This window comes from Elephas maximus, chromosome 6 (assembly GCF_024166365.1).
Source record: "Elephas maximus indicus isolate mEleMax1 chromosome 6, mEleMax1 primary haplotype, whole genome shotgun sequence".
Taxonomy (NCBI): domain Eukaryota; kingdom Metazoa; phylum Chordata; class Mammalia; order Proboscidea; family Elephantidae; genus Elephas; species Elephas maximus.
This window is the reverse complement of record NC_064824.1, coordinates 47211069-47355247: the sequence shown is the minus strand read 5'-3', so window position 1 is coordinate 47355247 and position 144179 is coordinate 47211069.

Below are 144179 nucleotides of genomic sequence, written 5' to 3'. Positions count from 1 at the left end.
ATAATGCTCCCAAGGAGCAACTGGTGGATTCAAACTGCCGACCTTTTGGTTAGCAGCTGTATACCCTAAGCACTGCGCCACCAGGGCTCCAAGTAATATAAAAGGTGAAAGCAAATGGGGAAAGAAATCTACTTGCACTCGCACAACTCTGTAGGCAAACCAAGTCCATTCAGAGCTATCTTTTTGTCATTGTTCAGAAAGATGTGCACAATCACAAGTACTGAGAGATCAGATAGGTGTGCTGAGGCCATGTTCTAATGCAATTTCTAAACAGGCAGGTACAAGAAGTAAGGAAGTAACATCCTGTGTGAGATGTCTTTTCTCTCCCCTCTGGGTAGCTAACTACTCATATGAGAAGTTCTTACCCAAGTCCTCTCCCCTCCATTAAACAAAATCTCTTGAGCTTTCTCTGGCTTGCTAGAATTTCTCCTTCACCCTCAAAATTACTACCTTTTATTTTAAAGGACTACACTGATCTTCATAATTTGCCTTTTGGGGCTTCAACAAGGCTGTTGGCTCCTTGAGTTTAGAGTCGAAAATACATTCCTTTTGGAACATAGGAAACCCTGGTGGCTAGTGATTAAGTACTATAACTGCTAACCAAAAGGTCAGCAATTGGAATCCACCAGGCAGTCCTTGGAAACTCTATGGGCCAGTTCTACTCTGTCCTATAGGGTCACTACGAGTGTGGATAGACTTGACGGCAACGGGTTTGGTTTGGGGGTTTTCTTTTTGGAATACAAGGTAAATGTTGTTGCCATTGTTGGGTGTCATTGAGCCTATTTTTGACTCATAGCAACCCCATGTGAAGAGTAGAACCGCTCCAATAAGGTTTTCTAAGCTGTATAATCTTTATGGGAACAGATCACTAGGTCTTTCTCCTTTGGAGCTGTGGGGCTGGTTCGAACTGCCAACCTCTGGGTTAGCAGCTGAGAGATTAACTGTTGTTCCACCAAATGGATACTGTTGTATCCATCAAGATAAATGCTTGATGAATATTTATTAGTTGATGGTGTAGACGGCATCTGTGTAAAAAATTATTACAACTTTCATTATTAAAAATAAACCATTTTTAATTTTTAATTATAATATAAAAATTGATACTCAATTCAGTTATTAGAAAACTTTCAAATGTGTTTGGGACAATTTGGCTATGTGAATCTGTATTTTGGACTGCAAATTTTATGAACTCTAGATACACATCAAGTATTTTCAATAAAAATTTAGTGTCCAAGTAGAAATGCTCTGTAAGTCTAAAATGCACACTGGATTTTGAAAACACAGTACAAAAAAAAGTAAAATATTTTTTATATTGATTACATGTTAAAATGATATTTTGGATATACTGGGTTAAATAAAATACATTATTAAAATTAAAAAAAAACAACTTGACAATCAGCACAGATCAGCTTGAACGAATTTTAAATATGGATAAGGCAGATACAACAATAATGAAAATCTTCTGGTGAAAAAAGTCCCCCAACTCATTTCTCTTATTCTAGGTAGATTCTAGAAAGGCATGTTGGGAAATACAGTGGGTTAAGAGTCAGATAACAATGTTTTGACCAGTTCCGTAGCTTACTCAGGAGATGAAAAATTGAGATCTCTTTGAATCATGAAATTCTCATTGGTAAAAAGCGAATAACATGCACTCCACCGGTTCATTTAGTCATTTTCGGGAGAAAAGGAGATAATAAACTCCCGTCGTGCTTACTTCTTTCTTGTATTCAATTTTAGCAAACATGTTATTATTTTGAAGTGATGTGCTAGAGTTGGCTTGTATTGTCTCAGAAGAGCTGATTCTTAAATTTCAGGGATTTTGTGAGCCTGTTGTGAAGCATAGCTATTATTAAAAATTGAATTATATCTCTTGGCTTTTGGCTGGGAGGAGGCCTTGTGCAAATTTCTTCCATCGTCCCACATCCAGGTTCACCTGGCACCAGCTGCCTCTGCCATGCTGTCCAAGTTCTATCCCAGTGAGATCAAAGCTTTCTACCTGAGGTGCACCAGTGGGGAAGTTGAAGTCACAACCATCCTGGCCCTCAAAATCAGCCCCCTATGTCTGTCTCCAAAAAAGGTTGGTTATGACATTGCCCAGGCAACTGGTGACTGGAAGGTTCTAAAGATTACGGTGAAACTGACCATTCAGAACACACAGGCCCAATGAAAACTTTTACCTATGCCTTGATCATCGGAGCCTTCAAGCAACCACCCAGAGACAGAAAGAAGCAGAAAAATATTAAATACAGTGGAAATATCACTTTTGATGAGATTGTTATCATTGCCTAAGAGATGTTGCACAGATCTTTAGCCAGAGAACTCTCTGGAAATATTCAAGAGAGTGTGGGAACTGCCCAGTCTGTGGGCTGCAATGCTGATGGCTGCCACCCTCAGGACATCAACATTGGTGTGGTGGAATGCCCATTTAGCTAAGAACTACAAGGTAAATATTTTAATAAGGTATCGTTGATTAAAAATTTAAATTATATAAACTTAAAATTAAAAATTTATATTAAAATAACAGTAATAAATAATCAAAAGTCATAATCTCTGAATTGTTTTACTGAATTTTATTATTACCTATGCTATTGAAGTTATTTAAGTCTAGAATATTTGTGCAGAAACTCTGGTGGCATAGTGGTTAAGTGCTATGGCTGCTAGTCAAGGGGTCGACAGTTCAAATCCACCAGGTGCTCCTTGGAAACTCTATGGGGCAGTTCTACTCTGTCCTGTAGGGTCGCTATAAGTTGGAAATCAGCTCGATGGCACTGTTTTGTTTTTTGTTTTGGTTTATATTTGTGCTGAAGAAATACCTTTTAATATAATAGGCAGTCCATTCTTAAATACAAGTTGTCTGCATAAGGCGGACATTCATAACCCAAAGACTGCTTGTATGTAATACAATGTTCACACGATGTCCAAATTAAATAACATCCTATTTCACAGAATGTTTCATGGACCTGAAGTGATGCATGACTGTGTATGTTAAAAATAACATTGCAAAACACTTTGGCCAGTGATATTTTAGATTATCATTATCTTCAAATGCCTGGATGTGCCCATATATCTAAATTTAAAACTACTAATACTCTTTTATTGCTATTAAGCAGACTTAGACAATCTATGTCAAAGTAGTTCTTGAATTCCCTTTATCAGACTAGTTTTTTTTTTTTCCAAACCTAGGAATCTTTTAAATAATCACCTGTGGCTTATCATATGTAGTTGATGATTTTCTGTAGTCAACAAGTCCATTTGAAAAACACGTGGGAGATAGTAAGAGTTAATCCTTTCAAAGGAGAAAAGGATGTAAATTAGCCTGTGTGATGGTTAAGATTGTGTATCAATTGGCTGGGCCATGATTCTCAGTGTTTGTATGTGATCACTCCCATGATGGGATCTGCTGTGAGGAGACAATCAGTTGAAAGGGGGTTTCCTTAGGGGCACAGCCTGCACCCAAATGTAAGCAATAGTTCTGACTTTTTGCTCGCTCTGGATCCTGTGACTGCCTCCTGTTCGTCTTACTTCCGATTCTGGGGACTTGAGCTATCGGTTTATCTGGGGATCTTGGGTTTTGCTCATCTTCACAGCCTGTGAGCAGAGCCTTGCTCCCGACCTGCAGATCTGGATTTGCCAGCCCCTGCAGCTATGTAATCAGAAGAAGCCTTGCAGCCTTGCCTGCCAGTCTTGGGTTCCATTGATATTCACAGCCTGTGAGCAAATTCATTTCTTCATCTGAGAAGTGGGCATAATAATAATACCAACCTCATATGGTTATTATGAGGGTTACTAAATTCAGTAAATGTAGAATACTTAGAACAATGCCTTGCATAAAGCAAGTGTTCAATAAGTATTTCCTAACACATTTTCTGGAAGGTAAATGTGAGCCCCAGAGAGACTATGTGAATAGACTGAGGTTACACAGGTTGTTAATAACAGAACCAGGTATACTGAGCACATTATTCTCTGATAATCACATAATTAAGAACTCTTTAACCAATTCAATTAGCACTATCCTAGGAAAAGACTAAATCTTAATTTTTCTTAATAACTTTTACTTAAATCATTTTTTTCATTAAAAAATTTAGAATTCTTAGATGACCTGTATGTTTTATTTTACTACTGTTATGATTAACAAATTATATCACGATTCAATTATAGTATAAGTTTTTCAAAGTCAATTTGAAAATATAATAGCACTCTATTTTTCTTTTTCCCTTGGAAATTCAGTAATTGATTTTAATTTTAATAATGACTCCAGAATTAACTCATTAATAAATTGAAAAGTTCTGTAATAAATGCAATTTAATGTTTAGTAAACTGAAATCTAATGAAAAGAATTGCCATTTTTTTTTTTTTACCACTACCAGTTTGATCTGGTGAAAGACAAAATTAAATAACATCAGTGAATTATAATATTTTTCTATGTCTGTAACTGACTATACCTTTTTTTTTGGAAAAGAAGTCCATTAAAAGTGCTACATGTTGAGAGTTCCACCTCTGTAATAATAAGCTTGGAAAAATTATCTAAAATGAAAACTTGTACCAAAAAAATAAAAATAATCAGAGTTTGCAAAGACCCAGGAAATAAAGGAAACCCCAAGAGAAGTGGGGCTGACATTTGGAGGTTTTTTTTTTTTTTTTTTTTTTTTTTTAATGCTAGAGTCATCATCTGTTAAGAAATAATCAAAATGCAAAGAAGTTGAAAGGTATGGTCTAGACCATTCTGATTCCGGGAAAAAAACAAAACAAAACAAATGGCTTGATGTAAGCTAGTTACAATGAAGCTTATAAAGAGAAGAGGAGGGAGAAGAATAGAAAATCGACCATTGGCTAAATTTAATGTGATTGATTGGACCCCTCCTTACTGAGATCAGCGGATACCAGGTTATTATGTAGTCTTTTTTTTTTTTATGATGTATAGGGTCTCTATGATGTATAGAGTTGCTATGTATAGGTTGGCTTTATGATGTATAGGGTCCACTATGAGTCAGAACCGATTTGACAGCATCTAACAACAGGTGGCCTCTAGCCTGGCATGCTCTCCCGCATTCATCTGCAAATCTTTAAATGTAGTCCAAACCAAAAACGCATTGCCTTTAAGTCTATCCCGACTCATAGAAGTTAGTTATCTCATCTCTCAGGAAGCAAGGGGTAAGTACCTAAAGTAATTTTATTTATTTTTTTTGGCATTAGATAAACCCTGAGCTAGTTTATGGTTAACAAATCTCTTTGTCACAACGGGGTTTGCAAAGATTTAATCACTGTTAAACTGGCCCTCAGTTTCCTTACTATTAATACTCTGGTGTCCCAATGGTTAAAGTGCTTGGCAGCTAACTGAAAGATTGTCAGTTCAAACCCATCAGATGCATTGTGGGAAAACAGGCATGATGATCTGCTCCCTTAAAGATCACAGCCAAGGAAACCCTATGGGGTAATTCTACTCTGCCCTAAAGAGTTGCTGTGAGTCAGAATCGACTTGACGGCACACGGCAACAACAAAGCCAGAAGAAAAAAAAAAAGCAAAATATGTTAATAGTTTTACAGTTTTTAGGATTAGGCTTTCACTGCTAATTTTTGGTTCCATAGGTAAGAAAAAAATTTCTTAAAACCAAAGTAAGATGTCTGTTATTAATTTTTTTCATTCACATATCTCCCCTCTTGATCATGATTTAATTAGAACCTTTGATCAATTAAGTGTTGGCTGGACACCATCTAGGTTTCTTTGGGTTTCAGTAATCGTGTTGTTGTTGTTGTTGTTGTTAGGTGCTGTCGAGTCAGTTCCAACTCATAGCAACCCTATGCACAACAGAACGAAACACTGCCCGGTCCTGTGCCATCCTTAAAATCGTTATGCATGAGCTCATTGTTGCAGCCACTGTGTCAATCCACCTCATTGAGAGCCTTTCTCTTTTCCGCTGACCCTGTACTCTGCCAAACATGATGTCCTTCTCCAGAGACTGATCCCTCCTGACAACATGTCCAAAGTGTGTAACATGAATTCTCACCATCCTTGCTTCTAAGGTGTGTTCTGGCTGTACTTCTTCCAAGACAGATTTGTTCATTCTTTTCGCAGTCCATGGTAGGTATATTCAATATTCTTTGCCACCACCACAATTCAAAAGTGTCAGTTCTTCTTTGCTCTTCCTTATTCCTTGTCCAGCTTTCACACACATATGATACAACTGAAAATACCATGGCTTGGGTCAGGCGCACTGTAGTCTTCAAGGTGACATCTTTGCTTTTCAACACTTTAAAGAGGTCCTTTGTAGCAGATTTGCCCAATGCAATGTGTCTTTTGCTTTCTTGACTGTTGCTTCCATGGCTGTTGATTGCAGATGAAAGTAAAATGAAATCCTTGGTAACTTCAATCTTTTCTCCGTTTATCATGATGTTGCTCATTGGTCAGTAATCATAGGTACTCCTTTATGGAGTATTTTTTTTTTTTGTGAAACATATTTTATTTTGGTTTCTTGGCTTTTTCTCTTCATTGTTACTCTAGTTCAGATGGAAACCATTTTTTATATCTTAGATGACTGCTCTCAAGTTTTTAAGACACCAGACACGAAATATCTTAGTAGTTTAAAGATAGTATAAAGGATCAAAATTAGGAGAATGTATAAGCATGCCAATGGTCTGACAGGATTGTCTGGTCTGTGAACCCAAATTTCCTAACCATGGAAACAAATCACAAGAAGATACAAGAGGACAACTGGCAGCATGCATTACATCTCTAGCATGAGCTTTTGCTGAAACTGTATCTCAATATATGTCACTTAGGTGTCACTAATATATACAAAACAATTTGCTTTTACTAAAGCACAAACTCCACCTTGGGAAGAAAGTTAGTCTATTTTGTAGTGTAATTATCTTTATCTTTGTTACTTCAGTAGAGGGAAATATCGTTGCCTTCTTACTAATGATAATTCTTAAAAGACTTGATGAAAATTCATTACAAAGGTAATACAAAGCAAAGCAATCACTCCGAAAAGAAACTTTAGACAAAATATCTCTAAACATAATGACTAACCTTCTTTTCAAAGAAGACTGAATATTACATCCAATTTATGAAAATGGATGACCATAATCCTTAGAGAGAAAAGACCTTTTGATGTAACATAAGATAATAAGATATTACATAATATGAATGTAAAGCATATAATTAAGATACTCCAAGAATATACCAAGATTATTAAGTTTCTAAATATATGAATATTAATAAAACTCTATAGGTAAGTGGAAGGAGCCTTGGTTGCACAGTGGTTAAGTACTCAGCTCTTAACTGAAAGGTTGACATTTCAACCTCACCAGCTGCTGCGTAGGAGAAAGATGTGGCAGTTTGCTTCTGTAAATATTTACAATCTTTCAAACCATATGTGGAGGTCCTACACTTTGTCATTTAGGGTTGTTATGAGTCAGAATTGACTCAGTGGCAATGGGTTTGGTTTTTTGGGGTTTTATAGGTAAGTGGAGTAAATCCTCAGTTGAAACCCAGTACTCTAGATTTAAGTGAAAGAAAGCTGCAACGAAGCTAGCAATTTAAAAAATCTCCTTGTCTAGTATCAAATATGTGAAAGCTGGACAATGAATAACGAAGACCAAAGAATTGATGTATCTGAATTATGGTGTTGGTGAAAAATATTGAATATCCCATGGACTGCTGGAAGAACGAAAAAATCTGTCTTGGAAATACAGACAGAATGCTCCTTAGACATGAGGATGGTGAGACTTGGTCTCAGGCACTTTGGATATGTTATCAGGAGGGACCAGTCCCTGGAGAAGGACATCATGCTTGGTAAAGTAGAGGGTCATTGAAAAAGAGGGAGACCCGCAATGTGATGAATCGACTCAGTGGGTACAACAATGGGTTTAAACATAGCAACAATTGTGAGGCTGGCACAGAACCAGGCAGTGTTTCCTTCTATTGCACATAGGGTTGCTATGAGTTGGAACTAACTCAATGGCACCTAACAAAAACAATATCAAGCAAAACATTATGACACTCCATACAAATTTTTAACCCAAAGAAAATGAAGCACTTCTCTTGATTTGACGTGTAACTCACAACATAAGCCTTAATATTTCTAGCACTCTTCTGCTAAAAAAAAAAAAAAAAAATTAAAAATTTTTTTTTTCTGCTTACAAAACAGGAACAAATATTTTATGGCTTTCCCCAAAATTTCAAAGTTGTGAAGACTTTATCATAGATCACTAATAAGCAATACTACTTAGATAGCTATTTAACCAAAGTGAGAGTTAAGAGATTTTAAAAAGTAAAACCTTAGCTTTTCAAAAACCACAAGGCTTGGTTTTCAACATGAACTCAGGAGTTTATTCTAATGGAACGCAGAAACTTTGCCTTCCAGATTACACAGAAGTTAAAATGAACACTTCAATCTAGTAATTAAAAAGAATATTTTTGTCATTTTAACAGAGAGAAATCCAATTTTTAGCTTTTATACTGTTTGATACTAAAGCACTTAAAGATCTGATAAATTAATCCACCAAACTTTAGCCATAACAGATACAAAAATTTGATCATATCAAATAGAATTCTCCTGTTTCATAAATCTTTTAAACTTCGTACCGTATCCCTTATGGTAAAACCTTTAAAGTGGCAAAATGAATACATTCATTAGCAGACCCAAATGTATATATGCTTTCTCTGTAGCACAAAAATCCAAAAGTATATAAACTTATACTACAATGAACGTCCATTAACTCAGTTTAATATCAGTAAATTACCTAAAGATCTTGAAATTATCTATATATCACAAAACATCGTTACTGTTGAAATAAAGTTTGTTTAAGTATTCTAAATCTTCATTGAAATTTTACCTTGTCCCATTTTTTCCAATGTAACTTTAGCCATTTTAAGACTTTATCAACTGGTTTTGAACTCAAAGTCTGTGCTCAAGATGACCAATTCATTGATATGAATATAACCTTAAGTCTCTGACTAGCCATAGAAACATTTCCTCAGGCAATTGCAGGCGTGTTTCATTGTGATTTTTATCTTTTGCTCTCTGTTAAAAATGAAGCAGAGTTTTTGTAAAACAAAAGAAGAGTTTTATTCAGATTCAAAGATTTGCAAATTGGAAAGCTCCAAAGTGAAATTTCAAAGTGTCACTCCAAAGAGGGAGCATAAATGCACAACTCTTATCAGAACTTTGTACAGGGTGGGAAAAAGTATGAAGGTACATTTGATTGGTCAACATTCAACATGCTCAGTAAGACTCATTTATCAAGAATTTCTGTTGGCCATGGTACTCAACCTTAGCCACAATTTCCTGCATTCCAGAGCTGGTTTCTTCCATTTCCTGCAACATTCTGGTTGTGCTGCTTAAGACTGTTGCAGAACAAGTTGTCTTGATTAAAAGTGTGGTCACAGGTCACACACTCTAAAAAGCAAATGCAGGGACCTAGGACAAAATGGAGTCCAAATCAGACCTGTGCCAGCAATTTTAGTTATGTCAGTTTTAGAGTGCTCTTTCACACTTTCCCCTTCTAATCATGAATCTCCATAGAGATTCCTCGATCACCATTTTAAGAGTGTTTTCTTCTGCATGGACTTCTTATTGGATAGATCTTTTTATAAGTTGGACCTTTCACCAACTTTTGCACTGTTCCATAGCTCATACACTCTGCTTCTGTGATTCTCCACTTGGAGCATGTGTGGATCAAAGTCACATTTGGAGGGACAATTTAACACACAAAAATACTAACTCGAGGTGTGAGGTCAGTCTCCTCTAAGAACTTACTATCTTCAAGATACATAATCCTCTGCATAGCAAAGAGGACTACAGTTTGGTTACAAGCTTTAGGCAGGCATTTCATACAACATCTAATTAGGCCTACAATAATTATTATAGCAATCAAAATGATTAACCTGGTTTGTAGTATAGAGCCCAGTGAGGAACCAATATCTTTGGGTAACCAACTAAAGCTACCTAAAAAGGAAGTGTCACACATAAGTGGTATTGAATGTAGCCAAGTAGCCTTCTTGTAGAGTTTGCTAACATCTTGTTCTACTCCTCCTATGGTATTTATCCAGGTGCAGCAGGAGGTATTAGCAATGCTACAAACTCTTCCTTGTTGGGCTAGAAGAAAATAAAGAGCTATCCTATTATCTAATACAACCTGAACAAGAGATTCTAAAGATTTCTTTTGGAATGACATTCCATCTGCAATATAATCAGCAATTTGAGCCATTGTCGTACATAAATTGGGAATAGATTTTTCAAGGTGAGGAATGCCATAGTTGGGTAGAAAATGCTTGGGGAAATACCCATCCCACAGGTTTTTCAGCTGTTGGATTATGTTGTGGCACAAAGTCTCTCTTATTTTAAACGAGGATTTTGAAATCATTAACCCAGTGTATTTTCATTATATGAGTGGACATACAAAGAAACCCCCAAAAGACCAAATGTGCATTGACCCATCATTTTCCAGCTATTTAAGCAGGGTAATGCCCAGGCATGAGGTTCATCACTTGGATTCAGTTCCTTTATTGTGGGCTAATTTGAGTCTCCGCATAAAAATACATATCCACGAGCAGGGGTGATTAATTAGTAAGAAATTTATGCACAGGCTTCAAGTAAGCAAGGTACACATAGGCTTAATTGTTTTTACTTACTAATCTGTAGTGCACAATTTCAGAGTTGTTACAAAATCACAGTCATCACATTCTTAGTGGGTTACAGAGTCTAATACAGAGGGGGGACAAGTTGCTTTAATGTGTTTTATTTCCCTTTAGGCAATCTGGTAGTTTCATTACCTGTACTGACTGGAAAGTCATTTTGGCAACTATGATAAAGAAAATTTTCTTTTGCCCTAGAACATTTCTGTATCCTTTCTATGATTTCGGTTAGACTAAAGCATAGTACCTGAGCCTGGATCAATAATCCGAGGGGAAGCTACAGCCTAACATGTATGGCTCATTTTAAAGGTAATGTTGAATTTAATGGTTGCATTGGGTATAAGTCTGTAATTTAATACAGGCATACCTAGTTTTATCGTGCTTTGGTTTATTTGCTTTGCAGATATTGTGTTTTTCACAACTGAAAGTTTGTGGCAACCCTGTGTTGAGTGAGTCTATTGGCATGATTTTTCCAATAGCATGTGCTCACTTTGTGCCTCTGTGTCACATTTTGGTGATTCTTGCAATATTTCAAACTTTTTAATTATCACTTTATCTATTATAGAGATCTGTGACTGGTGATCTTTAACGTTACTATTGTAATTGTTTTGGGGTGTCATGAACCATGTCCGTATAAGATGGTGAACTTAATAGAAAAATGTTGTGTGTGTTCTAACTGTTCTACCAACCTGCCATTCCCCTGTCTTCCTTCTTCTTCTTGGGCCTCCCTACTCCCTGAAACATGGCAATATTGAAATTAGGCTAATTAATAACCTTACAATGGCCTCTAAGTGTTCAAGTGAAAGCAAGAGCCATATATCTCTCACTTGACATCAAAAGCTAGAAATGATTAAGTTTAGTGAGGAAGGCATGTTGAAAGTTGAGATAGGCTGAAAGCTAGGCCTCTTGTGCCAGTTAGCTAAGAAAAAGTTCTTGAAGGAAATTAAAAATTAAAAATGCTACTCCAGTGAACACACAAATGATAAGAAAGTGAAACAGCCTTATTGCTGATGTGGAGAAAGTTTTAGTGGTCTGGATAGAAGACCAAACCAATCACAACATTCCCTTAAGCCAAAGCGTAATCTTGAGCAAGGCCCTAACTCTCTTCAATTCTATGAAGGCTGAAAGAATTGAGGAAGTTGCAGAAGAAAAGTTTGAAGCTAGCAGAGGTTGGTTCATGAGGTTTCAGGAAAGAAGCCACCCCTGTAACAAAAGTGCAAGGTGAAGCAGCAAGTATTCATGTAGAAGCTGCAGCAAGTTATCGAGAAGATCCAGCTAAGATAATTGGTGAAAGTGGCTTCACCAAACAACTGACTTTCTGTATAGATGGAATGAACTTGTATCGGAAGAAGATGCCGTCTAGGACTTTCATAGTTAGGGAGGAGAAGTCAATGCCTAATGTCAAAGCTTCAAAGGACAGTCTGACTTACTTGTTAGGGGCTAATACAGCTGGTGACTTTAAGTTAAGCCAGTGCTCATTTACCATGCCAAAAATCCTAGGGCCTTTAAGAATTATACTAAATCTACTCTGCCTGTGCTATATAAAAAGGAACAACAAAGTCTGAATGGCAGCACATCTGTTTACAACATCATTAATGGAATATTTTAAGCTCACTCTTGAGACCTACTGCTCAGAAAAAAGATCTCTTTCAAAATATTGCTACTCATTGACAATGCAGCTGGTCACCCAAGAGCTCTGATGGAGATGTACAAGGAGATGAATGTTGTTTTCATGCCTGCTAACACAATATCTGTTCTACAGCCCATGGATCAAAGAGTAATTTTGAAATTTCCCCACTAAAGTTTTCCCCTCATTTTGACTTTTTATCAGCTGTATAGTGGCTTAGAGAATGAATTGTGTGCAGCATAGGCACTTTTAAGCTTTCTGGTAGTATAGGTATTTGGTTTGGCCCCAATCATAAATTTAGATTTTTGTCATATTTGTATTCTTGTGATTTCCATTCATTTAACTCCTCACTAGGTGCTTGTGACTGTTTAGTGGCCGATTCATAGGGTGGAACTCTCATTTTAGGAGCAGTGACTTCATTCAACTCCTATATAAGTACAAGCTGAACAGTAACATTTGTAGCAGCTCTGGCAGTATGGGCTTGGTTTGGGCTCTGGCAGCATGATCTGTGAAAGCATTTTCTTTAACCTTGGGAGAGCATTTTGATATATCAGTATAAGTACTTACAGCATATCCAGCATGGTACGAACCATTTGAAGTCCTTAAATAAAAACCATCAATAAAGAAAACAAGATCTGGATTGTGTAAAGGAACTTTAAGATCAACCATAGGAACTAACAATTGTTCAGTCAAATCTAGGCAACCAGGGTCAGGAGTCCTGCCACGGGGCAAAGGTAAGAAAGTGGCAGGATTAAGTAGTCTGCTGCAATGCAAATGAATATATGGAGGGAATAAAAGAAGAACTTCCTAAGAAGTGAGTCAGCTAACAGAGAGAAGCTGAGTAAGAGCAGAATTTAATAAGGGTTGTACCAAATGTGGGATGAGCGCATCTAAATCATTTCCCCTAACAATGTCATTAGTGGCTTCAACCAGTTTGGGAGTAGTTGCAACTGCTCTCAAGCAAGGTAGATAGTCTTTGGCTACAGTGTCTAACTGGAGACTATAATATCCAATAGGCCTTTGCTGATTTCCATGTGATTGAGTGAGAACTACTAAGGCATTTTGGTTTCTTTCATGTCCAAATAATGAAAAAGTTTTGTCATAGCTAGGTATGCTTAAAGCTGGTGAATTGGTTAGAGTCTTCTTAAGTTCACGAACACATTCTATTTGTTTGAGAATCCATTGCAGAAGCTCTGGAATCTCTGTTTTAAGTAAAATGTAGAGCAGTTGAGCCATCAAAGAAACGTTTGTATATCAGTTGTGGCAGTAGCCACAAAGGCCCAAAGACCTCTAAGCTTTTTTTTTTTTTTTTTTGTATTTGGCAAGTGATGGTTACAAATAGTTTGAAGTCTTTGTGGATCTAATTGAATACCATGTGAAATTATAATATAGAGTAAATATTTAACTTGGGTTTTAATAAATTGAAGTGTATCTTTAGAGGTTTTGTGTTGTCTAGAAGTCAAGCAATTAAGCAAATACATAGAATCTTCTTCACAGTCTGAAGGATTCCTAGACCAATGTAGCAAATCTTCAGCATCCTGAATGAGGAAAAAATTATCTGGAAACATTAGGTCCTCTCAATCAGCTTTTAAGAGTTGGGAGAAACAGCTAGGAGATTCAGTAAAGCTATGAGGCATGATGGTCCAGGTATATTGACTTCAGTCCCAAGTGAAGGCTAATAAATATTGACTATCAAGGTAGACTGGGATACTAAAGAAAACACTACATAGGTCCACTACAATAAAGACCTTAGTCTCAGGAGGTATTTGACACAAAAAAAAAAGATGAGAAATTGAAACTACTGGAAATCAGGGAATCACCAGATGATTGATGACCCTAAGGTCTTAAAAAATCTCAAACTCTGCATTAGGTCTCTAAACTGGAGGAATTAGGATATTACATGGGTATCTTTGTCATCCTGTGCTGCTATATTGGAAATACCACTAGCAGATGGCTTTAACAAACAAAAATGTATTCTCTCATAATCTAGTAGGCTAGAAGTCCAAATTCAGGGTGCCAGCTCCAGAAGAAGGCTTTCTCTCTCTGTTGGCTCTGGAGGAAGATCTTTGTCCTCAGAAGCTTCTCAGCACAGGGACCCAGGGTTCAAAAGACATCCATTACTCTTGGCTCTTGTTTCTTTCTTTTCTTTTTAATTGTGCTTTAGGTGAAAGTTTACAGCCCAAGTTGGCTCCTGTTTCTTGGTCGTATGAGGTACTTCATGTCTCTCTGCTCATTTTTCTCTTTTGTATCTCAAAAGAGATTGGCTTATGACACAGCCTAATAGTCTAAATTGAGTCCTACCTCATTAACATAACTGCCACTAATCCCACCTCATTAACATCATAGAGGTAAGATTTACAACACACAGGAAAATCACATCAGATGATAAATGCTGGACAATCACACAGTACTAGGGATTGTGAACCTAGATCACACAAATTTTGGCGGGGGACACAATTTATTCCATAGTAATGTGCTAGTGCAAGGTGTCATTAGCCCTTTATCAATTAGCTCCTCAGCTATAAGTGTTGACCCTTTAATTGTCTTTTGTCTTAGAGGGTATTGGGAAATCCTGGGAAGTGGTTTCATTATGTCAATTTGAACTTTAATTTGTTGTGCACTAAGATGTATTCTTCCCACATCTGTGGAGGAAGAAACCCATAAGATTGGGGACAGAGAGGATAACAATGGGTGCTCTTTTTCTAAAGTAAAATATCCTTCTCTATTATCAAAGCCTCTAAATGACATGAGATGTCTATTGGGGTTTCTCTCTAAATTGTATGTCTATTTCCCTCTAGACTGGAGTACTCAGGGAAAGCCTTGGTAAATCTTTTTTTTTTAAGTTATGCACAGAGTTATCAGGTTCTTGTTTGTATTCCTGAATCCTTCACCAATCAATTTTACAGGGGAAAGCCTCCGGAATTACGTTTAGTGGGTTTTATTTAGCAACAGCCTTTAATTTATCATAACAGGTGCTGGATTGATAAGAGTTTGGGGATCAGTTGGTTTATCAGCTTCTTTCCAATTGGTGAAACGAATATAGTTTTGTGTCTGTCCTGATCCAACTAGCATATGGATTAACTGATACAGATCAACCAGACCAGGTTGGTAAGCCTGAATTAAAATACAGAATTCCTTTTTAAATTTTTGAGGGTCCTCAATGAGTTTTGGAAACTCCTTACCTATTGCTCTTAATTAGGCTTTAGACCAGGGAGAGAAAATTAATTATGGGGGATTTGTTCTCTCATCCTTCAACTGGTTTGACCTTAAAGAGAATCTGAGTCACCGGAGGGGGTTTAGGATCAAGAGGCAGATCATCATTTGCAAACGGCATTTTAGACAGACCAGGATCCTTTCCAGGATATGGAGGGAGAGCAGTGTACAAAGACAGAGAAAGATCAGAGGGGTCAGACAGGGTGGACTCATTGACTATCTTATGTGTTTCCTTCTCAAGAGATTTATTCCAAAAAACCAAAATCAAACCCATTGCCTTCAAGTTGATTCCAACTCATAGTGACCTGATTAATCTTGGTTAATTTAGATACTGTGTCTTGTAAAGAAGCCAATTTAGAAACATTGACATGTTTTTAGAAGCTACTAATACCAATCAAAATAAGCATCCTAAATTTTTTGTTTAGTTAGTTCTCTAATTTAGATCTCAGGTATACCAGTTCTCCCAATTTAAACAAGCCCAATAATGGCCACTGGTCAGAAAAACTGTCTTTGGTCACAGCACACCAGAGTTCTAAATACATACATGACCTAGGCCCGTAAGTCTTGGACATGTAGCAGGAGATCCACTGTGGAAATCTGGAGGCTTAGATTTGTCAGAACCCATAACCATGCAAGAAGACAAATACAAACTTCTGCAGACACAAACCAAACTCTGAATAAAATGAAGCTGTGCTTCAACTTAACAAGATGAACCTCCAGATCAGAGGGGACTCACCAAATGGCCTCCAAGACTCCTCACAGAGACGGGAAGCCTAAAGGGCTCTTTGGGATCCTTTGCCCATGTCCAATGAGGGCTTTGAGGCTGTAGACTGTCCCTTTGGACCTGCTTCTGACACCAAGTAATTGTTAAAAATGAAACAGAGTTTCACTAAAATAAGAGTTTCATTCAGATTCAAAGATTTGAAAATTGGGAAGCTCCAAAATTAAAGTTGAAAAGGACGCTCCAAAGAGGGAGCATAAGCATGTATCTTTAATCAGAACTTTGTACAGGTGAGGTAAGAGTACAAGGGTACATTTGATTGGTTGACAGTCAACATGCACTATAAGACTCACATATCAAAAATTTCTTTCAGTTGATGTACTCAAACTTAGCCATAGTTTTCTGTGTTCCAGAGCTGGCTGCTTCTGTTTTCTGCAGTGCTCTGGGTGGTCAACCTCAGAAAACTGCAGAAAATTATCTTGGTCAAAATCGTGGTCATAGATCATGTACTCTAAAAAGCAGAGGAGGGGGTTAAGGACAAAATAGGGTACAATTTAGACCTGTGTCAGCCATTTTAGTTATGTCAAATGCCTCAGTTTTAGAGTGCTCTTTCACACTTTTTTAAAATTCCTCTAAAATAGAGGGGACTTGTTTATGGTTTTTTAATGTTGGGATCCACCCAATTTCTGATAACTGTATTAAGATAGTGTTTGTTCTTATTTTAACCCTCATCAATGGCCACCTTATTTATTCTATTTTTAAAATATCTTTAAAAGCTCTCCACCCTGTTGAGAGGAGTCCCTTGGTTCTTCTCTTACTTTTTGTCTTCATTATTCTCTTGATAATCAGTTTTAGCCTTCCTTCTTTAGTATAACCTTTTCTTTAATACCTTGTAGATATTGAATATAATAAAATATTAGATAACTTTTCTAATCACTTTTTAAAACCTTTATTTCCATCTAAATTTTGCCTTATGCTTCCTTTTTTCTCATTCTGAAACAGCCAATATCTTCACTTTAGGATGCAATTACCCCTTTTTTCTTTAATAAAACTCATACCATATACTCAATCTTGTCTGTTACTTACAAAAATCTTAAAAACTGCACTTAAGCTGACAGTACAAAACATAAAAAATTTTGCCAGAACAAATTCACTTTCTTTAGTTCTTGGTAATATTAAGACTAATTAAAATTCTTTAAACACTTATTTATCACCGAACCAATCGGATTAGAGCTATTCAATAGAATATTATAATCTAATTTGATAATACCATCCGAGGTAGGAAATTATTACACTTTCATCTGTATCTTCTTCTGAATGCATTTAAAGACTCATTTAGAGAAGTAATTTAAATTAACTTTTGACTATCTTTTTTTTTTTGAGGTCTCGTTATACCAATCAAAATAAATGATCAGTCCACTTTTCAAATGAATCAATTCACATAAAAAATTTCTTAAAGTTTCTGAAAAGCCTGGATCATCCTTCAGGAATCATGTCATTTAGAAAGACAGGCACGCACAGGAAGATGGTTTTCTGGAAGAGGAAAAAATAAGCGTTGAAACTACTCCATGAAAGTTGTCAAAGTTAGCCACAGTCTTCAACATAGTGGCAGACAAGAAAAAACAGACACAATGCTGTAGATCAGAGCCAAGCTCTTGGGACAAAATGAGACCAAAAGGAGAACCACAAACTCACTAGTCTGTAAAGACAGCTCAAACAACAGGCTTACCAGGTCCATGATTATGATTTTTGTACCTTATGATTTTCCTTTTAATGATAATCAGCAACAGCATAACACTCTTAGCACAACACCAAACAAGGCAACACATACACACAAAAAAAGTAGCTACTGCAATTCCAAGCTGTTTTCAGTAAGGTTAACTCATTTCTACAGAAAGGAAGACAGGTTCTAGGTCAGCTCTGTAATTTTATGAACTTGCCAGAGTGTCAGATGGAGGGATCTCAGACGTTGTTGCCTTGGCTGAGCCCATTTTTAAAAACTATCTGAGGCCTCTGTCCAACCCAATCCTACTTCTTTTATCAGACCTATTTCCTATTATCAGTCCTATTTCCCTTGGACCTAATCCAAGGAGAATACTCAAATAATGCAAACGAGAACTCACAATAAAATCCAAATGCTAAACAGAAATTCTCCAATATGGAAAGAAAAAGACAGAGTGGATGGGAACCTAGTTTCAAAAATAGGCTCACCAGAGAAAGGACATCTAAACAACTCAGATATAAGCCCAGAGTTCAACACAAAAGGAGTGGAACATGATCCCAGGGGAGAGTCACCAAGGCCCCCAACCATGGTGAGATAGCAATTGGGCACAAAGGGCCCTTGTGGGTGTCTTCATATGATCTCTTACAAAAACAGTGGAAGATCCTCGAGTCAGTGATAATCTTTGGGTTCCACTTTTCACACCAAAAACTGTTAAAAAATAATCAAAACTCAAAGAAATTAAAACAGGTTTATTTCTAGCAAGTTATTCTATATGCATATAGAGAGACCATTCCAATTCTGAAAAAAAAATGTGACGCTACGTAGGCTAGTTACAATGAAGCTCATAAAGAGAAAAGGTGGTAGAAGAATAGAAAACCAACCACTGGCTAATCTTAACATGATTGACTGGACACTGCCCCCCTTACTGAGATTAGCTGATATCCAGTTACAAGGTGGTCTCTGGTCTGGCTGTCCTTTCCCTCATTCATTTGCACAAATCTTTAAATGTAGTACGGTGGTTTTAAAACGAAAAAAGTACCCCATCCCTCAGGAAGCAAAAGAAATTACCTAAAGTTACTTTTTTTTTTTTGATATTAGATAAACTGAGCTAGCTTATGGTTAACAAATCTCTTTGTCACAAAGGGATTTGCAAAAATTTAATCACTGTGTTGAACCAAGTCTCAGTTTCCTTATTACTAACATTTCTTAAAGCCAGGTTTGGGTGGGGAGGTACTTAATAGTTTTACAGTTTTGAGAGTCAGGTTTTAACTATTAATTTTTGGCTTTATGGGTCAGAGAAAATCCTTAAAATCAAAGAGAGATGTCTTTTATTAATTTTTTTCCCCCCACACATTCCATCCTGAAAGAGGAGGGTGAAGGGGAACAAAATACAAGATGGAGGTCTGACAAGGAAGAGTAGCTTTAAGTACTCTGAAACTGTATATGCTAGGGCAGGAGTTTTCAACGTAAAGCAAATTTGCCCCCCTAGGGACATTTATTTATTTATTTTTTATGAGTCAGAATTGATTCCATGGCAACAGATTAGGGACATTTAGCAACCCCTGGAGAAATTTTGAGCTGTTACAACTTGAAAGTGGGGGGAGAGTTCCACTGATATCTATGGGGTAGAGGGCAAGGATGCTCCTAAATATTCTACAGTTCAGAGGACAACCCTCCACAACAAAGAATTATCTGACCCAAAACGTCAATAGTGACAAGGTTGGGAAACCTTGTTGTAGGCTCTAAAGTTTTATGTAAGGAAAAATACAAATTGAAAATAAGAGGTTTAAATTATCCCTGATTAAAATAAGGGAGAAGGCTCACCTCTTTCTCAGTGCCTTCGGAATTCATTTTAGATAACTTGTAAATTCTTTCTTTGTCTCTTTGAAGAGAATGCAAATCTAGGAAATCTCCTCAAAGATTTGGCATCTACCTCTTTGAAGTATATCTTCAGGTGATCCCCCTCTATCTTCCTGTTTCCTGGACTAAGATTAGCATTACTTCAGGTGGCCTAGTTTTTCTGGCCATAAAGATACCAAAAAATTAAGAATATTATCTTTAAAATATGAACGTAATGAGTTGTAGCCCCTTAGCTGTGTAACAGGTTGATTCTTCTTTGTCTTTGAAATTTCTTTAGTGGATTGCTGTAATGCACCACATAATGGTTTAATGCCTACTCAATAATAAAACTTTCCTTTTTCTTCTATTTTTGTGTAGAGGTTTTCTGGGTTGGAAGAGGTTTTTTTTTTAAAGAGTTTTTCCGCAACAATTAGACAAACTAAATACAGACCAGCCTTTCCAAGGACTGAAGCCTAGCTTCGAATCATATAGATCCCTGGTTGGATTATTGTAGCATGGGCCTGCTAAGGCTCAGAGTTAAACCATTTGTCAGAAGCAAAAGAAACCCACTCTACAACAGGAGTCAGCTGAGCAAACTACAGCTTCAGGCCAAATCCAGCTCACCGCCTGGTTTTATAAATAAAGATTTAGTGGAACACAGCCATAATTATTCATTCATTTACATATTGGCTAAGGCTGTTTTTGCATAACAATGGCAGACCTGAGAGATTGTGACAGAGACCATATGGCCCGTAAAGTCAATAATATCTACTATCTTGTGTTTATAGGAAAAGTTGTTGGCACCTGCTGTATAGGATGCAGATGTTCAAATTACAGTTTTCCACAGACAGTACTAAGCACTCATACAAAAATAACCAGGTGTATAGGAAACAACAACATATATCTTAAATAAGAAAATCAACTGATAGGTATTAGAATAATCAGATCTCATTTTAAAATTACTGTATCAGACATAGTCCACATTAGGCTGTTTCTGGCACCTTAACTTACGAATTGCATAAAATTTTCAGCATCCTGTTAAAAATTAAACCTTGTATTAATACAGAAGAACAACACACTATTGGATTGCTCTATGATTTAATAAAAAATTTCCAAACTGGGGCACCACCCTTTTTCTACAAGAAGGAAATGTTCCTAGAGAATGGAAATTTCCCAGAGACTTAAATAATTTTTACTTAATGGATACAAGTTTCTATAGTGATGAAGTACTTAATGGTTACTGAATTAGAAAGTAACTTCTGAAAATTTGGCCTTTTACACGTTTGTAGTTACGAGGCCTCTTGAAATTAAAATTATGGAAGCGCAGAGTCTTTTTCATTAAATCATGAAGTAATGGGTTTGTTATTGACTGCTGCCTTTAGCTGTAACAAAAATAAGTGTTTAACTGTGCTATAAAATTGATTAGCAATTTTGGGTGAAAAACAAGCAGTTTGGGACAGGTATTTTTAGACTTGTGATTAAGACAAATCTCTTGAAATCAAAGCAAAATGTCTATTTTTAATTAATTATTTTTTCACAATCCCTTTAGGAGTACTGAAGATCCTTCAATGACACTAGGAATAATGAGGACAAGTAAAGATCTAGTTTTTCTCAAGTAGTGAGGCACTTGTAGACATTGGTGACTCAGTGGTAGAATTCTTGCCTTCCATTAGGGAGGCCTCGGTTTGCTTCCTGGCCAATGTACCCCATACACAGCCTCCGCCCATCTGCCAGTGGGAGCTTGTGTGTTGCTATAATGCTGAACAGGTTTTAGTGGAGCTTTTAGACTAAGATTGGGAAGAAAGGCCTGGCAATCTCCTTTCAAAATTTGTCCAATAAAAACCTTATGAATGGCAATGGTCTGATCCTCAACCAACCCACTGTGGGAATGGAATGATACAAAGATACCTACTGTCATCACTTCAGTTCAACATTATTCTGGGTCCTAGCAAGTTCAACAATGCAAGAAAATAAAACCATAAAGTTTAGAAAGGAAGAAATAAAACTGACTATTGATAAATGATAAGGTTACGTATAAAGAAAAAAATAAGTATATATAAATTAATGGATTCAAGGCCAAAAGTTTTTTTAAAAAAATATTTTTTTGTGTTTCAGTGAAAGCCTACACAGCAAATTAAACCCAACAACCCAGTGCCGCGAGTTCGACTCAAGCGAATTAGGTTCCCATTTAACAATTTCTATCAGCATTTTATCAGCACAGTGGTTAAGAGCTTGGCTGCTAACCAAAACTTCAACAGTTCAAACTCATCAGCCGCTTCTTGGAAATGCTATGGGGCAGTTCTACTCTGACCTACAGGGTTGCTATGAGTTGGAATCGACTCAATGGCAGGTTTTTGTTTTTTTTTTTCCATACATATTTGTCAGTGACATTGGTTACATTTTCCACATCGCGTCAACATTCTCATTATTTTCATTTTGGTTGTTCTGCGTCCATTAATTCAGCTTTCCTGTCCCCCTGACCTTCTTGACTTTGCTTTAGGGTAAATGTTGACCATTTGATCTCATATAGATGATGATGATTTTTTTAAATTGTTTAAAGGAGCACGGTACTCACAGGGGATGTTAGGTATTTTATGAGCCAATCTGTTATTTAGCTGAAAGGACCAGTTTCAGTTCAAAGTTTAAAGGGTATCTCAGGGCTCTATAGTCTCAGGCGTTCCTCTAGTCTCTTCTGGTCCGGTAAGTCTGCCTCCCTCCCCTTTTTTCATTTTTAAGAATTAGAGTTTTTTCTACATTTTTCTCCCATTCTAATGAGGACCACCTATCTTGTCCCCTAGTCAGAAGGGTCAGTAGTAGTAGCCAGGCACCATCTAGTTCTTTTGGTCTCTAGATAGATGAGGCCATGGAAGGTCAAAACTTTAAAAAATTCCTACATATAAAAAGAGTAAATTACATTTTTAAAAAACATACATTAGCAATAGCATAAAAATCAATTTTTGTGGTAATAAAGCTAACAAAAGATGTGCGAAACCTCTACATACAAAAGTACAAAACATTATTAAGGAAAATCAATGGAAACCTAAATAAAGGGAAGGATATACCATGAAAATATGGAGCAATGGAATATCTCATACATTGCTGAGCATAAGTAGTACCATCACTTGGAAAACTGTTGGCATTTTCTCTGAAAGCTGACCCAGCAATTTCATTCCTAGGTAGATAAACCTGCTGACGTCTTGTCGATTCTGACTCATAGTGACCGTATAGGACAGAGTAGAACTGCCCAGTAGAGTTTCCAAGGAGCACGTGGTGGATTCGAACTGCCAACATTCTGGTTAGCCTCCAGAGCTCGTAACCACTATGGCACCAGGGTTTCCTCCTACGTAGATAGCTGACAGAAATGCATGCCTACGTGTGCAGGAAGACAAGCACAAGAACATTCATAATAGCGTTATTTGAAATAGTTTCAAAGAGAAAACAACAGAAATGCCCATCGGTATCAGAACACATAAATATCTGTTTTGTATTCATGCATCAGAATACTACAAAGCAATGAAAGTTATCAAAGTACAGTTTAAAGCAACAACTATGTTGTTTTATGATTGATCAAAAGAAGCCACACTGTATGATTCAATTTATACAAAGTTTCAAAACAGAGAAAACTAATCCATGGTGTTAGCAGTCAGAATAGTGGTTACCCTCGTAAAGGAGGGAGAGAGAATGCTTTGGAAGAGGCCTGAGATTTTCTTCTGGGATGCTGATTGTGCTGTTTTGACATGAGTCATGGTCACAGGGACATGTTTAATTTGTGATAGATCATTAAACAGTGCCTGTGTGATTTCCTCTGCTTTCTTTCATTATTTGTTTTTTTCTATTGTTGTAATATTTTGTATAACACAACCTTTGCAAAGTCAACATTTTTCAGGTGTTCAGTTTAGAGATATCACTTACATTAATCACTTTGCAACCATCACCCATAATTGTTGCCAAACAATTTCTTCTTTTTTCTATATGTATGTTAGACTTCAAGAAAAACTGTTTAAGTAAATAAAAATTTCTATAATAACAAAAAATAATTTAACCATCAACAAATTCTAAAACTACTATAGGGTCACTATGGGTCGGAATTGACTCGACAGCAACAGGTTTGGTTTTTGGATATTCTAGATAACTCTCAGATCAAAAGTGACAGGCATCAAATTACTTAGAGATCGATGAAGTTAAGAATTCATCTCATCAAAATCTATGGAGACAGGTAAAACTTTACTTAAAGGAATGTTCATAGCTCTATATTCTGCGATAATTAAACAAATATGATATAGAAGTAATGTAATGTTCAATTTGGTAAATTTAATAAACTAATAATCGACAAGATAAACCAAAGAAAGTAAATAGAATTGATAAAGACAGCACAGAAATCAATGAATTTGAATTTAAAAAATTCTAAAACTAAAATGAATAAAATAAATTGAATTAATAAAAAAAATAATAAAAGCTTTCAAATACCAACAATTCCAGAAAACACAAAGCACTACCTCCATCTTGGGGATGCGTCTGTGTGACTGAAAGGTTAAGATATTTCTAAATTGGTTACTGGTGAACTTATTGCACAATTTCTATTTTGGAATAATTACTATTTTAGGTTAATCATATGGTGATATGATTGAGTCCTGGAAATCAACCATTCGGGCAGCTAAAAATTTAAAAAACAAAACAAAAAAGCAGCAAACCCAAAATACAAGTGAACACTGTCCTGGTTGATCCAAATAAGGTGTTTAAGCTATGTCATGACTGTCACCAGTATAACCATGGGGTTTGTGAAAGATGTATAGGAATCATTAGCAACAGCGTTACAGTATATAAACCAGCCAATATAAAATAATATAAAAATAAGAGGCCATGTGTGCAGTTGTTTTCCCGGGCCAGAAATTTAATCATTTCCTCCCTTGGAGTGTGAGTTTGTGTGTTTGGTTGTGTTGTATCTGTGTATATTAAATAATGACTCCATTTAGGGGAGTGAGATGATGACTCCTTTCATCTCTGGGAAATCACTGGCAGTCCTTCCACTTGAGACTAAAATTCTGTTTTGGATGAAAAGCCAACCACATGTGTCTTTTTATTCTGCCTCTTTTATGTATATGAGTGTCATGCTGTCAATCTGGCTGCTTTGCCAAATCCCTGATGCTTTTAGCCATGTATTTCAATCAAATGGCCATTTAGCTTGGGCATTTCACCAAAGTACTAAAACTTTTGGGCATTGGGTCAACTGACTGAAAACTTGATTGTAACTCCAGCCACATTGTCTAAACAGATTTCAGTGACTCTGGAAATCAATCAGCTCTTAGGGAAAGAAACTTTGCTTGATAAAAAAAAAAAAATTATCACATGCACACGTGTACACACACACATACAACCAAAGTATTAATAAGAAAAAAACTAAAAGTGAAAGGAAGAAAGGACAGAAAGGCAAACTACTTATGTAATACTTTCATTCCATTAAATTATAAAAGCATTCAAGAGATCAAGAACTATGGGTTGTAAGTTAATATAACTAAGATACTATGTACAAAATGAGGAACCAAATTATAAAAGGCTGTGAATTTTCTTCTTGCAACCAAACACAAGGCATAGTCAACCACGTAGCTTCTCCTGTTATATCTTGCAATATATATTGACATTTTCTGAAGTACATGTTTATGGTTTTGAAGTTATGCATGACCTCAAAAGTAAAATATTTTCAGTATACTGTGTTGTAAAATTCCAATATATTAGCAATGAGTTTCAGCTGAGCATAAATCATCGTCTAGATTATTGGTCAGGAAAATGCTTATAAAGCAATAGAGCTTTTAGAGGTCTTGGAGTTCTCTAGCCCAGCAGACAATTCTAGAACATACATCTTCTTCATACTCTTATTTCTTCCTCCATCCCTATAAATAAATTTAAGTTGAGTTTGCATCTTATAACAAAACCAGGAATCAATGCCTGTGTACTGAAATGTTAAAAGACAAAAAAAAAAAAAAAAAAAGGCCAGTGCCTCAAATACAATGATCACATCATTCATTTTCCTGATTCTGACAATTAAAGTGTAAATACACCTGACTATTGTTTTATGGCTTTAAGGAAACTGTGGTGGTGTAACAGTTAAGAGCTATGGTTGCTGACCAAAAGGTCAGCAGTTCAAGTCCACCAGGCACTCATTGGAAACTGTGTGGGGCAGTTCTACTCTGTCCTATAGGGTCTCTATGAGTCTTAATCCACTCGAAGGCAACAAGCAATGGGTTATGGCTTTATAATTATGGTCAAATCAGACATGGTGGAGAAAATTAGTTGGGCCAGTTTAGTAGTCCTTATAAAATAGCTCCATTGAGGAGGGCATTTCCTAGTTTCTACCACTAGCGGGAAGGTTCCCGTCAAATGGATAAAGTAAATGGAACCTATCGAACATGGAAGCCGTATCAAATTCTGTTGCCATCACTAGTCATACTCTGTTAGAATTTCAGTTTGCAGTGTAAAGTTTCTGATTCATGTACCATGGTCAGTGAAAAGAACATTGCTACAAAGCAATCTGATTCATGTACCATGGTCAGTGAAAAGAACATTGCTACAAAGCAATCACGTTACGGATTAAGTCTTTTTCTAAGTAAATGGAATTTAGCCTTTGGGAAATAAAACGTAGTCCTTGTTAAATATTCCACTGACTGAGCTCAATTCTCCTCTTCACCAAGGGAATGTTATCTCTGAGAAGGCAGAGGGGAGAGAATTCTCTTTCCAGTTCTTGCCCCTACTTATCCCGTGTTAACAGCTCATACTATAATGTAGGAGGGAAGTCCAGAGGAAATGTAGCTAATATTGCTTCCCTTTTCTCTCTGAAGCCCAGAGAAGAGCCTGGCAAGCTGCTTCATCTCTGCTTCTGCAGTGAAATGAAAGCCTGGTACAGAGGTAATAATGTAACACTCGATGTTTTTTGTTTTTGTTTTGGAGTCTTTTTTTTTAAATTGTGTTTTAAGTGGAAGTTTACAAATTAAGTCAGTCTCTCAGACAAAAATTTATATACACCTTGTTATATACTCCTAATTGCTCTCCCTCAATGAGACAGCACACTCTTCCCCTCCACTCTCTCTTTTCGTGTCCATTCGGCCAGCTTCTGACCCCTTCTGCCCTCTCATCTCCCCTCCAGACAGGAGATGCCAACATAGCCTCATGTGTCTACTTGATTCAAGAAGCTCATTCTTCATCAGTATCATTTTCTATCCCATTATCCAGTCCAATCCCTGTCTGAAGAGTTGGCTTTGGGAATGGTTCCTGTCTTGGGCTAATGGAAGGTCTGGGAACCACCGGGGTCCTTCTAGTCTTAGTCAGACCATTAAGTCTGGTCTTTTTAAGTGAATTTAGGGTCTGCATCCCCCTGCTCTCCTGCTCCGTCAGAGGTTCTCTGTTGTGTTCCCTGTCAGGGCAGTCATCAGTTATAGTCAGTTGGGCACCATCTAGTTCTTCTGGTCTCAGGCTGATATAGTCTCTGGTTTATGTGGCCCTTTCTGTCGCTTGGGCTCATAATTACCTTATGTCTTTGGTGTTCTTCATTCTCCTATGCTCCAGGTGGGTTGAGACCAATTGATGCATCAATTTTTTATTTAAGTCATCCTATTTCTTTCTTGCCTGCATGGTTTCTGCCGAGTAGTCCAAGCTTATTCTTATTGGCTCTCCTTTGTAGGTGACTTTTCGTTTATCCCTAGCTGCTCTTAAAATTTTCTTTTTATCTTTGGTTTTGGCAAGTTTGATTATAATACCTTGGTGACTTTCTTTTAACATCTACATTTGATGAGCATCTTGGATAGATATCTTTCATGATATCAGGGAAGTTTTCTGCCAACAAATCTTCAACAGTTCTCTCTGTATTTTCTGTTATCCCTCCCTGTTCTGGTACTCCAATCACTTGTAGGTTATTTCTCTTGATAAAGTCCCACATGATTCTTAAGGTTTCTTCATTTTTTAAAATTCTTTTATCTGATTTTTCTTCAATCGTATTGGTGTCAAGAGCTTTACCTTCAAATTCACCAATTCGGCCTTCCACTTGTTCAATTCTGTTCCCCTGACTTTCTATTGAGTTGTCTAATTCTGTAATTTTATTGTTAGTCTTTCTGAATTGCTGTCTATGGATTCTTCCAGCTTATTAAATTTTTCATTATGTTCCTGAATAACCTTTTTAATTTCTTCAACTGCTTTATCTGTGTGTTCCTTGGCTTGTTCTGCGTATTCCCTGATCTCCCTCCTGATGTTTTGAAGGGTTCTGTATAACAATCTTCTGTATTCTGCATCTGGTAATTCCAGGAGGGCACTTTCATGTAGCAGATCCCTTTATTCTTTGTTTTGAGAGCTTGTTGAAGTGACCATGGTCTGTTTCTTTATGTGATTTGATATTGACTGTTGTCTCTGAGCCATTTATAAGTTATTGTTTTAGTTTATTTTATGTTTGCTTACTGTGTCGTAGTTTCTTGCTTTGTTTTGTTTCGATATGCCCAAACAGGTTGCTTGAGTGAGTTAGCTTGATTATTTTCACCCTTGAAGCTCTGATGTACTGTCACCAGATGGCTGGAGCTGTTATCAGGTATATCAGTCTAGGAAACCATTTACTTTTCTTGGATGGATTCAGCTCAGGTAGCTGCTCATCAAGTGTGTGGTAGGGGCTCTGTCCTATAGTCTTAGAGGGGCAGGGGTGGTTGATGTAGGTACCAGTATCTGGTTGCAGCAGGGGGTCATGCTCTGAACAAGGCAGGGGGCTGAGGGTCCACCCCCAAGTGTCTCTGAGGAAAGTGCATCCCTCCTTCCTAGAGTGTATAGGTGGGTGGGGTCTGCTGGCAGACCACAGACACCCAATGTTTTTGGCTGTAAGGACAGGGAGGTACCAGTTATCCTTGGGCCCCTGTCACGGGTGGCTGGGTGACTTGAGTGGAGCCACCAGTCCTTAGGCCCCTGATGTGGTTAGGTGAGGACCCTGTTTAATAGGCAAAGCAGTGTCAAATATCAAACACCCACCTCTCCACCGCACAGTTGAAACAGTTGTAGTCTGCCAACTAAGGCCTATTCTCCTGAAATAGGCCCATGCAGGCCCGTGCAGAGGGGAAAGATACTCAAAGTCCACAGACCACTTATGCCTGGACAGGAACTGCTGCTGTCCTAAGCTCCCCAGGTTAGTGGAGCTGGCAAATTATCTTTTCCCCCAGTTGCTAATTTATTCCTTCTCCAAGGCTGGGAGAATGGCTCTAGGTGCTCAGCAGAGCCTATCTCAGGCCCTGGGAAATCAACTGCCACTGAAGCCGGCTTGGGGGGTTGGGTGGCAAAATATACGCAAGTACTTAGCTTTTGACGAAAATGCTGGCCTTCTCTGGCTCCGGAGGTGTGAGTAGGCTGTGTAGCTGGCTGCTTCTCCCTGAGGAAACTGCAGTTTAATGCTCGTACCAGCCCGCCACAGCCACTCCTGGGAATGGTACCTGAGGGCTCCTGGCAATTCAGGTCCAGAAACTCCTCTCCACTTCTGAACCATCTCTTCCTCCTGTTGCCACTCAGTCCATTTTCTAACTTTGCATTTGATGTTCCGGGTTCCTAGCTTGTCATAAACATAATTGCTTCACTTGTTTTTTTGAGTCTTTGTTGTAAGAGGGCTCGCTGGAAGCGTCTGTGTATTCCACCATCTTGGCTCTGCCTCCAACACTCAATGTTTTAAGCCACTTTTCTGACATTGCACTCCTCTTGCATAGGGCAGTCATATACCAACCTTCTATCTAAGATGTTGGCACGTGGTCAATGATCGCTATTGTTTTTATATTACTAATTATACTGTCAGCACCTCTGAAAGAAATGTATGTCACCCCCTAAGATATTTTAGGTTAGCATCCATGCCTCACCTGGGATATAAGGGGACATAATACATATCTGGGGAAATCAGCCATCTGTAATAATAATAAGAACAAGAACAGTAATAATTATAAATAAGAAGCATAGTGTAAATGACTCCCAACTGGGTTGATATTTGTAGAACTGATAGGCTATTGACACTATTATATATTTATAACCATTGGTTGGTAGGTACAGAGGATTTCTATTTTTTGGCTGAAGGGTGAATTCTGTGTATGATAGTCCAAGGAAACCTAGGAAACAAAAGAAAGGGGAATAAAGTTGAGGGATTGATTAAGATAGCATTTATGCCCCTACTGGTTTAAGGACAGATCTAGGCACTTAAAGAAAGAAGAGTTAGAGCCAGAGGCTGAAGAAGCTGTGTTCATAAAAACTTCTTCAGACTTTATCTCGGCACAAGCAGTACAGCCAAGGTCTAGTGATAAAATCTGACACAGAGTTTTGGGAGGATATTTGAGGTGGACATCCATTATTTTTTTCTACCCATCCTTCATTCATCCCTTTGGTAACTGTACCTCAAGGAGTTCCCCCTCTTCCACTAGTAATCTGTGCAAATTGGGTGGAGTTGACTGCAAGCCCCATATTCAGAGGAAGACACATGGCCCAAACTCAGCTCTCTTCCTGATTGTGTGAAATAGTCCAAGGACAGACAAGCAAACTAAATCAGGCCAACAGGACCTGCTTATAAGTCTGTTGTTGGAACAAATTGGTAGAAGGCAGCTCTCTCTCTCTCTTTTTGGCATAAGCCTTGGATGATGTAATCCTGAAGATATGGGGATCACCATATGGAAAAAGCCTGTGAGAGTGAAGCCTACAGAGAGGAAAGCAGTGTGCACAAATGGGAAGAGAAAAAGTCCTGTTGGCATTCTTTGAGTCTCTGAATACTGCTGTTTCCAAATGCAAACAACCTAATCACTCACTCTGGTTAAATGAGCTCAGAAATTCTTTTTTTGTACGGGCAAGATTGTATTGGGTCTTTTTTTTTCACGGTTCAGAGTTTTGACTATTACCCTACTTTTCTCCTTCATCACTCCACCGCATATTGCAGCTTTGGCATGCAGAGGACTCAGAGCGACGTCAGTGGAGGCTGGGCCTGATGGAGGAATGCAGTGTTCCTATGGAAGTCACTGGCTGCAGAAGTAGTGCTGAGAGACCTTGATGAGATGGAAGAATATATGGGCACTTGTTTCTTAACTCAGGTTCAACATCATCCTGGGGATTTCCAGTAACAAATGGGGAAAATGTTGGAGGAGAACAGGGACCCAGCAAGTGTAGCTCAAGCATTAATTAATATGAACATGAACTTAGTTATACTCACAGGCTCTGATATAATACCACCATTACTGAGAACCTACAATGCATAAGGTGCTTTACATGCTGTCTCTAATCTTTTTGATAGAAAAGCACATCATAGCTGATAAAGCAGAGAATCAGCCAAAATGAGGGAAACCATGATGACACCATAGCCACAACAATGGACTCAAACATGCCAGTGATCATGTGGATGGCACAAGACCAGGCAACATTTTATTCTCTTATACATAAGATCACCATGAGTCAGAGTTAATTCAGCAGCAACTAACAACAATAACATTCTTATTCCCAGAGAGGTTGTAGGACTTGCCCAACGACACAAAACTAGCAAGGATCAGAGACAGGATTCAACCCAAGTTCTACTTTTTTCCAGCATCCAATTCTTCCCATTCTGCCATGGTTTTCTCCCTACAGCTCTGCAGAGATCTGTTCCTAAACTCCCATCACCCAATAAAAATGGTTTTCCAATCCATCAAGAGGCAGAGTTTGGCATAGCACTTATTAACAGAGCCAATGAAGTACTAATAAATGTTTTCTTTATGATAAAGAAAATCAATAGTATTTACAGTAGTGAAGAAGCAAGAGACAAATTTAATCCCTGGATTTTTTTCAAGAAAGTTCTATAGGAAACAAGCTATAGGTCTCTGAGAATCAACATAGAACTTTTGAAAGTGGGCAATGTTTGCTTGCATTGGGTGAAAATTGCCCTGCTCTTCTTGCTGCTATATGAAAACTCTCTCTCACTCATATATATATATATATATACATATACATGCATACTGTTGGAATTGAAAATAAATAGATGGAGATTATTCATTCCTCATGTGTCTGCTCATTTCTCTCCTACAGAAGAGGAAATAGCTCACCCTAGGATTTAAAGCCATCTCCTCTACACAGAAGCCAGGAGCATATCTTTCTGCTGTTGGATGACTCATGTATTATCCTGTATGTCAGTGGAAGCTAAATTCACTGCAGATGTTATTATGGAGTAAAAAGAACCACTAATGGGCCCTAGTGCTTTATCCAGGTAGCTCTACCTCTCTTGGAAATGGATAGGAGAGACATCAGCTTGATGTATGGGTATGTAAAAATGAGCCTGTTTGGGAATTGTATCCATTTTACACTCAAGAGTCCTAAATAAAATAACCCAAGAAGGTCATAACCTTGAATGGAATGAATATGCATAGCTTCTCTCAAGGAAGTTTTACCCCTAGACTGGTACTTTTGAAAATTATCTAAAAACATCAGAAATAAAAATCCTAATCTAGATTATCCTTAAGAGAATTTCTGAGGGTAATTAAAATACATATCTTGGTCTGATTTAGGAATGACCTCAAAATTGATGTTACTGATATTGGCACTTGTATACTTGTTTAAAGAGACCCTAACCCACGTCTAAGAGTTGTGTTCAAAAGCAATGATATGAAAGCAGAAATGAGTTCACCAAGAAAGTAATAAAGGTTAGGCCTAGAGGTCCCTCATACGCACAGTTCCCTTCCAACACACTTTGAGGATCTTTAGAAATGTATTCATGTAGTCATGTGTTTTCTTATATTTGCAAATCAAGATATTTGTTTCCTATAAGAAGGCCCTCAAACTATAGACACTTCAGACCCCACAAACCCAAATCTGCCCCTGTGAGGAAGGCTGTTCCCCAGAGAAGATGCTCATGAACCAGCTCTGTGACATGCCATGCCTGTTCTCTCAGGGTGGAAGTAGGGCTACTGGCAAGGGGAGTCTGGTACGACCAGCTCTGCCACCTCTTGGCTTCAGTTTCTGCATCTGTAAAATGGGAATGTGTATGTTCTCTTTCAACTTTAATATCCTATGACTTGGTGAGCTATCTTATATCCTTTGCAAGCTAAGATAGTGTGAATAAAGAGAGAGAGAAAGAGAAGTAGATTTAATAAAAGGATTTCTACCTTCACTCAATTCCCAATGTTAACAAAACAATGTTATGTTAGTATTACAACACAAAGTTCACAATATTTTTTATTTTAAAAAATCTGTTGCTAGGATAAGATCATTATTATTTTGACACACAGGTAACTTAATTTTATAAAAACCCCAGGGGACTAATACATGTATATTTTTACAATTTACACGAAAACAGTTTAATGTAACTTTTCCCATGAGAGGAGAGTTAGCTTGAAAATGTCAAACTTTGAAACAATTACATTGACTGTGAGGTAATGTGAGTCAACTCAGAAACAACAGGAAATGGGTCTGCTGGGCTGCATTTCACTTCAAGTATTTCAGTTATCTAAACATCAGATAACCTTATACTCTCTATAGTTATCTGAATAAATATGTCATAGTCAGAAATAAAATAAATAAAAATTCATATTCATAAAATTACTCAATATAAGAAGCCCTGGAAATTGCACAATATTTTCAATAATCTAACAAAATATTTTTACAAAAATCAAAAATAGCCCAATAAGACAGATCTACAGATCATCTTAGTGATGAATATCGAGGCAAAAACATCTAAATACAGTGTCAGCAAATAGAATACACGTTAAAAGAATGATACACTAAGAAAGGATTCATAGCACGAATTCAAGATTAATACAATATTAGTAAACTAAAATATTTATCCATATTAGTATATAAAAAGAGAGAAATATCCTGTACCTAAATTCTAAAAATATATTTAATAAAATATAATTTACAAAAAAAATAAAGCATAATGGTTACTTCCATAAAAGTTTACAAGCCTAAATCCAAATCAGAATGAATGGCAGGACACTAGGCAAAGTTCCACTGAGGTAAGGAACAAGCTAAGGATGTTCACTGTCACCATTTTTATCAAACCTTTTCTGGAAGTATTAGTCAATATCATTTAAAAAGAAGGGAAATAGTAGTACAAAATAAATCAGAAAAGAGGAAAGAAAAGTACCGTTATCTTTAGATGAAATGATAATATACCTGGAAAGCCAAGAGAAGCAACCAAAACCTGTAACAGTAAAAACATTAAGTGCATAGACTAGTTGTAAATTTAATCAAGACTAAGTCATAATAAAATCATCAGTTTGAAATTTTAATATTCTGAAGTTATTTCAATAAAAATAGTATCCAAAAATAATAAATGCATAGGAACAAACTTAACAAGAAACAGCATTATCTTAAAGAAAGACATTATTATAAAAACATCAATTTTCCTCAAAATAATATTTGTCTAATTGAATCCTCATTTTATTCATTAACCAATTTTTTTGTGTGTATTAGAAAAGATAAATCTCAAGTTTATGTGTAGCAAAATAAGCTTGCATGAATACCTAGAAAAATGTAGGAAAAATAATGAATAAGGAAAAAAAAAGAATAGGCCTGTGAAAATTAGCACATTATAAAATTAGAGCAATTAAAATAGTTTGTGTTGATCAATGAATGGATTAACAGATCAATGGAACTAAACCGTTGTTGTATGCCGTTGAGTCAATTCCAGCTCACAGTGACCCTATATGACAGAGCAGACTTGCCCCACATGTCTGGGGCCAGTTCTTTTCTCCAGAGGAACTGCTGAGACCACAAGACATGTAAGAATTTAATATAATCAAGAAAATACTTCATACCTGTGGAAGAAAAAATGGAGTATTCAATAAATAGTTTAACCATCTGCAGGGGGAGTTGAATCTTCCCCTCATTTCTTTATCCAAAATCAATCCAGAGGGATCAAAGAGTTTAGCATAATAAAGTTACCTATAAAAATAATACATGATATGGGAGAAAGTATGTACTAGAGAAAACCTTTCTCAAAACACGTCATGAAACTATAAGCAATAACAGTATAAAACCACCCAGCTGCCATTGAGTCAATTCTGACTCGTGGTGACCCCACGTGTGTTAGATAGAACCATTCCATAGAGTTTTCAAGGCTGTGACTTTTGAAGCAGATTGCCAGGCCTGTCTTATGAGTAGCCTCTGGGCGGCTTTAACTATGAACGTTTCTAATAGTAGTTGAGTGCTTAAATGATTGCCCCAACCAGGGACTCCAGTAACAGATGGACAAAATTTAAACTTTTTCAATAGGAAAAGATATATAATAAAATAAAATCAAAAGGCAAACAGAAAATTTAAACGCATATGATAATGGAGTTTTTAAAAAGTATTTGTTTAAAGCCCTTTAAATTAAAAAAAATAGGCAAAGGACATAGACATTTAGTGTCTAAGAAATGAAAATGGCTTTTAAATAAATGAAAAAAGAATCAATCACACAAATACTTAGGAAAATGCAAAATAAAATGCAAATGAGATTTATTTTTTTATCTATCAAATTGGCAAAGATCAAAGTATTAGGTGATATTTGAGTTGATAAAACATTTGGGAAAAGAAAATATTCCTACACCCTTCCTGGAAGTGGTCCTTTTGAAAGACAATTTGTTAATATTTATCAAAATTAAAAATTCACATGTCCTTTGTCCTAATAACTTTACCTTTAGGAATTTATCCCATAAAAATAATTGCACATATGTTTAAGGATATTTGTTGTAGGATATTATCTAAGAAACAAACAAACAAACAAACAAAAAACCCAATCAACTAACCAACCAAACAAATAAAACTGGGAAACAATTTCAATTAAAAAAAAAAAATTATTGCTTACCCACATAATGGAATAAAATGTGTGTGTTTACATAAATCAGGTGGAACTATATGTACCAACATGGAATGATTACTAAGTAAAAAAGGAAAGGTGCAAAACAATGTGTACAACTTAAATGCATAAAAAAGAAAAAGGATTTTATACATAACCACTCCTCACTTATCAACATGAACTGGTTCCAAAGACCAGGTTGTTGTGTGAAAATCAGCATTATGTGAAAATGGAGGATGACTACATCAGATCACAAAATAGAGCATGACTATATCATTATATAACTGCCCAATTACATCATTATGTAACTGCCCAATTACATCATCACATAACTGCCAAACCACTGAGAATCATTGCTCTGCCAAGTTGACACTTAACCTTAACAGTCAGCATTACACTTGCTTCATACCTTGGCATTCATTACTGCCAGGCTTATATCATTAATGTACAAAAGAGATAGTAGATTTTTTACTATTGTCATAAATGTAAAATGTCAGATAATGAGACAGTCCATAAGTGAGGAATAGGTATATGTATGTATCAGAAAGCTGAATGAAAATAACAAGGAAGACCTGGTATCTTGCACACACTAGGCCTTGTACATAATGAACCAAACTTAACCAGTTGTTAAGGCTATTCTAACTCATGGCAACCTCATGTGTGTTAGAGTAGAACTGTGATCCATAGGGTTTTCCATGGTTGATTTTTCAGAATTAGATTGTCAGGTCTTTCTTTCAAGGTGGCTCTGGGTGAACTTGAACCTTCAATTTTTCAGTAAGCAGCTAAGTGCTTAACTATTTGTGCCATCCAGGGACTCCTGTACATAATGAGTTCGTATTAATTATTAGTTGTCTCAACTATATTTCAAATTCAACTTTGAAAAAGGAGATCTTTTATCTTCCAGAGTACTTCCTATATTAAGATCTTGACTGGCTCCACAGTGGAATGGAAAGCTGGCTGCTTCAAATCCACCAGGCACCATTCATTGAAGATTTTCATTGGTGATTATTTCTAGAAGCAGAAGCTAAATAACATACCAGTGCTTCTAGCACATTCCTGAAATATAGTGGCCTGGACCAGTACATGATGGAATTTGGAAATAATTTTAAATGTAACATATTTTGAAAGGTCAAACAATTGAAGCCATTCCCTAATACCCACTAGAACACAATTCAGTGGGCTTGTTGCCCATGTTTGTAGAATCTAGAAGTTTCCCTTGGCATTTCCCTCCTGCATGAACTCAAGGAAGAGATTTCATTTCATTCCTCCTGCTTCACACACTCGTGTCACAACTCCCACATGCATACGTAGGGAGGAACTGAAGGAAAGACAGGATGTAGTATTTTACTAGACTCCTGTGGATGCACTGTGAGTGGAACATACCTCAAATGTTGGAAACACATGCTGGACAGCTTCTCTGTGCTCACATAGCCAGGGTAGGTGTCAACATGCCTCACATGATCGGGGCATGGAGGCATAGCAGTTGTAAACACGTGGAAATGGCACAGGAACCAAGAAAATTTTCTGCCCTGAGGAATACACACAAGGGCTCAGGGAGTAACCCATGTGCTCACAAAGCAGAATTTGGTGCACAGCAAACTCTTCCAATCTCCTCAAAGTTATGCTACTCTTCTTAGATATCAGCAGCTCCCCATTCCTCTTGCAAGAGCCTAATTTTCTCTAGTTGTGGACTATAGCTTCCATTTCCCTCACCTCATGAGAAAGCAACTTAGCTCATCTTAACATCTGTTTCCAAACCTCCTAGGCTGGTTTTAGGAGCTCTGGTGGTGCAGTGGTTGAACTGCTTGGCTGCTAATCAAAAGGTAGTAATTTTGAACCTATCATCAGCCACTTCATGGGAGGAAGATGGGGTGATCTGCTTCCATATAGATTTACTGTCTTGGAAACCCTATGGGGCAGTTCTATTTTGTCCTACAGTGTTGCTATGAGGTTGAAGGCAGTGGGTTTGGTTCTTTGATTTTGGCTGGTTTAAGAACCCAGATGTGGAGAAGCTGGGCCAGGGGAGGGGGCAGCAAGGGCAGGAAGGAGTACCTATTTCATGCAGAGCAACAGGAAACAGAAATACTGTTTGGGGTGTGGACAGAAATGAAGGAGCACAGTGCACAATTACAAGCATGTTCTCTTTCTTTCTTGCACCTTTTAGGACTGTGCTCCATCTTAGACTAAAACTCCTTGACCTGGCAAGTTGCCCCAGGAACAGGGGCTAATGAGCTCTAATGCAAATGCCAATATCATTGGATGGAAGGGAGAAGATAGGAGAAGAGCACTGAGCTCTTTAAGCATTTTTACTTTTCCACCATGATATATTTGTTACAGCATTTCAAAAGGAATTGATTCTTTTTTTTTTTTTTTTATGTGAACTTGATTCTGTGGATATATGAAAAAAGGATTAGTAAGAAATTGGAGCTCAGCATTAACAGCTTGGCAGCTTCGTCGCAGTCTAATACTACATGCTCAGTCCTATGCCCCACCACTATTTTGTGTTTCCATTTCCCTAATTCAGGTTTGAGAACTGCAGTTTTCTTGGGCCCTTTTCTATCCGATCTGATCATCTGTTTAGTGCCCTAATTCCCAAACCCTCAGAAGCTTCAGGGTCTGCCTTGCTCTTGCCTGGCCCTTCAGGGTCTAGAACCCTTCACCATAGGCCAGTGGCCAAAATCCTGGTTTTGCACTGAGAGAAGGTTAGGCAGGCTGGAAGGCTGTTCACACAACAGGTTTTGAGTCTTTTCTCTCAGGACTCCTGTAGGTGAAATAACTAATGTTTGACCCGACCAAGTATCTCACTTTCTAGTCATATTAGCCTTTCTCCCATCGCATCATCTTGTTCTGTCTCCAAACCCATCCTTTTTTCTGACCAGCCCAGCTTCTGCTGTTAAGATTCACGACACAGTTCCTCACTTCAGCACCTCTTCTGCCCTGGTGGACCCAACATTTTTTCCCTAAAAATCATTCTTGTATGCAAAAAAACAAACAAACAAGAAAAGACCCAGAAAGTGTTTGAATGCCAACCACTGGGATGAAAAAAATTAACCAATTTCCATAAAGATTTATAGACTCTAATGTTTATATCCTTGAGAACAGAATTGTATTTAGCAAATCAATTTTTGGAGTGGCCACATCTGTTTCTGGAACTAAGTGAGAAACAGATGTGGAAGCAGAAGTGAAACTGAGACAGGAAGCTTGTCAAATGTGAAAAGTGAGCAAGTTATCTGAATCCATAAACTAGAGCAACAAAAGAATAATAAATCCAAAAGAGCTGTTAAGCCATCTGGGCATTTGGGGGTGCATTCCGATGCAAAGAAATAACATTACCGATGGACATGATTTTAGCAGATGCCAAGCAGAACTCATTAAAATATTTTAGGTTTATTATCAATAACGAATAAAAGAGGAAATTTCATTTTTGATCCTAAAGATAGATTTTTTTTACATAAGGAAAAGTGTTATATTCGTGCAGCCAAGCACTCATCTTCTTGGTTGTTGTTGCTCAAAGCAAATTGGAAGGTAGAGTCTACTGTACTGAGGTGTTAAGAGCACAGTGTCTCCAAGGAAGAGTTCTGCCTGATTCCAGAACTTTTGGTAAAAGTTTGCATAAAGTCGCAGGAGGAACCCTCTGAAATTGACATGGAAGAGAGCACACGGGAAAGAAGCAATTCTGTGGCTAGATGAGCCACATGTCTCCACTGAGTCACATGAAGTCTCAGGCATCTTTCCAAGTTCTGTATTCCCAAGCACCTACTCTGAGGCTTTTTCCTGTTTTTCTCAGAGATTCATGGAAAACTGTCAGAATCAGTGATTACATAAAAATTTCTCTAGAGTTTTTGGAACCATGAAAGAGGCTTCCTTTCCTTCCAGGCTCCAAGAAAGAGAGAAAAAGGAGCAGAAACCATCCACATCTATTTTAATTCTATTCCCACAAATGGATGTGGACACAATTAAAACCATTTTCTCTCAGATATTTCAGTAGCAAACACTCATCTTTGAATATTGAGAAAAAGCGTGCCACGTTCCCTTTGGCATAGAAACTTGCAACACCTCCTAGAATAAATAAAATATTACAGCCTTGGACGACACAGAGGAGCAGAATGAACCAACAAAGACTCAGCCAGCAGGGTGAACTGCCTTCCTGCTTGAGCAAGAAGGCCTCCTGCCCTTGGGAAGTAGGAAAGGTCTCTCCAGGAAATCCCAGGCACATAAACAGATTTTAGGGTCATTTTTGTGTCCCTGAGCTCCAGGATATTTCTGGTTGTCTGTTCAACTACTCACATTGGCCAGACAATTTTATTGTGAAAGAAAAAGAATTGAATGATCTATTTTGCTTTGGAGAAACCAAAAACAAACAAACAAAAAGCCAAAAAACAAAAAAGAGCAGCACCCTAAAGGGCTTGAAGTTGGAGAGAGATGGATGGGAAGAGGAAAGGAGAAGAAGGAATAAGATGCTGTGTCCTGGACAGTGATGGCACCTGTGAACCTACACAGATAAGTGCCTAAAAGTTCACTAATGAGCAAGAACATGTTTTGGAAGTTGTCAAACTTGATAATGTCTAGTTAGTATAGAAGAGAAACTTTATCACGTATCTTTGATGAGAATGGGCCGTATGATGAGTTTTGGAAATTTCAGACTGTTGAAAAGTGGCTCCGATTTGATAGGCACCCTGTATGTGGAATATGACATCAATTTTAACGGCCTTTTGATATTTCATTGAACTTTGTTAGAGCGTGGACTCTGTCATTAGACTGCCCGCGTTTGAATAGTAGCTTGGAAGTACTAGCCATGTGATGACAGGCAACTTTTTGTAACTCTCTGGGCTGCTGTTGCCTCATCTGAAAATGAGGTAATAATAGTACCTGTTTCATAGGACTATCATGAGCACTAAATGAGATAAAAATAGACAGAGTACATCGGTACTTGGTGCACAGTATTGCTATATAAGTGTATACTATTGGCACAGTAGTTAAGAGCTCAGCTGCTAACCAAAACGTCAGCAGTTCAAATCCACCAGCTGTTCCTTGGAAACCCTATGGGGCAGTTCTACTCTGTCCTGTGGAGTTGCTATGAGTCAAAATCAACTCAATGGCAGCAAGTATACTATTAAATAACAAGTTACCTGTTGCTGCTGAGTCAGTTCCAACTCTTGGTGACCCCATACTGAGCTGTTCTCCATAGGAGGTTTTGGAATGGTCATGAGTATTCTGGGGAACTGGTTAGGAGAAGCTGAGTTAGGGAGGCATCTAATTTGGCTTTCCAGTTGCTGTCATGATGACTTGAGTCATGTCAACCCCACATGTGTGAGAGTAGAACTGTGCTCCACAGGATTTTAGATGGCCAATTTTTGGGAAGTAGATCACCAGGTCTTTCTTCCAGGTACCTCTGGGTGGACTCGAACCTCTAATGTTTTGGTTAGCAGCTGAGCATGTTAACCATTTGTACTACCCAGGGGCTCCTAATTTTGGTTAGTGAACTATTTATACATTTTGCTGTATAATTAGATAAACATTAGCCATCTTGGTAGGAAAATAACTTTTAGTCCACTGTGCTATTTACCTGACAGCATGCTACTAAGGAGTGGGACCCAAGGTCATACTGAGATATGAACATGACCATGTGCAGATCATTTCACTGGGGGAAAATCTGCCTCCACAATACTTGAAGTTGTTGACTAGTCCATTATATTACAACAGTTATATGTTTTCTTTTGGAGTTCTTCTTGCAAATGGAGTATTTTCAGTACACATCTCAATCTTGATTTTTCATCCAGTCTGAATGTAAAAGGAGAGTCTGCCTATTTTAAAGTTGTTTTGGCCTTGCAACATAGTACAATGTCTTAGTGCTGCTATAACAGAAATACTACAAGTGGGTGGCTTTCACAGACAGAAATTTATTTCCTCACAGTTTAGGAGGCTAATTCAGGATGCTGGCTCTAGGGGAAGACTTGCTGTCTCTGTTGGCTCTGGGGAAAATCCTTGTCTCTTTTCAGACTCTGTTTCCAGTTCCTTGAAGATCTCATGTGCCATTGCAACTATCTTCCCCCATCTGTGCTTGCTTGCTTTGTCTCTTGCTCAACCTGCTCTTTTTATATCTCAAAAGAGATTGACTTAAGACATTGTGTCAGGCTGGGTTCTCTAGAGAACTAAAACCAGAGAAGCGTATACATATATAAATATATAAAGAGAGATTTATCTCAAAGAAATGGCTCATGCAGTCGTAGAGGCTAGCAAGTTCCAAATCCATGTGTCAAGCATCAGCCTGGGGGCTTCTCCTGACTCACATGGTTGCAGGGTTGATGAACCCACCATCAGCAGATCACATGATAGGCTGTTGGGTCACAGGGCTGTGGAAGCTGGAAAATCCCCAAATCTGCACTTCAAATAGCAGGCAGAAGGCTCATAGGGCTGCAGAATCTGGCTCATCCCAGAATCAGCAGGTCAGACAACAGGCTCAAGTCCCAAGAACTGTAGGTCAGATAATGATGAGCTGGATGCAGGATCCAGGGCAACAGTGAGCTTTGCTAAAGCATCCATATATATTGGATGTAGGTCAGACCCTCAAGGAAACTCCCTTTACATCCGATACTTGAGTAAGGCAGTGACTTGAATAAGGCTGTGACTTGAGTAATGCCCTTTAATAAGGGTGTGACTCAAGATACACCCCACACTAATCCTGCTTCATTAACATACAGAGGTTTAGGATTTATAAAACACAAAAGAGGATAATTATGCAATACCACAAAATGGAGGACAATTACATCAGATCACAAAATGGAGGACAATTATACAATACTGTGAATCACGGCCTAGTCAAATTGACACATGACATTAACCATCACGGACACACATTACGCTAATGTTTCTGCATTAACATAACAAAGAAAACTTATTCTCAAATGGGATTATAACCTCCAGTATAGGGGTTAGGATTTATAACACATATTTTGGGGGAACATAATTCAACTCATAACATACAACATTTTAAAGAGTTCAAAATCTGTATGTAACTGAGATTCATAAAGTTGATAAAACTCAGTTACACCAACTAGCTGCAAATGGGAAAGATGTTTAAAAGCATCTCAATAAAACAAGTAAGTCTTGATGTACACGTATACCAAGGATATCTTATTTTTTACCTTTTGATTTATCTTTTAAAGAACTGAGAGAAAATACAGATAAAATAAAAAAGTTAGTGGAATATGAAATAAAAGCAATACATAGGAGCAAAACAATAATCAGTGGGAATTATTCTGACTTCAAAAATAAATTTTAACAAAGCATTTTTTTCAGATTATAACAAAAGGACAATTCATTGAGAGGGAATGATAAATTTTGAAAATAAGTATTAAGAGACCCCTTGGATTGCTTGATAATTCCATTAGCAGAGAGGAAGGGACAGTGTAAGCACAGTAATAAAAGTTTAAATTTTTGACGAGATAAAAAACGTATTGACAAAGATAACACCTATAATAAACAACAACCCCCCAAAATGAAGGCATTGATGACAAACTGGTTAAGGAGTGTTACCAATGCAAAGAGTAACTTGAAATGCTCTGAAATCTTACAACTTGCACAGGAGTGAAACTAAATAGAAGTTTGCCCAAATTTACCAATACTCTGAAATACTTACATGGTTGTACCAATATGAATTCATGAAGGTGAAAGAAATTTTTCTGTCAATGAAAAAAAACAAAAAAGCCATTCTAAAGAGAAAAACTATCTTTTTTTTTTTTATAGAAAATAAGATTTAATTTTTCCCTGCTCCTGTCTTTAATCAACCCCAGGAGTCCTGCCCCAGTCTCAAGTCTCCAGAAGAGAAAAAAGTAAACAGTCATGCTCATCTCAGGAGAGGCCAAGACAACTGAATGAATCAATAATGGAATAGCATCTCCGTCGTCTGCAGTGTCCGTGCTGGGCTCCGTTTTCTCAAGAACAATGGCTTTGCATTTACATGGCTACAAAGGGCTGTCTCAAAGGATGCTTCTCAAAGAAAGGAAAAATCTACTCCAGGACAAATCCCATTTCTACCACAAAATGCAAAATATCCCTTCTACTGGTATAATCATTTGAAATTCTCTACTTCGTTCCACCCCCAAGCAATAAAAAAGAAAGTACTGGCCACTTTAAAATAGTAGCTTGTCCCTGCTTCACACTGCAACTAGTTTATGAATGTCAATAAATACCAGTAAACATTGCAGCCTGGGCTCCTTGGGAATGAGTTGGCTGACATTCTCCAGATTTCAATTTTGCTGCACTTCTTGGCTGACTGCGGGTTGGGTCTGCATGACTCCACACTGCAGATTTGTTTCTGTCGTGGCCAGATATTTTGCCCTCACCCAGTAACTGGCAAATATCTGAGTCAGCGAGAGCAAAGCAGGACTTCAGGGGAGAGTACCCAAAAAGCAAATGCCGCTGAGTCCCGTCAGCTGAGTATGAGGCTCAGTTTACAGAGCATTTGCCCTTGAGGGGAAATCCGCTAAGTACAGAGATTTTACATTTCCTTTGGCCTCACTTCACTTTCTGTATTGAAGAAAGTGCGAGATGGCTAAAATCTTCTGGAACATTAGATTGGTTTGAGACATTTGCATAAACTGTGAGATTTTGGCCAGTTTTCATGTTTTCAAAAATAATCACACCAGATTTTGATTTTTCCTTGGTTGAGGGACCTCTATTTGAGCACATTTATTAGGGGATTTTTCTTAATACTGTAACAATATTAATAGCTAGCATTTACGTAATACTTCTGCTGTGCCAGGCAATGTTCTAAGTGCCGTGCATGTATTAAATCATTTGATCATTACAATAACCCTATGACTAAAAAAAACCAAAATGAAACCCATTGCCTTCGAGTCCATTCCGACTCATAGCGGCCCTATAGGACAGAGTAGAACTGCCCCATAGAGTTTCCAAGGAGCACCTGGTGGATTACGAGTAGTGACTTGTTATTTTCACTTTATAGATAAGGCACAGAGAATTTAAGCAACTTAATTCAACATCACATAGCTAGTAGGTGGTGTCAAAAATTAATTTTTTTATTGTAGTAAAAATATATATAACAAAACTTTTGCCATTTCAACATTTTTAGATGTACAGTTCAGCGACATTAATTACATTTGTCATGTTGTGCAGCCATCACCACTCTTAATTTCCAATATTTTCCATTACCCTTAATAAAAACACAGAGTCCCCTAAGGAATGGCTTCCCCTTCCTCCTTCCCTCCCACCCTTGGTTACCGCTAATAAGCTTTGGCCTCTCTTTGCCTATTCTAGATCTTTCATTTAAGTGAGATCATGCAGGATGATCACTTAGCATGATGTTTTCAAGGTTCATCCATGTTGTAGCATGGATCAGGGTTTCATTTCTCTTTATCGCTAAGTAATATTCCATTGAATACATATATATATATATATATATGCTACATTTTGTTTATCCATTCATCTGTTGACAGACATTTAGGTTGTTTCCACCTTTTGGCTATTGTGAGCAGTGCTGCAATGAACACTGGTCTTCAAAACATAATTTTTAAGAAGTAAAAAACACAACTTTTAAACAAATATACGATGAGAATGTGTAGGTGATATATTAATGAAGGAACCAGCTGAAGCTGACTCAAAAGAGCAGCCGAAAAACAGAGATTTTATATAGACACTCAGAAAAAGCATGCTGAAATAAATTTTCTTAATTAGACACAAAACTAGCTTATAGCTCATAGGACAGTAAATCCATGACTTTGGAATTATAGTCTCTACTGGATAGAAATCATTTGCTATTCCATTAGATCTACAAGTTAACATCTAAATCAGCAAATTTCAAACTGTGGTCCACAAACTTCTGGGAAAACTGAGGCCCTTACAGAGATCAGAAAAGTCATAATGCCTCTTATAATAACATTGAGATACTATTTGCCTTTTTCACTGTACTGACATTTGCACAGATAGTGCGAAATTGAGGGTGGGTGGAATTGTTGTTGTTAGTTGTTGTTGAGTCAATTCCGAGTGTGGAGTAGAACTGCTCCATAGGGCTTTCAAGGCTGTAACCTTTCCGAAGCAGATTGCCAGGCCTATCTTTTAGGTGCCTCTGGGTAAGTTTGAACCACCAACCCTTTGGCTAGTAGTCAAGCGCTTTACCATTTGTGCCACCCAGTAAGAGGTAAGCAATATTGGTAACCCCAAAACTTACTACCAGTACCAATTGCCTTCATCAACTCCGACTCATGGTGACCGCATGTGTGTCAGGATAGAATTGTATTCTATAGGGTTTTCAATGGCTAATTTTTTGAAGTAGATTGCCAGGCTTTTCTTCCAAATCACCCCACATGGACTCAACCTTTAACCTTTTAGTTAGCAGCCGAGTGTGCTGTTTTGCACCGCCACAGACTCCCAAACTGTACTCCAAAAAACCAAATTTGTTGCCTTTGAGTCAATTCCAAGTCATAGTGACCCTAACTGTACTAGTAGCTATTGAATTCTCCACCCTAGGCATTCGCAGCTTAAAATAATAACACATGCCTAGTTCATGTAAAAGTATGCTTGATAAAAAAGAAAAAAGGGTAAAAATCATTAATTCTATTAAAATTCAAACTTGGGGCACATGTCTTTTTAATATTCAATTAAAAAACTAATAATAATCATTGACTTTGATAAAAGTAGAGTTTTCAAGCTAAAATTAGAATTTTGGAAAAAGTTTACCTGCAACCCTGAGCTTGACAACTTTCTAATATTTAAAGACTTTTCTGATAAAATCAGTGGTGGTGTTAGTAAATGTGATACTTGATATCACATAAAGAAATGTGTCAACATTTGTAAAATCTGCATAATTCAATGACTCAATATCCAATTCATAATGGTTAATGTTACCAAATTCTGCCTGGCTAGAAGAGCCATGTGAAGAGTGAAACAGACCAGTGCTTCTTTAAAGTAGCAGGATATGAAACATTTGCTGCTGGGGTGTCAAATTCCATACTGCAACTAACTTTTAAGAATCAACCCCTTGTAGAGTTTTGCTATATTATCAAAGAAGACTATTCACAATGGTTGGAAGTTGCTCTTAAAGATTCTACCCTTTTCCAACTACACATCTGTGTGATGCCAAATTTCTTCATAGACTTCAACCAAAACAATATGCAGGAATAGATTAAATGAGGACACGGATAGGAGAATCTCTCTTCGACTAAGCCAGAGAGATTTAGATTTGCAAAAACTGTAAATCAGTGCCATTCTTCCTGCTAATTTCTATTTGTTTTAGGAAATAGTTATTTTTCCTTAAAAAAGTTTCTTTCCTGCTACCATATAATAGTTTTATTATTATTTTGAATAAATTAATATAAATGTTTAATTATGATTTATAATTATAATATAATTACACAGTTATTAATTATAATTAATTTCTAATATAAATGGAAACTCTGGTGGTGTAGTGGATAAGAGCTATGGGTGCTAACTAAAAGTCAGCAGTTCAAATCCACCAGGCGCTCCTTGGAAACTCTATGGGGCAGTTCCACTCTGTCCTATAGGGTCCCTATGAGTCGGAATCGGCTCAACGGCAACAGGTTTGGTTGTTGGTTTAATATGATAAACAGAGCCCTGGTGGCCCAGTGGATAAGAGCTCAGCTGCTAATTAAAAGATTAGTCTTTTGAATCCACCATCTGCTCCTTGGAAACACAGTGGGGCAGTTCTACTCTGTCCTATAGGGTCACTATGAGTTGGAATCACCTTGATGGCACCAGGTTTGGTTTGGGTTTTGTAATATGATAAACATCCATAGATGCACCCACAAAAACACAGGCTATTTGGGATCCTCAGTAACTTTTTAAAGTCCAAAAAGTTTCTAAGGCCCAAAATTTTGAGGACTACTGAGCTAAGTATTAAGCAAAACAAAAGGGAATCCCCTACATAATTAAATTACCTTTGTGTGGCCTTTCAGATAATGCTCTAGTATGATATTGAAAAATTATTCAGTCAACTTTTTGTTTTATTTCCCAGTTTTGTTTAATCTTTTTTTTTTTTTATCAGTATTAAAGCCAGAATTTGAATCCAGGCGATCTGCCCCAGGAGTCCGTGCTTTTAGCCAGTAAGCCATTTCCTATGTAGCCAGACCCAGTGCTGTCGAGTCAATTCCGACTCATAGGTAGAGGACACACAAATACCAACGAGTAGAAGCATCCAACTCAAACACAAAATGCTGGTTTTCTGCAAAACATAAAGCAAACGGAAAGACAAGATAAAAACACAAGCCAATTTCACACTAATTCAAACTTACCATGGATACTGTGGATCATTTAGGACTATTTAGATTTTTAAGTCCCTGGAATTTTTCCAATCATAGTTAGTGAATCCCCTCCCGGAACTCTCTAACTGATGATCAAACTCCAAAGAAAGACAGAAAGCGCTTCTGTTAACATTCTTCAAGTTTTCCCTTTCACGGTAGCAATAGGGTCCTCAGAAATGTTAAAAGATAGCAGAGAGTCCTGATCAAGGCATTTTCCCCACCCAGAGGAGCTTGCCTCAGTAGTAGAACAGATGCTGAAAGGGGGAGTGATGCTAGAGGGAGTGAAGCAGATTTTGACCAATTTCGTGGGGCTGCCCTGTGCTACTGCCATGGGGAAGGGACAGATTTGGGTGGAGACTAACCCTTCGTGACCTGTGTACTGCTAAGTTTACAACTTAAATCAGAGAGTCAATGGCACTTAACATGTGTTAATATCTGAAAATACAGGTCACCGAAGCGCTCTGCTTTTAAAATGGAATTAAAGTATAGACAATCATTGGTCATGACTTGGTCTTCTTTTTCACAAAGGCAAGGCCAGGGGATTTGACACTGAAGCCTCCACTCAGATTATTCAATTCTACTCTCTTCTCCTCCCAGGAGGTGGTTGGAGAAGAAAAGCTGGATTCTGCACATTGTCAAGATTACTGAGCTTTGCTAAGCAACACAAAGATCCAGGAGGTTATCAATTTAGTCACCAGCATAAAAATGACAAAAGTGTCCAGTGTGCTGGAATAGTCATTGAGATCAAAGCGACATATGAGAAGATGAAAAAACAGAAACAAGTGCATACAAATATTTAATGTATGATAAGAGCAGCATTTTAAAACAGTAGGAAGAGGATGTACTATTGAATGAGGAATAGGATAGTTAGCTAATTCCTTCTTAGAAAAAACTCAGTTATGTCTTTATCTCATAACAAAAAACAGCATAAATGGTTTAGAGATGTAAATATATAAAAGAATATTTAAGTGAATATTTATGTTCTTGGGATTTGGGAGGCTATGTAAGAATAAATTCTAAAATACAGCTATAAAGCCAAAGCTTGATACATTTGACTTCAGAAAGGAGAAAGAAAGAGAAAGAGAAGAAAAGAAATTGAAAAAAACCAACAGACCAGGAAAAAAAAAATTGGTAGTGTGTATAATAGCCACTCTTCTTAATATATAAAGAAGGCTTACAATTCAAATGAAAGGCATGAAAAATAATGGAATGCTGGACAAAAAGAACGAAGAGGTTATTCACAAAAGAAATGAAAATGACCAGTGAGCATGTGAATACCTCTTCAACCTCATTAGTAGTCAAAGAAATGCAAATTAAAATAACAATGAGATAACATTTTTCTTTCAGATTGGCAAAGATATGTTTTAAAGCATGTAATCCTAAATGTTGGAGAAAGTATAAAAGAAAGTTCATGCTCTCGTACTGCTGAGGGGGTGTAAAATCGCACAATCATTCTGTAGGAAAACTTGCCGAAGTGTATCCAAAGCCTTTAGGAAGAGCATATCCTTTACCCAAACAATTGCACTTGTAGGATTTTAACCTAAGACAATTAGTTGATATGCCTGCAAGATTTAAGGGAAAAAAGAAACTGTAATACCTAAATATCCTTCAATAGGGGGATTGGTTACATGAATCATATTATATAACTATAATAGAAAACTGTCACCCTTAAACATTATGATAAAGATGTCTATTTTTATAATAAATTGATATTTAAAATATGATTTTGAATAAAACATTTTTATTTAGATTTTTAAATTAAGAAAAAAAAATTCAAATGACACCTACGGTAAAATTCTAAATTGGGAAAAATATATTTATAAGTCTGAAAAGCAACACTGCAAAAAATTAACTTTTTTTTTGTAAGTATTGAAATTTTGGTGATTTATGTATATATATATACATATTTTTTCCTCTATCCTTTTTCTAATTTTGTTCAGTGACTGTGTACTACATGTGCAGTTATTTTAAAATATTTTAAAGGCTGAGAAATTACAACTATGATAGTTATTTTTTTAAACAAATTCTATTTTGGAAAAGTTTTTAATTTACAGAAAAACTGTAAAGGTGGTATACCAAAACCAAACCCATCGCTGTTGAGTCAATTCTGACTCATAGCGACCCTACAGGACAGAGTAGAACTGCACCATAGGGTTTCCAAGGAGCACCTGGTAGATTTGAACTGCCAACCTTTTGGTTAGCAGCCATAGCTTTTAACTACTACTCCACCAGGGTTTCCAAAGGTGGTATAGAGCTCCCATATACCCCACACTCAGTTTCCCCTACATTAATTAACATCTTGCATTACTATAATACATTTTTCACAATTAATGAACCAATACTCATATATTATTATAAATCAAAGCCCATACTTTATTCAGATTTCCCTAGGTTTTACCTAATGCCCTTTTTATATTCCAGGATCCTATTCAGGATACCACACCGCATTTAGTTGTCATACTTCCTTAGTTCCTCTTGGCTGTGACAGTTTCACAGACTTTCCTTGTTTTTGGTGACCATGACAGTTTTGTTGAGTAATGCTCAGGTATTTTGTGGAATTCTCTTCAATTAGTTTTCTTATGATTAGATTGGGGTGATGGGTTTTGAAGAGGAAGACTGTAGAGATAAAATACCATTCTCACCTTATTATGTCCACGGTACATACTACAAACATGGCTTATTACTGCTGATGTTAACCTTGAATACCTGACTGAGGCAATGTTTGTCAGGTTTTTCCACTGCTAAGTTTGTCTCTTTTTCCCTCTTTTCCATACTATACTCTTTGGAAGGAAGTCACTATATGCATTCCAAGCTTAAATGCTTAAAGAATGTGGAGTTATGCTCGACCTCCTTAGGAGTGAAGTATCTACATAAGTTATTTGGAATACTTCAGCACAGGAGATATGTTTTTTCTCCCACACTTACTTATTTACCTATTCATTCATTTATTCAGTCACGTGTTTATCAGTATAAACTTATGGACATTTATTTTATACTTTGGGTTATCCAATATTACTTTATTTTGTTGCAGAAATTGTTCCAACTTTGGCCATTGGTAACTTTGACAGAACTCCATCTTGTGTGTGTGTGTGTGTGTGTGTGAAAGAGAGAGAAAAAGAGACAGAACATGTATTTGAGCACTTCCTTGCTTTTCTGGCACTACAATATGTTTCAGACTCTTCTTGTATATTTCCTGTCCCAGTACTAGACTCAGGTATTTCTCTAAGAATCCCTGGTTCCTTTTTGGGGGGAATGGTATTAGAAACCAAGATGTGAGCACTAGGTGTGCTCGTTGCTACATGGGTATTATTGCTTCTAGGCCATCTCAGCTGACAAAGCAAGGAAATATGTGGGTAGACTATCCATGTACACATACAAATGTATAAATATTTCTATAGATAACCATCTGTATCTATGTTAAGCTAAATTTGAGTTCATGCTGATGACTCCAAATCTAATCATTATCACCACATGGTTCATTCTAGCCCCTTGCTTATCTGAAGCCTCCACTCTGCCAGTAAGAAACCTGACTCCCACCAGGCACCTTCCATTTATTTAATTGTTCCATTCCAGCTTACATGTATAGTAGATTTAGAACTTTTAACCTGTACTCCCGTGAGAAACAACTTTATCAACTACAACTCTTATGTCAGTTCCTTTTGCCTTTGTTATTACAGACTCCGCTCATTTCCAGAGTTACTTAGGTCAACACATGTTCCGCCCAACCACTTCAATGACGCTTTGTAACTCATCTTTCATACCTTTGTAATGCAGTTAAATTATTTTGTAACAATCTGCATTCCATTCTGACATCTTTCAACCTTCTAAATAATTTTTCTAAAAAATTTGTGTGCATTAAGGTTCACTCTCTGTGCTGTGAAGTTCTATGTGTTTTGACAAACACACAGTGTCATATACCCACCAGTGGTGGTGCAGTGGCTAAGCGTTTGGCTGCTAACCAAAAGACAACAGTTCAGATCTTCCAGCTAGTCCTTGGGCAGTTCTACTCTGTCTTGTAGGGTCACTATAAGTCAGAATTGACTCAATAGAGACCTTGTTTTTTTTTTTTTTTAAATAATGTCATACAGAATCATTTCACTGCCCTAAAAAAAATCCACAGTTTCACCTTTTTAGCTCTCTGCCTCTCTTCTTCCCAGAATCCTGGCAACAACTGATCTTGTTACTCTCTATATTTTTTTGACTTCATATAAATAGAATCATATAGTATGTAGCATTTTCAGATTAGCTTCTTTCACTGAACAATAAAGATTTAGAATTCATCCATATCTTTGTGTGACTTGATAGCCCATTCCATCTTATTGCTGAATAACATTCCATTGTATGGACGTACGCAGTTTATCTATTCACCTATGAAGGATATCTTTGTTGACTCCAATTTGGGGTGACTATAACCAGGAGGCCTGGTGGAACGTGGTTAAGTGGTCAACTGTAAACTAAAGAGTAGGCAGTTGCAACCCACCAGACCCTCTGTAGTAGAAAGATGTGGCAGTCTATTTCCATAAAGATTTATAGCCTTTGAAACCCTATGGAATAGTTCTACTCTGTTTGGAATCGACTGGACGGCAGTGGGTTTATGATTTTAGCTTCTGTAAACATTCATGTATAGGTTTTTGTGTGGATATAAGTTTTAAAATCAGTTGGGTAAATACATAGTAAAGCCATTGCTGGATTGTATGGAAAAACTATATTTAGCTTTGTACGAAACTGCCAAATTATCTTCAAAGTAGCTGTATCATTTTGCAGTCCCACCAGTTGTTGTTGTTAGGTGTCGTCGAGTAGGTTCTGACTCATAGGGACACCACACACAACAAAACAAAACACTGCCTGGTCCTGCGCCATCCTTACAATCATTGTTATGCTTGAGCTCATTGTTGCAGCCACTCTGTCAATCCACCTTGTTGAGGGTCTTCCTCTTTTCTGCTGACCCTGTACTCTGCCAAGCATGATGTCCTTCTCCGACTGATCCCTCCTGACAACATGTCCAAAGTATGTAAGACGCAGTCTTGCCATCCTTGCTTCTAAGCAGCATTCTGGTTGTATTTCTTCTAAGACAGATTTGTTCGTTCTTTTGGCAGTCCATGGTATATTCAATATTCTTCCCCAACATCACAATTCAAAGGTGTCAACTCTTCTTCAGTATTCCTTATGCATTGTCCAGCTTTCACACGCATATGATGCAATTGAAAATTCCATGGCTTGGGTCAGGCGCACCTTAGTCTTCAGGGTGACATCTTTGCTCTTCAACACTTTGAAGAGGTCCTTTGCAGCAGATTTGCCCAATGCAATGCGTCTTCTGATTTCTTGACTGCTGCTTCCACGGCTGTTGATTGTGGATCCAAGTAAAATGAAATCCTTGACAACTTCAATCTTTTCTCCGTTTATCATGATGCTGCTCATTGGTCCAGTTGGTAGGATTTTTGTTTTCTTTATGTTGAGGTGTAATCCATACTGAAGGCTGTGGTCTTTGATCTTCATTAGTAAGTGCTTCAAGTCCTCTTCACTTTCAGCAAGCAAGGTTGTATCATCTGCGTAACGCAGGTTGTTAATGAGTTTTCCTCCAATCCTGATGCCCCGTTCTTCATATAGTCGAGCTTCTTGTATTATTTGTTCAGCATACAGATTAAATGGGTATGGTGAAAGAGTACAACCCCGACACACACCTTTCCTGACGTTAAACCAATCAGTATCCCCTTGTTCTGTCTGAACAACTGCCTCTTGATCTATGTAAATGTTCCTCATGAGTACAATTAAGTGTTCTGGAATTCCCATTTTTTGCAGTGTTATCCATAGTTTGTTATGATCCACACAGTCGAATGTGTTTGCATAATCAATAAAACACAGGTAAACATCCTTCTGGTATTCTCTCCTTTCAGCCAGGATCCATCTGACATCAGCAATGATATCCCTGGGTCCACGTCGTCTTCTGAAGCCGGCCTGAATTTCTGGTAGCTCCCTGTTGATATACTGCTACAGACACTTTTGAATGATCTTCAGCAGAATTTTCCTTGCATGTGATATTAATGATATTGTTCTATAATTTCCACATTCAGTTGGATCACCTTTCTTGGGAGTAGGCATAAATATGGATCTCTTCCAGCCAGTTGGCCAGGAAGCTGTCTTCCATATTTCTTGGCATAGACCAGTGAGCACCTCCAGCGCTGCAGCTGTTTGTTGAAACATCTCAGTTGATATTCCATCATTTCCTGGAGCTTTGTTTTTCGCCAGTGTCTTCAGAGCAGCTCGGACTTCTTCCTTCAGTACCATCGGTTCCTGATCATATGCCACCTCTTGAAATGGTTGAATATGGGCTAATTCTTTTTGGTATAATGACTCTACGTATCCCTTCCATCTTCTTTTGATGCTTCCTGCACCATTTAATATTTTCCTATGGCATCCTTTACTAGTGCAACTTGAGGCTTGAGTTTTTTCTTCAGTTCTTTCAGCTTGAGAAACCCCGAGTGTGTTCTTTCCTTTTGGTTTTCCATCTCCAGCTCTTTGCACATATCATTATAATACTTTATTTTGTCTTCTTGAGAGGCCCTTTGAAATCTTGTTTTCAGTTCTTTTACTTCATGAATTCTTCTTTTTGCTTTAGCTGCTCAACGCTCAAGAGCAAGTTTCAGAGTCTCCTCTGACATCCGTCTTGGTCCTTTCTTTCTTTCCTGTTTTTTCAGTGACCTCTTGTTTTCTTCATGGATGATGTCCTTGATGTCATTCCACAACTCGTCTGGTCTTTGGTCACTAGTGTTCAGTGTGTCAAATCTGTTCTTGAGATGGTCCCTAAATTCAGATGGGATATACTCAAGGTCATATTTTGGCTGTCGTGGACTTGCTCTGATTTTCTTCAGTTTCAGCTTGAACTTGCCTATGAGCAGTTGATGGTCTGTTCCACAGTCTGCCCCTGGCCTTGTTCTGACTGATGATATTGAGCTTTTCTATCGTCTCTTTCCACAGATGTAGTCAATTGGATTTCTGCATGTCCCATCTGGCGAGGTCCATGTGTATAGTTGCCATTTATATTGGTGAAAGAAGGTATTTGGAATGAAGAAGTCATTGGTCTTGCAAAATTCTTTCATTCGATCTCCGGGATTGCTTCTATCACCAAGGCCATATTTTCCAACTACTGATCCTTCTTCTTTGTTTCCAACTTTTGCATTCCAATCGCCAGTAATTATCAATGCATCTTGATTGCATGTTTGATCAATTTCAGACTGTAGCAGCTGATAAAAATCTTCTTTTTCTTCATTTTTGACCCTAGTGGTTGGTGCACAATTTGAATAATAGTCGTATTAACTGGTCTTCCTTGTAGGCATATGGATATTATCCTGTCACTGACAGTGTTGTGCTTCAGAATAGATCTCGAAATGTTCTTTTTAACAATGAATGCAACACCATTCCTCTTTGAGTTGTCATTCCCTGCATAGTAGACTATATGATTGTCCAATTCAAAATGGCCAATGCTAGTCCATTTCAGCTCACTAATGCCTAGGATATCGATGTTTATGCATTCTATTTCATTTTTAACAATTTCCAATTTTCCTGGATTCATACTTCGTACATTCTGGGTTCCGATTATTAATGGATGTTTGCAGCTGTTTCTTCTCATTTTGAGTCGTGCCACATCAGCAAATGAAGGTCCCAAAAGCTTTACTCCATCCACTTCATTAAGATCAACTCTACTTTGAGGAGGCAGTTCTTCCCCAGTCATCTTTTGAGTGCCTTCCAACCTGGGGGGTTCATCTTCCAGCACTATGTCAGACAAAGTTCCACTGCTATTCATGAGGTTTTCACTGGCTAATGCTTTTCAGAAGTAGACTGCTGGGTCCTTCTTCCTAGTCTGTCTTAGTCTGGAAGCTCAGCTGAAACCCATCCTCCGTTGGTGACCCTGCTGGTATCTGAATACCGGTGGCATAGCTTTCAGCATCACAGCAACACACAAGCCCCTACAGTACGACAAACTGACAGACATGTGGGGGGTCCCACCAGTAATGAATGAGAATTCCTGTTGTTCCACATCCTTGCCAACAATTGGTATTGTCAATGTTTTTGATTTTAGTTACTTTAATAGGTAGATAGTGGTATCTCATTGTTGCTCTAATTTACATTTTCCTAATAGATAATGTTGAACATCTTTCTCATATGCTCATTTTCCATCTTTATATCTTCTTTCTTGAGGTGTTCAGATCTTTTGCCCATTTTTTATTTGGTTGTTTTCTTATTGTTGAGCTTTAAGAGTTCTTTGTATATTTTGAATACAATCCCTTTATCAAATATGTGTTTTGAAAATATTTTCTCCTAGTCTTTGGCTTGCCTTTCCATTGTTTTAACAGTGTCCTTTGCAGAGCAGAGGTTTTTATTTTAATAAAACTCGATTTAGCAATTTTTTCTTTAATGAACCATGCTTTTGGTGTTGCGTGTAAGCAGTCATCATAAAACTAAAGTAAATGTGGATTTTTCTTCTAGACATTCTATTGTTTTGCATTTTGCATTTAGGTCTATGATTCTATGTGAATGAATTTTTGTGAAAGATATAAGATTAGCGTCTAAGCTCATTTTTTTAAAAAACAGACATCCAGTTTTTCTAGCACCATTTGTTGAAACGAATATCTTTTCTCCATTGTGTTATATTTGCCTCTTTTCAAAAATCACTTGGCTATATTTGTGTGGGTCTATTTTTTATTTATGAGTTCTCTATTCTGTTCTACTGATCTATGTGTTCGTTTTTTTTCCCTACCAATACCGTGATGTCTTGATTACTGTAAATTACAGAAGGTCTTGAAATTGGGGTGTGTGAATCCTCCAACTTTGTTCTTCTTCAGTATCATATGCCCATTCTAGGTCTTTCCATACAAAATTTAAAATCAGTATGCCAATACCAAGGAGCCCTGGTGGTGCAATTGTTAAGTGCTTGGCTGCTAACCAAAAGGTTGGCAGTTCAATTCCACCCAGTGGCTTAGCGGGAGAAAGACCTGGCTATCTGCTCCCATAAAGATTTCAGCCTAGAAAACCCTATGGGGCAGTTCTACTATGGTACATGGGGTTGTTAAGAGTTGAAATCGACTTAACAGCACCCAACAACAATAACATGCCAATACCTACAGAAGAGCTTGCTGGAGTTTTGATTGAGATTGCACTGAATCTTTAGATAAATTTGGGAAAAATTGACATAATTCTTAACAGTATTGAATCTTCCAAGCCATAAACATAGGGTATCTCTCCATTTAATTAGAACTTTGATATTTCCCATCAGTGATTAATTTCCACATTCAAAATCTACACATACTACATTTATAGTCAGGTATTTCATTTTGTGTTTGTGTGGTATTGTAAATAAAATTTTTTAATTTCATTTTGTGTTTGTGTGCTATTGTAAATAAAAGTATTTGATTAAAAAAAAATTAATTCCAATTGCTCATTGCTGGTATAATGGAAAGCAATTCTCTTACATCCTGCAACCCTGTTATAATCAATTATTAGTTATGGGAGTTTTTCCAGAGAATTTTTCAGATTTTCCATAGATGATCATATCACTTGTGAATATAGTTTTATTTCTTCCTTTTCAGTCTGCATTATTTTATGTTTTCATTTTCTTGTGTTATTGCATTGGCTAGGACTTCAAGTGCAATTTTGAGTAGGAGTGGTGAGAGAGGAAAGCCTTACCTTGTTCCCAGCTTTAAGGGGAAAGCATCCAGTCTTTCACAATTAAGTATGATGTTTTTATAGTTCTGGTATTAAGGTAATTCTGACCTTATAGAGTGAGTAGGGAGGTGTTTCCTATGCTTCCATATCCTGGAAGAAATTGTGAAAACTGGGAATATTTCACCTTAAATATTTGATCTATCTTGGCGAATGTTCTATGTGAGTTTTAGAAGATATATTCTGATTTTAGATGAAGTGTTCTATAAATGTTAATTAGCTCTAGTTGATTGATGTTGTGTTTACTTCAACTATATCCTTACTGATTTTCTGCCTAGTGGATCTGTCAATTACTAATAGAAGTGTGTTGAAGTCTCCAACAAAATAGTGATTTTGACTATTTCTCCTAGCAGCTACATTAGTTTTTGCCTCATGTATTCTGATACTGTCTTATTAGGTGAACACACGTTTAAGATTGCTATGTCCTCTTGGAGAATTAATCCCTTTATCATTATGCAATACCTCTTTTTCTCTCTGATAATTTTCTTTAATCTGAAGTCTCCTTTGTCTGAAATTAATATAGCTACTCCAATTAGTGTTAGCATGGTATATATTTCTCCATTCCTTTACTTTTAACCTATCCATTTATGTTAAAGTGAGTTTCTTGCAGACACTCAGACAATCTCTGTCTTTTAGTTGGTTTATTTATATCATTACACTTGAAGTGATTATTAATGGAGAGTTGGATTAATATCTGATGTTTGTAACTTTTTTATTAATTGCCATTTGTACTTTATTTTCCACCATCCTCTTATTCTGCCTTCTCTTGTTTTAATTGAGCATGTTTTATATATTACCATTTTATCTCTTCTCTTAGCATATCAATTATGCCTCTTTAAAAAAAAAATTAGTGTTTTCCCTAGAATTTACAGTACAGATTTTAAATTAATCTAAATCTACCATCAAATAAAACTATACTGCTTCACATATGGCGTCCCTGTGTTGTGCAAATGGTTAGCATACTCGACTATGAACTGAAATGTTAGAGGTTCAAGTCTACCCAGAGTTACATTGGAAGAAAGATCTGAGCGATCTACTTCCAAAGAGAAACTAGCCATTGAAAATCCTATGGAGCATAGTTCTACTCCAACACAGAAGGGATTGCCATGAGCTGAAGTCAACTTGATGGCAACAGGTGTGATTTAGTGTGTGCGTCATGTAGAACAGGTGCTTTATACCAGAGTACTCCCAATGCCCTCCTCCCAATCCTCATGAAATTGCTATCATTCATTTCACTTATCCACATTCTATAATCACCCAGTACATTTTTATTATTACTAGCCTAAGCAATCTAAAAGTATCAGATCAATTAAAAATTTAAAAAATAAATTATTTTACCTTCATTTATTTCTTCTCCGACACTCTTTTTTTTTTTTTTTTTATGTAGACCCAGCTTTTTTTCTTATATCATTTTTATTATTCCTGAAGAACTTTTTAAAAAATATTTATTACAAGCAGACCTGCTGGGGATTAACTCTTTCTGTTTTTGTTTGTCTGGGAAAGTCTTAATTTCTTCTTAATTTTTGAAGGATAATTTCACTGGATATGAAATTCTTGATTTGTTTTCCTTTAATACTTAAAATATTTCACTTCATTCACTTCTTGCTTGCATACTTTCTGACAAGAAATCCACTATAGGTCTTACTCTGTATAGTTTCTGTATAGTTAATGTACCCTTTCCTCTTTGGCTTTTGTGTCGCAGGGTAAGGAATCACCTAGATTCCCAAGGGATAAGAATCAAGATCAGCTCAAAAGTAGGTTCCTGTGGGGTGCAGCTCAGACATAACCTCCACTTTCCAACTTTACCATTTCTGACACCAGCCATCCCTCTCACAACACTCTCTAATTCTCTGCTGGGTTCGATAGTTAGTTGCATTGACCACACAGAACTCATAGACCATACTCACAGTTATGTGGTTTATTAAAGAAGTAACATGCTAGTAAGGAAGTATTAGGGAAGTAACTCAGGATCAGGATCAACTTGGAGGTAACGGGCTATAAATTCGGGAGGAAGATCAGAATCAGGAAGCACATAGGCAAGCTCTGGAAGGCTTTCTCCAAGTAGAGAGCAAGATCACTTTCTTCTGCAGTGTAGGACAGCTCTCTCAGCTCCTCTCTGCCATGCAAGCAGGCAGGCTCTTCTCTCTGCTGTGTATGCCCCATCTTGGCCGTGCACACCCCCTCTCAGCTGTGTAGGTCTCTCTGCCTTTGGCCTCTCTGCCTTGAGCCTCCCTGCCATTGGGCTCTCCACTGCTAACTGACCCACCTCATAGCCAATGTAGTAGCTTGCTCAGCTTTCTTAGCAGCTTTCCTAGCAGCAGCTTTATGCCATCACTGCTGACTCTGCTGTAGGACCACTTTCGGGCCTGTCATTGTGGCTCTGCTACAGGGTCACTTTCAGACTCTTTGCCATGTTTAATGTTACAGCCCTTGACCTGTGTTAACAGCTCTTTTAGGAGGATCCTTGCCTCCTCTCTCTGCTTCTTCTTCCTGCTTGCCTCTAAAACTCTCTGTGGGGTTGGCTGCTTATGTAAGCAAACTCCTTGTCAAGTTCAAGACATGGCCCTCCCAGTAGAACCACAAACTGACCAATCACCTTGGTGGGCCTCGAATCACCAAATTTGCATAGTAAACTGACCAATTCCTGCAAATACACCAATTACAGGGCAGGCTGCAGTCCAGGGCTAGATAAAAGTATCAAACCATCCGGTTGTTCACAGCCTACCTAGGAAATGTCCACCAACCTTGACAAAAGTAACAAACCATCTGGACAAAACTAACAAATCCTCTGGACAAAAGTAACAAACCCTCTGGGTTAGAAAAAAACCCAGGAGCCCCTCCCCCTCCAAGTTGCTTCTCCAAAGAACTACGGCAAAGGTAACTCCTCTGGGATTATGGGGAGAATCTCCCAAGCTGTTTTCCAAATAACCAAGGCAAAATGCCACATAAAGGAACTCATTTCACTAAAGAGCATGCTCTGGCCTTTTGGCTATGGATTCTTACACATATTTAACATTTGGAGGGTTACTTCCTCCTCCCAGTACCTTTTACCAGTTCAAATCAGTCATTAACAATTAGTCCTCCAATAGGGCAAAAACTCCTCTGAGGCTGAGGTCACTCAGGTATCAGCAGCTCAGGTTTGCTGCAGGTGTCCATCTGATTTGCTTAGGTTATCCAAGAGGTTGTCCCAGATTTACCTTTTCTGGTGGCTGATAAAATTTAACAGAGAATTCACCCTTTCTGGTGGCTAATAAAATTTAACTGATTCTTTTGCTCTGAACCTCTCGAGGTCAGCATAGCAAATCCTTTAAGGGATTTTATGTTCAGCCACCATACCATACCATGTTCCAGTTTGTGCCTCCCCCTTAGTCCACTCTTTCACAGTTACAGCTTCTACAATCACAATTGTCCCTTTAGCAATCAATACTCAAAGCTTTAGCATATAATTGTATCGGCATCTTCTTCCACCTTCTCTTCCCAAGGCTCATCAGAAAAAGAAGACTCTATTCAGTGAGTATCCCCCTGCCTTGGATTAAATTGTGTCCCCCCAAAATATGTGTCAACTTGGTTAGACCATGATTTCCAGTATTGTGTGCTTATCCCCCAATTTGTGATTGATGTAATTTTCCTATGTGTTATAAATCCTAATCTCTGTCTGTGGTTAATGAGGCAAGATTAGATTATGTTAAAAAGGATTAGGGTAGGATGTAATGCCCTTACTCCGGTCACATCCCTGATCCAATGTAAAGGGAGTTTCCCCGGAGTGTGGCCTGCACCATCTTTTATCTCTCAAGAGATAAAAGGAAAGGGAAGTGAGCAGATAGAGGGAGAGCTCATACTACCAAGAAAGCAGTGCTGGAAGCTGAGTGCATCCTTTGGACTCAGGGTTCCTGTGTGGAAAAGCTCCTAGTCCAGCAGAAGATTGATGACAAGGACCTTCCTTCAGAGCTGACAAAGAGAAAGTCTCCCCCTGGGGCCAATGCCCTGAATTTGGACTTCTAGCCTACTAGACTGTGAAAAAATAAATTTCTCTTTGTTAAAGTGGCCCACTTGTGGTATTTCTGTTATAGCAGCACTAGGTGACTGAGATACCCCCCTTGTCTCCTCATTTTGAGTGTAAGCACACTTGTGAAAGTGTGTAACCAGTTACTTCATGTCTTTATCTCCCTTGTTTTAGACAGCCAATGTTTAAAGCCCATCCCAAACAAACTAGTATTCTGAGGAGACAATCATGTTTCTTGGTCTGAAGGATCTTCTGTTCTGGCTAGAGCTCTGAGCATCTGCATCCATAACTTAAGTCCAGTCTGGGGGAAGCCACCAAATTGCAGCAAATCTATGCCAACTCATCATGTCAAAAACCTATCTTTTCCTTGTTCAGTTGGGGCCAGATCATCTCCATCCCCATTCAGTCAGGGTCGGCTCATCCTTAGCCACCTGAGGTTAGGTCCATGGATGCCAGCTACAATTCAGACTGAGTCGATATACTCCCTACACTTCAGACTAGCCAGTCTCTTTTGTCTCTCTCATCCCTAGCTACGTAGGGCTAGGTCAACAGGTGCCAGAAGAACATGTCCAGACTTAGCCTGTCTCTTCATTGCTGCACTTCTCCCAATTCTGCTCACTTTGTGCACCCAGGTGGTCTCCTCAAGCAAGCATACCAGGCTGTCTATTCACCAGCTTCCATTAATTTCCAATCTTGGAAGGGCATTCTTTTGATGGACACTGACATGTCATATTCCAATGCGCCTTTCAGATTTTATAGGGCTGTGCCCCACATGAACATCTTTTTACTGTTCATTCACCAAGCAGCTGTTTGGTCAATGGAACCTTCAATAATCATACTCTCAATGAAAGTCCAATATATTTGTCTAATACAAATCTCCTGATCTCACAGGTTTTTTTTGGCACAAGTTCTATTTATTATTTCCCTTTTTTATAGCATATCCAGTCAAGCATTGCCTGAAGGGCAGAGTTACATGCTGTCTGTTTTATTACAGTACTCAATATTCATTCCTATCATACATTCAGGTGTGTTTTACAGCACCAGGTGGGGAAACATTTCTTCATTTTTGTTACATTGTTTTCGATTTCCAGCATTTTTGTTGTTCTTTCCTAAGGCTTCCATCTTTCTGTTTACATTACCCATCTGTTTCTTCATATTGTCTACCTTTTCCATTAGAGCGCTTAACATATTATAATTATTTTAAATTCCCTGTCTAATAATTCCAACTTCTGTGTCATATCTGATTTTGGTTCAGTGATTGCTTTCTCTCTTCAGAATATGCTTTTCTTGTCTTTTGATAGGTCCTATAATTTTTTGTTGAAAACCAGACATGTTGCATCAGGTGTTAGGAAATTATTTAAATAGACCGTTAGTGTGAGGGTTTATGTTTATCTGGCTAGGAGTTAGGCTGTATTTAATGTTTTTGTAGCTATAGGTGCTAGAGATTTCTAGTCCCTCTAGAGTCCTTTGTTTTTGTCTTCCCTCTTAACTTTGTTCTTCCCCAAGTACTCTTCAAAAAGAGTCTGCATTATACAGCTCATTCTGTTGTAATTCACTAATATAATGAAACCTTGTTGGTGTGGTGGGGAGGTGTGAGGGAGAGGGAATATTCTATAAGCTTCCAATTAAATCTCAGTCTCTTAGTGGACTTGTGACCTTCATAAATGTTTATGAGTGCTATAGCTTCTCACCCCCTCCATTCTCTACTTCCTTCCCTGGATACAATAGTCCCAGTCTACTTATTTGAAGCCCTGACCTCTGTTGATTATGCTCTCCCCCTTAAGGTGAGACAGGAAGACTAGAGAAGGGGCTTGAGTGGAAGGAATGCCATCCCCAGCTGGGATAAGGCTCTGACAAAGTCTTTTCCCCTGGAGAGTTGACCTTTGTTACAGAGGAAGCTATGGGCTTATTTCACAATGATTACTTTTTCCTTCTGCTTGCCAGAGCCTTGACGGATCTTACTTGGTTGTCATCATGAAAATTTGGTGGAGTTCCTGGAGGTAAAGCTCTTAAAATGTGTGTGTGTGGAGGGGGAGTGCTAAGACTGCAGCCCCCAGGAGTTTAGCATTCTCAGGGTAGTCCACATCTAGCCTCCAGCAATACGTGAAAATTATCATTTAAATGTCCTATAGTTTACGGACTCCAGGAACTTCTGCTCTTGGTAAGCAAATCTCAGCTGCGATTCTCTGAATGTGTCTGTCTCTCTTCCAATTTTGGGATGTTAGTTGGCCCTGCAACTTTGTTTCTCTGTTGAGTCCAAAAATGTAATTGATTTTCAAATTTTCCAGCTTTTTATTGTTTTAAGAATGGGAGTGACCATTTTTAAGTCCTTTATATGTTGAAGCTAAAACCAGAAGTCTCCAATCATTATTTTAAAAATTACGTTTATTGTTAGCTTTTTATAAAGTAAATTAGCTTGAATTAGTGTGTCTTCTTTTCAAATATTTTGACCTCCTCCTTTCTTCCCCACAATTGGATATATAATTTTAATATACTCAATGGTAGGTCAATGTAAATCAAAATATCTGGATATTGGATATACATAATGAAGAGGTGAAAAAGGTCTCATGCTGCATATTCTAATTCTTGTTTCCTTCTCATTCTACCTATGGGTAAACAATAATAATAATAATAAAATCTAAATCAGATGGCTTGTCAATACCCTTCTGAGTAACAACTCACAGAGCTGATTGGGCAGTCCCATTAGACATGCCCGGAGTTATTAGTCAGCTGTTTGAAGATCCACAGAAGCCCCTATAGACAATAGATACGTACCAGGTAGGCCTGGACGGGTACTCTGTCCCTGAAAGATTTCCTTCTTAAACAATACATGTGGTGTTAAGACTCTTACTTAGCTTGTTTAGGAGACCATTCTCTCTCTTTTGCTGACAAAAAAAAAAAAAAAAAATTAAACCAGTAAGTGATTTCTTATTTAAAAGCCAGAGAAAGGACCTGGAAGGAAGAGGGGGAGAAGGAAGCAGAGAGCATTCTTGGCAGTTACCCACTCCACAAAAAGGTTTCTGTGACTATGTTGCTGGGGCTCCACATTCAGACACTAATGAGTCTCTTTGACTAAATAGTGCTGGCTCCCTCTACACTTTCCTTTGTGCCTGCCCGTAAAGAGAGGTGCAGAGGAACCCCACCACCACCACCACCACACTCCAGAAATGGCATTTCTCTGTCAGAAGAACAAGCAGCATATGCTACAACAGCTATCTTACTGGGCTCCTGTTCCACAATCCCTGAGGAAAACCTGCAGATATAAATGTTATATTTAGGCACATCAGTGTTAATCATAAAGAAAAAAGTCATATTTATTAGCTGCTTTTGTTTCATCTATCAAGATATTTGCTTGATAATAGTGGCATTAATAATAGTGGCATTGCCTAAAGCATAAAAACATATTTAAAATGAGCATATCTAGTTCTCTCCCCCTACTTGGCATTATCATTCCTTCAGGAATATGAAATTCCTAACATTTTCGAGGGATTGCACAGCTTTCAGTTATTGGTTTGGAGTCTCTATTTTATTCATACTCTTATGTTTATCTTCTCCTGTTGAAAATTATTTATTTTCTACATTTTCGCCGCTGCTTTTAACAGAAGGATCTGTAATGAGGAAATGCGGACTTGCTTTTGCAATTTGTGTGTACGTGTGTGTATGACAGAGAAAGAAATTAGAGGTTAGACATCCCTGACTTGAATACTTATTCTAATGAAGTTGTGACTGTATGCTTGGCACACATGGGTAGTGTTCATGCTGAATAAGAGGCTATACAAATTATAGTTTTGCATAAATGAATAATTCCGTATATGTTGATAATTCATGCACTGTCAAGTGATCCATAGAACACTGATGCTTTCCAAGTTTTTTTTCTTTGCTCAAAGGAACATTAGATACTTTCTTTAACATACGAGGAGAATGAAACAAATGCCCCTCCTCACACCCTTCCCACAACTTGACAGACTGCAGAGTTGACCTTCAACGTGTGTCTGCTTTATGTGTCTCAGCAGACCAGAACACCAACTGTTATTTCTCCTTCGCCCTATGGAAAGACTGGTAAATGCACCCAGATGAAAGAAGATAATATTCTATCAAATGTGGTCTTTAGCTAATTCTACCAGGCAGCATTATGGTGTTTTAGCAAGAGGCTGCATTGTTAATGGTTTTCTATAGTCATTTCTTCTCCTGGGACCATTGAATTGTATTTCTCTGGAAGATGCACGCTTAGAAAGCGACTAGCTTCTCAAAAAGAGAAGTAAATATTTTATATCTTATGATTCTTACTCTTTGAAGCCCAGTAAATATCGGGTAACAAACTTACACAAAATGGGACTTTTTTCTTCTTTGGGGCAGGGAGGATGGCTTTATTTGTATGTTAGAGATCCCAGTTTGACTTTAGGTGGATTGGGGACAGGTCTGGACATGTCTGATTAACTGCTAGTGTGAGCCGTTTGCTGAAGGGCTGGGTGGTCTTCCCAAATTTTAGCAATAGTATCTCAAGAGGAAGAAGTTATGCACTAAGCCATTGAATCAGCTGCAAAGTCTTATTTGGGATTCGTAGCATGGCAGGGTAACTCCTATGTAAATCTGCGTTTGACTTAATGCAATGATTGTGTTGTGGGTCCTAGGAATAAAGACCGATATACACAAAAACAAAACACAAAGTTGAAGGAACCATTTCCTAAATACTATAAGACACTAAAATGCAAGTAGGACTGATGTGAAGAGTGTTTGAGTATGACACAAAGTGGAAAAAAGCAGTTAGACATCATCACAAAACACAATTGTTCAGCTTTGGCTTACTTATTTTAGGGCTCTAAAAAAAAAAAACTTTTTTTTTTTTTTTTTTTTAAGAAAAGGAGCCACTTGGGGGCATATTCCCATTTGTTAGCCCTTGTGAAACTCTCCCTGGAGACATTTGAAAATATTTGGGAGGAACTTTGCAAAGGCCTAGAGGTCCCAACTTTAGCAAAAACAGTGATAATTGAATTATTCCCATGAATGTGATTTCAGTAATTTCTATGGGATGGTGAACACCAGGAAAAGGCAAGTTCTATTAATAAATTTGAAATACATATAATCGTATCCTCTAATCTCAATGTGACCTTCGATGCTTCATATAGGCTGAGAGAAATCAACTTGTATGCATGTGTTTAAACAAGATAACTTCTTAGCTCTGACAGCATAAACTAGAAACATGATAATGAGAATTTTAAAGAATGAACAGAAGACAAGAAACACAAAAGATTAGGAGAGATAAGTAGTCTATTTAAAAGTAATGCATTTTTCTTAAATGGGTCTATTTGATTTGGGCTATCCTATGGTATTTCAGAATTACATTCATGATCTTTAAGATAAACTTTACCCAAGACAAGCAAGGTAGAGTTTTTGAAGGAGGATTTAAGCATCATGTTCATATTTCCTGACTCTGTAAAATTAATCAGTTAAAAAATTAATTAGCTAATAGTTATTAGGTACCTATAAAGCACCCAGAAGTACCCTACCATGTTCCATTAAAACATAACAATGGTTTCCCCCTCACTTTTATTTTTGTCATTCAGCTCTGCAGTAACTTGTATAAGGCATCTGGGCACCATTCATAGAACTGGGACTGAATTCCTGGTTTCACATTTGCTTTTTTTCAACTCAGAAATAAAAGGCAAATTCCTGGGGCTGGAAATATTTGGAAAAGGGCTGCAAAAGCGATCAGTTTCCAAAGGGGAAAACTTTAAAATCATATGTTTAATTATGGTCCCAAGTGTGCATAGACTCTTTCTAGTAAATATTATTTTCACAACCTGATTAAATACTTGACTCCCATGAATGGGTCTAATTTTTCCCTGGATTTCAAGGAAGAGGGACCTGAGGAGTCTCTTTATACATGTAAATAAATTATATTTGCCTTGTTGTTACTGGGTGCTGTAGAGTCTGGACTCGTTGTGATCCCTTGTGACAGAGTAGGAGTGGCCCATTGGGTTTTCTTGGTTGCAATCTTTATGGATGTAGTTCATCAGGCCTTTCTTCTGCAAAGCTGTTGGGTGAATTTGAACCACCAACCTTCAGGTTAGCAACTGAGCACTTAACCGTCATACCACTGGGGCTCCTCATATTTGCCCTACTTGGTGTAATGGAGTACTTTGCTACAGTGAGAGAGACTAGCAAAGCTTTCATCATTTCCCTGAAATTTAGGCCAACCCACCAGCCCTCTGCACTCAAGACAGAAATTATCTTAAAAATTCAGTAGGACTCACTTCGACAAATTGCCCCTCTCTGATCTCCCACCCCCATCTGGACAATTGTCAAGTGATAGACAATGCGAAGGGGGGCAGATTGTATTCTCCTAGCTTAACCCAAAGGAAGACAGGCTCCTTTCACAATTGCTTTGCTGTGTAATTCCCAGGTTACAGCCTGGGAAGGGTCTGAGTCTTGACGTGGAATATATTTTTCCATAAACAGCATTTCCTTTTTACCAGGTTTGCTCCTTCTGACCTGTTTGCTGTGAGTTGAACAATTGGGCTTACATAAGTTTCAAGGTTTATCTTGGTGCATTTCTTGTTCACAAAGCCAAAGACCTTACTAAAAGCAAAACAGAGCATTTTGGCCAAGTCTCCACAACAGAAATACATAAAGGTTTATTGTAGCAACTGACTCAGTCATTTGCGCCAAAGACCCAGATTTTAAGTGCTAACTCTAAGTACTATAGACATATTTTTTTTTTCCTCAGTAACACTTAACACTCATTCCAGTATACACTTTCTCAGATTAAACATGTGAATGGGCATGACTATTGCTTTTCAACTGGCAGCTGTAATGCTATTTTAAAAATATAACAAGTTTTTCCAGTATCACTTCCAGTATTACCATTACCAGCTGGATCTTTAACTAGAGCTTGATCTGAATGTTTAATTTAAATAAGCACAGCTACCAGGCCTGAACCTCTGAGGTGTGCTTGTGCTTTCTTACTAAATGCCCTGAGGCCTTTGGCCCCATCTGTGTTTGTGAAATTGCTATTTGAAATGTGTACTGGGTGTGGGATCGCTGACTGGTATTCTGTCCATCACTCTGTTATGGAACAGGACTGTGAGTAACATACTGGTGTGTCTTACATCCAATGGCTTTGCATTTCAAGCCCAATAATATTTAATCAAGTATTGGACTTGTTGAGCAGTTGAAGCTTGGAGACCAGTCCTACTGGGATTAAATAACCAGTAAAAGATTTCCGCGATGGGAAAAGGGAAAATAGTGAAAACTATCTTACAAAAATGTGGAAAATGGCACTAATGAAAGACAGGCTTGCTTTTAAGATGGCACTTTCTTAGCAAGCCAGTTTGTAACCTACCCATTCTGCTAATAGTTTTCAGATTTTATTGCCTATTAGTTTCATATTTGTTAAACCTGTAGATTTTGACTGTAAAACCTGTTGTTATTGAGTTGATTCCAATTCAGAATGACCCTATGGCCCCATAGGGTTTCCAAGGAGTGGCTGGTGGATTCAAACTGCTGACTTTTTGGTTAACAGCCGTAGCTCTAACCACTGTACCACTGGGGCTCCTGATTTTGACTACAACTTGCTATAAATAACTGTTTGGTAGAGTACTATCTGATTTGTGTTGTAACCTCCAAGCACCTAAGGTCTGAAAAGATTAGGATATATTATTTGAGGTTTTTTTTTTTTTTTTAAATAAAGATCTTCTGGCATAGGTAAGGAGAACTTTGGCCCTGATAATTATAGATTCTGATTGTTAATGGAGAAGATGATCTTGGCTCTGGAATCAGACTCCTTGGTCTGAATCCTGGTTCTGCAACACATACTGGCTATAAAATCCTGAGCATGTCCCTACACCTCCATTTACTTCAGTTCCCTTATGTGTAAAATGGAGAGCATAACTGTGCTACCTCAGAAAGCAGTTGTGAGTATCAAGAGTTGGTACGTTAAAACTCTTAGTACAGCATCTGGTATATAGTAAATGTTTAATAAATAACAGATATTGTTGTTATCACTTCAAGTTATGAAACATGCTGACTCTTTCACCTTGAGATTAACCTGTATTGAGCTGGCCATGGCTGTCTGACTTGATATATCTGGAGACAAAGGAAGGCGACAGACAGAAAAATGAGTAGTGGAAAAACAGGAAAGTAGAATTGATACCACATCTTAGGCACCAAAGCAAATGACTCATTTAGATAAATATCCTGGGAATGAAGCTCAATGCATCCCTTCATTTTCAATTGAGAACTCATTGAACCTTAGGCAAAGATATAGCATCTCTGTTTTAAAAACTAGAGTTTCCCAGAGTATAAATGATGTATTTTATTTCCCCGTATAGCAGCATAGCAATAGATAGCCAGGAAGAGCTTACGGATGGAATAAAATCTTTTTGTTTGAAATAATTTAGTGATGGAGTCTTAGTTTCCTAGAGCTGCCATAACCAAATACCACAAAGTGGGTGGCTTTGAAGAACAGAAATTTATTTTCTCAGAGCTCCAACTTCTCTACACTCTTTCTCCATCAGTTGTAGGAGAAGAGCCTTCCTTGTCTCTTTCAGCTTCTGGCAGCCCTGGGCATTTCTTGGCATTCCTTGCGTTGTAGATGGATCTTCATGTGTTCTCTTTCCCCACTGAGTATGTGACTCTGTTTCCATGTCTCTGCTTCTCTTTTATAAGACACCACTCAGAAGGGATTAGGATTATAACCCACCCTACTCCAGTTCGACTTCCTTAATTTAACTGATAACGTCTGCAAAGAAAAACCCTATTTCCCCAAACAAGGTCATATTGGCCAGTACAGGGCTTACTACTTCAGCATATCTTGTTGGGGACACAATCCAGTCCATAACAGAACCATTGGCTGTGCCTGTCCTGTACCAAACTGACTTTGGCCACGTGATTTTAAAGTCATTAGAAACACTGATAAACTAAGGATTGTATTCATCTTTGGTTGGTCTAATTGGAACTAGAAAGGTAAAGGAAAGTTTCCTTCTGTCTCTCTTTCTTCCCCTGACCCCTCCTTTGTAGTATTCTTTGCCATCTCCTTCTCCCCCTATTCCTTTATATATACAATTTCCAAGAAGTTTCTGACCATATTTTGTCTGTACATTCTATTTCAGTGATCCAATCCACACACACAGCTTCATTAACAATAACTTTCTCTGCTAAAATCTAGATATAAATTTACAACTGCCTAATTAATTCAGACCTTTCTTATGAATCAATATTTTATACTCATCAAGTCTAATATCCAAATCCATTAGCTTCCCCTACAAACCAGAGCATTTGTCTGAATTCCCTATTTTTGTAAATGGCAACCAGGCTGGTTGCCTTAAGAACTCAACGTAACCTTTGATTCTTTATTTTTCTTCTCTTTCTTCCAGCCGATCAATTGCCAAAACAGATACAATTTTCCTCCATACTGTCTTCTCTCCCATGCCTTCTTTTCAGTGCTCAAATGTCATCATTCTAACATAGGTATTAGTGGATTCAATTTGCAATACCTTTGCCTCTCCTGCAAGCTGCAAGTGAGAGAGCCGATAAGACGTTTGACTCAATTGTGGTAGCTTCTTAATCTATTTCCTTGTTTCCAAATTTATGATTATCAAATTCGTATTTTTGTGGCAGTTACAAGAAATGCCATATTCATGGTAGTTACGATCATATCCCTCCTACGTCCAAAACCTCTAATAACTTCTTATTGTTTGTCTTAGAACTCCTCAACATTTTACCACCATTGCACACATGATATTATGTGTTCGCTCCAGTGATATATTCCCATGTGCTATTCCAGACATGAAACTCTAACTTTTTCCCTTTCTTCCCCACTCAAAGAAACACAGCAAAACACAAGTCAAGGGGTTAGACTACCAGCATGATAGAGTAAGGAGCTTGGCAAGCAAAACAAATAGTTTAACTGGCGAAAGTTATTTAAAAAAAATCATTAAAAGTCTCTAGAAATTGTCCTAAGGGCATACAGCAAGTGGAAAAAACATTTATTCAAGGAATTCTGCTAAATATGAGTAAGAACAGCAAGAATATGTGGCATTTGAGCCACAATCCACTTGCACTACCACAGCTCTATGTTATGGAGGTGGTATGCCGGGTGCTATACTACAGACAAATGCAGTTAAGAAGACAGGGAGCCCTCCCTTCCCCCAGTTCCTAGTCTGGGGCTACAGTTTCACCCTGAAAGGGGCAGGGTGCTGATGTTTCTTTCTCCTCCAGCCCCCTGTTGCGGAATCTCTGTTCTGTGTAGGCTCAGCCAAAGGGAGCAGCTTTCCCTTTCCACACCCAGTTCAGGGTTTCTTTTAAGGAGAATGAAATGTTCTAAAATTAGATTATGGTGATGGTTGCATGATTCCGTGAGTATACTAAAAAACATTGAGTTGCATACACTAAATGAGTTAATTGTATGATATTTAGACCATATCTCAATAAAGCTTTAAAAATGTAAATTAGGCTACATAAAATTATTAATAGTATAAAAAATAGCTGTAATTAAAAAATATGTATAAACTAAAACTTCCTGAAACAACTGACACTTATTTCTAATTGTTTGTTAATTTATTTTGTTGAATTTTCTAAAACAGTGCTGTGAAAAGATACATAATGCGAGCCAGCACATAATTTTACATTGTCTATTAACCACATTTTAAAAAGTGAAAAGGAACATGTAAGATTAGGTTAAGTAATATATTTTATTTAACCTAATATATCAAAATATTACTACTTCAACATTTAATCAATATAAACATTTTAATGAAATATATTTTTTTCTTTCATACCAAGTCTTTGGTATCTGGTGTGCATTTTACTCTTTAAGGGCCTCTTAATTTTGACTAGTCAGATTTCAGATAATCAATAGCTAAATGTGACTAATGGCTACCATGCTGCACATCAGAGCTCTAGACGGGGTACCATAAAACCTGCCAATATTGATAGTTATATCTTCTCCTGTCCAATCTTAAAACCATTTTTATTTTTCTTATCGTATTGCATTGACTAGGACCTCCAATAAAATGTTGAGTAATAGTGGTAAGAGCAGTTTTTCCCCGTCCTGTTTCTTATGTTAATGATAATACTTATGTTGCATTATGCACTTGAACTAGCAAAATAACAAATTACTTGTGATCTGCTTCATAGCTGATTTTGACATGATGAGCATTTTTGCCTACTATATATATATATATTTTTTTTTTTGGTTAAACTATCTCTTTCCAAAGGTTCTTCCACATGCTGTCCTCTTGTGAGTAGACATGTATTCAAGTCCTTCAGATAATTCAAGAAAAGTTTACGATGGGTTTAGCTTTGTGTAAATCTTTCTACACAAACACATAAAAAGCTGGATATTATACTAACTCAGGAACCTACCTAGTACCTTACACAATTCTCCTTTTACAAAAATAAAATTTAATGCAGAAAACAGAGAAATATTTGAATTGATGCACTTTATGACCTCTATTACTGTCCTTTTGGAGAAACAAAACAACACACACACAAATTAGATCATTGTATTTAGGGAAATTAAATTAATTCTGAGTATTTCCCCTGAAATCTTATTTAGTTTTAGGCAGTTAAGCAATTAACAGAATGTGTTTACTTTTCTGAAAATGTCTTAGTGGAAAAGGAAAAAAGCTAATGAATAACCACTGTCTTTGAAGGCTTGTGCCTAATAAACGTAAGTAGTTTTCTCAGTATTTAATATATACCCAAAAAACCAAACCCCCTGCCTTTGAGTCAATTCCAACTCATAGTGACCCTATAGGACAAAGTAGAACTGCCCCATAGGGTTTCCAAGGAGCGCCTGGTGGATTCCAACTGCTGACCTTTTGGTTAGCAGCTGAATTCTTAATCACTATGCCACCAGGATTTTTATATTATATGGAAGGAAAGAAAAATATATTAAACAAAAATGTTTAATTTGCACAAACCAATATACATCATTATAGGAAATTTTTTTTGATAAATTAATTTCTAGAACTTTTTCAGAGTTGCCTTACTTGGTGATTTTTCTGAAATAATTCATATGGATCATTAGCTTGTAAATTACAAGGAGAAAAATCACCAAGTTTTGTATTCAGAGTTAATAGGTACAGCTTTTATTTTGCAAGATATCTTCATTCTATCAATCAAGCACATTTATTAATTGAGCTACTGCTACATATTAAGTGCTGTTGTAGATTCTATGACTAAAAATGAAAGAAACAGCAAGATCTGCTTCCTGTATTCAGAAGCAATACAATAGATCAGGACAATAGTCTACATTATCCTGCTTGAGGAACTACATCAAAGATTTTCCCCAAATTATCTCTCTAAATCCACTTCTGTTTTTATTTTTCAATGCTTTGGGCTGTATGTTTAACAAATTTTTCTCTTTCTCTATTCTAACTTATTTATATTTCTTTCTCCTTTTTTCTTTTAATTGTGCTTTAGATGAAAGTTTATTTTTATGGGTTATTTGTTTTTGTTTTGTTTTCTAATATTATTATGCTTTAAGTGAAAGTTTACAGCTCAAGTTAGTTTCTCATACAAAAATTTATACACACATTGTTATGTGACCCTGGTTGCTATCCCTGTAGTATGTCAGCACACCCCTCCTTTCTACCCTGGATTTCCCATGTCCATTCAACCAGCTCCTGTCCCTTTCTGCCTTCTCATCTTGCCTCCAGACAGGAGCTGCCCATTTAGTCTCATGTATGTACTTGAACTAACAAGCACACTCTTCATGAGTATCATTTAATGTCTTATAGTCCAGTCTAATCTTTGTCTGAAGAGTTGGCTTCAGGAAAGGTTTTAGTTCTGGGTTAACAGAAAGTCTGGAGGCCGTATCTTCTGGGGCTCCTCCAGTTTCAGTCAAACCATTAAGTCTGGTCTTTTTTAGTAGAATTTGAGTTCTGCGCCCCACTGTTCTCCTGCTGCATCAGGGACTCTCTACTGTGTTCCAAGTCAGGGCCGTCATTGGTGGTAGCCAGGCACCATCCATTCTTGAGATGGTCTCTAAATTCAGGTAGGATATATGCAAAGTCATACTTTGGCTTTTGTGGACTTGTTCTAATTTTCTTCAGTTTCAACTTGAACTTGCATATGAGCAATTGATGGTCTGTTTTACTGTTGGCCTTGGCCTTGTTCTGACTGATATTATTGAGCTTTTCAATCTTCTCTTTCCACAGATGTAGTCAATTTGATTCCTGTGTATTCCACCTGGCCAGGTCCATGTGTATAGTTGCTGTTCATATTGGTGAAAAAAAGGTATTAGCAATGAAGAAGTCGTTGATCTTGCAAAATTCTGTCATGCAGTCCCTGGCATTGTTTCTATCACCAAGGCCATATTTTCCAACTACCAATCCTTCTTCTCTGTTTCCAGCTTTCCCATTCCAATCGCCAGTAATTATCAATGTATCCTGATTGCATGTTCCACCAATTTCAGACTGTAAAAGCTGGTAAAAATATTTGATTTCTTCATATTTGTCCTTAATGATTGGTGTGTAAACTTGAATAATAGTCATATTAATTGGACTTTCTTTTAGGCATCAGATATTATCCTATCACTGACAGGGTTATACTTCAGGATGGATCTTGAAATGTTCTTTTTGATGATAAATGCAACATCACTCCTCCTCAAGTTGTCATTTCTGGCATAGTAGACTATATGATTGTCTGATTCAAAATGGCCAATACCAGTCCACTTCAGCTCACTAATGCCTAGGATATCGATGTTTATGCCTTCCATTTAATTTTTGACCATTTCCAGTTTTCCTAGATTCATATTTAGTACATTCAATGTTCCGATTATTAATGGATGTTTGTAGCTGTTTCTTCTCATTTTGAGTCATGCCACATCAGCAAATGAAGGTCCCAAAAGCTTGACTCCATCCACCTCATTAAGGTTTACTCTACTTTGAGGAGTCAGCCCTTTCCCCGTCATCTTTTGAGTGCCTTCCAGCCTGGGGGGCTCATCTTCTGGCACAGCAAAAAAGTGGATCTACTGGGTTCATAGACCCAACTGATAAACATTTCCATCGTCCCAAACTGTACACTTGGAAACATTATAGTTGGTAATGGGAAGACTCTTATGTTGTCCTGTGAGATCAAGAGCTATCAAATTGGGAAATACTAGGTAGAAGCTCTGATACTGCCCCCATCCCAACCAAGATGTCAAATCCCAAACAAGATTGCATCCAGGGGAAATGATAAAGATCAGTGTTACCCATAAAGGCTTAAAGGATATAGGCTTGATGGTGACTATCATGTCCCTATTTTATCCATCATTATGGCCTCTACAAAAGAAAAAAAAAAAAATTGGATCCTGGAAGATGATTATAGGCTACCATAAACTTAAGTAAGTAATAGTTCCAATTGGAGCTGATGTGCCAGGTTTGGTATCTTTGCTAGAGGGGAATAAAATGACCTCGGGTGCATTGTATGCGGTCATCAGTTAAGTGAATGCTTTCTTTTCCATCCATATGAGTAAGGAGGATGAGAAGCTGTATTTATTCACATGTCTAGACATAACTTTACAACATCATGTTGGTCCACGTGAGTGCAAAGTGGCAAGCACCTGGAGGCCTTCGTAAGAAATGTGCTGCAGAAAGTAGGATGTGATCCTCACAAATATTCAGTAAAAATTTTTGTTCATTGGTCTAGTGATGCCAGGATAGTCTTTCAAATTAAAGGACACATTAACACAGCTCACAAATCTCCACACAAATAAAAAAAGCACAACACAGTGGAACCACACAGAATTCATTTACAGAGTGACATGGAAAGCCACCAGTATTCAGTTGGACCCAGAGATGGAAGGGTTCTGTTTCTATGATGTAAGGAGCCCTGTAACTTGTTCCCTATAACCCCTTAGGTATTGGCATGTGGGAAAAGTTGCTCTGTGGGGGCCTGTGGCAAACATTCCTAGAGTTCTGGATCAAGGCCATGCCATCTGCAGCATTTGAAAATCAGTTCCTGGTGTATGATTAGGGGCTGGTAGCATCTGGTCATGGGACATCAAGTGACCACACTAACCAAACTATATAGCATGACTAGGCTTCTGCCAGATTCATCAGTCAAATGTGGACCCAGCAGCATTTCACTGTAATACAGAAGTAGTACATCCAGGCATGACCAGAACCAGAAGCCACAAGTAAGCTGCATGAGCAGGCGACCCAGAGCCCCAAGTCATCTACCACATTTGCATTGGTACCTCACCTTCAGATCACACTGTGCCCACACAGGGAATCCTATTTGAGCAGCCAATGGAGGAGAAAAATGGTTGAACTTGGTTTAGAGATGGGCCAGTTCAGCGAGTTCAAGCTGAAAATGAACTACATTTGAACCACAGTCTTACTCAGGAATGTGTCTTAAAGGCAGCAGTAAGGGGAAATCCTCTGAACAGACACAGTTTTCCATGGTAGATCTTGTCATGCACTTTGTGTAGGAAGAGAAGTGGTCCAAAGTAAGAATATATATGGCTACTTGTTCTGGATTCTTGAAGGAGAAAGAGTAGAAGAAAAAACAAGGAAATCTAGGATAGAATTATGTAGTGGACTTACGAAGTGTACTTATCTTTGTATCACATATCTACCAAAGAACATCTACCAAAGAAGGGGTATTGAGCAAATAATTAGTCAGAATAACCGCAAGCTGATGTTAGCCAGTCTCTCTCATTCACCTCCTCAGTTGTGACACAATGAGCTCATGAATAGAGTAACCATGTGGCAGGGATGCAGGTTACACATAAGGCCAATAGAATGAAATCCCCCTCACCAGAGCTCATCTAGCCTCTGTCTATGCCTTATGTGCCACCTGGCAGCCACGGAGACCAACACTGAACCCCATTATGGCATCAAGTTGATTACATTGAACTCCTTCCACTCTGCAAGAAGACACCAATTAATCCTCCACAGAGAAGTGTTTTTTTTTTTTTTTTGTCTTGGAAAGAACACATATTTGCCTTTCCTGCCCATAGGAGCTTGGCCATCACCGTTATCTGAAGGCTTAGGGAGCATTTGATTTGCTAACCTAGGTTGCCATACGATACTGTCTCAGAATGAGGAAACCACTTTACAGTAAAAGAGGTCCAGAAGTAGACACAAGACTATAGAATCCTCTGGTTCTATCACATACTGTGTCACCCAGGAGCTGCTGGCTTAATACAGTGTGAAAATACCTTTTGAAGAGGCATCTCAGATGCCAATTTGAACACAATACCTTGAATGGCATAGCATCCTTTGGAACAGGGTATACACCTGAAATCAGTTACATTTTATTATGTTGTGCCCCTAATACGTAGAAAATGTGGGTCTGGAAACCTAGGCATGGGAGTATGAGTGGCCCAGCTTAGTATTATTCCGTTTTACCTGCTTGAGAAATCTTTTCTTCTTGTCCCTAAAACTTTAATTTTTTACGGGTCTTGAGTCTCTGGTTTCTAGAGGGGAAATACCTTCACCAGGTTACACAGTAAGAGTCACACTGAACTGCTCAGCTTTGGCTTTGACCTTGGCCATTACCTTCTAATTTCAGGCCCCTTGAAACAAAAGGCCAATGGGTAAGGAAAGGAGTCACTACAGTGGCAGAGGAAATGGATCCTGACCATCTGGAGAAGGTAAGGCTTCTGTTCTACAATGAGTTAAAGGAAAAGTATATTTGGCACTCAGGTGATCTGCTGGGAGTTTTCTTGGTACCCTACTGCTTGATTTTGATGCTAAATGGATGAATACTACAACCTTAGCCTGAGAAGGTATGGGGGTGAGTTTTGCTTTATGTCAATGGTCTTGAGGTTGATGTAAGAAAACTGGGAAGAGATGACTGCGTAGGTATTTGGGAATTGAGGGTAATGACCTTCATAACGTCAATCAAGAATTTTAGAGAAGGTATCCCTTGCTCCTCTCATTCCAGTTCATAATGAGAAATACATTTGACAGAAACATACCTGAAGGAAAATGAAAAAGTTTGCCTTCATTGAGGTTGACTTCCATACTAATTCAAACTGGTAGAAGGAATCCAATATTCTCTATATATGTAAGATTGCATATTTTTTTCAGGTTCTTTTTCTCTGCCTCTAGGAATCTAGAAGCCTGTGTTGAAACGATAGCAAAACAAGATGTAAGACCACAGTGAAATGCCATTGCACACCCACTAGTATGGCTATAATAAAAAGACATATGATAGCAAATGTTAGCAAGGATGTGAAGAAACTGGAACCCTCATACACTGCCAGTAGAAATGACTGTTCTTTGGAGAACGGTCACGTTGGGAAACAATCTGGAAGTTCCTCAGAAAAGGTTCAACATAAAGTTATCACATGACCCAGCAATTCCACTTCTTGATATATATCCAAGAGAAATGAAAACATGTGTCCACACAAAAATTTGTACATGAATGTTCATAACAGCGTTGTTCATCATAGCAAAAAGTGAAAACAACTCAAAGATTGATCAACTACTGAAAGGATAAATAAAATGTGGTGTAGCTGTACAACGGAATATAGTTTGGCAGTATAAAGGAATAAAGTCCTGATACATGCTACAACATGGCTGAACTGTGAAAATGTTATATTAAGTGAAAAAAAAGCTAGTCACAAAAAACTACATATTGTATGATTCCATTCATATGAAATGTCCTGAACAGGCAAATCTACAGGCTTCTCTGTTCCTACTCACACTAACTGAAAATGAAATTTCAGAAATAAGTAGATTAGTGGTTGCCTCAGGCTGGGGAGGGGCCGGATGGGCGGCGGGATGGGACTACCGGTGACTGCTATTGGGTACTGGGTTTCTTTTCGGGGTGATGAAAATGTTCTGAAATTGATTGTGGTGGTAGTTGCACAACTCTGTGAATATACTAAAAAAGGTTGAATGGTTTCAGATGAATGAATCATGTGGTATGTGAATTATATCTCAATAAAATGGTTACCAAAAGCCCCAAAAACCTGAGTTACCAGATGAAAGAAACCTCACTGTACCACATCGTCGTTACTTGCCATCGAGTCTATTCCAATTCATGGCTACCCCATGTGTACAAAGTAGAACTGCTCCTTAGAGAAGACCTCCAGGCCTGTCTCTAGAGGAGCCTCTGGGTGGGCTCGAACCACCAAGTTTTTGGTTAGCAGCCCAGTGCTTATCCGTTTCACCACCCAGGGGTTCCTCTACCACATTGGGGGCATGAATAAGAAACAGACTTTTGTAGGTCTCAGAGATTATGGGGTTTACTTGTTGCTGAAACATAGCACAGCCTGTTTTGACTATTGAAAATAAAATCTCTTTTCTGCTGAAGAATAAACTTGGAGTTTTTAGAAAAAGCTTTTCATTCCTTAAAGTACTTTGAGTTTATTTCTGGCCATGAGATAATAAAGCTAACAATATATATTAGCTCCAAATTCTTTACTACAAGGGGAAAATCATGATTTGATGGATGTTTCAATAATTTTTATTTGTTTATTTTATTTATTCTCAAGGCTAGTGATTCTAACTATCCATTTTTTTTCCCCTCCAGGACCTAAAATTTGTCATAACTACTAACCAGATTGAAAACTACTGAGAAAAAAATCTGAAAAATGACTCACTTTAGTATCCAGTTTCCACAGAAGATCCTAGCATAGCATAGATTCTCAGTAAGTATTTGATGAATTAGTGAATAAATGAATGAATAATTTGTAATTAATGTGAAACAGCTCAAAAGCACAAGTATAATAAAGTTTTGGGGAACCTTGAACATCTCCTGGAACTAAAAAATATAGGTTGCTGCTGTAGGATGTGGGAAAATGCAATTACTGCAGTAAAGCAAAAATTTAGAAATTACAACTGAAGTTTTGGCTTAAAATTTTCAATCCAAAATTTAAATGTTCTCATGTCATCAACATATAAAGAAATGAGGTCATTTTGTTTTTTTTTAAGGACAAAGACAAGGAATACAAACCTTCACAGTGTAATATGTATATGACCAGATTTTAGTCAGCATAATGCTCAAGATTTAAAAATATACAAGTACTCTTTTTTTTTTTTGAAGCTATAAAGTTAAGTCTTCACTATCACTCTCAGGACTTTTAACTGAAATTTTAAATCTTGCACATTCCTAATAGAAAGTAGAATAAAATTGTAATTAAAAATTTTTTTTTCTTAGTTATACATTACATGTGGAGCCGTCCCAAAATGTTATGTCTATTGCTATTTATTTATTTGTGTTTGCTTATTTAATAAACATTTAAATAGCACTTACTAAATGCCAAGTAACATTCTAAGTACTTTACAAAAATTATCTCATTTAATTATCATAATATTATGTGCATCATTATCCCCACTTTACAGAGAGAAAACTAGGATACAGAGAGATTAAGTGCCCAAGACCACAAAGTGGTAAGTGGGTGATGGGATTTGAACCCAGGCAGTTTCTGAGTCCATGCTCTTAAAAACTACACTGCTATTTCCTCTCTAAGCACCTGATCCCAGGATAAACTTGAATTAAATAGCCGATAACTTCGTGCAGTTCTCTCGCCTAAGCATCGATTATTTTAACTAGCTCTGTCAACGTGCTCAGTAGGAACCACACTGGCCTAGCATATGGATGGGTATGCATTTGCTGGTGGGAAGAAAGAACAAGAAGGTGGGGGTGAGTGATAACAGAGTGATGGAGTCCTCCGACTTGAGCACTCCCTCAGTCCACATCCATTCTGAATTGGAAAGCAACAACAAATACCACCGTTCATTGAGCTTGAAAAACAGTATCAAACACCATTATTCATTGAACCCTACGTAAATACCTGACACTGTGCTCACACTTTACCTTCTTGTTTATTATCTCTTTATTCTCACAACTCTTTAAGGTTGTTGGTAGTCACCATGGAGTCAGCTCCGACTCATGGTGATTCTATGCACAGCAGAACACAACATTGCCTTGGTTCCATGCCATCCTCATGATCACTGGCATGTTTGTGTCCTTTGTTGCCTTCCAACCTAGGAGGCTCATATTCCTGCACTACATTAGACAATATTCTGTTGTGATCCATTAGATTTTCCTTGACTAATTTTCAGAAGTAGATCACCAGGCCTTTCTTTCTAGTCTGGAAGCTCTGCTGAAAACTGTCCACCATTGGTGATCCTGCTGGTATTTGAAATACTGGTGGCATAGCTTCCAGCATCATAGCAATATGCAAGTCACCACAGTTTGACAAGCTGACAGGTGGTGGACTGTTAAGGTAATGGCTACTATCTCCCCCATTTTATCAAGGAGATAATTGAGGCTGTGAGAGCATGGCAACTCTGTAAAGTCATTCAGATGTGTCTGACCCCAAAGCCACTGTGTCCTCCATGGTGGCTACCATGTAAGCCACTGCAGAAATTTATTTGGCTATGGCTTTTGTAACTGTCTCTTCATGGCTCAGCCCAGCTTTTCCTGCAGCCACACTTTGGTTTTTGTTTCCCTTTTGCTCTGTGGCTCTGGCACGTTCTCTAAACATGCCCTATTTATTGCATCCATATGGCAGTTTTCATTTGACTCCACACGGTTTGCAGTCTTCGAGGATGGCTTATGTTGCTCTTTGCTTTATTCTAACAGGCTGGGGCTCTGATATCCACCATCCAGTTCTGCGGGTGGGGAATAATCAAGGAGCCTTGGGGAAAAAAGGGATACTTACTGCTGGCCTCGTGGCTTTGGCCACTTCCCGCATGATGACCCTGGGAAGGCTGGGTTTGATAATGAAGAGAGTCCTTTGTGTTCTCTCATTATTCATGCCGCATCTGCCTCTCAGCGTTTGTGTCAATGAGTCACTATAATTACAGCCATTGGGTAATTTCCTCCATTTTACAACACATACCCGACTGTGTGAGCGCAACATCAGAGAAAAACAACATTTACACCCTTGTGGCACCACCAGGCAGCAAGATCCACTCTTTCTTTAGACATGGTTACTAGCCAAGTCACATGAAATGGTTTTGTTCTTACTCACCCTGAGAGTGAGACTTGAGGAGCCTGGCTGACTGTGAAACCCAAAGCATCAGGGTTTCTATTTTTATATGAAAGTCAGGATTTTGATCCATGATGTTGTTTAAAAGTGATGTACAGAATAATCAGCTAAGCTGTTTCTGGAATATAGGGGTGGGGCAGTGGACTGGGGCAAATCTCAACGTACTCTTTTCTCATCTCTAGTCTCCTACAACCCAAAACCGATAAATAACTCCCTGCCATCTAACAAAACGTTTTATAGAGAATACCTGAGTTAATTAAATACAAAATGAATTCTTGAGAGAGTAAAAATAAAAGAATACCTTAAGGGTGACAAAAGTTCTGTGTATGATTACGATCTCAGGTGTTTTGAGTTCCTTCCCTTTCTCTGTTACTGCTGCATATTACGGTGTCGTCATCAAGACAGACTGAAATAGGTGGGGGCTTGGAAAAGGAGCTCTACTTTGTCACAGGACAGATGCGATCTTATGATTCTACTACAGTTACAGAAGGGAAAAGCCCTTGTGTATTTTGCTTTTCCTTTCTAACTTTTGCAATAGGTGTTCAGTGACTGAAGTTCCATCTATAATTCCATCTGTGACTCACTAGGTGAACTGGGAGGCATTGTAAGTGGGCTATTATTTAACTGTGTTTTACATTTTTTGAGGAAAATATAAATTCCCTTTTGAACACCTGCTTCTGTGTGAAACCAAAGACTGAGAAAAACCAACAAGCACATAAAGAGAGGGGAAAGGAGGAAAATGTTCAACTATTTTCTAAGATATGCAAAAAGAATATTTTTCTTGTTTGTAAGATATAAGCAGCAGTGGCCTCCTCACCACTAAGCTGGGTAGGCTGGTTGGTTGCCCTTGAGATCTGAGATCCACAAAAGCTAACTGACCACAGGTATCCACCCTTCACTTCCACTCTGCCTTGGTTCCACAAAGTTAAGGCATTGCCCCTAGAACATCACGATTAAAACTCAAATATGTTCCCTGTGAAGACCCATAGACTCGCTCCTCCACAGCCATTAATATGGATAGTATCAGTGATTTTAAAACTTTTCTTCAAAGCAGAACACTTTCTCCAAAGAAAGCATATGGTAGAACTGTAATATAACAGAGAGGAATGGAGGAGCTCTGTTTGAAAAGATAAGAAGGGGTTGAAGGGTTTCCAGTTATTCTGAACAAATACTTCCCAGCAGTGACCCAAAATACTTCGAAAAAGCACTCAAATACTGATTGGAATAAGAAAGGAAAATCAGACCTTATGGGAATGAAAATTAACTGGCCATCTTGTGGTGGGGTGAAAATTCAAGTATAGACGGAGGAAGGGTGAGCAGTGGAGGGTGATGCCAATGAGGGCAGTTCTCAGTGGGAGCCACAGCGGGGCAACTGGAGTTGGCAGTCAACCAACACTGCATGTGTCAGCTGTGGGTTTTCCCTAATATCACAGGCATCTGTAAATGTTTCCAACCCTTAATCTCACATCCCAGTTTTGGATAGTGAAGATTTCTGGCCTACATGTGACCGACTTCTCAGGGTGCCATGTGCTGTGCTTGAAGAAATTCAGAAAGCACCTCAGACAGCCTGCACAACAGGCAGGGAAGTGCTAGAGTGGTTTGAATCCCATTATGATATGCCTCAGTCATAGGGAAACAGAAAATCAAGACTGTATCTGTATATAGACAATTTTGTGATTGAGATGAGGATGAAATCTCAGGAAGAACTCTCAAAATCCTGAGCAATGTTTATTTGCCCAGCACAGGGCTGCTACTTTCCCATGTTTTTTCATCTTGCCAACTCATAGCATAGGCCCGGAGTGAGCTCTAAAGACCCAAATCTTTATTTGATGAGTAAAGGACACCAGTAAACTTTTAAATTACTAGATATGTTAAATGAAAACTGAACTTTTTTTTTTTTTTTTAAATTTTATTTCAAAAGTGGATTGACTTTTATTCTTTGGAGATGATAAAAGCATCCTTGTGATCATTCTGTTTTAGGCAAATGTTATTTTTCATGGTTAAAACATAAAAAATTTTTGATTGCCATGGTGTTGAAAAAATTGTTGCAAGCAGTTTTGTATTGTCATGGATTGAGTTGTGTCAACTTGGTTAGGCCATGATTCCCAGTATTGTGTGGCTGGCTTCCATTTTGTGATTGATGTAATTTTTCTATGTGTTATAAATCCTAATCTCTGCCTGTGGTTAATGATGCAAGATTAGATTATGTTGAAGAGGCTTAGGGTGGGATGTAACACCCTTACCCGGGTCACATTCCTGATTCAAGGTAAAGGGAGTTTCCCTGGGGTGTGGCCTGCATTACCTTTTATCTCTCAGGATAAAAGGAGAGGGAAGTGAGCAGAGAGTAGGGGATCTCATACCACCAACAAAGCAGCTGGGAGCAGAGCACGTCCTTTCCACCAGAGGTTCCTGCACTTAGAAGCTCCCAGACCAAGGTAAGAGGGATGAGAAGGACCTTCTTCCAGAGCCGACAGAGAGAGAAAGCCTTCCCCTCAAGCTGACATCCTGAATTTGGACTTTTAGCCTACTAGACTGTGAGAAAATAAGTTTCCCTTTGTTAATGCCACCCACTTGTGGCGTTTCTGTTATAGCAGCACTAGATAGCCAAGACATGTATAATGGAATTTCACAGCTAAAAATTAACTATAAACTACTGATTTGATCCATTTTTTTTTTTCTTATTACAATTTTGTTGCTGGAAAAGAAGGCTTGCCATTCGACAATTCAAAAATGTGACCCAAGAATCAAGCCTTTTCATCTCTCATGGGATATTGTTTATCAGAATATTCTTGGTGGGTAAATATGTAAATTATTATGCAAAGCAGGATGGAGTAATTCAAATTGACAGTTGCCCTATTAAAAAAAAAATCAGGATGTAGAAGCCTTTAAACTGTGTGTGCTGAAAGCAAAGAAAATTCTTGTTATGATCAACATTATTTTGTGTGATTTCATGTTTTTCAGGCAGTTGAATTCTTCTTACTTTCCAATTTGAAATTGAGTTTCCAGTGTATTTGATGGAGAGAGTGTCAACTGGAAATTTATGTCAGAGAAATAAAGATATATATTTAAGGTATATATTATCAGAGAAAATATAGATAATTCTTATACATTATTTATTTTAAACTTGGATTCTACTCATCGTCTCTGCAATCAGAGTCACAGATATCATATCTAGCCTGGATGTCTGTAACAAGTGTCCCTCAGCACAGCCCTTTCACCATGTTATAATTTTTTTTTTTTTTTACCATGATCTACTGGATCCTATATGATCTAGCACTTGCCTACCCCTCACCTATTTTCTTGTAATGTTTGCTCTCCTAGTACATGAATATTACTTCTCCATATTCAGATTTTGGCTTCAATGTCCCCTCCTAAAAGCTTTCCGAGACCAAATTGGGTAAATAGGGACTTCTGAAAACCCCCTCCCCAGCCAGTTTCTCTATTTAACATTATTTTATTTTCTTTGTAGCACTTAACATCAGCATATGGTGTCTATTTCTTTTTTCCATTGTCTATCTCCTCATACATGCATATATGCTTCTTGGAAGCAGAGACTTTGTTTCCTGATGTCTAGTACTCACTCAATGAACATTTGATAATGGATTGCTGACTTAAACATTCGCAGAGGAATTTCACATCTAGTTGTGTCCTTGTACTTGAATGAAGTTCATCAAGGCTCTACTAAAACAAAGATAATAATTAGACTTTTTTTTTTTTTTAATGTCACTCAGACAAAAGTAGGAGAAGCGACTTTAAATTAGAACAATTATAGGCACTAACACTAAAATGACTTCATATATCTAAGTGAGATCTCTGGATGTATGTTTGTCTATATTATAAACGGGAGCTCTGGTGGCGCAGTGGTTAACAGCTAGGCTACTAACCAAAAGGTTAACCAAGTCCCTCTTTGGAAACCCTATGGGGCAGTTGTACCCTGTCCTGTGGGGTCCCTAAGAGTCAGAATTGACTCAAGGGCAATGGGTTTGGTTTTTTGGATATTATAAATGAAGGTGAACTAAATCGTTGAATGAATAAAATGAAACAACTTTACTAGGTTTAAGAAATGCTAGTTCCATTATTAAATGTGTTAAATAAAAACTGTGAACAATTTTTAAAACTTTATTTCAAAAGTGGGTTGACCTTTATTCTTTGGAGTTGATAAAAGCATCCTTGTTATCATTCTTTTTTAGGCAAATGCTACTTTCATGGTTAAAAGAAAAAAACTTTTCTTTTTTTGATTGGGATGGTGTTGAAAAAAAATTGCTACAAGCAATTTTGTATTGTCATGGATTGAATTGTATCCTCAATTCAACTATGTACATTCTTGATGTTTTGATCATGTCAACCATGTCTGTTATGTAGCAGACATTGAGTAAATACAATTTATTGTTTAGTAGATGTCAACATGCTCTCTTTAAGCACGTTCCCTTTACATTTTATACTTTTACTTTTCTCAGAGCATATACAAAAATATACTTGTACAAAAAATACATTTGATTTGCATCCTATTACCTACCAGTAGTGAATCCAATGAGTACAGATGATGTCAGATAACATACCCTATGACTATAGGATACACAGTTATTGCTCAAGATGTATATTACTAGAAAACAGTTAATACTCTGAGAGTATTCAGTGAAAAATACCCACCAAGCAAGGACCATGGAATAATGGTGACAGTAAACAGAGAGAGTCATGCTTTGCTTAAACTTGTTCAGCCTCTTATAAAACACAATAATAAAATTATCTGTACCTGTATTATGGAGATATGGGGTATGTGTATATGTAGATAGATACCTATATACCTATCTAAATATCTAGATATTACATATTTATATATCAGTACAGATTGCCTCATGGCACTATTGAATTGGAGACAAATCTTAAAAAGCATTCATTGTTCCCAGGACAATCAGAGAATCTTAGAAAATGAAGGGTTTTCAGGAATAAAATTGGACCCATCTATCCACATTATGTTGAGATACCTCTCTCACAGGTTTCCCTCTCAGTGTTTATCTTTTTCTTTCTCCTCTGTCAATGCTGCTGACTAATCCTGCAATTTCCTGAGAATCGATTTCTAATTACAAGCAAGAGATGGAAAACAGGAACACTCATAGTCATAACTGTGGGTGAGGAGTCCATCTTATAAGGAATTGCAGAGCATTTAAACTCATGTTTCTCTTCTGCTAGTGTAGCAGCAAAGCCCACACATAGACTGCAGAGCTGAGTTAAGATCCATCACACTTGTTGGTTCCAATGAATCCTCACAAACCTGAAGTGGTTATTTGATTATTCTCTTCCTCTTCATGTGGATAAACTAAGGCAGATCAGATGTGAGGCCAGGCCACTACAAATGCCTGACCTGGTTCCTGGGCTAACACTGCCCAGTTGCTAAGTAAAAATGTCAATCCATTAATCATCTTCCCATTAAGACTTTTGCTTTAAGTGAGCAAATATAGACCAAGCACGTGTTGAGTGGGCCAGAGGTCTTTTGAGTGCTGTGCAGGACGTAAAGGAGGCAGAAGACATAATCCTTGCTCTTTCAAGGCTTTCCATTTGGAGGAGGGAGGAGAAGGGTCATATTTAAATAATAATAAAAATGGATTTTTATGAAGCATGTTAGAATTTTGAAATAATTTCTACATATATGTCTGGATTCTCTAAAGGAGCAAATCCAGTGAAATGTATATTTGAACTGCCAACCTTTTGGTTAGCAGCCAAGCTTTTAACCACTGTACCACCAGGGCTCTATAAAAATGTAGAGAGATTTAATTCAAGGAAATGGCTTATGCAGTTGAAGGGACTGGCAAGCCCCCAAATCATCAGGCTGGATGCCTCTTCTGGCTTATGTGGTTGCAGGGGCTGACGAACTCAAAATCAGCAGATCAGATAGTAGGCTGCTGGGTTGCAGGGCTGCAGAAGCTGGTGAATCCCCAGAGCTGCAGATCAGGTGGCAGACTGCTGGCTCATGTCCCAAGAACCAGAGAAAACAAGTCAGATGCCAGATCCAGAGAAAGAGTGATCCTTGCTGGAACATCCATTTATATACTGGAGGCAGGCCACACCCCCGAGGAAATGCCCTTTTTAACTGATTAGCTACTCATAGCAGATCTCATCATGGAGGTGATTGCATTGTATCAGATCTCATCATGGAAGTGATTACATTATATCACATTATGGAACAGCAATCAGTCCAATATCTGCTGAAACCATTGAGAATCATAGCCTAGCCAAGTTGACACATACATTAACCATCTCAACATGCTACATTATGTTACAAGATACCACCCAATTACGATGTTTGGAAAAGTAGAGGGTCAGGGAAAATGAGGGAGACCCTCTGTGAGATGGAGTGACACGACAGCCACAGTAATAAACTTGAACATACCGATGCTCATGAAGATGTCAGAGAGCCAGGCAATGTTTTGTTCTGTTGTTCACACGATCATCATGAGTTGGAGCCGACTTGCAGGGCAACTAACAACAACAACACCCAATTAGGGAGTAACCTGTATGATACAGGTAGTATATTTTTTAAATGGCCAGAGAAGTAGAGAAGTAAATGAAGTTGAAAATAAAATGAAAACTAAGGAGTTGTAGAGAGATGGGGCTTAAGCAGCCTAAGCAGGAACCTCAAAGCTGAAGACGGGCATGGATTTTCAAGGCAGCTTCAGATGTCACGTGATGCTAAGTAAACCTACCAACGGTGAAAAGTGACTTATAATGGTCTCTAGGCTGTGACAGTGAAGAAAGCTGAGGAGAAATGTCAGTCGTGATAGTGAAGACTAAGGTTGTCTGGAGTTATATGGATGAATCGGTGCTAATTTTGTCACTAAGAATACTCTATACTCTTATTTAGTGTGTGTATTTTCCAGAAAGGCTGCCATCAAATATCTAGGGTGTCTTAAAATCAAAGCCATCCTAAAATTGAGGGAATGGGGAATAATTATTTAATTCAAAAAAAACGAATTCAATTCCACTGCCTCCTTTTTCTGTTCTGGATGCTGACGCATCCACCAGGCACTGCAATGACGTCCATGTATGGTCTTTATGAAAAACCGTCTATTTCTCTTGAAAAGTGGTGCCCATGTATTATAGAGGTGAGTGTGGGCAGTGGTGTGCACACCAGGGTAGAGAAGTCACACCTACCCTCATTACCTGTCAGGACTGTCTAAAAGTTGGAATACCCTGGAAGGATCCAGAAAACCTGGCTCAGCCTCTTTTCTGTCTTGTCTTCCCACTGTGGCCACAGTTTATTTTGGGTGGCATATTTTTCACATTAGTTTCATTGACCAACTCATTGCATAAGCTATTATGTTTGATAAAAGTAGACATTTTGTCATATTGAAATCTTTTCTCAAAAGCAAACATGGAATATCTGAAAACAAACTGCTAGATTTTTTTTTATTATAACTTATAAAAAAAGTAATAGAAAAATTGTCTCGATACAATGTCTAATTTTTTTAAATGCAGCAAATCTTTTGAAAACAGAAAAAAAAATTTTAAAATTTATTTATTTATTTATTTAACTGGGTAATTCATTAAATGGTTTTGGAAATGTTTTTGAGCTAGATTTGTCTGTTTAAATTTAGAATGGAATGTGTCGAATTTAGATGAGAATGGAAAGAATTCCTAGGAAAAGAAGAGAGTAAATTAATGTTAGGTATTCTGTCTGCGGTGCCTAGGAAACCCTATGGGACAGTTCTACTCTGTCATATAGGGTCACTCTGAGTCAAAATAAGTTATCAGTGTGTTTGCTTTTATATACATGTACTGCTTTTGTGTTGTTGAGTCAACTTTGACTCATAGTCACCTTATGTACAACAGAACAAAGCATATATTATCCTCACAATTGCCCACATGTTTGAGTCCATGCTGTTGCTGTTGTTGTTAAGTGCTTTCAGATTGGTTCCAACTCATAATTCCTCTATGTACAATTATATAACAAAACCCTGCCCGGTCCTGCGCCATCCTCACAATTGTTGCTATGCTTGAGCCCATCCTTGCAGACATTGTGTCAATCCATCTCGTCGAAGGTCTTCCTCTTTTTCGCTGACCCTCTACTTTACCAACGTGATGTCCTTTTCCAGGGACTGGTCCTTCCTGATGACATGTCAGAAGTATGTGATAGGTCTAGCCATTCTCGCTTCTAAGAAACATTCTAGCTGTATGTCTTCGAAGACAGATTTGTTTATTCTCCTGGAAGTCCATGATATATTCAATATTCTTTGCCAGCACCATAATTCGAAGGCATCAATTCTTCTTTACTCGTTGTTCAACTTTCGTATACATGTAAGGCTATTGAAAACACCATGGCTTGGGTCAGGCGCAGCTTATTCCTCAAAGTAACATCTTTGCTCTTGGACACTTTAAAGAGGCCTTTTGCAGCAGATTTGCCCAATGCAATACGTCTTTTTGATTTCTCGATTGTTGCTTTCATGGGCTTTGATTGTGGATTCAAGTAAAATGAACTCCTTGACAACTTCAAATTTTTCTCCATTTATCATGACGTTGCTTATTGGTCTAGTTGTAAGGATTTTTGTTTTATGTTGAGGTGTAATCTGAAGGCTGTAGTCTTTGATCTTCACCAGTAAGTGCTTCAAGTCCTTTTCACTTTCAGCAAGCAAGGTTGTGTCATCGCAGGTTGTTAATGAGTCTTCCTCTAATCCTGATGCCACATTCTTCTTCATATAGTCATATAGATTGAATAAGTATGGTGAAAGAATGTGATCCTGAGACACACCTTTCCTGATTTTACACCATACATTGTCTCCTCATTCTGTGCAAATAACTGCCTCTTGATCAAAGTACAGGTTTCACATGAGCATAGTTAACTGTTCTGGAATTCCCATTCTTCACAATATTAGTCGTAATTTGTTATGATCCACACAGTTGAATGACTTTGTATAGTTAATAAAACACAGGTAAATATCTTTCTGGTATTCTCTGCTTTCAGCTAAGATGCATTTGACACCAGCAGTGATATTCCTCATTCCATGTCTTCTTCTGAAACCAGCTTGAATTTCTGGAAGTTCCCTGCTGATGTACTGCTGCAACCGCTTTTGAATTATCTTCATCAAAATTTTACGTGTGTGTGATATTAATGATATTGTTCAATGATTTCCATATTCTATTGGATCACCTTTCTTTGAAATAGTCACAAATATGAATCTCTTCCAGTTGGTTGTCCAGGTAACTGTCTTCCAAACTTCTTGGCATAGATGAGTGGGCACTTCCAGAATTTTATCCCTCTGTTGAAACATCTCAGTTGGTATTCCATCAATTCCTAGAGACTTGTTTTTCATCTATGCCTTCAGTGCAGCTTGGACTTCTTCCTCAGTGCTGTTATGGATTGAATTGTGTTCCACAAAAATGTATGTCAACTCAGCTAGACCACAATTCCCAGTATTGTGTGATTGTCCACCATTTTGTCATCTGACATGATTTTCCTATGTGTTGTGAATCCTACCTTTATGATGTGAAGGAGGCAGGATTAGAGGCAATTATGTTAATCGGGCAGGACTCAATCTACAAGATTAGGTTATATCTTGAGTCAATCTCTTTTGAGATATAAGAGAGAAAATTGAACAGAGAGACAGAGGGACTTCCTACCACCGAGAAAGCAGAGTCAGGAGCACAATGTGTCCTTTGGACCTGGGTCCCTGCGATGAGAAGCTCCTAGACCAGGGGAAGATTGATGACAGCATTCCCCAGAAGTTGGCACCCTGAATTCGGACTTCTAGACTCCTAAACTGTGAAAGAATAAACTCGTTTGTTAATGCCATCCACTTTTAGTATTTCTGTTATAAGAGCACTAGACAACTAAAACAAGTACCATTGGTTCTAGATTATATGTGACCTCCTGAAATGGTTGAATGTAGGGCAATTCTTTTTGGTACAGTGACTCTGTATATTCCTTCCATCGTCTCTTGAGGCTTCCTATGTTGTTCAATATTTTGCCCATAGAACCCTTCAATATTTCAACTTCAGGCTTGAATTTTTATTTCAGTTCTTTGAGCTTAAGAAATGCCAAGTGAGTTCTTCCCTTTTAGTTTTGCCTCCAGTGACATTATAGAAATGAAATCTACTCCCCCTCCCTGCTTAGGGTTCTGCATACAAGGGTAGACAGTTGTGACAGTTATTGTACTTTAAATACAATTGTTCACTTAGCAACCCTCTGGAAACCTACCTCTTACAAAAGTTCCTTTGGGTAATGAGTTCTCAAGACAGTTCTCTAAAAGAGCAAAGCCGAACAAGCATTCAAAACGGAAAATCATGGTGGCCTCATTAAACTAGTCTCCCAACTTCACTTCTGTTTGTCCCTGTTGCTCCTTCTCTTTTCTTCTTTCCACATTCACAATTCTGAGCTTATCTGTGCAGAGGGAATGGAGATGCCCCAAACTCTGAATTACTGAAAAATAAATAATACATGCATACTGAGCCCATGTTTCTTTCTTAAATGCCTGTATTGTATGGAGAAGAACAGACTATTCCTTCCTGTTAAATAAGCTGACCTCATTATATATTTAGCAGAGCCCCTGGGGTGGATGTTACAGAGAGCTATGGAAGATAAGTCATTGTATAAATATCATTCTTTTGTCTTTATGAGACTCCTTGCATATAATTTGCTTAATCCTTTGCCAAAATACAAAACAAGTTTACTTTCCCAAATGTCTCCTGTCCTTTTCAGGTGCCCTATAGATTGCTGAGGAATCTCTGGGGGTGCAGACAATTAAGTTTGGCCGTTAATCAAAAAGGTGGAGGTTCTAGTCTACCCAGAGGCGCCTCAGACGAAAAGTCTGGTGATCTACTTCTGAAAAATCAGCAATTGAGTATCCTATGGAGAACAGTTGTATTCTGACCTCTGACATATGTGGGGTCACCACGAACAGGAGTCAAGTCCATGGCAATTGGTTTTATGGATAGCTGAAAAGAACCAACCCATTGCCATCAAGTCGATTCCGACTCATAGAGACTCTATAGGACAGAGTAGAACTGCCCTACAGAGTTTCCAGGGAGCATCTGGTAGATTTGAACTGCTGGCCTTTTGGTTTGAAGCCATAGCTCTTAACCACTACAGTATGGCTGAAATGTGGAGAAGCCAGTATCTAAATGAAAAACCTGAGAGCTGAGCTGAACCGGGGCCTTTGTGCTCTGCCTGAGAAAGGATGCAAACCTAGAAACAAGCCCTTCAGTCATCCTTAAGAACTTTCTCACAGAAACTGTTTTAGCTTCTATTAAAGCAATTTTTGTAAGATAGTAACTTGTCTTTTTTTTTTTTTAACAGAATTTCAAAAGCTCTATTTAACTTTAATAATCCAAACAGGGTTAAATATAGTCAGAATCTTTTGTCCTAACTGGGCATGATCTGTTTGAGGAGTATTATGTGGGGCCAAGTGAAAGATAAAATTGATTCTCACTTTCCTGTAAGATTGGCTCAGCCTTTAAGGGTGCGATTCTCTTGGAAGGAAGGGACTGCACACCCTACTCAGCACCCCCACCTCGTCTCTGGAGACTAGCTGAAGCTCAGCAACTATTTCACACATTTTTATCTTTGAAAGCTCGAAATCAGAGCCTGGGGTGGCATGCAAATAAAGACCTAAGCAGGTATTAAGGAAAGCAATTTGACACTTTAAGAATTTCATCTCCTCCAAGAAGGCTCACAGACAGATTACATACTGAGAGGAACAGGTTAATACTTACATAACTGATTGAAAATTGGTGCTAATTGCCTTGAGGCTTAACTGAGCAAGCTCTGTCAGACAGAGCCACCGAACGATTCTGAATCATAGCGACCCTATAGGACAGAGTAGAACTGCCCCATAGAGTTTCCGAGGAGCGCCTGGCGGATTAGAACTGCCGATCTTTTGGTTAGCAGCCATAGCACTTAACCACTATGCCACCAGGGCTAGTCCAGGGTTGTGCATATGAAAGTTCTCCGTGGAAATATAATTTGCCTTTATGTAAAGATGGTTATTCTCTGAAAATTAGGTTAAAATTGAAGAAATCATCTCTGTCATCCTCAATTAAAGCAAATAGCTAAGGTTTAGCTCAACTTTTGCATTCCTGGGCTTTGGGGATAAATGTTCTCCATTTTAGGAGTAAGCCAAGGCCCACATTTCCTTGGGATGAATGGCCCAAAGGGTCAGAGTATTTTAGAAAAGGTTAAAAGAAATTGTACGGCATCCAGGAAGGCTAATTTTCATGCATCAAGGTTCTTTGAGCTGAATTTGTATAATGACTGCACTGGAAATTGAAAGACGAGATTAAAGTGCTGTTTGTCAGGGACAGAGATTTCAGAAATGCTTATCAGGCCTTCGCAGCTGAACACAGCCCGGATTAAAAACCGATCTGATACAAACGGAGGCTGACGGCCAATGTGGGCTTTACATCCACGCTAATTACAAAGTGCATATTAAACGTGAGGCCTGTGATGAGAGCATCTGCTAAGGCCTTTATCTGTATTAAGAGACTGTCCACCTACATAATAAGAATAATTACTAATGAGGAAAGTCTCAGAAATAAATTATGTTTAATGACACATCCTACAATTTCTCCTAATTTCATAGGTCTATTTCATCATTTCCCAGTAAGGTGTGACTTTGTCTTCCTGGAGCCAGGTGATGCATCAGATTTTGAAGAAAAGATCCATTCATTCACTTATATTTCTCTTAATGAAAGCCCATTAGCTTGAAAAGTGCCAAAGTGGAAATCCTATGGAGCCCGCAGTCCCTGTCTTGCTAATGAACTGACAGGGAAGCAACTAAAACTCTTCCAACGGGACACCTGAGACTGCTTTATATGGAAGGTTACCAGTGTCACCAGACGTGGCCTCCATCACCTCTCCTTTCCTCTCTATTAATAACCGCCAGCATTAGAGCCATGACCTGGGTGGAATCCAATGGAAGGGACACAAGAAATTCTCCTCTTTTCCCTTTGTAAGAAGAGCCTCCTGTGGCCAGTGAGAAGTTAATGAAATGAATGAAATCATCTAGCATACCCTGGGCACACCCTAAATGGTAGTTTCATTTTTTTCTCCCCCCTTCCTTCCTTCCTTCTTCCCTTATTCCCCTCCCTCCCTTCTTCCTTCCTTCCTTTCTTCCTCAATCCCTTTCTTCTTTTTTCTGTCTTCATAGTTTTGGATTAACATAAAACTAGGTTACCCAATTGCTATTCAGCCTGAATGTTGCTTTTGAATACTTTATTCTTAGAATGAAATAAACCTTTTTTTTCTTTATTTACTCTTGTAGCTGTTCCTGAAAACCTATGTACATAATCTTTGTCTAAAATCAAATAAATGGTATTTGTGAGACATTAAAAAGAAGAACCAAGAAACTCAGCCTTTTGGGAAAAGGCAAAATGAAAAATCAACGGTCATACAAATTGCAGATGTGTGGTATTGAAAGATATGCTATTTTGTCTTTACTGATAGTAACATGATCCAGTCAAATCCTTTATGATTTTTGACAGAAATTTCAAATATCTAACACCCATTTAATCTCTATTACAAGGCTCTAAAAACGTGAAGTATAACATATATGTAAAAATGTACATACAACTATATGTATCATTTTACCAATAGTTATAAGGCAAACACCCATGTAACCCCATCCAGGATAAGAAATAGAATGTGGTAGTCCCTAAACGATCCCCTTTCTCCTTATGCATCTTTCCACGTGCCCCTTCCTCCTCTCAAGAGTTGCCTCATCACTCTTGCGATAATCATTTCCTTGCTTTTATAAAGCTCATCTGTATAGGTGAGGAGCCTGGGGGCGGTATAAGTGGCTTTCAATCAGCTGGTAACCTAAAGGTTATCCTTTCAGGCCCACCCAGCGGCTCTGCAGAAGGAAGGTCTGACAGACTGTTTCTGTACAGACGACAGCCCAGGAACCCTATGGAGCAGTTCTTCTCTGATACACATGGCATCTCCATGAGTCAGAGTTGACTTGATGGCAGTGTTTTTTTTTTTTTTTTCTTTTTCCTTTTTGGTCTGTATTGCTAAATATACTTTCTTCCTGCAATCCAAACATTTGTTTCCTATATTCTCCACAATTACTGGTAAAAATGGCAACTCCTGGACTTTTTTTCCCCAAGCTTCTCAACCTCAGACCCTTCACCTTTTTCTCTTACTCAGTTTGAGTATCTGCTTTATATCTTCTCAGGTTGTGCTTCAAGATTACCCACACAGACTACCGCTGCTTGCAGAGTATTTCTTCCTTGCCATCTGTTTTATTATCCTAAAAGCCAAAAGCCAAGAAGCTAAGGAAACTCAATGGTTGTAGGGGTGTCATGGATTGAATTGTGTCCCCCAAAATATGAGTTGAATTCCTGGCCCTTGTTACCTTTGGATATGATCCTGTTTGGAAAATAGGATTTTTCCTTCTTTATGTTAATGAAGTCATACCAGTATAGGGTGGATCCTAAACCTGATCACTTCTGAATTATAAGAAGAGTGCCGTAGTCACAGAGACACTCGCATGAGGGAAGACAGAGACCGTGTGAGAATCATCTTCAAACCAAGGAATGCCAAGACACCAAGGAATGCCTGGGGCTACCGAAGGAGGGAATTGACAGTGCTGAGATCCTCATTTGGACTTTTGGCTTCTAGAACTGTGAGTAAGTAAATGCCTATTCTTTAAAGCCACCCACTTGTGGTAATGTGTACCAGAGCACTAGGTAACTAAGACAAGAGGTCAACATTTCAAGACTGTGTTGCTCCATACTTGGATGGCTTAAATAATAGACTAAAATAGTTTAAAATAAGAATCCAGCAAAAGAGAAGTAAATACATTTGAGGGTCTTGCCCATCTTCTACTGATGACATTCTTTATCTCCCATTTCATTTCTGTGTCATAATAGAGGTACAAGAAGACACAAATAATTCCACCACAAAGAGAGTGTGTTACAAAAAAAGAGAACCTGGCATGGGAGTGTTGCTGGGAATCCTCGGAAATCTCCAGCCTTTAGATAAATCTTTATTTTAAAGGCAGCTTCGTATCCCTAAAGTAGAGGTATCTGGATAGAAGTTCAAGGTATAGCATTCTCAGCATTACCTGTAAGAGATCCTGTACTTCCCTTCTGAAAAAATAAACAAAATTTTTCTAATGATAAGAAGAGAAATGATAAGAGAGATTATTATTTTTTTTCTTGAGGTTAAGAAAAAGTTGTGAAGTCCTTTTCTGAAGGTGATGGCATAGTACCAGTTTGGCTTGACCAGTGGCCTAAGATCTAATAACTAAATGGCTATGTGACTTTGGGCAGGTCATCCAATGTTATTTTTCTGTCTATAAAACCAGCAATTTTGACCAGATGATCTCTAAGATACCCTCAGGTCTGAAAATTCCATTCCATTTGTGGATAGTATGTGTTCTGGAGCCTCTGTTAGAGATGTTGTTTTCATACAAGTTTGATATTGGATTTTATGGTGAGGGATTAAAAAAATAATAAAAAGAGAATCTAGGTTATTTTTGGAAGAATGAAAACCTTTGAAATAATGGAATCATAGCAATCAAGCAACAAGCAAGTAAGCAAGCAAGCAACCAACCAACAAAACAAAAAGCTTTCGTATTTATCTCCACCTGGATTTTTGTGATACATAGATTACTTGGAAGTTACAGGAATTGTGCTAAGTGTATTCATCTTTACAGTAAGACTGTAAAGGTAAGGACAATCCCTTTTAGAGTTGAAGAAATTGAAACTCAGTTGAAATAAGTTGCCTAGTGATCTATGACAGAAAATGTCTTTGGGTTCTCTAGAGAAACAGAACTAGTAAGAACTAGTTCTTAAAAATCTTTACCGAATACATAAAATTAAACCCTGGGATTGCTTGGTAATATCCTTTTAGCGTTAAATTTTATATCTGTTGATACAAAATCAACCTGTGTGAGATTAAAACTACTGGACAATTTGTAATACCTTCACCAGAGAATTACGTTCATAAACGAATTTCCTTAACCAGTGACCTCAAAGCTTCAGTTCTTGCCAAGGTCAAAATTAGAATTTGCTTTTCCTTTCCATTCTGCACTCAGAATATAAATCTACAAACTTCTTACATATTTCCTTTGTCTTTTTCCCTATACAATGGCTAAGATTGATCATAGATGACAGTGACAGGACTACTTGGAGCAGAAGTTGTGGGGGAGACAGGTGGTAGTGATGGTGTCCTGAGTAATTTGATATATTTTTATTGCTCTTTTTTGTTGTTGTTGGGTGCCGTTGAATCAATTGTGACTCATAGCAACCCCATGTGACAGGGTAGAATTGTCCCATAGGATTTTCTTGGCTGTAATCTTCACAGAAGGAGAGCACCATGTCTTTTCTCCCACGAAGCTGCTGGGTAGGTTCAAACTGCTAACCTTTGGAGTAGCAGACGAGCGCTTAACTGTTCTGCCACTAGGGCTCCATTTCACACTCAGTGGCAAGCAGGGTTTTCTCCTTGTCTTGAGGTGAAGTCCTTCATTGCTTTTACAAGAACTAAAGGGCAGATGGGTGTGCACAACAAGTGTTCATCAATCCAAGCTCACATTTTTGCTCATAATTTATTATTTTTCTTCCAAGAATTTCTTTATAAGGTAAAAAAGGCTTTATCTAGAATCCTGAGCTGCCTGAAACCAATTTTTAATGTATATATTACTTGGCTTGAAAGTGCTGTTTAGCCTAATAAACATATATTCTAATTCAACCTTGTTATTAAGGCCTCGGCTGTTGTTTTTCTTTCTATTATGTTCTAATTATCCAGAATATTAGGGGAAGAGGGGCACTTGGGTAAAGGGAGGAGGTCATATTACATGAGAAATAGCTTTATACAGAATGTGTAAATTACTAAGTTTTGGTTCAGAAGAAGTTTGAAAACATGCAGTGCCACAAAATATTTGTCCCAAGCATATATTTTTGTCTGGGACAGCAAATAATATTCTCATTATTTGAGCTTTGTTTTTTTTGTATTGTGCATATATGAAATTTATTTGGGGGATTCAGTGGGATATTAATTGCACAGAGTCACAAAAGAGTGATGATATAATCAGCCAATGTCTTTAGGGAGTTTAACGAAAACTGCCCCAAACATTTAACATGGTTCGATTGACATACTGAGTAGACAGGCATTGGTTCAAATCCTAGTTCGGCCATTTACCAGCTGTGAGAATGAGTAAATTATTCAAACTTCTAGTCTCATTTTCCACTCCCATGCATATAGACTTTTATGAAAGAACAAAATTAGGCAATTCTCGTAATGCGCTAGCTCAGTGTCTCACCCATGGCTAGAATTCAATAAGCGGCAGCCATTATTCTTATTAGTTTATGTATAGTACGAAATAAGGAAGCATTAGAGTAACAAATTATTCTAATCTAAATATATGACCAGAAGACAGCCCAATAAATTCCCAGCACAGACTAAAAATAATCCCAGGATATTAATGGTATTTGACTCTAGGAAGGAAACCTCTACAGCTGGTCCTGTGGTTCTATGATTCTTTTATATCAAGAGCTTATCCAATTCTTCTGCAACTAAGAGAACCCAGGGAAGGACTGTTGCTGTTTCTTTACAAAGTAACACTTTTAAAAACAACACAGTAACTGAAGGTTTCCAGCTGTGAGGAATTCCCTCCCTGGTTAAAAAGGTCACTGGCTGCTTGCAAAAGGAGTGGCTAGATACTGTTTGCACAGAGCAAATGAAAAGGAGCTGGGAGAAAGTCCACAGGTTAATGAAAACGTTAGGCAGCATATGATGTAAGGTGGAAAATGCACTTTCCTCCCCCATCCTCAATTTTCCACCAACTTTTATGTAAAGAGATAGCTTAAACAGACAAGGAGCCTCAAAGGCAGGCAACTGAGCGCAGAAAATCTTATCTCGGATTTTCCGAGGAGCTTCCGTTACACAATTAAAATTAATACTATTTCTTGGTAAGGCCAATTTAATGCATCATTGCTTCTAATTGTGTGCTTAACACACACTTCTTTGAACATTTAGCCTGGGATGTAAATAAATGTTAGCATTCACACATTCACACATCCAATTAATTTTCCACCAGAAAATTCATTACAATATTATGCCATATGGACTTATCTTCATTAACTGTAATGGAGCCCTTTAAAATGAAATGTTTTCTAGGCTATTGTATGTTGGGCAGTGGTAATATAAACCCATTGCTGTTGAGCTGAATCCAACTCATAGCGACCCTATAGGACAGAGTAGAACTGCCCCATAGGGTTTCTAAGGAGCGGCTGGTGGATTTGAACTGCCAACATTTTGGTTAACAGCAGAGCTCTTAACCACTGTGCTACCACGGCTCCAGTGGTAATATACCAGGCTAAAAAAGAAATACTAAAAGACTGTCTAAAAAGGAAAATTCTAGATACTTCCCATGGATTTGGTAATTCATACCTCACTTTCTTTCATTGGAGGAAAAAATACAGCACATTATAGTTCATGGACAATATTTTAGAAAATCTTCTGATTCATCTAATTCTCACGAACATGTTTTCAGTTTTAGCCTTGCTCTCTTTACCATGTTCCAAAATTTTTTAAGGTGTATGTTGAATTTTTATCTTTTTAAAGGCTTTGTATAATGTTTCTTTAGACCACATCTTAGTTTGGGTAATTCACTAGAAGGCTAAGAGCTCAAATAGAATCTAAGAATGGTTTAGAATCCTAAGGATTCATATAATTGGGGATTTCTTTAAGGCTCAATGTTAAGCTTGGATGTCTCCTGGGTAGATGACTCAATTTGACAAAGGTTCAATTACATTGTGGATGTGAAGTACATATAATACTACGAAAATGGTGGAATTCAATGTCATGGCCTTGCTGGGGGGCTGCAGATGGGAGCCTGTCTTAAATTCAGGCTTCTTTTGAATGTTATAGAAGCTGTTCTTTAAAAAGTTAAATTGCAAGCTAAATTTGGAGGTTGTTTTCACTCAGGGTAATATAGATCATGAGTTTTTAATTATTTTTCTTAATATGTTATGGTCATACTTTTTGTCAAAATTAAAATTTTCTGCCACATACAGTTCAGAAAAATCTCAGGATAATCTGCCAGAATCATCTTTAAGTCCTCCATCCTTCATTTATTTATAAAAAATGCCACTTTGTATTTATTTTGTGCTTTTTATGTTAAAGCATTTTCATATATAGATTATTAAAGCTTCTTAGGTGTAATATAAAGTCAATCACTGAGACGGAAAAATAAATAAATAAAAGAGCTAGTGTGTTTTCCAGTCAGTATTTTTTTTTTTATTTATGTACGTGGAAAGAAAAACATACCTTCTACTAGATAATACCAGGCCATGTATAATCAAGGTAGGCAGTGTGTGCCAATCCTGTTTACTCTGTAAATATTGAAAGCATTCTTCCTTGTTTGCTAGAAGTACATGAGGTTCTACATTCTGCATGTCCTAGTGAAATGTTGAACAAATTATAATCCTCATGTGTGAAAGAGGAGCTACTACTAACTGGCTGAACAGTTGATAACCCAAAACCCATTGCTGTAGAGTTGATTCTAACTCATAACGACCCTATAGGACAGAGCAGAACTGCCCCATAGGGCTTCCAGGGAGTGCCTGGTGGATTCCAACTGCCTACCTTTTAGTTAGCAGCCATATCTCTTAACCACTATGCCACTAGCATTTCTGGACAGTTGACCTAAGGATTGAATGAAAGATTGCATATGTAAATGCGTGGTATAACATGGGCTTTTAAAGGTTTGTGTTCATATATGCATCCCATAAATTGTAATGGTCCAGCAAGTCTTTTCCAAGAAAGTGAGATTTGAGCCAACTTGAAGGGTGAGTAGGGTAATCAAGTAAGGAGTTTGTGGGGAAGCACTGGCGACACAGGGAAGGCCTTGTGCCAAGACCCACAGTAGCAGGGAGCAGAGCTCTGCCCAGACACTGAGGGAAGGCCAGTGTGGCTAGGTCCAGAGGGCCCCAGATGAGGCTTCAGCAGGTGAAGGTAGTCACTTGGGTCCCTAATGCCATTAAGGATTTTGGTCTTCACGAAGTAAACAATCAGAAACTACTGCAGTGCTAAGGAAAGACATTTTTTAAAGATCTTTGCTTTGAGTCACGATCTTTTCTAGGTCACCAAGAAAGAAGCTTAAAAAAAAAAAAAAAAAGCATATAACGAGGTCGCTTATTTGTTGTTGAGTTTTCCTTTTTAATTTTTAAATTTATTAAGTAAAACAACACAAATACAATCCTCAGAACAGTGCCTGGCCCATACCTTTTCTCTGACAGCTCATGTTTACCTGGATTCTTAGAATTGCCACCTTAACCCGTTCAGTTGCCAACTCAATTTGCTTTGGAAAACATAGCAACTTTTTAGTGACAAAGATCACCAAACTCATTGCTTACATTAGACAAACATCTATTATAAAATTGGGCACTAAAAAGATGATATGAATTGTATTATCCAATGTAAAAAAAAATCCTGTATTCAAGTATAAAGAGTCAATACATTATGATCTTTTTATTCCCCAAGCAATTTAGTTTTCAAGTATTTTCAGTAACGCATTTCTTCTTGTCAGTACAGAAGAGCCCAATTTACACAATAATAAATGTATTCAGAATTGCTGAAATATGAGTTGCAAATTTTTGAAAGCTTGGCTGTAAAATGAGTTTACATTTTACATGTATATTAATGACTTAAAATAATTTTGAAGATTCTATTTTTATTAAACTAACAATACCAACAGAAACCCTGGTGGCATAGTGGTTAAGAGCTACAGCTGCTAACTAAAAGGTCAGCGGTTCAAATCCACCAGGTGCTCCTTGGAAACCCTATGGTGCAGTTCTACTCTGTCCTATAAGGTTACTATGAGTCAGAATCGACTTGACCGCAAAGGGTTTCTTTCTTTTTTTTTTTTTTTTAAATAGTACCAATAGCTTTTGAAAGATATTTGAGGCTCTTCTCATGTAATTGGACAAGGCTACATCGAGTAGAGAAAAGAATGTCTTTGAGGCTAACCAGAAATCTGAAGGATACAGTAAATGAAAAACTGACTGCCTCAGGGAGAGAAAATGCTCCCAATTTCTGAAGTACAGGGTGTCCATCTCTCCTGGTCATTTTTTCGGCAAATCAAAGCCAGCCAGATTCCCCTTAGATACATCATCTTAGACAGCAGTTCTCAAAGTGTGTTTCTCGGATCTGCGTCATTGGTATCACATGCAACTTGTAACTTGGAGGCCTGGTGATGCAGTAGTTCAGAGCTCGGCTGCTAACCAAAAGGTCAACAGTTCGAAATCTACTAGCTGCTTCTTGGAAACCGTATGGGGCTGTTCTACTCTGTCCTATAGGGTCGCTATAAGTCAGAATCAACTGGATGGCAATAGGTTTTAGTTTGCAACTTGTTAGAAACCCAAGTTTCAGGCTCCACTCCAGACTACCTACGTCTGTGACTCTGTGATGGAATCCAGTAATCTGTGCATTTAACAAATTCTCCAGTTTCTTGAGTTTGAAAGCCACTGGTCTAGGACAAAACTTACCCTTCAGAAACTGTATCATCAACCATTTAAGTCCTACATTACAAAAGAAAATGAGGAAAATGATATAGTCCAGAACCTGTTCCTTTCCTCCTGCCTGATAGAACCCCTGCACAGATAGCCAATATGCCTTAAGGGAATCCGACTGGTCATCTAAGCAGAGATGGATCCTGATTAACCAGTTGCCGTGGAGTAGATTCTGACTCACGGCAACCCTACGTGCATCCGAGTGGAACGGTGCTCACAGAGTTTTCAATGGCTGCTTTCTCTGAAGCAGATTGCCAGGCCTTTTTCCTAGGAGCTTCTAGGTTGACTCGAACCTCTAACCTTTCTGTTAGCAGCTGAGCATGCTAACCATTTCCTTCACCCAGGGACTCCAGACCCTGATTAGCCTAAGCCAATCATGGCAATACCAACTTCCTTACCAGAGAGTGGTTCAGAGATATTGTAGGTCTTAGCCAATTTGGGCCAATGAGATACCAAAAATAAAAGGTTGTTTAGCCTTTTGAGCAAGGAATTTCATTATTAAGAGTCAAAGGAGGCTATGTTTCTGTTCCAGTGCATGTAAATATAGATGCCGCAGGCAGTCATCCAGGACCTTTAGGAGAAGCAGCCCGAAGATGAAACTGACATCATGGGCTTTGCAGGATGCAAAGTCAGGAAGAACCTGCGTTTTTGGTGACATTGTTGGGCCACTGAATCACTCTCCCAGGAAGCCAGTCTTATCTCTGGGTTTTCTGGTATATAGCTCATGCCCTTCCTGACTCTTTAAGTCCAGTACAGATGTTACTTGTAACCCAAAGCATCCTAACTGATATAGTGCCCCTCCCAGTAAGCTGAGCCATGCTGAAGCAGGGGTCATAGTTAAACCACCTCTACATACCAAGGGCCTAGTTCAATGCCTGGCAAAGAGTGGTTGCTTAATAGAATTTTACGGAATGAATGAGACATTGAATGCATGTACATCTCATAAAGATATTCTACTAACTAGAGCTTCCAAAAGAAGCAGAAATATAATGAGAGTACTTGAAACAGTGTTTTCTTCAAAATGCGGTCACCCTATGTTATCTTTCAAACTGATTAACACAGGAAATGACAGCATGAGGCCTCTCATCTGGTCTAGATAGGAAGTGGCTCTACCTATGTTTTACTTTTGACATTAAAAACTTTACTTGGACATAGTAAACAGCTGCTGCTTTTAATGATTAAGAACATGTTCCTAAATCTACAGCTTTAAAAACACAAACAAGTCCCTGCTCTATCCCATTACTCACTTTCATGTATTTCTTTCTTGTGTTGGCAGATGCTCTCAATTGCTCAACTGTGGCTGGGAAGTAGTTACAAACCTCAGATTTAATAAGAATATCAGAAAAGAAGAGAAACAGATTAAACTGCTCTATTCCTACGGGAGTTTTCTGGTTCATATTTTATTTCCTTTTTCCAGGTTTGTAAAACTTCCAAAGAAAAGTGATCTTTTCTCCCAACATAATGAATGTAATTAGTGTCATTGAATTGTGCATGTAAAAAATGTTAAAATGGCAAATGTTTTATATATATATATATGTTGTTGTTGGTTGCCATCAAGTCAATTCCAACTCATAGAGACCCTATGTGTGCAGAGTAGAACTGTTCCATAGAGTTTTTCAAGGCTGTGACATTTCCAAAGTATGTTGTCAGCCCTGTCTTCCAAGATGCCTCTCGGTAGATTTGAACCTCTCACCTTTCAGCTAGTAGTAGACTGCTTAGCTGTTTGCTTCACCCAGAGACACACACATATATGTGTGTGTGTATGTGTATATGTGTATATGTGTGTACCTAAATATACACATATATATACATATATTCATATACACACACACACTTATCTGCTCTGCTCTGGTGTACAATGGGCTTCTCTCATTGCTCCCAGGGGTAGATGGAAAATAAAAGACTCCAGCCCTCTCTAGAGTGACCACCGTGATACAGTCACACAGTAGTCAGACTAAGCCTACAGTCCAAGTCCGTGGAGCCACCCTAGGCCCTTTCCACATTGAGGTAACATTGATTACTCTCCCAAGTATTTATTAAGCACTTGACATGTCCTAGGCATGATTTTCAGCTGCCTCTGAGATGGCGAGTTTCTTCCATTTTCTCAGATTTAACTCTGATTCTTCCAGAATGGAAATTCCAGCTCTACTTCCAGTTATAAATGGCAAATATTATTATGCTAGTACTTTTGCTCCTCCTGAACTTCAGGTGATTTGAATACCACAAAGCAGTGAAATTATTCCTTACATGCCTTAGGCATAATAAGCAGTTGTTTTTTGTTTGTTTTTAGTTAGACTAATTAGTAAATCCATATTTGTGTCCATTCCAAAGACGGTGATCTAACAGAACGGACAATATCATTCATATTACATACAAGTAAAATTTTGCTGAACGTAATTCAAAACGAGTTGCTGCAGTACCTTGACAGGGAACTGCCAGGAATTCAAGCTGGATTCAGAAGAGGAGGTGGACAAAGAGACTGTCATTTGAACAAAACAATGGGATACAGTGTGGTTTAAAATTAGGAAGGGTGAACCTCAGGGTTGTATCCTTTCACAATACTTATTCAATCTATATGCTCAGCAAATTATCAGAGAAGCTGGGTTATGTGAAGAAGAACATGGCATCAAGACTGGAAGAAGACTTACTAACAACCTACAATATGAAGATGACACAACCTTGCTTGCTGAAAGTGAAGAGGACTTGAAGTACTTACTGATTAAGATCAAAGGCTACAGCCTTCAGTATGGATTACATTTCAATGTAAAGAAAACAAAAATCCTCGAAACTGGACCAATAAGCAATATCATGACAAACGGAGAAAAGGTTGAAGTTGTCAAGGGTTTCATTTTACTTGGATCCACAGTCAATGTCCATGGAAGCAGCAGTCAAGATATCAAACGACACATTCCATTAGGCAAATCTGCTGCAAAAGACCTCTTTAAAATACTAAAAAAGCAAAGATGTCAGGACTAAGATGCGCCTGACCCAGACCATGATATTTTCAATCTCCTCATATGCATGTGAAAGCCGGACAGCAAGAAGAATTGATGTCTATGAATTATGATGTTGGCAAAGAATATTGAATATACACCATGGACTTCCAGGAGAATGAACAAATCTTTCTTGGAAGAAGTACAGCCAGAATGCTTCTTAGAAACGAGAAGGGTGAGACTTGTCTCACGTACTTTTGACATGTTATTAGGAGGGACCAATCCTTGGAGAAGGACATCTTGCTTGGTTAAGTAGAGGGTCAAATGAAAAAGAAGAAAACCCTCAAGGAAATGGAATGACACGGTGGCTGCAACAATGGGCTCAAACATGTCAATGATTATGAGGATGGCACAGGACCAGGCGGTGTTTTATTCTGTTGTACATGGGGTCGCTGGGTTGGAACTGACTCAACAGCACCTAACAACAACAATCAGTAAAGAAAACTGATTGTTGTTGTTAGATGCTGTTTGAGAACAATGTAGCATGTTGGTTTTTAGGGGGTGATCCCCCATTTTGAACTTTTTCCTGTTTGGTCGTCTTGCCCTATATCCCCATCAATTAGGAGGACCCTTAGAGGCTTTTTTTTTTTTTCATGTGCCTTCTTAGCACTTTAAACTAGGCATGTTTAGATGAGAATGTCTGAAAGTTTAAAATGGGCATTTTTGTGTGCAGGTGGACATTTGCATTTCCCTTTCTATGCAACTTACAGCATTATCAATTGGGGTGAGGAAGGTGGTGGCCACATTGTCTTCATGTTACTGAACTGTACTTGGGTGTTTTTCACCCAGCCACCAGGCTGGGTTTTGAGAAGATACATATGATTAAAAGTAAATTAAAAGACTGAGTGAGAATGAAGGTAGGATCAAGATTTATGGGTTCGGGTAATGATACAGTTTTATTTCTGTAGCTGTTTTCAAATTTGGTGTTTTCCCATAAGCATTCTGTCGGTTATTGTCTTGATTTCCTAGAGCCGCCATTACAAAATACTGCAAAGTAAAAAAAATAAATAAATACTTATTTTCTCACAGTTCTGGAGACTAGAAGGCTGAATTCAGGGCATTGACAGGTCTACTCTCTCTGTGGGCTCTGAGGGAAAATCCTCCCTTGTCTCTTTTAGCTTCTGGTAGCCCCAGACGTTATTTGGCATCCTTTGGCTTGTAGAGGGATGCATAGATGGTGCCTTCTCTCTTTGTGTGACCCTGTCTCTGTGTCTGATCTCCCCTTTTATAAAATACCACTCAGGAGGGATTCGGATTAGAACCCACCTTACTCCAGTATGACCTTGTTAATTTAAGAGACAGCATCTTCAAGAAAAACTTTGTTTTCCCAAACAAGGTCATATTTACAGGGACAGAGGCTAGGATGTCAACATCTTTTGGGGGGGCGGGGCACAATTCAGTCTATAACAGTCACTTGAGCTGGATTCTGCTGACTGGAAATAACAGCTGCCCTACGGCAGTGGGTGGGGTATATGCAAGTACAGAATTCTTGCCAGATCATGGACTGGACTGGTGTTAGTCAAGACTGTCTGATATTTTTTCCTGTGCCCTCCTTAAGAAGTTACTTACCGTGAGTGGGTAAGGAATTTTCACTCCAGGCTATTTAGAGGGGGCTTCCGACTTCTCCACACCTTGCTTTTTCACTGCACAAAAGGGGCCGTGTCTACACTCCAACTGTCTTTTCTGTGTGTTCAACACCTGGACCACAGAATGTATTAGAATCTAATTTCCCCCAATAAACCCAATGGATTAGACTACACACCAACAGTACAGTGGGCTTCTTAGCCATAAGCCAATTAAGGCAATTAGTGCTGTTTAATGTGAAATGTTCTCCAATACACACACGGGCAAGAATATTGAAAAACACAAGCATCAAGAATTTTGATTTATTTTCACATCGCCAGAGCCAGCTGCTGGGTGCCAAGCAGTACTGTATGTGATCACGGTGTAACTTTATTAATAATCTTGGCAAACAAAGGATCCTTCAACAAATAGCAGTAGCCTTTTGATTACATTATGCCACAGATAATAATTGCTTCAAATTGAGTGTAGTGGAGTCTATTTGCTCATGCATAGTGAAAAAAAAAAAAAGGATCCTATAACAGCTTGATTATAAAAATTATCGGTGTGCTGGAAAGCTACCAAGGAGTCTCCAAAATTGGACATTTTAATTGTTTTAGCTTCATTGCTGATCCAGACCAAATTCATTTAAAACAAATTTTACATGCCAAAATCCCTATAAAGCACACAGTTCCAATCCTACTGGCAATGATTCATTTGCAGATAATGAATGTGAAAAAAAAATTTTTTTTAAATATGGTATTATTATTGTTATTATTTGGAACAATGTTTAATTCAGCAAAATTCCAGCATGCAGAACATTTTAAATTGGCACTTGCAGGTCTGGCAAAGGGGATACTTTATGTTAGAAACGAGAATTGTGCAGGCTCTTTTTTTTTTTTTTTTTGCCTGTAGGTATTCTACAATTATGTCAATTTAAAAACAGATTGTCCTTTGTGCTTTGTAATGAAGATGCAGAAGTATACTTTTAATTATTCCCACTTACATAATAGCTACCATTATTGAGCAATTGCTATGTTTTAGATACCGGGTGAAACACTCTACAAACATTATTCAGTTTAATCTTTACAACAACCGTATTGGATATAGATAGTTTTTCCAAGCCTTGTACATAGAAAGTACTGGATAGATATTTGGTGCATGAATACAGCTGTGAAACAACTTGCTTAATATCACCAGTATTTAAATCCAGTGGTGATTTTCAGTAGTTTTTTTTCTTGGATCCCTTATTTATCTTTGCAGAGGCGTGCCTTGAAGTTCCTGAATCCTAATGTTCCCCAAGTGGGGCTAAGTGTATACACCCTAGAGCTTTCTTGAGTCACCTATTCTTCTAGAGCCCAGGCAATGCAGAATCTTTTGAATGTGCCATGACACTTACAGGTAATGGTATTGTTTAGTTGTTCTCATGGCTCAGCAGAAGTGACTGTTCTGGTGACATTTCAAACATGTTCAGTAATGGTGAGGTTGCAGACACGGCAAAGGATTTGATGGCAGAGGAAACCAAGTCAGCTGGGACACAGCTTGAATTCAGTCAGAGATTGAACACTCACCCCCAAACACCCACTGCCATTGAGTCCATTCCAATTCATAGAGACCCCATAGGACAGAGTAAAGCTGCCCCATAGGGTTTCCAAAGCTGTAAATCTTTACAGAAACAGGCTGCCACATCTTTAACCTACGGAACAGTTGATGGCTTCAAACCGCACACCTTTCGGTTACTAGCCGAGGGCTTTAACCACTGTGTCACGAACATTCCATTTAGAAAAGTCCGTAGTTTTGACCTTTCTATATTTGCGACAGATTGATCTGCATTGTTAATGCTGATCATAGCCAGTCTGAGTATCTGGGTGGTGCAACTGAAAGGTTGGTGCTTCAAGTCCACCCGGAGGTACCTCGGAAGAAAGCCCTGGAGGTCTACTTCTGAAAAATCAGCCATTAAAAGCCCAAGGGAGCATAGTTCTACTCCAACACCCACATGGGAGCCATGAGTCAAAACCGACTCAACAGCAGTTTGTGAGCTGGTGATGGCCTCCTTTCTGCACCCTTTTAGCACCCTGCTGCCTGTGCGCCTGCTCCAAATGCTGACTCTCCCTAGTCCACTACCTTGCTAGCCCACCCTTCATTAAAAATAAAATTATTATTTCATGATTTTAGCCATGGAACCCTTGGCCAAATGTGATCTTACATGGAAGCACAAATAAAGGAAATAAAGCTGATCTTCTCTCAAAGGTGTAAGACTAAATGCCTAGAATCATAGTAACGGAATCCCAACACAGGATATTTACACTTTGGGAGCGAAGACCCTCGATGAGATGAATTGACACAGTGGCTGCAATAATGGGCTCAAACGTAACAATGATTATGAGGATGACACATAACTGGGTAGTGTTTCATTCCGTTTTATGTGGGGTCACGGAGTCAGAACCGACTCAATGGTACCTAACAACAATGACAAGGAATCTTTCTAGATCCTATGCCAAGATCCACCTCATGTCCAAGATTTCTCAGATGACTCCACGTATAACAAGCCTCAAATTTCCCAGAAAATAGAAATGAGATTGCAAAAATTCATCTTCCCTGTGACAAAACACAAAATGCCTTCACTGCCCTTGTTTTCAAGACAATTATTTGAAATAGTTTGATTTTTATGAGATGAAGTTTGTTGGAATCTGGAGAATTAAACACAAGAAGAAGCAAGGTCGAATTAGAGAGAATCTATGGTAGAAAATATAGGTGGGGCTTGGAATCGATGTTGCAGGGGGAGGAGTGATTAAAAAGAATATGGGAAGCAGAATACGTCAGGGTGGATACACTTCTGGCATTGATTTTTATTTTTACCTTCTTTTTCGCCCCTGTTAATTGCATTATGATTATTGCACATTGCAGCTGTTGAAACACACGGATTCAGAGCCAGTCAGCCTCGGGTCACTTTCAGGCTCCAACACCTACTAACTGTGAAACTTTGGGCAAGTTACTAACCTCAGTTTCCTGTGGTAAACTGGGGCTAATAACCTACCTCATATGGTTGACATCAGGATTACATGAGGTAATATGTGCAAAGTTCTTCAAACGAGCACTTTTATGCTAACTTTTATCTTGTTGTTGTTACTAGCTGCAGTTGAGTTCGCCCCAACACATGATGACCGCGTGTACTATGAAGCAAAACACTGCGCAGTCCTGTGCCATCCCAGTGATTGGTTGGAGATTGGATAATGTTCCAGGGACTATTATCATAATGATAGAGTAGATCTAGGATTCCTTCTGATTCTAGTTTTGGATCAAATTAATTAATAGATTCATCTTCTATAGCAATGAAATTGTTATTACTAACTCCCATTTTCCTTGGATTCATTCTACTGAAAGTTTCTTTATGTCAATGTGTTGCCTCACTGAATTTTCACCATTCATTGTTTACTTTCATACCTGTAAGTAACCGTGGCTTGAAAAATATATGGGCAGTAAAAGTGAAAAATGAGATTAGGATTTAATTTGAAAAAAAAAATAAAGTAACCAGTGGTAAAGTAAGAACATTTTCATAGGTTCTATTGTTTAAAGGGGTGGTATTTTATCACTATCATATGCTCTCTTACAATCACCAATATATTCTGTATTAGGGTGATGCTATAACATACATATTTTGGTGGGCAGGAGAAGAGATGAGATGGGCCATCTGAAATTGGTGGTTTAGAAATAATCACATGCCATGTTTTTTTTTTTTTATGGATAGAATAATGTTCCTGTTTCTGAAAGAGCACAGTACAAAGAAATAATTGTTCTTAAATGTAAGATTCAGACTAGATGTCTGACTGAATTGTATAAAGCAGATTTAGCACCATTGATATAAATTAGAGGTAAAAGACCTGTAGGGTCATACGTGTGTCCTTTCATTCAGGTACCATGGAGACAGGCACCATAGAAACAGGTAAATCTTAGATTTCATTTTTTCTAAGCCGGTAAGCCTATTGTGCAATTGCTTTAGTTTTGTTTACACGTATACAACTGAGGAAAAAATATGAGATAATTATGCAGATGATTCAAAATTTTAAAGCCACTGTCTTAGTCATCTAGCACTGCTGTAACAGAAATACCACAAGTGCATGGCTTTAACAAAGAGAAATTTATTTCTCATAGTCTAGTAGGCTAGAAGTCCAAATTCAGGGCGTCAGCTCCAGGGAAAGGCTTTCTCTCTCTGTCGGCTCTGGAGGAAGGTCCTTGTCATCAGTCTTCCCCTGGATTAGGAGCTTCTCTGCACAGGAACCCTGGGTCTAAAGGACACGCTCTGCTCCTGGCATTGCCTTCTTGGTGATGTGAGGTCCCCATCTCTCTGCTTGCTTCCCTTTCCTTTTATCTCTTGTAAGATAAAAGGTAGTGCATAGGCCACACCCCAGGGAAACTGTTTACGTTGCATCTGGGATGTGACCTGAGCAAGGGTTTATATCCCACCCTAATCCTCTTTAACCCAGGCAGAAGTTATGATTTATAACACATAGGAAAATCACAAAATGAAGGACAACCACACAATAGTGGGAATCATGGCCTAACCAAGTTGACACATATATCTGGGGGACACAATTCAGTCCATGACAGCCACACTTTTTTCTCTCTCTCTCTTTAATGAGAGTATGATTTTTGACTTAATTTGAGAGCATTGCCTCAGTTCCTCAGAGGAGCCGTAGAAAGCATGTTGGCAGATGTTAAAATCAGGTGGTTTGTGCTGATTAGTCTTTGGGGGCTAGAATGATGAAGGAGGCTAAAAATAAATAAATCACAACAGTTAATGTGTCCCATTTCCCTCTTTAAGGCCTTATCTAATGTAGAAAATGTCCCTGAAAGATCCAAAAAAGCTGTACTTTTCTCCAATAGAAATACGTGAGGGTAATTACTGAACATAGAACAAAATCCAGAGGAAACGTAAGGTTGAAAGTGCCTCCTGAATAATCAAAAAGGGATAAAATAAAATTTAATATGTTTCCATAATGTTAAGTATTAAATTTAGTTCCTAGAATAGTGATAATCCAGGTATTATATTTGTGGAACCAACAAATAGTTTAACTAACATATCTGATTCCCCAAACATTCTATACCAATAGTAGTTTTTTGTATTTCCTCAAATTTTCCGTTTGGATAACCTTTATCTTACTCGAGCAATACAATCATGAAGTCAGAGGAGTTCTCAGATTCCTTCTGATTCTAGTTGTTTTTTTTTTTTTTTTTTAAAGAAGCTGTGACCAGCATCTTTTAATGAAGTGCAATGGACAGAAAACATCAGAGTATATACAGGTAATAAAGTATTGTTTCATACAGCTTTAGGGATTTTTTTTTAATTTCCTGATTTCTTAAATTTATTTTTATTTTATTTTTTTTGTAACTTCCTCTTCTCCTCTCTCCTTTGCCCCTGGTAACCACTAATCTACTTTTCTCTGGATGCATTTGCTTATTCTAGATATTTCATATAAGTGGGATCATATAGTATTTGTCCCTTTGTGTATGGCTTATCTCAGTATAATGCTTTCAAGGTTCATCCATGTGGTGGCATGTATTGAGTCTAGTTTTTTTGTTTTTTTTTTTTAATCAAATTAATCAATAGATCCACCTGTGCTATAGCCTCTGGACCTCTGCTGATAGCACCATCATGGAGAGGTTTTCAATCTGAGGAGTCTAACTAAAGGTTACTACCCAATGCGTTCTTCAAGCCATTCTCCCACACCACATCTGCTCTCTCCATCTCAAGAATGGGTTCTGTATGTAATCCGTTTAAGTTTGTCATGGCAGAAGTTTGTTGAGAAGTAATGCAGATAAATCTCTTTTAGGAGCTATGGCCTTACTTTTAACCAAGATTGAATAACCTGAATATTCCTCAGCCTCATAACATTGGGGCTACTAATGAAGTTATATTAATGCCCAAATTATGAGGCTTTCTATTCCCCATCCTAGCTATAATATATAGTACAATAATGAGTGACTTAATGTCCACAATTTGTTCTGTGAAACAGGACATTATATGTTATGAACTTTGTGTGAATACCATATTATGGACGAAGGTCCTTTCAGGCACTCACTTCCTGAATAAGGAGGTTTCACCCATATTAAAAATTTGCTGGGGCAAATAACCTCCCTCTACAATTAGTTTGGAGCCCTGGTGCTGCAGCTGCTAACCAAAAAGTCAGCAGTTCAAACCCATCAGCTGCTCCTTGGCTTCTTTGAAACACTAATGGGGCAGTTCTGTTCTGTCCTACAGAGTAGCTATGAGTCAGAATGGACTCGATGGCAAAGGGGTTTGGTTTTGGGTTTTGGTACAATTAGTTTATCTAAGGTTTCAACAAATTCTTCTGCTGCTTTCATGTTATTACTTGCAGACTCACCACTCACTTTCATATTATACAGTGAAAAATGTTTGAAGTGCTTGAACCAGGCAGAGATAGCACTAAACTCCATATCATGGTCTGGTCCTGCTTTTTCTTTAAGCATCTCAAACAAACTTTGTTTCTTAGCTCTGGTAGTCAACACGCTGAGAGGGATTCACTTTTGTGTTTGGTCCTCAATCTACATCATTAGCAATTTCTCCATATCTGATATAGCTTCCTCTCAAATTTTCATTAGTCTTGTAGCTTTCAGTGGAGCGGATCCCTTAACAACTTGGAGAATTTTTTCTTTGTTTTTGAGGATCGTCATGATTGTTGAGTATGACATACCTAAATCCGCTAACATCTCGTTCTTCAATCAGGATTTCTGAACTCTATTATAACCTTATAGGACCACCAACGTATATGCTGTCAGACATTGCCCAAACAGACGTTATGCGAATCATGACTGTACAGTATTGCTATAGTACCTCAATGCCCTCTCAATGTGTTTTTGTATAGAAGTCAAAAAATTCCTCTGGCTTTAGCCATAGTAGTTTATCCTTATCACAGCAAAGGAGTGCTCTGAGAGTCTAGTCATTGTTCCAAAGTAAGTTGGCCAAGGGTCACTTTATCCTTTCCTTAAAAATACCTGCTTTGTTTGCATTGAGAACTCTTGCTTAGTGTTCCTTGATTGTGTACTCTAATCTGTTCAGGGACTTGTCCCTTTGTTTAAGGTCTAATATGACTTCCCCTGGGTGAAGTTTAATGGGATTAGGCCATGGGAAGATTGTGAGAAGATTTCATCAGAAAAGGTTATGAAAAGGATAAGGATATGTCCTCCTTTTGCTGAGACAGTCACGTGAGTGACCCTACAGAAGACCAGCTATGGGTTGTGGGCAAAATTCCTCTCGGTCCCCTCCCATCACCAAGCAAGCTATTCCAGGTCTAAGACGCAGGGCTGCTTGAACTAACCAAGATTCCCACTTTCTGGAAAGCACTGAAAGGAAGCAATACAGGAAATATTTAACTTTTCTGAGGATTACATTCAATAGAAAGCAAAGAGGTATATGAAATCATTTGAGCAATTTCTATCTCTTCTTTCTGTTATAAAATTTTTAACTTCATGGGATTTAAAGAAATGAAATGATCAATTCCAGATGAAGGAGACAGTCTTAATTTTCCACAAACAAGTCCATAACATGTTCTTTCCTGTAGTGCATTGTTAAAGTTTCTCTCCACTGCTTTTCCACTTGTCTCCTTTGCTTGCTTGTTTGACAGAAGAATGAAATTGTTTGTAACTAAAGCCTACCAAAATGAACAAAAAGGACAAAAAAAGAGAGACAGAGAGAAAGAAACCATTTTCAGTGAAGCTGGCAAATGGCTACAACTATATACTAACAATTGTAAGAATATCTGCCAAATCCTGCAGGACCATACCAAGGGCAGACACACACTCTACAGAGCTCTGACAATAGATGTCTCAGCTATGGCAGGCATTGTTGGTTGTCTACTGGACAGCCATTTCTTCCATTTGCTCCCTCACTGTGCATCACCCTGCCCATGGCTTTGTTCTGTGCAACAGCACTTTGGTTTTGTGGAGATATGGAGTGGTCATGAGCCTCAGAGGTTTATTATGATTAGCCTTGGCCCACCACCATAATTGGATCCCCCTTGTCAGTGGCTGATTTGGGATTGGGCAAGTGACAAAATTCTACAAAATGGGCATAGTAGTGTTCTTTGGGGACACTTTTTTTCACCCTTAAAAGGGACACAGATAAGTGTGAGCCCATTTTCTGCCCCTGAATATACATATCTGTAATATGACAATTGTTCTAGAACCACAAAGGGACCCAGCCTAAGGGGAAAGTGAGCTTGCCGAGGCTGGCAGTTAGGAAAGACACAAAGGATCTGAGTCCTTAGTAAGCTTTCTGCTCCACTGAATAACTGCCCTGAAAATGTCTGTCTGCTGAGTCATCATTCTGTAGGATAATGCATATCCTGGTGGTTTAAGTCCTCTTACTTGCAGCTAAAATCATCCTGACTAATACAGTAAAAAAAAAAAAAAAAAAAAAAAAAAATCTCCAAAAGCACAGCATATCCCAGAAGGACTCCTTTCTTATAATGAAAAGGTCTGGGGGTGGGGACGATCTATGGAGGCATCCCTTCACCTTGTTCCACAAAGCAGAATAGGGGAGAATTTTGGGGGAAGGGCTGGGCGTGAACCGTCAGTCTACTCAAATGTCGCATTAACAATAAATAATTGTAGGGATTTTACAGTTTTAGATCAGAATATAAATGCTTAAATTTTGAGAATATAGAAATAATAATATCATTAGCCTTGGCCCACCACCATAATTGGATTCTCATAAGAAATACCTGAAGGCTAAATTTCTAACTTTTCATATCAAAAATTAACAGATACCACTTGAGTAATTGATGGAAACCCTGCAGTGTGGTGTTTAAGAGTTCGGCTGCTAACTAAAAGGCCAGCAATTTGAATCTACCAGGTGCTCCTTGGAAACCCTATGGAGCAGTTCTATTCTGCCCAATAGGGTCGCTATCAGTCAGAAATGACTCGACAGCAATGGGTTGGGAATAATTGATAACTTAATTAATCAAACAATAGAGATTTAAATGCATTATTTAAAGGTATATAGAGACCCACAAGAAAAATTAAAAACAATGACATAACAACCCAAATCAGAAGATAAAGTAAAGGAAGAAAAGTGGGAGAAAATAAGAGTATGCGTATTCCCTCATCACCCCCAAGGGGAAAGTCAATGTGCCCTTTTAGAAAACCTGAGGAGTGTCAATGTTAACAATTACAAACATTAGCATTAGGGGGTCTCAGAAGTGGAGTACATACCTTCCAAGCCAACAGTTGGAAACCATACCCTAAAACATACCCTAAAGACAGACTAAATCATATATAAAAAATTAGATAATTTAGAAAGCAGTATAACAACAGATCATATAAGAACTCAGAACAAACATATCTGCCATGCAAATAAGTAAATGCAAATAAGATGCACTCAACTATTAAAAGAAAGAGACTCTAAGGTTGGAGGAAAGTCTCAAGACCTCAAGTTGTTAAAAGGGTGCTGTCCAGGTAAGCGTGGGGGCGGAGACCCCATCCTGTTTTGAGCTGAACTTTTTTTATTTGTTCTCCAAAGCAGCACTGCTTGTGCTTAGAATCTCGGAATTGTGCATAGAATCTCACAAAGCTTTTTATGGAGGCATTTTCTTCAGTTTAAGGCTCTGAGTCTTTCTGTTGATAATCAGAACTCTATTTCCAGCTGATTTAGGGAGATGCCATGCCCTTCTTCTCTATTGCTTTGTTTTTCCCTGTCTCTTTCCAAGCGTCAATATAAACATTCCTTTTCCTTTATTCACACCCTCAGAGAAAAGCTATCAACTCCCCACCACACTCATTAGCATAAAGACCTTGTTCTTCAAGTTGAGGGGTTGGGGTACTCTGTCACACTGGTATCATAAGAACTGTTCCACATTAATTCAACACCCATGTGCTAGTCAAGGAACCAGCCACTGGCACTACAAGGCTGGATCAGTCTTGATGACCCTGCAGGCTGCATGCCATAGGCTGAGAAATTCTGAAAACAGGTTCAAAAAGCAACAAGTACATACCACCAGTATAGAAATTACTGTCACTGAATTCTTATGGGCACATCCGCTTTAATGTTTCGACAGATTTGAGTAGGCAAATTTATTAAAAAAGAAGACACACCTCTAAGGGATGAAGTGGGTTGAATTGATTATGAGAAATGTTTAAAAGGTCTGCATGAATATTTTCAAATTGGTAAATCGTGGATAAAAACTAAAAACCCAAACCACTGCTGTCAAGTTGATTCTGACTCATAGCAACCCTACAGGACAGGATAGAACTGCCCCACAGGGTTTCTAAGGAGCACCTGGTGGATTCGAACTGCCGACCTTTTGATTAGCAGCCATAGCTCTTAACCACTATACCTCAAATTCCACTTTGGCTTAAAAAGGCAGTATTCCACCTCAGTAGAGAAGATACCCAGGTGTGCAGTTAGTTGTCGAGTATGTTGCAATTTGTTAGCGGTAATAGTTAAAGAATGCAAGCTTGAGAATGATTCACAAAATGAAAAAAAAAAGAAGAGATTCAAGGCTCTCTATATCACATCACTCTCTCTTGCATTTCGATAAGCCTTATTGAGCTTGAAATAAAGGGATTTAAATATAATTACTCCTCAGAGAATCCCAAATCAATCTGTATGTTCCCATAGACGTATGCCCGGAGTGTCGTCCTCTGTGTCATAAAAAAAAAAAGAGTTGCATAAAACTTTGGCTTAAAATGATTACGGTTGAAAAACAGTCTAAAATAAAGATTTGCAAAGCTATTGAAGCTGAATAGTATAGGGAGATTAGAGGGAAAATTAATTGAGACAGTGGCCCAAGAATGCTTGCTTTCCCTAGAAAGTCTCAAGTATCTGTTATCTTTTTTTTTTTTTTAATAAGAAAATGAACACCTGGGAAAACTACCATGAAAAATATGCAAATCATTTTCCTTTGTTTGTCCACGTAACTGCACTGACCCACCCCAAGAGGCATACAATCTGTGGAATTCTTGTTCCCTATTTTAAGAGAAGCAATATAAAACTCTGAAACTCTGAATAGGCTAAGACTAAAGTCTTTCATAACCAACTATAATTTTATTGATTTTTCCTGTGTTACGCAAATCTCGTTAGGAGAAATGAGAGGACTGCCAAAGCAAATAGAAAGACGCAAATACTGCCATCTGAGTTTTATGTTATGTAGGCTACGCCTGCTGATGGAATTTGAAATTGGAGGTTGCCAGGAAGCCAGAAGGTAAGTTCAGAATGATATATGTTCTCAGAGAAAAAATAATACTCATTTTTCTTATTTCTACTCCTCCTTCCCCGCCTCCCCATGGAAGTGTATCCATCTTTTGGTAATAAAATACAATAAATGATATATTTATCAATGTAACTAGTGATTTTAGTATTGTGGATTGTGGCTAGATATGGCCAATCTTTGATTTATGCCTTTTTTTCCTTATAAATTCCAACGAAATAGTTTAGGTTTTATTATACTAAAGTTTTCCTTTTAGGTCTTATAAATAGTCAAGATTTTCTTTTTAAGTTGTAATCATTTAGCATTCCACCAAAAAAAAAACCTGTTTCCACAGACGATAAAGCTGAGTCATTTATTTTTATTATTCTTTAGTGTTTCCTAGACAATTGATTAAAGGTTCATTTTTACAGTAAAATTTATCATCGCTATTTTACTGTTAATATTTACTATAAACCAATCTTTTGGTGACCATTTAGTTTATGTCTTGCTATTTCCACGTACTATACTCTTTTTGGAGCCCTGGCGGCACAGTAGTAAAGAGCTCGCCTGCTAACCAAAAGGTCAGCAGTTCAAATCCACCATCTGCTCCTTGGAAATCCTATGGGACAGTTCTACTCTGACCTGTAGGGTCTCTATGAGTCGAATCAACTTGACTGCAACAGGTTTTGGTTTTTATACTCTTTTATATATATATTTACTACACAACATGAACAATATTTTCATATCAAACATCTCATATATTTAAAAACATTAATCTGATTCCCTTTCACATTTTCTTCACTATTCTAAGTATCTCTAGTATCTACCCCTTCCTCTACTTTTATAAATCCGGACATTGCTCCTATTCCTCAATATTAAAACCAAAAAAAAAAAAAAACCCAAATCCATTGCTGTCGAGTCAATTCTGACTCATAGTGCACCACAGGGTTTTCAAGGAGCGCCTGGTGTATTTGAACTGCTGACCACTTGGTTAGCAGCGGTAGCACTTAACCAGGGTTTCCATTTAGGCACATCTTATTCCTGAATCTTGATAATCAATTTTTTTTCCCTAGAAAAAATGAAACACAATTTCAAGATAGAAGCTTAAACTTAACTTTTAGAGTTAAAAGTGATAAAAGAATTATAAAATCTGCTCAATATTTTGCTAAGGAATAAGACAAAGTGATTCAGCCAAAAATAATTAAAAGCAATATTGTGCTTGTTTCACTTGAGACTGAATTCAGTTGCAACTATCAAGTATCTCCATAAAAAATGGCTTAAACTTAAAGGTATAATTTATCTTAAAAAGCAAAATATGTGGGGAAGGTAACCCAGGGCTGGCATGGCACCTCGAAAACATGATCAAAAACCCAGACATTTTCTTTTTTCCTTTTCTGCCTTCCACACCTTGTAGGCTTTGACCTCATGCAAATGGCTGTTTCGTGTCCAAGGCACTGAATCCGTGCTCCGGGCACCCAGGAGAAGGCAGTACAAAAGGCAAAGGGTAGAAAGGAGCGTGCAGGCCAAGTCTATCCCTTTTGACACGCTTCCCTAGAGGTCCCACCCAAAGACTTCTGCTCACACCTCATTGGCCAGAACTGGGTTACATGGTCACCTCAACTACAAGGGATCTGGGAAATTGCATGTGTTTAACCCACACAAAGGTACTCTAAACAAAATAGTGTTCTGTTGGCAAAGAGGGAGGAGAATGGCAATTAATAGTGTCTGCCCCAAAACCTACAACATTGAGCCCTCAAGCAGCTGGTGACACATACACATAAAAATAAAAAACTCCAGTATTTCTAATTTGAATTGTGTATTGCATTGAAAGATTCTGTTTCGTCTGTCCGTCCGTCCGTCCGTCCAATATTAAAAGTACCAAACCAAGCCAAACCCCTTGCTGTTGAGTCAATTCCCACACATAGTGACCCTACAGGACAGAATAGAACTGTCCCCCAGGTCGTGGGTGGCAAACAAACATGGCAGATGCACATTATTTGTGTAAAAATATGGTGTTTCATGATGTTTGAGGGTTGATATCCAAAATAAAGATTTTTTTTAATGTTAAATGAAATAGTTCAATATAATATCAATCAAAAGGGAAACAATAACGGACGAGCAAATTACTCAGTAATTTTCATGAACTTTTATGAAGTTGTGCCAAAGTGTGAAAAGTGGCAGCAAAAACTAAACCTAAATAATAATCATCACTTATTATGTCCTTAATATGTGCTAGGCACCATTTATACTTTAACTCACCTAGCCTTCACAGCCCTCACAGGAGTCTAGATTATTTTCTGCATTTTCTAGATGAGGAAGCGGAGACAATGAGTGGTTAAGTGATTTGTCCAAAGTTATACAACTAAATGGCTGAGTAAAATTTAAACTAGCTGTTTGGCTCCAGAGCTCATACTTAATCACTATACTGCACTGACTAAAAAACAAAATTTCATAAACTCCTTTACTAACTAGTTGCATGATTTATGAACAATATGCATGTATTGGTTGTGGGATAAAGTAAAAATTATTTTCAAAGTGTGCAAGGGCTCTGCATTTCCATGTGCATGCTTGTTTTCCTGGGTTGTCAAAATTGTGGTGCATACATACAATGGAATGCTACTCAGCCAGCAGGAGAAATGAAGTCCTGATTCCTGCTACGACATGGATAAACCTTGAAAACTTTATGCTGGGTGAAATAAATGAGGCACAGAAGGACAAAAATTTTGTGATCCCACGTATATGCAATATCTAAAATAGGCAAATGCATAGAGACCAAAATGTTTTAGGGTTACCAGGGACACGTGGGGAGAGGAAATGAGAAGTTATTGCTTAATGGTATTTAGTTTCTGTTATATAAATGTGTTGGAAAAATTTGGACATGAATAGCGCTGATGGTTACACAACATGGTGAACATAATTAATGTCACTGAATTGTACATGCAAAAATGGTTGAAATGGCAAATATTTCATGCATATACATATATATGTATGTATGTATGTATAGAAACTCTGAAGGTGTAGTGGTTAAGTGCTAAGGCTGCTGCTAACCAAAAGGTCGGCAGTTGGAATCCACCAGGTGCCCCTTGGAAACCCTATGCGGCAGTTCTACTCTGTCCTACATGGTTGCTATGAGTCGGAATCGACTCGGCGGAAAAGTTTTGTGTGTGTGTGTTTGTGTGTGTGTGTATATATATATATGCCCAAAACCCATTGCCATCGAGTCAATTCCGACTCATACAGACTCCAGGGAACAGAGTTGAACTGCCCTTTAGAATTTCCAAGTACCTCCTGGTGGATTGAACTGCGGACCTTTTTGTTAGCACCGTTAGCACTTAACCACTACTCCAGCAGGGTTTCCATATATATATATATATATAAAAATATATATATGTATACATACATATATATATACACACACATACACATATATACATACATATGCATATATATATACATACATATATACCAAAATAAAATAAAAATAGCACCTAAGATAGAAAATTGCTTAGAGGTTCAAATGAAATTTAAAGAGGATAAATATTATGTTCTGCATTTAGGATAACTATAATGGCAGAAATTTGTGGGAGAAAGCCTGGCACCTTGTAATGTTAAAAGTAATTGTAATGACAACAACAATTTATTGAACACTACCATATATATGAAGGGGGCCCTGGTGGTGTAGTGGTTAAGTGCTAACCAAAAGATCAGCAGTTCAAATCCACTAGCTCTTCCTCGGAAACCCTATGCTGAATGCTTCACAGGCATTATTTCATTTATTTATCACACAAAAGCCACAGGTAGGTGATATCAGCAGCCCCGTTATACAGAGGAGGCATAATCTGCCTCAGAAAAATATCCATCTAAAAGGACTTAGGTGAAAGTGCTTTCTAAATGTCAGTCTCTATATAAGTGTAATATATAAGTGTAATAGATTTTTTTATTAAACAGCAATCACTCTATAAATTTAATAGGCCCATACTTACCATATAAATAGGGCTAGAGAAGAATAAGTTTACTTAGCAATAAAATAGAAGCCCCAAATTTTGTTTAGAACATGCTTTGTTCCAGACACTGTTTCTTGTTGGGAATACAAAGATATTCTGTTCTCAGCATGCTTAGGGATTAACTGGGGAGACAAACCCAACAACTGATAATTGCAATAACCTAACAACAGTGATCAAGACATTCACAGGGTAGTAGGAGGTCAAAGACTGGTCCCTAAACAAAACTGGGGGAATCATAGATACTTCCACAATGACACAACGTTTTGCATCTTGAGTTTTGAACACTGAGGAAGACTTTAGCAGAAGAGGTGGAGGTGGACAGAGGTCTCCAGCAAAGTAGACCACCATGAACACAGGCCCTGAGACCAGAATCAGTGTGGCATGTGGGGAACCCAAAACAGTTCTGAGTTGCTTGACAAAATTGTGGAAGAGAAGTCGGGTGGAGGATGACACTGTGGGTATAGGAGGGACCTTGCCAAGAAGATTATACTGTATTCTCCAGAGGATAACAAACTGTGAAAAGGTTTGAATCCAGGAAGAGTCATTGTTGCACTAGTGCTTTCAGGTTTTATCAGGGAAGTAACGTCTTCTGAGCCTCAGTTTCCGTATTTGTAAAATTTGGTGGGAGAAAGTTGGAGGATATAACTGAGATCCTTTCTGGTTTGAAGATCTGGAAAATCAGTTAAACCAAGAAGAATTGTACCCTTCCATAGTTGGCCTTAGAAATTCCTGGGTGGAGCAAATGGTTAAGGGCTCAGCTGTTGTAGTTAGCTGCCCTCGGTCAGCTCCAATTCATAGCAACCCTATGTACAACAGAGCAAAACACTCCCCAGCCCTGTGCCATCCTTACAATAGTAGGTATGTTTGAGCCCATTGTTGCAGTCACTGTGTCAATCTATCTCATTGGGGATTTTCTTCTTTTTTGCTGACTCTGTGCAAGCATGATATCTGTCTCCAGGAACTGGTCCCTTCTGATAACATGTCCAAAGTAAATTAGACAAAATCTCATCATCCTTGCTTCTAAGGAGCAATGCGGCTGTACTTCCTCAATGACAGATTTGTTTGTTATTCTGGCAGTCCATGATATACTCAATAATCTTTGCTAAAACCGTAGTTCAAATGTGTCGATTCTTTGTCCTTCCTTTCATTGTCCAGCTTTCACATGCTTATGAAGTGATTGAAAATAACATGGTGTGGGTCAGGCATAGCTTAGTCATCAAAGTGACATCTTTTCAACACTTTAAAGAGGTCTTCTGCAGCAGATTTGCCCAGTGCAATGCATCATTTGATTTCTTGACTGCTGCTTCCAAAGGCATTGATTGTGGATTCGAGGAGAATGAAATCCTCGACAACTTCAATGTCTTCACTATTTTTCATGATATTGTTTGTTGGTCCAGTTGTAAGGATTTTTGTTTTCTTTATGTTATGGTGTAGTCCATACTGAAGGCTGTAGTCTTTGATCTTCATCAGTAAGTGCTTCAAGTCCCCTTCATTTTCAACAAGCAAGATTGTGTCATCTGCATAGTGCAATTTGTTGATTAGTCTTCCTCCAATTCTGATGCCCTGTTCTTCTTCATATTGTTCAGCTTCTTGGATTATTTGCTCAGCATGCAGATTGAATAAGTATGATGAAAGGATACAACCTTGTCACACGCCTTTTGCAATTTTAAACCAAGAAGTGTTCCGTTGTTGTTTTTTGAGCAACTGCCTCTTGATCTATGCACATGTTCCGCATGAGGACATGTGTTCTGGAATTCCCATTCTTCTCAATGTTATCCATAATTTGTTATGATCCACTCAGTTGAATGCCTTTGTTGTTGTTTTGTGCCTAGTCGATTCTGACTCATAGTGACCACAGGCGACTACAATAGAAATGCCCTCTAGGGCTTTCTTGACTGTAAACTTTATGGAAGCAGATAGCCTGGTCTTTCTTCCTCAGAGAAGTTGGGTGGGTTCCAACCACTAACCTTTCAGTTAGCAATCAAGAGCTTAGCCATTGCACCACCAGAGCTCCTTTTCGAACACCTTTGCATAATCATTAAAATACGAGTAAACATCTTTCTTGTAGTCTCTGCTTTCAGCTAAGATCCATCTGACATCAGTAATGATATCTCTTCTTCCACGTCCTCTTCTGAACCCAGCTTAAATTTCTGGCAGCTCCCCGTTAATGTACGACTACAGGCATTTTTAAATTATCTTCAGCAAAATTTTGGGTGACCTATGGGTGACCCTGCTGATATCTGAAGTATCGGTGGCATAGCTTCCAGCATCACAGCAACATGCAAGCTACCACAGTATGACAAACTGCCAGACAGGTGGTGCAGTGCTGGGCTACTAAACCCCAAAAAAAAAAAATGGTGATTTCAATAAACCGAGGGGAGTCTCAGAAAAAAAGCCTAGGGATCTATTTGCAAAAGGTCACAGCCATTGAAAAATTTTTGGAGTTCAGTTCTACTCTGATACACATGGGCTTGCCATATGTCAGAATTCTGGGTGGTGCAAATAGTTAAGCTCTCAGCTGCCAACTGAAAAATTGGAAGTTTGTGTCCACCTAAAGGAGCTTCAAAAGAAAGGCCTGGTGACATACTTCTTAAAAATCAGTCGACGAAAACCTTATGGAGCACAGATCTACTCTGACACACATGGGGTTGCCATGAGTTGGAATCAACTCCATGGCAACTGGAGGTTTGTAGTTGACCTTAAGGGTTATAACAAGATAGAGCTTTATATTATTGGGTCCTGATGTCGACCTGAATTTAACAGCATCCATGCTCCTCATCAGAGAAAAAAAAAAAAAAAGCCCTGTCTAAATCCAGGGTGACCTTCCAGAACTCTGAGTATGTTTGAGGTAGTGGGTGGGGGAAGAAGTAGGGAGACCCAAAGAACCGGACTTTACTGTTCAAAGTGAAGCAATATGTAACATTAATGCAAACAGTATTGTAAAGAAAATTACTCTCAGTGACCAACTATTTGATAATCGATGAGTACTGCTATTACTGACTTAGTAAAAATGGCTGTAGATGCTCTTGGAGCATAGTGCTGCGCAGTCCCTTTGCTTCCAGAATATCTTTCCCTGCTCAAACAGCATCAGAAAATAATTGCTCATTTACTCCTCTCTGTGGAATGTATGTGCAGATCAACACTCTTGGATTGTTTCTCTTTTCTTCCGCTCCTGCTTCACAAGCTAGTGAACAGTCATAAGTATTCATCTTCAAATATATACTTGTCCTTTAGGGCAAGATTTCACAAAGCCCTGAAGGTTATTAATGCTTGAACCAAGCCTTTTTCTGTTTTACCTTAACAAATGCGTACTAAAAAATATCAAAGAATAACTTTCATACACACACGTACTCACACTCTCACATCTCCACAGGCACACTATTGACCTGTCCACCCCTTCTTACCATCTAACCTTGCTTTAAAATACAATGCAGTGATGTATAATATTGAAAGCAAATGCCTTGAGGTATGAATTGATGTTCTTCATAAATCAATCAAAGTCATTGTAAACCAGGTGCAAACTTTCTGGACCATTGCTCCAGACCAGCTCATTCCATTCCTTTTGTTCAGTGCCTACTTTTGTGAAATTTCGTAGGGAGTTTATTGGGACTTAGTAGCAGCTGTCACCTTTTATCGCATGTTGGCCTATGTGATTCTAGTGAAATGACTTATGAAAATTATGTAACCTGTACTTTCAAGGCTAATGCCACTTTTGCTGAAATTGGCAATAAAAACATTCATTCTCTCTCCTCTCCCTCTGTATCTAAATATATCACTGTACCTAAAATGTATATGATGGAGTTAATAGAGACATAAGCCATGTATGTTCCCATAATGTTGAAACATTATACATCTGCCTATTATCTATAGCTCGCATTTTTATCTACAGAACCAGATGTGAAAAATCAAAGTGCTTATGACTGAAATACGTGCTCAGATGTACTTTTGTTATAGAGGCACCATGATGTTCAGAAATCATAGTTGAAGAGAGAAGGAAACATTGTTTTAATCCTCGTGTAGGTTGTATTTGTCTATATTTAAGTTTCAGTACGCACACAGCTTATCTGTTTGTATCAGAACAATGGCTGTCTGGTTAGAAACTCAGTGCACAAATTATCAGCCATTCCGGGTCCGCCTTTGATCCACACTCTTCCACTTCAGGCATTCAGCGCAGTAGGTGCCAAGTAATATCAATCATTCCATTTTTGCTGTGTCCTGGTAAGAGATTATATTTGTCTTCCTGATTCAAAAAATAAGCCAGACATGACTGAGAAAAAATGTGCATGTGAATAACCCAGCCTGGTTGAGAATTTTTTTAACTAAAAATGTAACATGCTGAACATCTTTTATTATTATTATTTCATGAAAATGTAAGTAACAAAACATGCACCATGTCAACAATTCCTACATGTACGATTCAGTGGCATTGATTTTATTCTTCAAGTTATGCAACCACCCACAATATCTTTTTCTAAATCATTCCAGCACCATTAACATAAATTCCATGTCCCCTAAGCAAAAACCCCGCTTTCCTTATCCCTCCCACCCCTGGTAACCACTAATAATCTTTGATTTCTACATATTTACCTATTTCACATAAGTGAAATCATACAGTGTTTGTCTTTTGTGACTGACTTATTCACCTCAACATGACGTTTTCGTGGTTCATCCATTTGGTGATACGCATTAGAACTTTATTTCTCTTTATGTCTGGGTAGCGTGCTGTTATGCTGACGTACCACATTTTGCTTATCCATTCATTAGTTGATAAACATTTCAGTTGTTTTAAACATTTTTTACTAAGTGGAATTAAAATAAAATTTTAATTATCTGAAATAAGAGGGAAAAGGATAACTCAGGGACGGGAACCAAAAAAAATCCAAACCCTTTGCCATTGAGTCGATTCTGACTCATAGCAACCCTATAGAACAGAGTACAACTGCCCCATAGAGTTTCCAAGGAGTGCCTGGTGGATCTGAACTGCCAACCTTTTGGTTAGCAGACGTAGTACTTAACCACAACGCTACCAGCATTTCCATCAAGGACAATAGAGAATCAAAAAAGAATTTAATTTTTTACTCTAAAAATAAGTGTGCCCTTTTCATAGGCACCTAATTTAATTGCCAGATTGTTTGCTCAGGTAGAACTGACCACATTTCACTTGCTCGCATTAAGCCTTCTATTGCAGTGGCATAAGGTCTGTCATGCAGCTAGAAATGAGTTTTCGTAAATTAAATACTACTGTTTTTTTGTTGTTGTTGTTGTTTCATTTTCATACATAAATTGAAACCTGCAAATAACTTTTAAGAATTTTTTTTGTTTTAAAAAAACAAATTTTTCAGAAGTTTGCGAGCCCAACAACTTCTCCCATAGTGAGTTCTAAGCTATAAATTATTTAGAAGTAATCTGTGTTAGAACAAATCATTTTTCCAACAAAACAAAACAAAAACAACTCAAATACTTTATGGTATGGTATGTATGCGATTATGTGATGAGGGCCTTTGAACTTGTGACACTTAGAATTCAACCCTGGCATATTGAAACAGTGTGCAGAACATTATTTGCAGAAAACCTAAGCCTTGAGGGGCAATAGAGCTACAATGAAACACTAATCATCAGCGCTTCCCAACCAGAGTGCCTAGAAACAGCTTCCTTCACAAAGAATAACGCCAAAGTAGCACCAGAGAGTCATAAAATACAAAAGCCCTGCATTTCAAAAAGCCCAAAATTCCAATGGAATGAAATGTGACTGGTGGTATTGTTGTTAAAAAAAAAAAAAAAATGTTGTTAGCTGCCATTAAATTGGCACCAACTCACAGTGACCCCATGTAGAATGGAAGAAAACACTGCCCAATCCTGTGCCATCCCCATAGTTAGTTGTGGATTAGACTGTTGTAATTCATAGGATTTTCACAGGCTGATTTTTAGATGCAGATCTCCAGGACTTTCTCCCTAGCCTGTCAGTCTGGAAGCCCTGATGAAACCTGTTCAGCTTCATAACGTCACACAAGCCTCCACTGACAAGAGAGGTGGTGGCTGCTTATGACGCACATTGACAAGGAATTGAACTGGACATTGATGAATGAACAAATTTCAATCAATTAATATAATTGATATCACTAAACTATACACCTGAAATATGTTGAACTGCCAAATATTGTTTTATATATATATATTTTATGGCATAGTGGTTAAGAGCCACAGCTGCTAACTAAAAGATTGGCTGTTCAAATCCACCAGGCATTCCTTGGAAACTCTATGGGGCAGTTCTACTTTGTCCTATAGGGTCGCTATGAGTCAAAATCAGCTCGACAGCAACTGGCTTGGGTATATATATATATTTACTAGAGAAGAAAAAGGCAGACGTTGAGGCTGCTATGCATAACCATACATCTCATAGGATTTGTTTTCTTGGTTTGGAGGTTTAGGGTCATGTTTTTGAGGGACATCCCAATCTATTAGCCTCTTATTATTTCTTAGTACTTCTGTTCTACCTCCTAGTTTGTTGCATGGTAACTAGAGGGTTCAAAGCTAGCAAGCAGCCAACCAAGGTACAACAATTGGTCTCCATTCACCTGAAGCCACAGAGGAAGAAGGAGAGTTAGGAATCGGAGGAAGAAATTGAATACATGTCTGGTTGCCTCCATGAACAACTAACTGCCCCCTCTGCTATGAAACCAGTAGGACCAGATGGTGCCCAGACACCATTACTGAACGTTTTGATTAAATAGTCTATAGAAAAATCCTGAACAAAAGGGGGAAAATGTGGAACATAATTTAAAGTTCTCAATGGAATTCAGACTTTTTGGAGTGATTAAGGCTGCATGAACCCCCAAAACTATTGCCCTTAGATAATCTTTAAACTTTAAACCAAAACTATCCCCTGAAGTCTTCTCTGAACCAAAATATAGCTTATTTTAATTAGTAAAGCATGCCTGCTTTGAGCATTGTGCTCTTTTAAAGGATTATCTGTGTGACATCTAATTGACAATGGCAACTTGAAAGGTTGGATGGGAAGCTTAGTGGGCAATAAGTTTAAGATAATGGTGGTAGAACGATGTGGAAAAGAATAGCAAGAATGGTAACACAACTTGAAGAACGTAATCAGTGTCACAAAATTGTACATTAGAAATTATTGAAATGGTGTATCTTTGGCTATGTACGATTTCAGCAAAACAAAAAAAAATTTAAAAAACTCGGGTGTGGTGTTTAGAATAATAATAATAATTTAAAAACAAAACAAAACAAACCTGTTGCTATCAAGTTGATTCCCATTTATAACGACCTTATGGGACAGAGTAGAACTGCCCCATAGAGTTTCCAAGGGGCAGCAGGTAGATTCAAGCCACTAATCTTTTGGAATAAATGTGAAAAAAAAGTCATCATAAATTATATTGATTCTGTTTTTTAAAGTAGTATATTTAAAACTTCTTGAAAATAATTTATTTAATGTTTGATAAACACTGGCTGGTTGCCAGGTACTATGCTATGTAGGAATATAGGGAACGAGGCAGACTCCTTGGTATCTTCGAGGGGCCATTCATGTTAAGAGGGAAACACACAGGCTCTGAGATTTAAATCCATACTTACCACATACTAGCTGGGTAATACTGGGGGAAATATTTCACTTTTCTAATTCTCACTACCCTCACCCATAAAATTGTCAAAATATAAAACCTATTTCAGAGAGTTGTTGTAAATATTAAATGAGGTAGTATCCCTGAAATTTTTTCCCAGCACCTGACAGATAATAAGCACTCAATAAATATGAGCTAATATTACTGCAATATTAAGTACAGACATATGCAGAGGGATTTCAGTCAACTAGCAACAGAAACATAAAAATGCTCTAGGTGGAATCACACATACTAGCTTGAAAGCTAAGGCAAGTAGACATGTGGCTTTTGTTTTTATCATGGGGTCTTGAGAGGAAACAGTGGATCAGTTATGCTGTTGAGCTGTAGAGAAATCAGATTGATATCTACTGCTCTTTCGCTTCAATTTGTTATTCCCTGTCATGGATGAAATAGAGCATGATGGTTGGTTGCTTTAGGGGCCAAAGAGGACAGCCTAGTATATGTTTTACCACGTGGACACTGAAATCAATCAAGAAAACCTGAAGATTGACTTGAGAAATTAGGGGAACTCCGGAGTGAGGATGGTATTCAGTCTGCTGTACAAATGCTTGCCTCACTGTCAACTGGGTAATACATTTTCTCCAGCTCCTCTTCTCTCACTCCCAACTATTGTCTGGCATTCCTCATTAAAATTTAACAGCTGCCCTACTTCATATCCATTTGTTTATTGCTTAAACTGATACTGGTGATTACAATGGGTGGTATGTGCTATTAAAGCAAGTGTGTTCCAGGTCTGCTTTATTGTTTTTAATGTGTTTATTGGCCAATTGTTTTATGATCATTTTTACTATTCTTTACAACAACCACCTGATTTGAAGTTTTCCATTCCACATATACTCTTGTGATTATTAAGTAAGGAATACAGGATTTTGTTCTATGCTGATTATTCAGCCAAACATACCTAAAGTAAAACTCTAAAATATAAAATTTACAACTTTAACATTTAAACAAAAAATCCTATTAATCTTTTTTTTTTCTTATATAAACATTTGTTGGCAGCATTTGAAACTTTGCACAGAAAATTACTTGCAGTTCCTGAATTTATCTTTACATGAATTTTTATATAGTTAATGAATTCAAAATGTGTGTAAGTGATAGATAAGGTGTTTAAAAAATTGATACCTATGTTAAGTTTATACTCAAATATTGCCAAAGTATATGGTATTCTAGACAATGTTTATATTGAAAACAGAAGAGTATTAAGAAAAAAGTAAGTTAAATAATATAATGTGAATTAGTGTTTAGGACGTTTGAGAGCATGAGAAGTTAAGATCACCGAGGCAAAATGAAATCGGATACTTAAAAAGTTGTAAATATGTTATTATAGACCTATAAAATATTGGCTCATGGGATTGTAACTATTTCAGACTGAGGTCATGCTATTTCTCCTCCCCTTTTCCGTAATAAAATGGACCTGTTTTCATAATTACTCAAGGCATGCATTCAGAAGAACCAGAAAATACACTCACAGGCATTATTAAACTTATAGCCAAAAGCTATCTGTAGTGGCATTTCCAAATAGTGAATCTTTTGTGTGGAATTTTTAATAAGATAGTCTGAGTTTGAATCCTGCATCTGCCATTTATTAGCTAAGAAACATTGGGCACATTATTTAACTCTTTAAGCCATCATTTTCTCATCTTTAAAGTGAGGAATAATAATAAGTGCCTCGTGGGATGCTGTGATGATGTAAAATGTATTGAATAATATATACAGCACAGAGTATTAATACCTATACTAATTTAAAAATTGTTAATATTTTTAAGCCACTTATGTCTTTATCCTTAAAATGGGTTTCTTGTAGGTCTTGCTTTTTATTCAATATGAAAATCTCTGTCTTTATAAACTGATATATCTAAACCATTCACATTTAAACCATTCACATTCGCATGGTTGAATGTTTGAATTAAACTTCTGCCATCTTGCTTTTTTTTTCTTTTTCCGCCTTTGCTTGGGTTAACTGAGCATTTTTATTATTCCATTTTATCTCATTTGCTGACTTATCAATTAGATCTTCTTTCTAAATATTTTTAGTGGCTTATACATTTTAATTAATCTGAGTCTACATTAAAATAATATCATAATGCTTCACATGTAGTGTGTGATCCTTAAGGTTGTGTGTCAGCTTGGCCAGGCCATGATTTTCAGTGGTTTGACAGTAATGATGTAGTTTGGCAGTCTTATAATGATGCAATCAACTCCAGGTGAGATCTGATATAAGTGATCACCTCCATGATGGAATCTGCTGTGAGTAGTCAATTAGTTGGAAGGGAGTTTCCTTGGGGGTGTGGCCTGCATCCAAAGTAAGTGGACTTTCTGGCAAGGCCTGTAAGCTTTTTCTCACTCTGGATCCTGCAGCTGGCTCCTCTTCATCTGACCTCCGGTTCTTGGGACTTGAACTAGCAGCTTGCCTGCTGATCAATCTTGGAATTTGTCAGCCTCCAGGGTCTGGATCTTGAGCTTGCCAGCACCTGTAACACCATGTAGCTTCAGGAGAAGACTCCTGCCTAACCCATGGGCTTGGAACTTTCCAGCTTCTACAACCACATGAGCCATTTCCTTGATATGAATCTCTCTCTCTCTCTGTATATAAACAGAGAGAGAGAGAGAGAGACTTCACTGGTTTTGCTTCTCTAGAGAACCCAGCCTGAGACATAGTGTAAGACACTTACAACAGTGTATTTCCAATTACCTCCACCCATCCTTTGTGATGTTATTGTTATATATTTTACTTTACTTTTATACATGCTATCTTTTAGAGCAATTAAAAATAAGAAATAAAATAAATTTTATTTTATACCAGTTCCAACTTCTTTTATGCTAGTTCCAACTCTCTTCATTTCTTTGTGAGCTTCTTTGATTTTCGTTTTGTGACTGCCATTAATTTTGCAAAATTCTCTGCCATTATTTACTCATATATTTATTCTGCCCTGGTTTCTCTCTTTTCTCCTTCTGAGATTTCAATTACACATGTTAGACTGCCTGATATTGTCCTACTCTCTTGGATGCTCTGTTGTTTTTTATTCACTTTTTCTTTTTTCTTTCCACTAACATATCATCCTCAGCTGGGTTCTCTAGAGAAGCAAAGGTAATGAATCATATATATCTATATATATGTGTATATATAGAAAGAGATACTTATCTCAAGGAAATGGCTTACGTGGTTGTAGAAGCTAGCAAGTCTCAAGTGCATGGGCCAGGTGTGAGACTGGAGGCTTCCTGACTCACATAGCTGTAGTGGCTGATGAACCCAAGATTGGCAAGTAAGACAGTAGGCTGCTGGCTCAAGTCCCAAGAATTGGAGGTCAGATGATGATGAGCCAGATGCAGGATCCAGAGCAAGCAAGCAAGCTTTGCCAGAACATCCATATATACATATTAGATGCAGGCTACACCCACAAGGAAATTCCCTTTACAACTGATTGGCTGATCGCATCAGATCACATCACATCATAGAAGATGACTACATCATTATATAACTGCCAAATTACATCATTACATAACTGCCAAACTACATCATTACATAACTGCCAAACTACATCATTACATAACTGCCAAACTACGTCATTACATAACTGCCAAACCACTGAGAATCATGGCCCAGCCAAACTGGCACACGACCTTAATCATCACACCTATCATCAAGTTCATTGATTCCTTTCTTGGCTGTGTTGAGTCTACTCATGAGAAAGCGTTTGTATCTGTTACTGTGTGTATGTTTTCCAGCATTTCCACGTGATTCTTATAATTTCTATCTCCCCGCTAAATTACTGATCTGATCTTGCATATTATCTACTTATTTTCCAGTATTTCCATGAGATTCTTATAATTTCTATCTCCCTGCTAAATTACTGATCTGATCTTGCATATTATCTACTTATTTTCCATTAGACCCATTTACATGTTACATCTACTCCTCACTTATTGACTATCTCATTATCTGGCATTTTGCATATATGACAATAGTAAAAAACCTACTCTCCCACTATTTTGCACGTTAACAATGTATGTCTGTCAGTAAAGAATGACAAGGTACGAGGTAGGAATAACACTGGCTGTGATAGTTAAGGTTATATGTCAGCTTTGCTGGGCCATGATTCTCAGTGGTTTGGCAGTTACATAATGATGTAGTTTGGTGATTATGTAATGAGTACACCCACTCCTCCCTTATCAACATGTTTAACTTCCAAAGACCAGATCATTAAGTAAAATTGGTGTTATGCAAAAATGGAGGATGATAATATCATATCACAAAGTGGAGGACGACTACATCATTACATAACTGCCAGATTACATCAATAAGTAACTGTCAAACCACTCAGAATCATGGCCCAGCCAAGTTGACACGTAACGATCACAGCATGTGCTACTCTTGCCTCATGCCTCAGCATTTGTTACTGCCAGATGTAGGTCATTAATGTGCAAAATAGTTGTATAGTAGACTTTTTACTACTGTCATAAATATGAAATGTCAGATAACTGAGGAGTAGATGTAATTTGGCAGTTATGTAATGTTGTAGTCATCCCCCATTTTGTGATCTGGTATGGTCATCCTGCATTTTCGTGTAATGCAGATTTTTGCATAATGACCTGGCCTTTGGAACCTAACCATGTTAATAAGTGAAGGAGAGGGTACAAACATAATTATTTCCTGTATGGTAGTTCCAACATCTGTGTAATATCCAAATCTGGTCCTGATGATTGCTTTGTCTCTTCAGAGTGTGTATGTATGTCTTTTCACCTGCTTTGTAATTTTTTATTGAGTGTCAGACATATCTGTAGAGCTATATATTGTTGTTTTTAGGTGCCTTCGAGTTGGTTCTGACTCATAGTGACCCTATGTACAACAGAACAAAACACTGGCTTGTTAAAGCTGTAGATACTGAGGCAAATATATATGTAAGTATTTAAAACTTGCTGGTAAGCATAACTTCTCTTCAGTTAGGACTTAAGCTTGAAAGTTTAGGTTAATTTATTCAGGAGTTGAGTTGAGTTTGGGGTTTGTTGTTGGTATGGTTGCCCTGAGTGTACCTCAGAAGTGAAATTCCTCTAGTGATACTTTGAGTCTAAGGTTGTGGGCTGGTTTGACAAAGGTTGTTTTTTCAATGTCTGTTTCCTCTATAACTGTTAGTCTTCCATTTGTATTACACCCCAATAAGGATCTGTCTCTGTCTCTTGCAGCTCTCCTAACTATATTCCACTCTATATTTACTCTATGTTTGTTTACCTGATGATGGGAAAAGAGGGCCTTCCCTGATGTTCTGATTAAACCTCAGCCCTAGGCAGGGCTGTGTCACTGGGTCTGGGGCTATGGCTGAGAAATGTTCTGCCTCTCCTTCAACTGTTGACCTGGGTATGGCAGGTATTCCTGTCCCTTCACAGGACGAGGGTTTCTTTTTTGTTGTTGTTGTTCCCTTTCCCTAGATGAAATGGTGTTCCACCAGTGCTCTAGGTAACAGTTTTTGTTGCTCTTCTGTAGGTTAAACCTGTTATCCTGTAGCGGAGATAGGTGTATTGGGTTTGGGCAGAGTTTGGGCAGTGGCTTTTTTTCCCCTCCTCAAGCAAGCCTCAGAGAAAAGCTTCCTCTGGATTCCCCCAAATATTCCCTGTGAGTTTGCCAGCATGTGTGCAAAATCCCTATATCTGCAGCACTCAGGGACTTTACATTCTCATGTGCTTACATTCAGCTTCTAGCAATTTGTTAAAATATTTTAGCTGTATATTCTTATCATTTGTGTGGTGTCTGACACAGCCTGCCATAGGTAAGCAAATATTTAGGTTCCGTTTATCCTTGCAGGCATCTGTTTCTTCCATATTTGGGCTCCTTGTTTGTCTGAGATCTCCATTCTCTGACAGGCTCAATAAAAATCATTATTTGTAGTTTTTTCAGCTTTGTTCATTTTGTAAGGGTGGAAGTGATACTCTTTACAGCTCTGTACTTCTCCAAGCTGAAACTAGAAGTCTTTTAATCATCATTTTAATAACATAGAAGCAAATAGATGAAAGTATTCTATCTATTATTACTATTATACTGTAATTAAAACAGAAGTTATTTGAACACATTAAATGATTCAATAATTAAAGGAACAATAAAAAATATCAAGGTACATTTTGGAATTTTTTTTCAGTTGCATCAGAAAAAGAATAAATCTTTTGAATATCTCTAAAACTGTATTGAATCACATTGCCTTTGAGAATTTTTAATATAATTGATAAAATTTAAAATAAAAAAATTAGCCTGCTGTGGTTATACACAACCATTAAAAAAATTACAATATGATTCAATGTATTCACACCTTAATCAAGGGAGGGCCCTGTTGTCCGTAGCATATCAGATAGGATGATTTGAGCTCAGACAGTAGAGAATTCTGACCTAAATAATTTATTTTTAAAAAATTTATTTATTGTACTTTATGTGAAAGTTTACAAATCAAGTCAGTCTGTCATACAAAAAATTATACATACATTGCTGTATACTCCTAGCTGCTCTCCCCCTAATGAGACAGCACATTCCTCCTCTCTACCCTGTATTCCCTGTGTCCATTCAACCAGCTTCTGTTCCCCCTCTTCCTTCTCATCTCATCACCAGACAGGGATTGCCCACATAATCTCATGCATCTGCCTGAGCCACGAAGCTCACTCCTCACCAGCATCATTGTCTATCTTATAGTCTAGGCCAATCCCTGTCTGTAGAGTTGGCTTCAGGAATGGTTCCAATCTTGGACTATCAAAGAGTCTAGGGACCATGACCATCAGGGTCCCTCCAGTCTCAGTCAGACCATTAAGCCTGGTCTTTTTACAAGAATTTGAGATCTGCATCCCACTGTTCTCCTGCTCCGTCAGGGATTCTCTGTTGTGTTCCCTGTCAGGGCAGTGATGGCTGACCTAAATAATTTAAATAATAGGAAATGTAATCTTTTGGAAGAAGTCTGGAGATAGGTGGTTCTAGGGTGAGTGAATTCAGAATCTCAAAGCAATGCTTTATCCCTCTTTTTCTCTTGCTTTAAAAATTCCATACAAAACCATGTCCAATAACTCAGGAAAGCCAAACAAGAACAGACAGAAGGAGACTAGGTACTGAAATGTGGGAATATGGTCTCTCAGAAAAAGTAGCCCATGAATTGTACACATTTCAAGGGCAGATAAAGTAGAGATGGTACTTTCCAATTACCATACAAACCGTTTGGATTTTCTGTGGCCAGCTGGTGACTCCCTTTCTGTATCATTTCTGATGTTGATAACGCTGGCCTATTATGGGCCAGTATTATTCTAAGTACTTCACAAGTGTTATTTCCTGCAATCCCTACAACGATGCTGTGAGGCAGGTACCATTATTATTTCCATTTTCCAAATGGAAAATGTAAAGCTCAGCAATGCTAAGTGACTTTGTAAGGTCACAAAGCTAGAAAAAGGTAGGTTTGTGTTTTTAATATGACTTCCTAACCCATACTCTTATGCAATGTGTTGTCCTGCCTTGAACATTTTCTTTCCTTGCTATCGTTGCTTATTTCTTGGACCTTTCTGTTCCATTCATTGGTTCCTCTTCTTCTTGCTCCAAAAATAAGAATTTTCCCTGAGATGCTGTTTTTCTTTTCCTCTGTGAGCCCACTTGCTTCCAAGGCTTACCCTCCCTGTGTCAATGATGAACGAGTATAATGTCCAGCCTTACATGACTATTTCATACCTTCTTCTCTGTCCCCAAACCTCCAACACACCCTCCTCCAACTTGCTTTCAGCTGATACCTTTATTTGTTGTCCCACTGAGAAAAGAGAAATAATCACAGGAGAACTTCCACTGTTCCCACCATATCTATCACACTCACATTTTTCTGTCTTATTTGTTGCCCCATTCTGTGTCTTTTTTTTTGTCTCCTCCAATCTTCAGATTGCTAAACATTAGTGCTTGCCACACTCATTGAAACTACTTTGTTCTATTCCCTGATAATTCCTCCAGCAATATGCTAGTCCAGACCTTATGCTAGTTCATACTTGTATATCATCTGTCTACTTGCTGTCTGTTCTTGTATATACAATAGGCATTTTAAACAACAAGCCCCAAACTGAACTCCTGGTTTACTCCGCTACAAAACCTACTCCTTCTACTATCATCTCCACCTCTGTAAAAGGCAACTTTGTCATTTAATTGCTCAGATCCCCAAACTGTGAAGTAGTCTTTGATTCTTCTCACACTCTACATTCAATCAATCAATAAATCCAGTTGCCTTTACCTTCAAGATATATCTAGAATCTGATCAGTTCTCACAACCTCCACTGATACCACCCTCGTCCAAGACGCCATCACCTCTCACCTTGAATTTTGTAATGACTTCTTGTGGCAAAGAGTACCACTCGTTGCTCAATAGATCCTTCTTTCAAAAAAAAATTTTGTTGCTGTTGTTGTTGTCGAGAATATACACAGCAGAACATACACCAATTCAGCAATTTCTACGTGTATAATTCAGTGATATTAATTACATTCTTCAAGTTGTAGAGCCAGTTTTTTTTACAAATTTTTTTCCCCCATCAACATAAACTTCCTGCCCCTAAGTTTCTTATTTAATATTTCGAGATGCTGTTGTCAATTTGATTCCATATAGATAGTTCTTAAAAAGCACAATGCTCAAAGCAGACATTCTTTACTATTAAGCTAAACTATTGTTTGGTTTTAAGAAGACTTCGGGGATATTTTTGGTTTAAGGTTTAAGGTCTAATGATTATCTCAGGGCAATAGTTTTGGGGGTTCATCTAATATATCCTTCTTTATCAGTAATAGAATGTGACTTTTAGCTGACGCATTGTCCCTCTGAATAGAAAGTGGACTTGCCAGGCCTCCTTGCATGTAAACGAGGCCACAAAGCTAAGTTCTGACCAATGGGCTGTAAGCACAGGGCTATGTGAACTTTGAAGAAATGCACCTAATGGCAAGAAACATGATTTTGTTTCGCCCCTTTCTCTTTCTGCTAGCTGGAATGGGGATTAAATGTTTGGAGCAAAAGAAGAATATCCATTTGGAGGACAGGAGAGCCTCATAAGTTCATTTTCTCTCTAAGGCCAACCTTGGAGGACTGGAATTTTATTAAGAGAGCTTCTGGGTTTCCTTACGAAAAGGACCTTTTGTTCCATCCATACACTAGGTAAGGTAGATGAGAAGACCCTCAAAACCTAGCTCTGTGATTTATATTCTGATAACTCATCCTATTCATTTCATTTTATTTATATCAAATGGTACAATTAACACTGATTTAGGACCAAATTTTTGCATGTAAAAAAGTTGAATATTTCTTATTCTGTGAAAAGGGAGAAAACACCAGGAGCTGTGCTATGGTCCTTTTTCATGTTATAAGGTTTAGTCCTCAAAAGAACCCTATGTGGCAGAAGTGATTATCCACGTTTCATAGCTGAGAGTCTCTGGGCTCAGACAGGCTCCCTCAAGATCATGTGCATATGGCAAAGTTTTGACATTAGTGACTGAATGTGAGTTTGCTGATTTAAACAGCAGAGGAGCACAGTGTAGAATACATTGGATAAGTTCTAACGTCTCACACAATTTCGGCCAATGGAAATGTAATCTCCACCCATCACTATGTCATGACTCTTAGTAATAAAATCATGATATATGGGCAACTAGCCCAGAGCCTGGGACATACAGGATGCTCAAGAAACACTAATTCCCTCTCTTATCCCCTTTTTTCCCCTCTAAGGAAGATTATGGGTGGCCTTTGATGAATATTTGAGATATGACTGTCTAAAAAGCACACCTTAGGAACGGTTCTTATAGTACTCACTGTTCACAATTAGTGTTTGATCTAAGTGTGTTTTGGTTTATTGGTTTGCTCTGAAAGCCTGAGGAGCAAATTATGAAGGGTTGTACTAAACCCCAAAAATCATCATAACCATAGCTTTCAAATAAAAATGTTCAGTGTGGTTATCTATGGGAGAAAGAACCAGAGCAACACCATCATACATTTTGGTAAGGAGAGCGCACCTCTAATATGGTTTAGACCTTTTGCTCATCTTAACCTCAAGTTATTAGCAAAGATAGTGGGCACTTTGGGCTGTCCGTTTGCACACAACTGAGGTGGAACAGCAGTTTTCTCTCTTCTAGGACTTAGTTTGCTCACTATTTCATGTGGCCTTCCAAGTTCCAAAGGGCAAATTCAGCTATGTCTCACTTACAACAAAATTTCTTTTTATATTCAAAGGTCATCAGCCTGCACAGACTTGTAAAGAAAGGCGACCAAACCAAATCCTGGTTCTATTCTAGTTTCAATTATCTTTGTGGAATTTTTTAAAGAACTCTATATTTTAATGACAAAAGGAAAATTTCCATTTGGCAGCACTTAGGACACAGGGACCATACTTGGGAAATATTCATTAACTTTCACTCATTTAAGAATCCTTAGTGCCTAATTATCAAAGCTAGTTTAGTCACCACAGGCACCCACTCGTTTAATTGGCTGGAAACACAAGAAATTAAATGATACCAAAGCCAAATTGGTCCCAACATCTTCATTCCATATTTACTCATCATATTTATGTGAACGGCATTCACAGCCATTGCCGCTAGCTAGCCCTGTGTGCCAAAACAAGCCCACAACCTTGACAGCAGCTCCATATTCTCTATCCTAATCAGAAACCCAATTAAAATGAAACAGGCCTTATATACTGCATATTATAAATGGTAAATACTCTCTTGCTGTTTGAGGACCACAGGATAACTGGTTTCATAACAAATCTGTCATAAGTCTAACTGATATTGACCACAGAGAACTGTAACAGGTAGTGGTGAGCAGACCGAGAATAAACCAGTCCCTGTAGTGTTATTGCCAGTTCCCTCTGTCTCCAAATACTGCTGTGTCACTGCTTTGCTCTTTCCCAACGCCATGGAGTTCTATGTGTCCATTGTCTTTGGCCAGGGCTGCTGACTTCTTTGGCTCTGTCCCTCAGGAGGTCAGACAGAAGTCACCTGGGGAGGCATGTCCTGTTTACACAAAGAGGACCTCCAGTTCTGCCCCTCGTCATGTTTACTTCCATAATTATCTACTTGGGAAACCATGTGCCTTGCTGGCAGGGAGCAAACTGGTCAGCTTCGGCACCTTCCCCCATTTCTAGCTCTTGGAACATCAGAAGACCTGCTTCCAGCAACTTTCAGAGGGGTGGGGAGCCCACTCTGAGAGGGGAAAAAGGAACATCTTAGAAATTGTCATGAAAATCCTCTCAGGGTTCAAAAGGTTAGAGACAAGGCGGGCAGTGAGGGCTGGCAATGTGATGTGATCACAGAGATTATCAGCTGGGAAATCGGACTGACAGCTCTTTCTCACCACTGCACCTTTTTTTTTTTTTTCTGTCTAAATCTGTATCTTTTTCTTTTATGTTTTCACATACATTGGCTCTTCTTTTTCTGTTTGTCCTTTATAGTAAATCCAATACCCAATTTTATTAATGTCTCTCACAACTGCCATTATATGTCCAAGAAATATCAATTGGTTATGATTTACTACCTAGAGAGCTGATGAAAGAAATACTTTTTATTTATTTTACAAAGTGCTTTTCTGAGATTTAACAAAAAGCCACAGGTTGTTGAGAAGATAGCAGTCACTTAAATCAACAGAAAATCTGAGGATCACCTCCTTGCTGCTGCTTAATATGAGAACAGTGTCACAATTTCAATTTCCATGACTCGACATTGACCACAGTGATTGCCAGCATCAGTGGTGACTCTGGTGTTCTTTCTGCCTTCTAGCTGGCAAGCCTTTTGATTTACACACCACTGCAATGCCAACGGTGAGATGTACATTCTTTCTACCCTACTTTCAAAAACTTGGCAGTATCTTATGTTCAAAGTGGTCTGATGGAATGAGCATAAGGCTGCTGAAACTGCTGGATTTTCCAGTATGAATCTTGTTTAAACCTTAACCACAGATCATTTAACATGTGGTAGGTTGCCAAAAGATGCGGCCAAGTCTTTTCCTTTATTGTTCAGGAAAGTACGACTTTTAACGCAATGACATCCCCAGCCCACCTCTGCTGTTAAATCATGGTCCACTGTAGTAATTTATTTTGAGTTATAGGTCTCATGAGTTCACGTATACATCTCGTTTTATGTGGGAACTACATGGACTAGTGCTTTAGCAGAAATTCTAAACAGCCAGGTAGAGATTTCTATAACAATCTTAGATGATGTGTAGTATAATCCAGTGCTAAACCTCTGACACTTGATATGTAATAAAACAAAACAAAAGAAAAAATATGACTATCAAAAGCCCACAGCCAAATTAGACCCACTAAAGTTTTAACTGTGTAATAAAGCCAATTTCTATCCTAACGCAACCCTGCTACTTCTGGACATCAGGCTTATCCTTACCGATCTTCATCAATTTTAAAAGCACCTCCTAAAATACTGCTTGCAAAGCCAAGAAAATATCGTCTCAAAGAGTGTCTCGAACATCAAAATTGCACAGGTTGATTGATGTCTCAGACTGATAACCTTAAATGGAGCATCATATGCAAATGTGTTTTCTGGAATCCAGAGTAGGCAGGTATATTATGGACAGACATTAAAAAAAAAAAAAAACAGAAAGTGAGAGACAGAAAACAACAAAGAATGATAGAACCAAAATCTAAAGATTTGGCACTCTGCAGTAGGGTAGAACAGTAGGCAAAATCATTAATTACACCTTCTTCAATTGAGCAAGCTAATTATTTGTTTACCTAAGAGTCAATAATGCCTCAGGCTGCAGACAATGATAAACAACCACAAAGGCAACTATGTTTGCCAGAACATGAGTATGC